At 32.0% G+C, this 139,916-nt stretch overlaps 6 protein-coding genes, 1 long non-coding RNA gene and 1 pseudogene across 25 annotated transcripts; 5 read left to right on the top strand and 3 right to left on the bottom strand.

The window, feature by feature from the left end:
- Nucleotides 1–8,906: 8,906 nt before the first annotated feature.
- Nucleotides 8,907–11,070, top strand: LOC149893279 (uncharacterized). Its single transcript, XR_016456380.1, has 2 exons — nt 8,907–9,265; nt 9,538–11,070. It is a non-coding gene; the product is annotated as an uncharacterized LOC149893279 (long non-coding RNA).
- A 4,335-nt stretch (nt 11,071–15,405) lies between these two features.
- Nucleotides 15,406–16,224, top strand: LOC149893278 (uncharacterized). Its single transcript, XM_090095038.1, has one exon. It carries the CDS (start codon nt 15,406–15,408, stop codon nt 16,222–16,224), a length of 819 nt encoding a protein of 272 aa, XP_089951164.1.
- Nucleotides 16,225–41,324: 25,100 nt separating this feature from the next.
- On the bottom strand, nt 41,325–53,594 carry LOC145187435 (DNA polymerase subunit gamma-1-like). Of its 13 annotated transcripts, none has more exons than XR_016450600.1 (21): nt 52,966–53,594; nt 50,945–51,113; nt 49,970–50,212; nt 47,129–47,391; nt 46,854–47,030; nt 45,972–46,160; nt 45,816–45,857; nt 45,565–45,685; nt 45,264–45,421; nt 45,007–45,045; nt 44,806–44,928; nt 44,595–44,648; nt 44,324–44,459; nt 43,525–43,631; nt 43,238–43,377; nt 42,913–43,074; nt 42,611–42,725; nt 42,254–42,388; nt 42,041–42,157; nt 41,723–41,840; nt 41,325–41,441 (listed from the first exon to the last, which is right to left on the bottom strand). XR_016450600.1 is itself a non-coding variant. In XM_080063829.2 (20 exons), exons 1-20 carry the CDS (start codon nt 53,577–53,579, stop codon nt 41,377–41,379), a joined length of 3,198 nt encoding a protein of 1,065 aa, XP_079919955.2. In that variant the 5' UTR covers nt 53,580–53,594; the 3' UTR covers nt 41,325–41,376. The 13 variants fall into 13 exon arrangements, 5 of the variants coding, with proteins under 5 accessions (XP_079919955.2, XP_089937438.1, XP_089937423.1 ...); XR_016450603.1 differs by having other exon boundaries at nt 44,595–44,654; nt 44,841–44,928; XR_016450604.1 differs by having other exon boundaries at nt 43,013–43,074; nt 44,595–44,654; nt 44,841–44,928.
- Nucleotides 53,595–55,432: 1,838 nt separating this feature from the next.
- Nucleotides 55,433–69,481, top strand: LOC145187866 (uncharacterized). 3 transcript variants are annotated; one of them, XM_090085950.1, is made up of 7 exons: nt 55,433–55,895; nt 59,281–59,365; nt 59,832–59,952; nt 60,168–60,671; nt 61,028–61,315; nt 64,301–65,644; nt 65,811–69,481. In XM_090085950.1, the coding sequence occupies exons 1-7, from the start codon at nt 55,741–55,743 to the stop codon at nt 68,960–68,962; spliced, it is 5,649 nt and encodes a 1,882-aa protein (XP_089942076.1). In that variant the 5' UTR covers nt 55,433–55,740; the 3' UTR covers nt 68,963–69,481. The 3 variants fall into 3 exon arrangements, with proteins under 3 accessions (XP_089942076.1, XP_089942091.1, XP_089942083.1); XM_090085957.1 differs by lacking the exon at nt 55,433–55,895 and adding an exon at nt 58,293–58,834; XM_090085965.1 differs by lacking the exons at nt 64,301–65,644; nt 65,811–69,481 and adding an exon at nt 56,600–58,834 and having other exon boundaries at nt 55,439–55,895; nt 61,028–64,172.
- A 9,985-nt stretch (nt 69,482–79,466) lies between these two features.
- On the top strand, nt 79,467–82,517 carry LOC149893277 (uncharacterized). The gene is made up of 3 exons (XM_090094927.1): nt 79,467–79,850; nt 80,739–81,814; nt 81,974–82,517. Exons 1-3 carry the CDS (start codon nt 79,467–79,469, stop codon nt 82,515–82,517), a joined length of 2,004 nt encoding a protein of 667 aa, XP_089951053.1.
- Nucleotides 82,518–84,925: 2,408 nt separating this feature from the next.
- Nucleotides 84,926–106,876, bottom strand: LOC149893275 (uncharacterized). Of its 4 annotated transcripts, none has more exons than XM_090093215.1 (12): nt 106,709–106,876; nt 101,614–101,727; nt 101,277–101,449; nt 100,994–101,200; nt 99,754–99,940; nt 99,562–99,618; nt 98,731–99,036; nt 98,351–98,550; nt 98,116–98,254; nt 97,505–97,668; nt 85,346–85,433; nt 84,926–85,272 (listed from the first exon to the last, which is right to left on the bottom strand). In XM_090093215.1, exons 2-12 carry the CDS (start codon nt 101,654–101,656, stop codon nt 85,055–85,057), a joined length of 1,782 nt encoding a protein of 593 aa, XP_089949341.1. In that variant the 5' UTR covers nt 101,657–101,727; nt 106,709–106,876; the 3' UTR covers nt 84,926–85,054. The 4 variants fall into 4 exon arrangements, with proteins under 4 accessions (XP_089949341.1, XP_089949345.1, XP_089949338.1 ...); XM_090093219.1 differs by lacking the exon at nt 106,709–106,876 and adding an exon at nt 102,420–102,443; XM_090093212.1 differs by lacking the exon at nt 106,709–106,876 and adding an exon at nt 102,373–102,417.
- LOC149893276 (uncharacterized) lies at nt 85,826–91,417 on the top strand (annotated as a pseudogene). The gene is made up of 4 exons (XR_016456427.1): nt 85,826–85,845; nt 86,004–86,284; nt 90,297–90,458; nt 90,634–91,417. The product of XR_016456427.1 is annotated as an uncharacterized LOC149893276 (transcript).
- Nucleotides 106,877–108,818: 1,942 nt separating the features above from the next.
- LOC145187867 (uncharacterized) lies at nt 108,819–132,905 on the bottom strand. The gene is made up of 28 exons (XM_090094833.1): nt 132,776–132,905; nt 129,896–129,997; nt 127,136–127,228; nt 125,981–126,057; nt 125,421–125,621; nt 124,485–124,671; nt 124,343–124,378; nt 123,964–124,008; nt 121,146–121,226; nt 120,741–121,043; nt 118,945–119,144; nt 118,059–118,197; nt 117,096–117,262; nt 116,739–116,829; nt 116,452–116,651; nt 115,303–115,357; nt 114,598–114,690; nt 114,300–114,460; nt 114,017–114,223; nt 113,719–113,905; nt 113,514–113,570; nt 112,858–112,935; nt 112,356–112,661; nt 111,968–112,167; nt 111,732–111,870; nt 111,470–111,636; nt 109,328–109,415; nt 108,819–109,252 (listed from the first exon to the last, which is right to left on the bottom strand). The coding sequence occupies exons 2-28, from the start codon at nt 129,978–129,980 to the stop codon at nt 109,035–109,037; spliced, it is 3,861 nt and encodes a 1,286-aa protein (XP_089950959.1). The 5' UTR covers nt 129,981–129,997; nt 132,776–132,905; the 3' UTR covers nt 108,819–109,034.
- Nucleotides 132,906–139,916: the final 7,011 nt, after the last annotated feature.

Genomic DNA, 139,916 nt, shown 5'->3' with positions numbered 1-139,916 from the left:
GTTTTGATAACAATTTTCATGTAAAACTACATTACAAAAGTTGATTACAACCACTTCCTCATTGGTTTAGAACTATCAAAAAATGTAAACTCACAACTCATCTATTTTAAAAAACTTGGTGTAGATTAATTGGACAAGATAAAGAGGGTAATCTCTACAAAGGAGTAATTGTCTTTATGATTGTTGGCCTCAAGAAGTCAATATCAATGTAATTAAAGCCATCTCAGAGACTAGTGTAACTGGAGATTTCATTTAAGATGAAATCGAGGAATATTTAAACACATTAAGATCTGCAGGTTTTAGCATTTGAGAATTGACTGCTGATAACCACCCGACAAATGTCTCAGCTTATTCGATATTGTTCAGCATTTATAGGTCAAACAAACCAGAAGAAAATCTCTTTATCACTTAAAAGGATCATAAAATTTATCTGATATATGATAGTGTTGCTTAAAAACTTAAGAAATAATTTGGTTATTACTAAAAAGTTTCATTTTCCCACCATTTCAGTTCACTGATTACGGTTTTAACATAAGTGTGTTTGCAGGGTACAGCTATTCACAAAAGTTTAAACGATTGCAGAATTTTCATCAAGTATGTTTGGTTTTTGTTTAATAAAGAAAAACTGTAAAATGATATCGACTTAATTTTTTTTATTTATTAAAGAAAAAGTAATTAGCCTTAAAATGAATATGAACATGTTATAAAAATTTTAATATTTAGTTAGTAAAAAGCTATTACAAAAAATCTTATAGGAAAAATACGAAGCACAAAAGTTTAAACGAATTGTAACATTCGAACAAAAAATGAAAAAAAAAGCCAAATTAATATTTAAAGTGTCCTCCTTTGTTTTTATAGCAAAGATAAACTCGTTTATGCATTGATTCAACTAATTTCGTCCACATCACGCGAGGTACCTTCAGCCAGTACTCATTCAAAAGTTGCTTTAAATGCTAACTTGATCGAATTTCATGGTATGTCAGTTGATTGTCGATCCAAGACCAAATATTTTCGATTGGGTTGAGATCTTATGATCTAGGGCACCAGGGCATCACATTGAACTTTTTTTTCAAAAAATACTCTTTGATTGAGTGTGCTGTATGAGCTGAAGCCCCGTCTTGTTGAAAGATGAATTGCTTGCTTCTGCCATACAAGTGTCTGATTGATGGAACTAAACACGTTTCCAATGTGTTCTTGTAGGTGTATTGATTAATTCGGCCTTCATACAGCTCACAGAAGCCTATACCTTTGTGAGAAAAACATCCCCAGATGCCAACCGAACCTCCACCGCCTTGTCGACGATGTTGCAAAAACCTGTCTGAATATTTCTCAGTTGCAAATCTTTTGACATAGATTCGTCCCTTGCGGTTTACAACTTGAAAGTTAGCTTCATCACTCCAAATAACTTTTGCCCACTGTTCTACAGACCAGTCCAGCCTTTCTTTGGACCACACTCGTCGTTTACGTTTATCCGTGATTGAAAGAATAGGTTTTTTAGCAGCTATGTACGTTCCAATACCTTTGTCCGACAATGTTCGTCTCACGATCTCTCTGCTAACTTTTGGATTATTTTTTGACTCATTGAAGATTTGTGCTAGCTTTTTGTAGCTGAGTCTGGGGTTTTCTCTGCTCATTCTGAATATACCATTTTTGTCACGGTTGCTGAGTTTGGATGGTCTCCCAGTACGCGGCATGTCGGAGACGTCCTTGGTAAGTTCCCAGGTTTTGATGGTTTTTCTAACGCAATATTCAGAAATGTTAAGTATTTTGCCTATTTGAACGTTTGTGTGATTTTTTGTCCGCGCCATACCAATAACTTGCCATTTGATGTCACTAGATTTTCGATTGATTTTCTGATTTTCGACCCATTTGCACGCAATTGAAATTATTTGAAATTCACAATATTTTAAGTTGAGTTTTAATGAATTAAAAGCAGCCTCATGATGTTGTGATGAATTTTTTGATTGAAAAATTACTAAATTATTTGCTAATTAATTGATAAATTCGCTGCGAGAAAAAATTTCGCAGCCGATTTATAACTTAATTAGCAAATAATTGATCCTAAATAAAATCGTTTAAACCTTTGTGAAACCTCTTAATTTGTATCACCTACCTTTTAATGAAATTTCTGAGTAAACGGTAATGAGTCAAAATCTACTTTTTATTCTATTAACAAATAACCTATTTACCAAATTGGAAAAATAATTATTTTGATATCTATTTCCGTTAGATTTTTATTCAAGAAAAACCGAAGATTAGATTTGAAAATTCTGCAATCGTTTAAAATTTCGTGAATAGCTGTATATCTCTTGGACTTTGTTTCATAAAGTAGATGAAAAAGACAAAACTTTTTCAGCAAACTTAAGAAAGGTGTATAAATTAGGGGAAAAGACTCTATATCCAGGTAACAATAAACAAGATGTCAACTTGGCATTAAATATATTCCATGAGACAACTTCAGCTGCAATTCAAAATTACTTTCCTAATGAATACTCAGCATCAAAATTTTTAAAACTCTTTAATTTATGGTGGGTAGTATCCAACTCAAAAATGAAATACTCTAATAATATTATAGGAAATGCAGCTGTTATGGAGGATGATAAGCCACAATTTTTACGTGCACTTGCTCACTGGGTTCAACAGAGGCAAAACTTACAGTACAGTTCCACTGAAAGATGTTGTCTCACTACTCATACTTCTAAAGCACTAGTAGTGACATTGCAAGTACTTCTAGTCTAATTGAAGATCCTTTAAGCGCTTTATAGCGCTTCTCCATTAAGAAAATGTCCTGATGGAACCTCCGCCTTGTTCGTCGCTCACTGCACCCTTATTTGCCAGAAAAATATCCAGATGAGAGTCCAGTATATGCATTTTTAAAGACATCTTAGACCTATACTTGAAGGATATAATTATGTTCTAACCTCAAGTTTCAAAAGTGATCCATTAGAGCAACGTTTTTTAAAGTATCGTCAAATGAGTGGTGGCAGGTTTCTACAGTACAATCTGTCGAATTCGAACTTCATGGGGAAAAATAAAAGTTCGAATTAGAGAGATTTTCGAATTATAGAAAGTTGATTTTTTTTCAAATATTCTGGTCAAACTACAAATAGAAATAAATAAAACAAACAAATAGCAATTCTTGGGCCTAAATGCAATAGAGATTATTTGTTTTAAACATTTTTATTTTAAAAAAAAAAGTCAGTAATTGTAGATCTTCTTTTTGGAATATAAGCTCATTTGTTTAAAACATTTAAGTACAGCTTTGTTAACATAATATACTTATCAACCTTCACCCGTTTAGCCAAATTTCCTTGACGAAAAGCTTCAAAGATTTTATCTTAATTCTTTTTCCAGGTTAAAAGAATGTTTAGTGGAATATCAAAGATTTTTGAAACTATTTGTTTTTCCTTTCTCCAATTCCAGTAGAACATCTTGTTTCCGCTTTAAAATGGTTTCTTTATGCGGCCTCTTAATGCCATGATGTTTTTTAAACAAAAGATAATAATTCACGTAAATCGTTTTTCAAAAACTCAAAACGTTCGAAATTTGAAAAAAGAACTCAACGGTTACCAAACTTTTTACACGTAAGAAAATAAAAAAAATCGATTTACAGAGAGATTCTCACTAAAGGGTCCAAAAAATCCAATCGAAGTTACAAAAATGGAATATATTTACCTTCTTTTTTGACATAGCAAAACCGCTATAAAATCCATACTATTAATCATAGACCAATAAAATTTGGTGGCAATGTAGCCTATGCCAATACCAAGACTTGGGTAAAATTTTGTCCCAATTCTTGCAGTATAACAGAAGTTATGGTAGTTTTAGTGTTGATTTTTTGTTGATTTTTTCACTTCCAGTGCAAAACTTTACTAATTACTGCCTATTACAAGCCCCCAAGCCATAATGTGGGTAACACATGTGCTCTAGTTGAATATACCAACAACATTGTAAAATAAGGATTTTGATGTTCTTACCAAAATTTTTGGTTGCGGGGGTCAAAACTGTTGTTCTTGAATGAGCCCTATTTACACCATATGGACCATTTTCTATATAAAACCTTATATGACAGTACTATTAGTGTCCCATAAGCTTTCTTTTAACTAAACTACTACCTTAGAAGTTAGTTGAGACATTTTAACAGATTTTTTGATGAAAATTATAAAAAATCTTGACATTTTTTACTCTAGTAAAATTGCGCTTATTCTACACGTGGGTTTAGCCCTAAAGATTTGCGAGCAAAAGCAAAGGAATGTGTTGAAAACCTTTTGCATGTGATTTTTAGCTGGTCATTATGTATTGTGTGTTGAAAAACCCATATCATACATAAAATCAGCTAAAAATGCCTAGAATTTCCCTTGTGTTTTGCTTTCAAAATCATTATCAAATGTACAAATTGTAAAGTTCAATAAATTTACACTAACAGTGTGAATTAATTTCTAAAATTTATTCAACTCTATTCTTTTCTTGTGATATCTTCACACTCTTTAACTTATTTGACATGACATTTAGAGCACTGGTCAGCTTACTATTCTCAAAATGAACATTTTTCTACTCTATCATAAGATATGCTTAAATTTAATTTCAAAGTTTTAAGTGTTTTAATTTTTGTCTCGTTCCATTTTTTTTTTAACAATGATTAGAAAAATAAAAGGGTTTTGCAAGAAGAATTAACAATATCAACCCATCATCACTTGAATAAGAGCGTACATGATTAACATGATTTTTTCTTTGATTTTGAATAGATGAATGCTTTTCAGGCTGAAAGAGTTTGTCGTGTTTACCAGACAAATCTTGATGGGTGTGACTCTTGTGTGCCTCAAGGTCTTTGTGAATCATGCAGAACTGCCTTAAGACGAAAAGAGGAAGGAAAGAGTGTTGCTTTGCCAAAGTTGTTTGATTTCAAAACTATCCGAGTCAGAGCTAAAACACGTAGTCATGTGTGTGACTGCTTGATTTGCAAAATTGGACAGTCTAGATTTCCAGAAAAAGCTGAACCTAATGAAAAAATGAAAGTGAATCAAATACCAGGTGTGAAATGCAGTACCTGCCTCAGCCCATTAGGTAAGGGATTACCACATCTTTGTTCTCAGTTAAAGTTCAGGGAAAATATACAAAAATTGGCTTCATTAGATCCCAAAACTGCAGAACAAATAGCATCCAATGTGATTGAAAATAAGGTAGCATCTCCAAAAGCCACAATTCGTTTAGCAAAAGCATCTGGAGGTCATCCACTCCTTCTTACTCCACGTACAATGTCAGCAAAAGTTAATTACAATATTATAATTTTGTAAGTGATTAATTATAAAATGATTGTTTTTGTAATTTTTGTTTGCTGGAGCTAATAAATACAAATTTTCTATAGGGTCAAGTGCAGCAAGATCACATTCTGCCACATTAACATTGAGGACCCGAGACCTCATCAATGTACAAATTAACACTTGCCTCTCTAACAATGGGATCAAAAAATTAGTGAAAACTGTTCATCAGTCATCAGACAAGAAGATGATTGAGCCCAACTTTTATATTAATTTTCAAATGGCTGGTCAACAACTGAAGGAGTTTTTTACTTTTACAGACTTAAAAACCGCAGATTCCAAAGATTGTAACACAACCCTTGCTGTTGTTTTTTGCAAACGTTTGTCTGTTCTGGTTAGTCAAATCATTCAATCTAGAAAAACTTCAGGTGGCTACTTTGTCAAATTAGGCATTGATGGAGGCAAAGATTTCCTCAAGTTTTGTGTCAGTGTTATTGAGAGTTCCACTAAACAAAATAACTCGAACTCACCACCTCAAAAGCGACTTTTGAGCTCCAGAGCGGCAAAAGCAACAAGTGTGAAAAGACAAATTCTTGTAGCAGTCTCTGAAGATTTGCCAGAACTAATTCTAATATTCAAAAGGTATGGTCACTCATCAATGTGGATGCTCTGAAGGTGATTATGGCATGTGACATGAAAGTTGCCAACACTATTTGTGGACTTCAAACACACTCAAGCATGCACCCTTGTTGTTGGTGTGATATTGACTCAAAGAACCTTGCTTGCCGAGGCAGTTTAAGAACACTTGGCTCAGTTAAAAGAAATCTCAATTCTTTTAAAAAATCGGGTGGATTGTTGGCCAAGGCGAAACTGTTTGGCAATATTGTTCACAAGTCTATTATCAATGGACGTATAGATTCACTGATTCTAGACATCATTCCACCAATGGAGCTACACCTTCTTTTGGGCACAGTCAATCAGCTCTTTAAAATTCTCAAAACTTTGTGGTCTGATGCTGAAAAGTGGCCAGCCATGCTTCACATTCACCAAAGCCCGTATCATGGCGGACATATATAGTAAATACCTCCAGAAAAAAATGAATGGTTTTCATCCATTCAGCTTCATTTTAATGGATTAAATTTACTTGTTAGAAAAGAATTTAAGCTCATAAGTAACACATTATAATGAATTATAGTGAATTTCAAAAAAAATATTTAAAACTTGTGCCAATATTATGTCAAAGTTTAGTTCCATTTAAGAATAGTAAGCTGACCAGTGCTCTAAATGTCATGTCAAATAAGTTAAAGAGTGTGAAGATATCACAAGAAAAGAATAGAGTTGAATAAATTTTAGAAATTAATTCACACTGTTAGTGTAAATTTATTGAACTTTACAATTTGTACATTTGATAATGATTTTGAAAGCAAAACACAAGGGAAATTCTAGGCATTTTTAGCTGATTTTATGTATGATATGGGTTTTTCAACACACAATACATAATGACCAGCTAAAAATCACATGCAAAAGGTTTTCAACACATTCCTTTGCTTTTGCTCGCAAATCTTTAGGGCTAAACCCACGTGTAGAATAAGCGCAATTTTACTAGAGTAAAAAATGTCAAGATTTTTTATAATTTTCATCAAAAAATCTGTTAAAATGTCTCAACTAACTTCTAAGGTAGTAGTTTAGTTAAAAGAAAGCTTATGGGACACTAATAGTACTGTCATATAAGGTTTTATATAGAAAATGGTCCATATGGTGTAAATAGGGCTCATTCAAGAACAACAGTTTTGACCCCCGCAACCAAAAATTTTGGTAAGAACATCAAAATCCTTATTTTACAATGTTGTTGGTATATTCAACTAGAGCACATGTGTTACCCACATTATGGCTTGGGGGCTTGTAATAGGCAGTAATTAGTAAAGTTTTGCACTGGAAGTGAAAAAATCAACAAAAAATCAACACTAAAACTACCATAACTTCTGTTATACTGCAAGAATTGGGACAAAATTTTACCCAAGTCTTGGTATTGGCATAGGCTACATTGCCACCAAATTTTATTGGTCTATGATTAATAGTATGGATTTTATAGCGGTTTTGCTATGTCAAAAAAGAAGGTAAATATATTCCATTTTTGTAACTTCAAAGTCACTTTTTTCCCGCAGACGTACCTAAAAGATTTCAAAATTTGCATCAGGTGACCCTGGGATGTGTACACTATCACCCCATATAAGTGGCATTCTTGGGTCAGCTAGGTTGGCAATATTGGATTTCATGATAACAGTGAACATGTTGACCTACTATCCGGAGGTGAAAATAACTGTAATTACATTTAAAAAGTTAGAGTACAAATTCATGCTGCAACTCATGATTACGCCGTAATACCTCAGTGGCGCTGCAGTGCGGTCTCAATAAAGCTCTTTATTTTTTTTGTATTAAAAATACTACTCGTTAAAGTCAAAGCGAGAATTAAAAATGTGCATGTATTACTTTGGTTTAAATCATCAATTAAATGATTAAATAAACCTTAATCAACTTGTTAACTTAAGTAACAATGTGAATTTTACTTTAATCAAAGAAAATCTTAACCGTTGGTATCTCTAATGCACTTGAATAAATAGCAAGCAAATCACTTAACACAATAAAAGTTTCATTCATAATTATCAATCTTTTAAAAGCCGTAGTATAGTCCAGTGATCCAGATGAGTACTGATCAATGATAGTACTCTTTCGGAAAAGATTATGGAATTGTTTTGGTGGCAATCTGCAGTTGGAACAAACTTTTCTAACTAATATGACTTTTTTTCCATCTTATTTTTGTATTTCGTATCCCCGAAACAAACGTCACTTAGAGAAAAATTGAGAAACTGTTACTTGTAAACGATTTGACAGCAAATGTTGATAAAAAATAAATTTTTGTTTCAGCAAAAGCAAAATTAAAAACAAAGAAATAAAAACGAAGAAGTATACGCATGCGTAAGTAAGAAACAAATACTGTTTTTAAAAAAAGAATTTACATGCGTCAAAAATGAAATGCGTCACGAATACCTTTGTTCGGTTTCATTTTGTACGGTTTCGCTTTGTATGGTTTTGTACGGTTTCGCTTTGTATGATTTTGTATGGTTTTGTACGGTTTCGTTTTGTATGATTTCGTTTTTGTTACTGGCGGAAAAACAGATTTTAGATGTTAAAAAGATTTTAGATGTTAAAAAGATATTATTTTTTAGTACGTAACTGAATTTTAAAACAATAGTAGATAACAACTAATCACACACAAATTTTTTGGACAATATTTCGTGCTTAGGAGGGGGTGGGGGTGGTGTGGTTTGGGATGGGGAGCAGAAGCCACGACACTCTTCTCTTTTAATTACGTTGCTCATGCAGTTCGCTTTTTCATCAAAATTCTCTAATAGAATGTTAAAACTGTTAACATTTAGTCATCAAATTTTATTTGCCGTTTCATTAACTTTTCAAATAAATCAAAACTACATTCTTTTAAGTGCAATAAGTGTAATATTGATTATACAAGAATATTCAATTAAATATATTTAATTTGAAATATATACATTCCTAATGTAACGTCCTAAAGTAAACGGAATTATTCGGTCATGGCAACTCAGCATACACGTTAAGATAAAAATAAAAACCTTTCAAGTATTTAAAATTAGTTTATCAGACGCCGAAGTAGGTGTGGGTCAATTTAAAGAAATAATCGAATTATTGAGAGATTATAAAAGTTGTTAACTTTTATTAAAGCTCTCAACACAAGCGCGAAGTAAGAGAGAAGCTAATTATCAATCGTATACCAAACGATAAAACGATAAAACGATACGATATCATTCACTTTCGCAATGCGTATGTTCTTCGTATGCATTTTAGTTGGGTTTATTTATTTAGTAGGTATTGATGGTTTAGTCACAGAAACCTGGCTTCCAGGCAAAAAACGTGACGAATATATTAGAGCTGCAAAAATACTTGGCAATAGATTAGCTTTAAAACAGAGACTGGTGAGCATATCTTTTTTTGAGTGTTTATTTATAATTAAAAGTCTTGATTAAAAAAAGATTTGATTAGAAGAAGCAAAAAAATTAAAGGGAGAAAACTGAAATCCCATCTGATTGGTTGGCTTAAAAAAAACATCTCCTCTCAGATATAGTTTTTTTGTTTGTTTTAGTGTGTGATTTATTATTCATAAAAAGCAGCCTATCTTGAAATGAGCAAATACTTGCATTCTAAATGGTTGGTATTCTAAGTTTCAATTATTTTAAATTTTTCTCAGGACGCTAAGAAATATTGGGAGCGAACCGTCAGTGAAGCCGATGAAATCAATCAAATACGTAGAAAATACAGTTTAAAAAATGGAAAAAACTATTTATCAAATGTTATTAAAGATATTTAAACAAAAAGGATGAAAATTATTTTTTAACCTTTTTTTAAAAGTATTTCCTAGCACCCCCAATCCTAGTGAACATTAAAAGAAAGTTATGATCTTTTTATGTGTTATGATCTGTGGAGAATTATTAGAGTACAAGACAGACGATTTTCTTACTGAAAAACGTAATTTTGTCAACCTTCAAAAAACAATTGTTATACGGTGAATGTTTACAATGAATTTTTAGCTTAGCAACACGGCGACGCTTTAAGTCCTAAGGCAGTGTTTTAATGTCTATCGCGTAAACCTTTTGAACTATGTTGAGTTTTAATGCTTTAAGTTGCTTTTTAGTGAAATTGAATTAAAGGTTTTTAATCACTATTACCGTTTCCTGTTTGTCAAAACTTTTTTGCGAAGTTTATAAGATTTTGTGAATAGAAGTTTATAAGATTTTGTGACAATTCTTTGTTAGCATTCGCAAAACACGGTACATTTACCACCGTAAACTAAATTACCTCTATTTAAAGTATATTTACCGCGTTTGGATAACTGTTGTTGAATATTATAAAAATATCCTTTAACAACTTATTTCTATATTTCAGCTATGTTTCAACATGTTCACAAATCTCCCACTATAACGGGGAAGGGAGGATGAAGATCTCATCACCCCTTCTTTTTATTCAAACTCTGCAACCATTCCTCGGATTGGTCCATCTCCTTATAAAGATGATATTACCCCCAAACTATGTGTATTAAATCTTTCAGAAAATCTCTAAATGAAATCACCGCCCCAGCAAAACTTAAAAAACTTGAAAAGTCGCTAATGTCTTCTTGGTAAATAATAAGTAATAATCTTCAGGGTGTCACAAATGACGCAAATTTAAAATTCGTTAGACAAAATATTATGAGCTGAAAGTATTCAATTTTTAGTTGCAAAACGTTTTCTGTCACTTTTCTTAAAAATCTATCAATATTTCAGACGTAAAGAAAGTATGAAGTTTTTCAATTTTCCAATAGTTTTAATTTTGGAATATTTAAATAAAATGGCTCAATAAAAGTATATTAGCTTTTATGGTTTTAACAAATAGCCATTCAGCTCTTTACTTTTGACAAGATTTAAATTAGATTTCCAGACAATCGTTTAGTGATGGAGATTATTGAATTAGGACATTTAGCAATTAGCGATTAAGGACTTTTTCAATATATTTTGATTGAATAAAGTTGCCAGTTGTCTTAAAGCAAACACCGCCATTGAAGGACTCCATCAATAGCTCTAAATGAAATGGTTTATTTAAAAGATGACAATGAGTTTAAACTTGATGATATTTACAAGATGAATTAAAAGAAAATGTGTCACTGCAAAATGACAGTTTGAAATCAGTTACATTAAAATCTAATAGGATCGTAAAATCTCCAGCTATAAGCGGATAAAAAACAAAATATAATAATGGCAATTATTTTTCGATACTTTAACAAAAATTAAAACGATGGTCAGTCTTTTAGCACTTCATTTAACTCATTATATAATTTGAGAAGAAGAAAATGGTTCCTGGTTGTTCAAACTTGAACAAAAAGCGTTTAGTATTTTCAAAATGTTGAAATCGATCAGACATCAAAACAGTCGGTCATGCAAAGTTATTCATGGGTTCAAAAAAAAAAAAAAAAATGCTGACAAACATTGAGAAACAACAAATCCTGGCTCATGTTCATATAACAGAATAAATAATTGAGATCTTGACATTTTTTGCTGTTTCGCTGTTGCAGCTGTTAGAAAACATATCCAGAGATTTCCTATTCTTTTTTTTTTTTCTTTTTCTTTCAGCTTTTCAATATTTTCAGCGCTATAATAAGCCAGTTCATCTACAATAAGTTCTCTTTTCATGGCCATCTCTTCCCATACACTATTAAAAATAAGTAATCAGGAAGAAATTTTCCCTTGAAAATCAAATTCATGGTAAACTGTCACCGGAGGCATTATCAGTTGCCATTATGGTTATCAAAGTACCTCGCTCAACATGGTTTACTTTTGAACAGATAACAAACCAGTTTGATTGCAATTGTAAAGAAGTACCGACTAAATATTTACACCAATTTTGAGAGCAACTTTTTCGCTGTTTTTTAAAAAATTTCTACAATTTTTTCCTTATTATAAGCATATGCTTTAGAGAATACTTCCGGATCACGAAGAGCCAACAGAGGGTGTCTATGCTTGAAGGCCAGAAACCAATCAATATATAAGGAAATGCCGGTTCTGAGCCATTGATACTTTCCCATACTTAAGGATGCTAACATTGATGCGTTAGTTAACATTTCTTATGTCGTGTTTTTAGCGCATTAGTCCTTTCCCATACTTAAGGATGCTAACGTTTTTCATGTTGTGTTTTGGTAGGTTTCCTGTACTTAATAGGATCACCTTTCATGAAGAAGTATAAAAAGTAATCATGTTATTTCTATACCAGTAACGCTTCAAGATGCCTAAATATTTTCATTAAACTCCTCTTGTTTTGTAGTGACCAATAGCCAAGGTTCTGTGAGTGCTATCATTTAATAGGATTCTCTTATCATCTTTTGAGCTGAGTGCTACTTTGTTAATTTCTTCGCTGTAAACGTCGTGAAGATGAGATCGGAAAACGTTCATGGTTGCAAGTTGTTCATTTCCGCCCAATAAGCAGTCTTTAAAATCTTGATGTCTTATTTTATTTTCAACAACTTTCTTTTTGACTCCTTTGCATTTTTTGCGTTCTTCTTTTTCTTTAGGGATGTAGTAAGAGTAGAGCTTGGGTCGAAGTCCAACAAACTCTTTAATTTGCTTGCCACCGGTCTCGTCTTTGAACTTGCCAATAACCTTTTTATTTTCACCTACTTTGAACTCAACGTTTTGAATAGCAGGATGGTCTTTAGGAAAGTCGCTCGTGTCAAATTTTTCAAGTACATCATCGGCAATGTCTTTGTAAAAGTCTTCCGTTTCGATTTCAAAAAAGAGCGAGTCAGTGTCGGTCATGAGCAGCTTGGCTTTATCGCCGTATTTAGGCTTGATGTAGTCGTAATAAAACTCATACATGAGAGTCTTACTGATGTTGAGGATGCACATTCCCAAAAAAACGGGTTTATCGTAAGTGACTTGTGTTTTCTTCATATGAATCGCAGCTAGGTTTTCATCAAAAATGACGTTTCGTTCATATCGAGGCTCTTTGGATAATTTTAAGACTTCTTGTTTTGTGGTGACAAGTTTAATATCAACGTGTTTTTCAATGTTTTTTTTTTTTTTTTATGAGTACCCCTCTGGAAAAGGTCCTTTTGTTTTAAGAACCCCCGTTTTGTTTTCTCTGGGTGTGTTTGAGAACTGCAGTTTTGGAACGAACGAGCTGGAGGGATATTCCATGTCCTTTCTCGGTTTCAACGAAAAAAATGGAATGAGCGAAAAAGAAAAAAAGTTTATCGAGACGACAGAAAAAATATCAAAATTTCTTCGCGAAAAAGTCAAGGAAATGATTCCCACTTTGAAAAAAGGAGGAAGAACGAAAAAAATAACGACAGAGGATTTGTCCATTTTTAAAAACAAATCTGAGATGCCACATGCAGCGCCCATTTTTTTCGGAAAATTGTTCACAAAGAAAAGTGAAAAAAACATTGAGGTTTCTTCTTTGTTTTTCAAAAAGGAGAACAAAAAGCTGGTGAAAACAGATCCATTGACATATGTTCGTCAAAGGTGTTTTGCTGTTGACTTCAGTCCAAAGCATCATGGGTGATGATTTGAATTTGGGAGAAATTGAATCTGACGAAGAAATGTGAAAAAATGAGTTAAAAAAAATTTTCTTTTCATATTAAAAATGCAAAGAATTCCAGAAGTGATCAATGCAAAAAATGCGCAAGAAAAAGACAATTGGACGTTGTTGCACTTTGCATCTCGCGAAGGTAATCTTGCCGACGTCAAATTGCTGTTGCAAAACGGGGCCGATGTCAACGCGCGAGATAAAAACGGATGCACGCCCCTGCACACGGCATGTCTTTTCGGTAATCTAAAAGTTGTCGAATTGCTGTTGCAAAACGGGACCGATGTGAACGCGCAAAATGATTATCGAGTAACACCGCTGGACATGGCATCTCATGGCGGCCATATTGAAGTTGTAGAATTGCTGTTGCAAAACGGAGCCGACGTTAATGCAACTAATCGGCTTGATGAGACGCCGTTACACACAGCCTCCAGAAATGGTCATGTCGAAGTTGTCGAATTGTTATTGCGAAAAGAAGCCAACGTCAATGCGATATTCGAAAACGAATGGACGCCTCTTCATTTGGCTTCTCACAAAGGTCATGTCGAAGTTGTCGAATTGTTATTGCGAAAAGGAGCCAACGTCAACGCGCAAGATGACGAAGAAATGTGAAAACACGAAGAAATGTGAAAACACGAAGAAAAAAATGAAAATAAAATGAGTTAAAACATTTTCTTTTCATATTAAAAAAATGCATGCTCCTCACAAGTTTTTTAAAAACGTCTCCTCGGCAGAGAAACACGCTGATTCGAGCTTGGAGATCTCGAAAATGTATTTGGGACACATGGATGAGAGGATCAAAGAGTTGGAGAGATTCAAAGAGTCGGATCGAGCCAAAAGTTTAGAAAATTTGGTGGAACGGATCAAAGAGCTGGAAAATTTGGTGGAGACAATCAAAAACTTGCAAAAAAAGACATCGCAAAATATTATTGTGACAAAAAAAGATTTGGTGAACCCAAACTGTTTTAACATAAACGGTCATCATGAGATTTTTGCCCAAAAAGACATTAAATTTGCTGCTCTTGCTCACACGTCAATGTCGTTGTCTTTTGGATTGAATTTTGAAAAAGGAATCGCAGTCGTCACTTTGATGAACAAAATAAGTGACAAATTAAACTTTAACAAAAACGATGCCATTTTTTCTGAGCCTGTGGAAGACATCGTTTTGGATATAACCAACAATAGCGGTAATGACGTCATTGTCAAAAAAGGAGAAAAGCTTTGCAAAATAAATCACATCGATTCGAATTAAAAAAATCTGTCTTTATTAAAAAGATGGAGATAATAAAAAACACTGAAAAAATTTATCCAGTTCTTCCAACAGCACCATCCGATGACGCTTTTCGTCTTCAAAAAATAGGTGAGATCCAAAAAGAAATGGAGGATGAAAAAGTGAAAAGAATGGCTTTGAGCAAAAAGTACCATCGAGTGGCAAAAATTATTCGTTTCGCAGACGACGGGTTGCAAACGTTGTGCATTGGTTTGGGGATTACAGGCATTGCATTTTTGTCAACCGTTGTGGCCACTCCAGTTTCGATTGCATGCGAGGGGGTTGCAATTGGATTGGGGGCTTTGTCCATTTTCGGAAACCATCAAAACAAGAAAATGTTGTTGAAGGCTGAAAAGCACGAAAAAATAAAGGTTCTTTCAGAGTCAAAATTGAACACGATTAGCAATCACATTTCAAAATCGCTCATGGACGGTTCTGTGAGCGATTCCGAATACGAACTCATCCTCGGCGAGCTTCAAAAATTTAAAACCATGACCGAAGAAATTAGAACAAAAGCAAAAAGCAGCATTGACGAATTGACAAAAGAGTCGTTGATCCAAAAAGGAAGAGAAGAAGCCATTCAAGCATTTAACAACTTTTAAAAAGGGAAAGTGAACACAAACACAAACGAGTTTTCGTTTTTGTTTAAGTTTTTTTTTCTCCGTGTTTTAAAAAATGGAATTCTTTAAAATAAAAGACCCGAAAAAGAGAGATGAGATTGTGAAAAATTAGATGGCCAACAGGGAGAAACTTTACAATGAGAGCCTCAACCGGAACGTTTCAGATGCAAATTATCAGACTGATCTGTCCAAGTTTTTTCAACCGTTGATCGAGAGCAACGAAAAAGTGAAAAACGAGATAAAGAGCATCGCAAACAAAGAGGTTGACAGAAGTCCACTGGCTTTGACTTATCCAGAAAGCGAGAGGTCTTTTGAAAGTTCAAAAAGTGCTGAAAAAACGTCTGGAACAATGAATGTTGGAAATACTGCTTTGGAATATTTGTCAAAATACGCTGCCAAAAAATTTTCTGCAGACAGAGTTTTTGGAATTCACGCAAAAGAACGCGGAAAAATGTTTATTGGGAACAAAGAAATTACCATCGATGAAAACGACGTCATTATTGATGGTGAAAAGTTTGAGGGGACTTTAGGTTTTTGGGAGCTGATCACAAGATCAAGACCTGATATGACAAAGGTGACAAACGAGGACTTGAAAAATTATGAAAAAATACTGGTTGAAACGCATGCAATGGAGAGAGAAGGGAGACCGACCGTAGCAAAAGCTTCGAGAAGCGAAAAGTGGGAAACAATTGTTTCAAAAATTTGGGAAAAAAATTACACAAAAACGAGGGGAAAAAAAGGTCACGGAGTGATCATTCTTCCGAGCGATCCAAATGCTCTTGTGCAGCGACTCAGTTTGAGCATCGCCGCTGGTCATGCTGGAAATATCTCATCGAGAAACAAAGCTGTTGCCATTTGTGACGAGCTTTTGAGGCAGGGGGAAATCAACAAAGAGGAATACCGATCGATTCAAAAATACATCGAGTCGTGAAACACGAATTAAAAAATCGAAGATTTTCCACGAATCCGAAGGATCTAAAAAAAAAATTTCTCATTTTTAAAATGCTCATTGTGAACAACAGAAGATATTTAAAAAAGAACGTCGGAGGAGGAGGAGGGATTGTTGACACGTTTAAAAATTTTTTGAGGAGAATGATCGCTTCAAACGCATCAAAGTCATCTCTTCATTTATTGAGGAAAGCAGCAGCAAGCGAAATTGGAAGAGAAGCGATCACCGCCGCCAGATCTGCAGGAAAAGAATTGGCCTCTTCTGCCATATCAACCGCCAGAGACGTTACCATCGACAAAGGAAAAAAAGCTATTGAAAAAGTTTACGCCAAGACAGGAACGCCAAACCCCAGCACGATTTTGAACGAAGCGGCAAAGCAATATGAATCTATTAATCCGATGGAAGAGCTGCATAAAAAAATGTTTGGTTCGTCCATTCAAGCAAAAAAGAAAATGACAAAAAAGAACGCTTCCAGAATCCAAGATCTGGTCAAAATGGGGAGCGGGCTTTTGATTGCGTGATTTTTTTTGACGAATCAAAAATGACATAAAATTTTTTTTTCTCATTTTAAAAAATGATAAACACCGACAGATTAATAATTGACGAAAAGCCTGTCTGCGACACCGGGATTGAAAAAGTTGATTTTTTCGAGTACCTTCCAACAAACCTCGATTTAAATTCTTCAGGATCAATCGTTTTTGAGATTGATTGCCAGTCTGTGCAGACACTTCCGTCTGAGGCTTACATCCTCGTCAAAGGGGTTCTGAAAAAAGCAGACGGAACCGCTTACGCAGCAGTAGACAACATTGCTCTGGTGAACAACGCCATCATGTATTTGTTCAGTGACGTCACTTACGACTTATCAAGACAGCAAGTGGAAAGAGTCATGTATCCAGGTCAGGGAACAACCATGCTTGGATTGTTGAAATATCCTTTCGGTTTTCAGCTTGCCGATGGTTTTAAGCAAATGTGGTATAAAGACACCTCAAACGCAACTGGAACCACGGGGTTCAACGTCAGGAGAGACCACTTGTTTGCAGACACCACATCCATTGGTGTATTTTCTTTTAGGATCCCTTTAAAACACATTTTTGGTTTTTGCAAAACTTACGGCAATGGGATTAAATATCCAAATTATAATTATGACTTGAATTTTGGAGAAAAGAAAGTGGTCATGGCTCATTCCGATGCGTTCACTTTTGACGAAAAATATTATGGCACAAACGAGCTTGTTTGTCAATCAGGTTTGACTCTGCTTGAATATAAAAATTTGTTTCCGTTGTTTTTTGTCGACATCAGCAAGCAAAAGGAAAGAGTTGTTTCCGAAACGGCCGAATTGGTTGTCAACCTAAAATTCAGAACGGCTGTGCCAGACAGCACCGTTATTTTCGCAGTGATCATTTCCGACAAATTTATCCAATTTGTTTCCGACGGAAACAACATGAACGCTGTTTATTAGGATTCTTGGCAAAAAAAAAGTTGTTTTAAAAAAATTTTTTCTTTTCAAAAATAAAACATGAGACTAACAAAAAATTATCTGAAAAATTTGCTGAGAGAAAATGGTGTCACAATAACCTCAAACAATTTGTTGTCTTTGCTGATGATTGCGGTTGAGAACAATCTCGTAAGTAAAGATTCGCTTTTGGAAGGTGCAAAAGAATGCAGACATGTGGGTCGACCAAAAAAAGAAATAAAAACGGAAAATGCGAAAAAACCGATGGACCCAAAATACGAGAGGCTTGGTTCGATTCGAAAAAAACCTGTGTCTGTGAAAACGACCAACATCGAAACAGGGGATGTGGTTGAATACGGATCCCTTTACGAAGCGATGAAAAAGACGGGGCATGGCTGGAGATATTTGGAGCGTCGAGATGGAAAAGTGGAAAATGGAATAAGGATTGACATTTTCAATTCTGAAAAACTCGAAAACAGAAAAAAAACTCCAAGTCCGAAAAAATGAAAAAAAATCTAAGTCCGAAAAAAAATTTTCAATTCTCGGAAAAAAAGAATTGAAAAAATTCTCGGAAAAAAAAAGAAAAAATTTTTTTTCTTGGCAATAAAAAATGGAAAGCAAAATGCGAAAAATCAGCAAGCCCGAAAAAATCGGAAAAACCAAAAAAATTGATTTTGAGTTAAATAATTTTCTTGGCAATAAAAAAATGGAAAGCAAAACCGTCAAAGAATTGCGAGAAATCGCCAAAGCTCAAAAATTGAAAAATTATTCAAAGATGCGAAAGGCTGATCTCGTTGAAGCAATAAAAAATGTGAGACCTGATCTTAGTTCGATTGCCCCGCGTCAAATTGTTCAAAAGCCTGTCATCGCTCATAAGCCTGTCATCGCTCAAAAGCCTGTCATTGCTCAAAAGCCTGTCATCGCTCAAAAGTCTGTCATCGCTCAAAAGCCTGTCATCGCTCCGAAACCATCAACAATTCCACCAAGAATGTTGAAACCAGCTCTTCCTCCAAAGTCGTCATCACAATATATGTTTGACGCTTCTGTTCCAGATTCGACTCCTGTGATGACTCCTGGAATTTTTTCAAGGTTTACGACGGCTGTGAAAAATGCGGTCGTCAACAGTTTCAACAGCGTGCTTGAGTTCGTTGACCCGTACGTTCCAGAGCAGGTAAAAAAAAGATTGAAAAATAACAAAAGAGAATTGAAAAAAAGAATCGTGTCGCTTCGATCGCTCGTGTTCGGAAAACCTCAAATTGATTTTCATTTGACCGATCACGCGCTGAGGCATGTTGCAAAACAATTTTCGCATCAAGTCGAAGGAAACCAAAATGACGCTTCTGCCTTTTTAAATTTGGCGAAAGACGGAGCGATAAAAATTCTTCAAGAGAATAAAAACAAAAAAGCGAGCCTTGTTTTGACAATCGATATGGAGAGCGTCAGCCATACAACGGGAGAGGAGGTGCATCGAATTGTGCCTTTTTTTGTCAAAAGCTGGGATTATTTTGGAGTCGACTGACTTGGGAGATTTTTATGAAAAAGCAAAAGATGAGATCCTGGAAAACATGGAAAAATACAACAAAATGGGTTCGAATTGCACAGTGTCCGCCATCTTGAAAATGGACATTAATTTAATTGACTACAGACCCATCGGTGGCCGGTCGTATATCCATCTCGACGACTTTTTGGCAAGCAAAAAAGCAATCATCAACATGGAGAACGAAGACAATGAATGCTTCAAGTGGTGCGTCACCAGAGCGTTGAACATGAAAGAAAAAAATGGAGAAAGGATTGACAAAGACTTGATTGAAAAATCAAAAAATTTTAATTGGGAAGGGATTGAATTTCCTGTCAAACTCGATCAAATCAAAAAATTTGAAAAAAATAATCCAGATATCAGCGTCAACGTTTTCGGTTACGAAAAAAAATCCATACACCCTTTGCAAATATCGAAATGCTTGAACAGAAAGCATGAAATAGATTTGCTGCTTGTTTCAGACGGAAAAACAAATCATTATTGTCTGATCAAAAATCTGAGTCGACTCATTTCATCACAAGCATCCAAAAGAAACGGAAAAAAATATTTTTGCAGAAATTGCTTGCAGGGGATGAAAAGCGAGGAGGATCTTTCAAAACATTCGACCGATTGCAGAGAGTACAGTGCAGCACGAATGGATCTTCCTCCAGAAAATTCGTTCATGAAATTTGGGCACATGGAAAGGTCGATGAGGGTTCCATTCATCGTTTACGCGGATTTTGAAAGCTTTGTCAAACCGATGGACTCGTGCGAACAAAACCCAGACCAGTCTTACACCAAAAAGTTTCAAAGGCACGTTCCGAGCTCCTTTTCCTTTTACATCAAATGTTTTGACGAAACCGTTTATGACAGCGATCCATCCATTTCCGAATCGTCAAACGAGAACCAAGACGTTGCCCAATTTTTTGTTGAAAGTTTGGAAAAAGAAATAAAAGAAATTTTTGGAAAAAACTTGAAAAAAAATATGGTCTTCACAAAGGAGGATGAAAATAATTTCAAATCAGCGACGGTTTGTCACATTTGCGAAGAAAAAATTCTCGATACAGAAAAGGTGCGCGATCACTGCCATTTTACTGGAAAATATCGAAGAGCGGCACATAACGAATGCAATTTAAAATACAAAGTCCTAAAATTCATTCCTGTAGTTTTTTACAACGAGGAAAAATACATCAGCTTCTCGAAAAAAATAAAAGTGGGAGAGTACACTGGGAAAGACGGAAAACCCAAAGAAAAAAAATTGAATTGAGGTTCATCGACAGTTTTAAATTCCTTTCCTTCGGTTTGGATGCTTTGTCAAAAAATTTACAGCCAGAAGAGTTCAAAAACCTCTCAAAATATTTTGAAGGAGAAAAATTCGATTTGCTTCGAAAAAAAGGTGTTTACCCTTACGGTTGGGTGGATGGATTCGATAAATTTCAAGAAACGCAATTGCCTCCAAAAGAAGCGTTTTTCTCAGAACTCAACCACAAGGAAATAAGCGACGAAGATTACGCGCATGCGCAAAAGGTTTGGAACGTGTTTCAATGCAAAACGTTCAGAGATTATCACGATTTGTACAACGTGTCAGACGTTTTGATTCTGGCGGACGTCTTTGAAAATTTCAGGGACGTTTGCATTAAAAATTACAAGCTCGACCCAGCCTGGTATTACACGTCTCCCGGGTTGGCTTGGGACGCTTGTTTGAAAATGACAAAAATAAAATTGGAATTGTTGAGCGACCCAGACATACTTATAATGATCCAAAAAGGAACCCGTGGAGGGATCAGCATGATCTCCAACCGGCATGGAAAATCGAACAACAAATACATGGGTGACTCGTACGATCCAAGCCAACCATCAAAATTCATTCAATACTTGGACGCCAACAACCTGTACGGATGGCGCAATGTGCAAACCTCTTCCCACTCACGGTTTCAAATGGATGTCAGAAGACGAACTGTCCAATTGGCGACATTATCCGTGCATTTTGGAGGTTGATTTGGATTATCCGGAAAGCCTTCACAATGAACACAACGATTATCCGTTGGCCCCTGAGAGAATGAAAATTGGAAAAGTGGATAAGCTCGTTCCAAATTTAAACGACAAAAAAAATTATGTCCTTCACTGTGAAAACCTGAAATTGTATGAACGATTGGGAATGAAAATCTCAAAGGTGCACAGAGGAATAAAATTTGAGCAACGGGATTGGATGAAACCATACATTGACCTCAACACAGAATTGAGAACAAAAGCCAACAGCGAGTTTGAAAAAGAATTTTTCAAGCTGATGAACAATTCGGTGTTTGGAAAAACAATGGAGAACATTGAAAAGCGAGAGGACGTGAGACTGGTGACAGAAAAGGAAAAGGCAATAAAATTGTCAGCCAAACCAAATTACGACCGGCACACGATTTTCGACGAAAACTTGATTGCTGTTCACATGAAAAGGACAAAAAATTTTTGCAACAAACCAATTTATTTGGGCATGTCCATTTTGGATTTGAGCAAAACCTTAATGTTCAAGTTCCATTATGATTACATCAAAAAAAAATATCCTGGTGACGCAAAGCTGCTGATGACAGACACGGACTCGCTGGTTTATGAAATAAAAACGGACGATTTTTACAAGGACATTGCCGACGATGTGGAAAAAAAATTCGACACGAGCGGTTTCAGCAAAAGCCATCCAGCCATTCAAAGCGTCGGGTTCAAAGTTGGTTTAAACAAAAAGGTCATTGGGATGTTCAAAGACGAAACCGGAGGAAAACAGATTGAAGAGTTTGTTGGTCTCAGGTCAAAATTGTACTCTGACAAAATACATCAAGAAAAAAAAAGCAAAAAATACAAGGGGGTGAAAACATATGTCGTCGATAAATACATCACACACGACGATTACAAAAAATGCCTCGAAACCAAAAAAGAAAAGATTAACAAAATGAATGTCATCCGATCCCATTTGCATGACGTTTACACGGAGGAGATCAACAAATCCTCTCTCAGCTCCGACGATGACAAAAGAATCATTTTGGATGATGGGATACACACAATGGCTTATGGTCACCACAAATTTAAAAAAATTGCACAGCCAGAGTCAGAGGCAGAGATCGCAGAGGCAGAGATTGCAGAGACAGAGCCAGAGATTGCAGAGACAGAGACAGAGACAGAGACAGAGATCGCAGAGACAGAGACAGAGACAGAGATCGCAGAGGCAGAGACAAAAAGGGCGATCGCAGAGATCAGAAAGATGATCGCAGAGAACAAAGAAATCTCAAATAGGTCAAAAATGTTGATCGCAGAGTGCAGAGGGATAATCGCTGAGACCAAAGGATTTTAAAAAAAAGAAAAAAAGGTAAGTGACAAAAAAAATTAACAAAATAAAAAAATGAGCAAAATGATCAATGTGGAAGGAATTATTTTACCGAACGTGGCCTTGACCAATTTTCAATTGATGGAAGCAGCAAAAAAACTAAAAATAAAAAATTTTCGTGGGGTTTTTGTCAGAGACATATTGCCAAAAAAACTGAGAAAAAAAGAATGCGGGATTATCAACACGGGGGATTCAAGCACTGGAGGGTTTCATTGGGTGTGCTGGTACAAAGACGGAGACGCAAAGTTCAGCTTTGACTCTTAGGCTCAACCCCCTCTCGTCGAGCTCGTCGATTATTTAAAAAGCCCTGTCTTTTACAACAGCGAAAGGGTTCAATTTGGAAACACGTCTTATTGCGGTCACTTGTGTCTTTACGTCTTGAAAAAATGTGAAGAGGGAAACAGCTTTCAAGACGTTGTCAACACCCTTTGGTGATCACTTGCGAATTAAAAAAAATTTTCACCCTTTTAAAAAATGATTGACAAGTTCAACAGAAACGAGTTCAGCGTTTATTTAGACAATCTTACATCAGACTCAGCAAGCAACGTTTATATCAAAACGGATGGATCCAGCACCATCACTGCAGATATTGATTTTAACTCTCAAAAAATCATCAACCTGGCAGAACCAACCAACTCGCACGACGCTGCCACAAAATATTACGTGGACACACATTCAACAGGCGGAGGTGGAGGAACAGTGATTGGAGCTGCGGACTTGGATTTGAATTTTCACAAAGCGATCAATTTGAACAAACTGACAAATCTTCACTACGCCGCCACAAAAAATTACGTCGATGTCAGCTCGAGCATGCTCATCAAAACGGACGGATCCAGCACGATCACAGGAAGTTTGGATTTAAATTCCCACAAGTTGATCAACGTCTCTGATCCAACCGCTTTAAAAGACGCAGCGACAAAAGGGTATGTGGACACAAAAGTGGCATACAACAATATCTTTTACACGGACATCAACATGACGTCACACAAATTGACTAATTTGGCAGAACCCATTTCAGCTTCAGATTCAGCCACCAAAAATTACGTGGACACGCACGCCGGTGGAACATCAGTGGGAACCGCGGACTTGGATTTGAATTCTCACAAACTGATCAATGTGCTCGATCCTTCAAACGCGCAAGATGGAGCGACAAAAAGTTACGTCGACTTGTTGTTGCAAAAATCGAGTTTGGCCAGCGTCGTTCAAGGATCCAGCTTCACCAGTTTGGGGTTTAAGTCTCAAACGATCGCAGCGTTAACCACTTCTCCTGTGTTTGCGTTTTCCGGAAAATCTGGAGTGTTGAGAAGGCTGTGGCTGGCTTTATACAGCACCTCTGGCACAAATATTCCTGGTCAAGTTTTTATTCGAATCTTCACAGACGGAGAAATCAATGTGGGGAATTATATAGAAGTGACTGACGGAATCGGAGTGGACGCTACCGGTCTTGCCACCGATTTGCTTTTTTCACCATTGGGAGGAGCTTTTTACGCCAACTCTTTGCAGGGATGCAACATGTTTAACACCACTTCCTTGGGAGGATACTTTACGTTGGACATGCCTTTCAGAAACGACGTCTCCATTCAACTGGTGAACAAAAATGTCACAGCCATCACGTATTGGATTCAACCGTTCATTTCCACTCTTGCTTCCATTCCTGCTACCATTCCTCTTTTCAAACTTTACTGCAAATCGTTCCGATATTTAAACACGACGTATGGCAGCGAATATGTTTTGATGAACACCAACGGAAAAGGAACCGGAGTCTTTCTCAAATACATCAGAGTGCACATCATCGGCTCTTCTGGAAACTGGTGGGAATCCAGAGTCAGAATGTATGATGGGAATTTACCTCCTGGAAACAGGACCGTTCTCACTCCTTGGACTCCTTACAACACCAACAATTACACCTACTTTCCTGGTTACGACAATGACAGCACATGCTTCTTTTCCTCGTCTGGATTGGAAGATTTTTACTTGTTCTCGTGGAACGGAGCAAACATATCCTCGTTCAACAACAAATCGACGGGGCTGTTGTACCAATCCACCGCCTCCATCGGATCCACCACCACCATTTCCTTTTACAGAAATTTTGGAGAGGCAGACTCCATGCCCAGCGTCTCATCCGGAAGAAGGCTTGTGGTCACTCTCAACTCCGGCGACTCGCAAGTCGGACAATCCGGAAGCTTTTACCTTCTTCTCGGACAAGCCTATTATTATGCATAACTTCGCGCAAGATTTAAACACCTTTACAGCCATTAAATTTTTTTCATTACGCGTTTTATCACGTCATGAAAAAATGTTTTCTCATCGTCGTCCTCCTCGGAATTTTTTATCACAAAAAAAAAAAAATCAGAACGGAGATCCTAAAAATTTTCAACCCGCGATTATCAAAAAAAATCAGAACGGAGATCCAAAATGAAAATGAGCCAGAACTCTCCTTTTCTAGTAGTCATCTTTTCGCTCTTTCGCGATAAACTTTTCTGAAGATTGGGGACTCATTTTATTTCCGCCGTGACTTTCTTTAAGTCAATTCAATTTTTTAAAAATCACGGCACACTGTCGCTTCTTTGAACCGTTTTTAGATTCCTCGAATCCATGGAAAATCTACGATTTTTTAATTCTTTTTAAAGAATCAAGAAAAAAGATAGTTGGCAAAAATTTCGCTTATTGAATCGTATACATGCGCTTGACCCATTTCATCAAATCTAATCGTATACTTTCTTCCCCAGTCATCACGTGCAGTAAATTCACATCCAGTCGCATGAATTTCTTTGTCTTCATCAAACAGATGTGCACAACCCATGGTATCAAATTCAATCACATACTTCCTTTCCATCTTTTTATATGCCGTGAAAATTTTAAAGTCAATTCAATTTTTCATAGATCTAAAGGATCTAAAAAGTCTATGTATTTTATTCATCTCTAATGAAATTTTTTTCAGTTTCATCTTAGAATCTTCATCCATTTCTAATAATGGAATGATGAGGTCGATTTGAATCTTCATCCATTTTAGAGAGTCATAGTCTCTCATCAGCAATTCCTCTTCACCAAATAGTTGAATCAATCGGTAATGATCTCCATCAAAGGCATGGACTATATTATCTACATCAACCACATCTTTAAACATTTCACTTTTTTCACCTAAGATATATTTTAGATAATAAATATTGTGTTCAAAAAGCCTTTTAATATTGTATATGTCTGTTTTACTCAAATCACTGCTTATGATTTCATCAAAAAGCTGACTTCTGAGAAGGTAGAGGTCTTTAATTTTTTCGTGAATTGGCATGTACTCATTTTTAAACGCATCTTCCATCAACTGTTTACTCAGTTTCCAATAAACATTATTTTCAAGACGGCTAATTTTTTTAAGCATTTTTCCAGACTGCCATAGTTTGTCAAGAAGCGAAACTTGATATTTGCTTTGCTTGTTACCCATCTTTTTTAATCGTCGTAAATTATCTTACTCGAGTTCAATTTTTTTTCAAGCAGCAGGAGCGCAAAATCTTCCCATCCAACCATATAAAGCAAATTTTTGAAGTTCTTCCCACTCTTCTGCAATAATATCGTTTTCCCTTTCTTCCGGTAAATTGCCAGATGGTCTTCTCGCTTCTTCATACTCTCTTATCAAATATTCTAACTCCCTTCTATCTTCTTCTTGCTGGCTTCTATCTTCTTCTTGCTGCCTTCTCATTTCTTCTTGTCGCCTTCTCGCTTCTTCATGTCGCCTTCTCGCTTCTTCTCGCATTCTTTCCCTTTCATCCATCTCTCTTTCTCTTTCATCAAACCATCTACTGTCTTCATCACTTGAATAATCAGGCAACGCCACAGTTGTCCTTCTACGAGCTGCTGAACCAATGACAGGTTTTGTTGTTCTTATAGCTTCAATGAGCTGTTCCCTCGTCATTTTGGTATAGCCTTTGATAGCCCTTTTTTGAGCATCTCTTCGTAATGAAGCCATTGAGACTTTTTTATCTTTCATACCCATCTTTTTTTAATCGTCGTAAATTATCTAACTCGAGTTCAATTTTTTAACACGGCAAAAGTTAAAAAATTAAGAGGAATACATATTTTTAATCTCTCTAATCTGTTCAGTGATTTTGCGACAATTATTACGACCACTAGCATTTAATCTCCAATTGGTACCGATAAAGAATTTATTACAAAGGTCAATATCTTCTTTTATAAGCATAACCACTTCTTTTAAAGGTGCAACTTCAACCATTTCCTTGAAAATTGTTTGATTTTCCAATGGAAGCTTTCTAACGTTTTTTAAAAATTTATCCAAACTTTTCGATTTAATCGTATCAGGAGTTGACACAAACATACCATCAAGAGCATTCAAAAGATCATCCTTTCCCATGACTGCCATCTTTATTTATACCAAGATTTTTAAAAAAAAGACAATTCAATTTTTTAACACGGTAAAAGTTAAAAAATCAATGATGAAGCTTTTCAATCTTGATTCCATTAACCACCTTTCCATCTCGACGATCAAAATATTTGCATCTATGACCAGTTCCTTTCATCGCTTTGTAAAGAGACTTGTATTTAGTCACCTCGCCTGTTTGAACTTTGGTCATTCTCACAGTGATTGGATTTTTTCTAACTGAACGAAGCCAGTCCCATTTTGGATCATCATTCTTTTCTCTAGGCTCATGTATTCTTGGTCGACCTACTGACTTGTACTCTTTCACACTTTCAAAAATCTCATCTTTACTGATCAAGTTATTTTCAACCGCGAGCATCATCAGACCTAATAAATTGTTTGAGGTTTTGGTGACTCCATTTTCCCTCAGCATTTTTTTCAAATACGATGTTGTATATCTCATTTTATTAAGAGAAGAAATTTTTTTCAAGATTTCCAGAATTTAAAAATTCAATCTTGATTCCATTGTCTACCTTTCCATCTCGACGCTCTAAATATCTCCATCCACGTCCAGTTCCTGCCATCGCTTTGTAAAGAGACTTGTGTTCAGTTACTTCACCTGTTTCAACGTTGATCGTTCTCACAGTGATTGAATTTTTATTAAAAAACAAAGCTTTTCATATTTTGGATCAGTAGGTTTCTTTTCTTTCGGTTCACGACGTATTCTCTTTTCTTTAGCTCTTTCTAAAATCTTGTCTTTACTGATCAAGTTATTTTCAACCGCAAGCATCATCAACGTTAATAAATCGTCAGCCGTTTTAGTGACACCGTTTTCATTCAGTAAATTTTTCAAATACGATGTTGTATATCTCATTTTATTTCTGCCGTGATTTTTTTAAGCCAATTCAATTTTTTAACACGGTAAAAGTTAAAAAATCATTTCCACGGATCAAAAGGATCTAACTCAATAAACAGCAGTCATGGCAGTTCCATCTGAAACAAAATTAAGCAGCTTGTCAGAGATCACCACGGCAAAAATAACGGTGTTTGCAACAGTTGAAGTTCGAAATTTAAGGTTGATCACCAATTCAGCTGTTTCTGAAGCCACTCTTTCTTTTTGCTTGCTGATATCAACAAAGAACAAGGGATACAATTTTATATATTGAAGCAAGGACAACCCAGATTGACAAACAAGTGCCGTAATACTTTTCATCAAAAGAAAATCTGCATAAGCCATGACCACTTTCTTTTCTCCAAAATTCAAGTCGTAATTATAATTTGGGTACTTTATTCCATTGACGGTCACGTAAAAATTGCTAATATCACAATGGTCGAATATAGACGGATTAACAGTTTGACTAGAGGGTCTGTTCGTCTGAAGTCCAAACAAAATATACAACGGAACGCTTTTGTCGGTGATTCTTCCAAGCGACCAGGCAAATTCTGTTTGACTAGCAGGAATAAGCTGTCTTTCGCATTTGTTTGATTTATAAGGTACTTCGATAGGTATCTTTTGAGCTATTAAACTCATGAATTCAGCATTTCTCGAAACACTCAATTCAGCGCGTGGCATATAAAGCCTGAATTTTTTAAGATCAATCATTCCTATACTGGCGCTCTCCGCTCTGTAAATGGCATCATCGCATTCTTTCTTTGTAAAGGTGATGGTGTGCCTGAACCCATAAACAACTTTGTCATAGGTTTCGCAAAAAGCAAAAATGTGTCTTAAAGGGATCCTGAACGAAAAAGCGCCAACGGATGTAGTGTCTGCAAACAAATGGTCTCGTCTAACTTTAAATCCTTCATTTTCAACAAGATTTGATGTGTCCATAAACCACATTTGCTTCAAACCATCTGTAATCTGAAATCCGTAAGGGTATTTCACCATTCCAAGAATGGTAGTGGCATGACCTGGATAAATAACTCTTTCCACTTGCTCTCCAGACAAGTCATAAGTCACGTCGTTAAACAAATACATCAAAGCATTATTCACCAAGGCGATCTTGTCTGTGGCTTCATAAAAGGTTCCATCACTCTTTTTCAACACTCCTTCAATAAGAATGTTAGCCTCTGATGGCAGTGTTTTAATGGATTGACAGTCAATCTCAAAAGTTATCGTGCCTGAAGAATTTAAATCAAGATTGGTTGGAAGGTACTCAAAAAAATCCAATTTTTCAATGCCAGAGTCATACTCTGGTTTATCAGTCAGTCTTAATCGATCGGTAGTTATCATTTTATAGAAAGAAAAATTTTTTTAGATCATTTCATGATCCGTGGAAAATCTACGATTTTTTAGATCATTTCACACTCATCCTTCAAGCGATCTTCATACCTCTTCCCATCTTCACCAGGTCTTGGATCCGAATCGCATTCTGTTTTGACATTTTCCTAGTTTGAATGGATGAACCAGTCTTTAATTTCTCAATAGTCTTTTTACCTTTATCAACAGCCGCATCTCTAGCAGCAGAAATGGCAGAAAGAGCCAACTCAGTACCAGCAGATTTTGCAGCTGTAATCGCTTCTTGCCCAATTTTGCTTGATGCAGCATTTTTTAGCATACTCATTGTTGCTTTTGACATACTTGAAGCAGCTGCTCTTTTGATGAAATTTTTAATCAAGTCTTGAATACCACCTCCTCCAACAACGTTCTTTTTCACATATCTTCTTTTGTTCACAATGAGCATTTTTTAAATAAACATTTTCTTTTTTAAATCCTTTGATGACTAAATTTTATCAATCGTCTTCATTAGCGATTTGTATTCCGCTTTATTAATCTCCCCTTGTCTCAACAGCTCATCGCAAATGCTCACAGCTACATTTCTTGATCCCGTATTTCCAGCATGCCAGGAAGCAATACTCAATTCAAGCTTTTCCACCAACGCATTCGGATCGCTTGGAAGAATGATCACTCCATGACCTTTTTTCCCTTTTTCAATACGCATCATTTTTTCCCAAATAGGAGCAATAAGTTTCTGATACTTTGGTCTTCTTGAAGCTTTCGGTTTATTCGGCTTCGTATCAGATCGTATAGCATCACTGTCCATTAAAATTTTTTCATAGTTTTGCAAATCTTCATCCGTATACTCGCTCGGTATTTCAAATTTAGTCATGAGATCCCAAAGACCTTTTGTTCTTTCATACCTTTCATCACCAACAATAATGTCATCTCCATCCATTTCAACCTCCATTTTACCAATGAACATTTTATCTCCAACTTTATTCACTTCAAAAGGCATTTTGGATACAAATTTTTTCTTTTCGTTGAGCATCATTTCGTTGCTTTCGATGAGCGGCCTAAACAGCTTACTCACATTAGCTTGAAAATTTGACTCTGAAATGTTGTTGTTGATGCTGTCTTGGTAAATCCTCTTTCTTCTCTCATTAACTTCTTTCACAATTTCATCTCTTTTATCCGGGTCTTGTATTTTAAAGAAAAACATCTTTTTAGAATACGCAGACAAAAAATCCTAAATCAGTTTTCACACTAATGTTATCCCTTCTTGAACAAATTGTTAAACGTTTGAATGGCATCGTCTCGACCTTTTTGGATCAAGTTTTCTTTAGTCACTTCATCTATTCCATTTTTGGTTTTGGTTCGTATTTCCCCCATCATGGTCTTAAACTTTTGAAGCTCACCAAGAATCAATTGAAACTCTGATTTGCTTATTCTTCCATCCACCGACGCTTTGTAAATGTGCTCACTGATCGTGTTCAATTTTGACTCTGCCAACACTTTTATCTTTTCGTGCTTTTCCGCTTTCAATGCCATCTTTTTATTCACTTGACTGCCAACAATCGATAAAAAACACATTCCAATAGCCACACCTTCACACGCAATCGCTACTGGACTAGCAATAATCGTTGACAAAAGCCCTATTCCAGTCGCACTTAATGCTATGCACAATCCCTGCATTACATTGTCTGCATTCGAAATGATCCTGAAAACGCGATGGTACATTTTGCTAAGATGAACTCGCTTTTTCCTCTCGTTGTCTATCTCTTTCTGAATCTCACCGATCGTATGAAGACGATTCCCTTCATCTGCAGGAACATGTCCTTCTTCTGCAGGAGCTGATGAAAGAACTGGATAACGTTTTTCATTCATTATCTCCATTTTTCATTAAGAAAGATTATTTTAAATCAATGTAAGTAATCGTACAGAGCTTTTCTCCCTTTTTAACAATCACATCCTCATTGCTGTTGCTGTTCACGTCCATAATAACGTTATCTACAGACTCTGAAATAATAACTTCGTTCTTTCTATAATTCAATTGCCTAGTGATTTTATTCATTAATGTCACCACTGCAACACCTTTCTCCAAATTCAGTCCAATGGATAATGCTATCATTGTATGGGTGAGAGCAACAAATTTAATATCTTTCTGAGCAAAAATCTCATACTGTCCGTTCGTGTTGTAATAGGGTGGATGATCCAGCAATTTTTCAGACACAATAATGTTACTCGGTCTTCTTTCCTCCAACTCTCTAATCCTCTCTTCCAAATACTTCAATTGCAATTCCAAACTGTGAACTTCTGCTGAGGCAACATTTCTCAAAAACTTGTGAGGAGCATGCATTTTTAAAACATCTTTTAAATTTTTTAGATCATCTCATGATCAGTGGAAATCATAAATGATTTTTAGATCATCTCACTTGCAAACTGATCAATTCATCATTGTCCACCCACGAATTAAACGAGTCTGGATACCCCAACCATTTCACCAATGATCTACTCTTGGTTTTGCGAACGATTTTTTCAATCCTAAATATGTCCTAATGCGTCTTTTGCATCTCCTGCTCGTAAAAAGTACCTTGAATTTCTTCACCGGTAGCATCAGCGATTTTATACGTGGGAGGATTCGTATGCTGAACATTTGACACGGTAAAAACCTCTTCAGTCCATCTCGGTGTATACCCCTTTTCAAAATGAGACTTCTTTTTTACGATCCTCACTTGATCACCCATGGAAAATTTTGGTTTTGCTGGTAATGTTTGATCCTTTCCATACAGATTCCACCATACCCTACCTTTTTTCTTTTCATCGCTAGCTTCCACTGGAGTCATTTTGATGGAAGAGTGCTTTGTGTTGTTGTAATTTTTCACCATCTCATCCAAAACGTCAATGTATTTATTGGTATTGTTGGCTGAAAAATATTTAAACATTCTCTCTTTCATCGTTCTGTTCCATCGCTCAACAACGCAACTTTTTTCCTCGTTTTCAGTGGAATACAATTGAACACCTAGCGCTCTCACATCCCTGTTGTAAAATTCTTTTCCTTTATCCACCCACAATTTGATGCATTTTCTTTCTTCGAAAATCTTTTTCAACGCTTCAGCTACTTCAAAGCCTGTTTTGCTTTTTAACGGAACGATCCACCCATTCTTTGAAAACACGTCAATCACCATGAGCAAATATTTTACGCCATTGTTAAACTTTGAAAACGATTGCATGTCCACCAAATCTGCGGCCCATATCTCATCAATGTCGTTCACAATCGCCCTTCTTCTTTTAAAATGATGAATGACCGGTTTATGAAGCTCCTCTGCAAGCTGATCCGTCCATTTCAAATCACTCACACCCAATCCGAATTTGGCTTTGGCTTTAATCACCGGCGTAATGAGCTTTCTCTCATTAATCTCTCTTTGAGTGGGATTGGGGATCGAATTCATCTCCTCAAGCATCATCTGATCTGCCACATTCCTGTTTTGCCGGTCATTGAAATATTTATAAGCCAAATCATGATGGTATGCCGCATTGTCCACTCTGTTTACCGGCTTGCTCCAATCTTGATACATGTCCGTAGAAGTCAACCTCTTATCCAAATTCGTGCCAGGCCCTGCAAAGTTCATTCCTGGAATATGCATTTCTCCTGGAAATTTTGCCCACGGAAGTTTCACTTTGCTCAACAGCCTGTTGATCGACTCCACCAAATCACCTCCTTTTGTCGCATGCGAAGAAGATGATCCCGAAGAAACAAATTGGCATTTGGTCGTTCCGCAAGAGTCACAAGTTCCTTTCAACATTGGTCTGTTGTTTTTTGCCATCTCCTTTTTCAAGTGAATGGTTTCAGTTTCTCTTTTGCATTTAACGCAGTACATTTTAACATATATAAAAAAGTTTTAATATAAAAATGGAAGTTACTGATTTGTCATGGAACATTGGAAAAACCAAAAGAAACAACAACAAGCTTTTGCCAAGAAGCATTCGAGGACTTATCGTCGGAAAGTCTGGTTGCGGAAAAACAACCTTGCTTCTCAATTTACTGCTCAAGCCTGGATGGCTGGATTATAACCACTTGCAAGTCTTTGGCAAATCCCTTTATCAACCTGAATACCAAATACTCGAAAAAGCCTTTGAGAAGAAACCACCAAAAGAACTCATTCTTGATTTGTTTAAAGTGCAAGGAGAAATGGAAAAATTGAATTTAAGCCCTGAAGCCGTCATTGATGATTTTTCAAAATATTTGGAAGTAGAAACAGACATGGAATGCCAATTTTTCGAAACAGATGATGATGTGCCTGGACCTGAATCCTTAGACTCGACCAAAAACAATTTGATGATCTTTGACGACTTGCTAGATGCTAAACAAAACAAATGTGAAACCTATTATATGCGAGGAAGACACTCTAACGTTGACTGCTTTTACCTCGCTCAAAATTATTTCATGCTCCCTAGAAAAACCATACGAACAAATTCCAACTTTATTTGCCTCTTTCCTCAAGACGAAAGTGACGTCAATCTCATTTATAGAGACCGCGTTTCCAGTGACATGACCATAGAAGAATTTAAAAAGCTTTGCAAAGATTTCTGGGATGAGCCTCACGGATTTGCTGTCATTGATTTATCGATAAAAAAGGACGGTGGAAAATCCCGAAGAGGGTTGGACGAATTTGCCTTTTTCTAACTTAAAAAAATTTCTTGACATAAAAAATGCCTGGTATTATAATCGATGTGGATGGCAAATCAAGTGTTATCACGACTGAATTTTTAGACAAAATCGTTTTCGATAAAGGAAAAAGTTATGAAATGGCTTTTCTCGGTATGGAAACGTACAACAGCATTCCTAATATAAACAGTAAAAACAATTCTTTCAAATACAGCATGAACAATGGAGCTCATTGGGAAAACATCATCGTTCCTGATGGAAGCTATGAAATTAAAGACATCAACGACTATCTGCAAAAGTCAATTTTAAACACGATAAAAACAGCTCAACGTGGAAGTTATATCATTGCAAATAAAATTAACTACTCTCCAAACAGCCTTCAAATTGGAATCAACATTAATACTTTAAAATCAACCATTAAACTTGGTATGAATTATCTGATTGACTTTGACGTGGAGAACAGCATCGCTTCAGTTTTAGGGTTTACTAAAAGAAAATTAAACTCCAATTCTGAATATGAGTCTGATCATATTGCTAAAATTTTAAGCTCCAATACCATCAGAATTGTTAACAACGTTATCGGATCATCCTATATTAATGGAACCCAACTCAATTGCATCTACTCCTTTTACCCGAATGTTAACCCTGGTTACAAAATCATCGAAAGACCTATGCATTTAATTTATCTTCCTGTTAAACTTCTCGAAATTTCAACAATGGTTACTCGCATCATTGATCAAAATGGAGATTTAATCGATTTTAGAGGAGAGGACATTACGATCCGTTATCACATTCGAGAAGTGAAATAAATAATTTTTCAACACTTAAAAATGTATCAAAACATTAAACTTAACATCTCGCAAGGACAAGCTGACAAAATTAAAAAAGCCATTCAAGACAAAACTGCTGTTAGCATTAGACTCACTCATCAAGACTTGAACGGTGAACATGTTCTTGCTGTCACTAACGCGCAACTTGACCAAATTAGAAAAGCCTACATCAACGGAAAAGGTGTCACGCTTAAACTCAGCAAAAAACAACTCATGCACAACGCAAAAGTAGAAGGAGGTTTCATCGGTGCCCTTTTACCTTTATTAGGAACGCTTGCCTCTCATGCAGCTCCAGTACTTGCAAAAGGTTTATTGGGTGGACTTGCTTCATCTGCCGGCTCTGCTATGGTTGATTCTATCGCTGGACGAGGTGTCAATCACACAAGCTCTGCAAGCTCAACTAAAACTAATAAACCCAAAACATTTTACTTGAGCAAAGATGGAAAAGGCATAAAAATAACCAAATTTGGCTCAGGCTTATTCTTAAAACCTTGGAATGAAAATATCCAAGGCGATGGACTCTTCATTAAAACTGGAAAAGGACTCTTTGTTAAAACTGGAAAAGGACATGAAATAACAGGAGGATTCATCGGTGCTCTACTCCCCTTGCTCGGTACGCTTGTAAGCACTCTTGTTTCCGGTTCTGGTTTACTCCTCGGACCCAATTCACCCTTCAATAGCATACCCATTTTAGGCTCCATTCTCTAAAAAATCACAGATTTTCCATTAATCATAAAATGATTTAATGCGACATTGTCACCATGAATCATAAAATGATTTAATGCGACCGCGGTTTCAAAGAAACTAAAAAGCTTAAACTTTTTAACAAATTTTTAAAAAATGATCGACTGGATTGACGTAGAAGGAATTGTTTTACCCAGCGAAGCTTTGACCAACTTTCAACTGATAAAGGCTGCTAAACAGTTAAAATTAGAAAACTTTAGAGGTGTTCTTGTAAGAGATGAGTTACCAATAAAACCGAGAAGTAAAGAATGTGGTATTGTAAACACAGGTGATTCAAGCACTGGAGGATTTCATTGGGTGTGCTGGTTCAAAGACGGTAATAAAAAATACAGCTTTGATTCATACGCTCAACCTCCTCTTGTCGAACTGGTCGACTATTTAAAAAGCCCCGTTTATTACAACAGTGAAAGAGTGCAGTTTGGCAATACCTCTTATTGTGGTCACTTGTGCCTTTACGTCTTGAAAAAATTGAATGAAGGTCTTGACTTTCAAAGCATTATTAACACCTTGTGGTAACATTCTTAAAAAGAATCTTATTAAATGATCACAGAACCTTAACTATTGGTCACTACAAAACAAGAGGAGTTTAATGAAAATATTTAGGCATCTTGAAGCGTTACTGGTATAGAAATAACATGATTACTTTTTATACTTCTTCATGAAAGGTGATCCTATTAAGTACGGGAAACCTACCAAAACACAACATGAAAAACGTTAGCATCCTTAAGTATGGGAAAGGGCTAATGCGCTAAAAACACGACATAAGAAATGTTAACTAACGCATCAATGTTAGCATCCTTAAGTATGGGAAAGTATCAATGGCTCAGAACCGGCATTTCCTTATATATCAGTCATGCGATGTCAAATATGTTTAATGCCAAATGGTAGATAACTCTTTTTGAAGTAATAAACGACAATGTATTTTTTTATTTGATACCTCAACCGTTTGGTATCAATGGAAATCCACGATCTGCCATGTAAATAACCTGTTTACCAGTGCTTATTCTTATTGCTTTAGAATCAGCGATTGCTGCATTTTATGTTTTTTGCAAGTTACTATGGTGCCCTAATATGGTCTGAAATGGTAGGCATTTAATGATAAGATATGTAAGCGCTGGCCAGACTTTTAGGCACGAGAGCCCCAGTCCAATGCTTACATGAGCCGAAGAGCCGTATTAAAGTTTTTTTTTTTTTGTAAGCTTGTTTATAATTTTCAATTATCTTGAGTGTTTCAAAAAGTACAATTCAATCTAACTAGATAAAGTTCTCATCCCGTTTTACTCACACTAGAAAATCAGTTATGGAATTGTTTAAAGAAGCATATGCAGATCATAAGCTTTTTAAAAAATTACCCAAATTACAACAGTTATAAATTGTCCAATCAGGCACTAAGATTCTGAACATTACTGGTAATTAAAAAAGGATTTGCTAGAAATAATAAAGACGATTTAAGTACATGCAAATCTTTAAACATACTTTGAAAGTCTTTTGGTAAGTTTCGTAATTTTTCCCTATATGATTCAATCTTATGATCAACATACTCAATTGAAAGATTAGAAATAATCATCTTCTTCATTTGAAAAAAATGATGAATGTTTTTTAAACAAAGATCTCTCTGATATTGGGTAATTTTTTTTTGAATACCTAAAAATAGTCTGAGCAAGATCAGATATACTTTTTTCCATTCCCGGAAGAGGCCATTCAGACTTTGTAAATGTTGCGTTACATTAGTCAAAAACAAAAAATCTTGCAAAAAATTCATATCATCAAGGATTTCAAACGTCATTTTCTTTTGAATCAAAAAGATTTGGTTCTAATTATTCTACAAAGAATTGGTTCTAATAATTCTACAAATCTTCAAAAAACATTGCTACTTGAAAGTCACCGTGTGGCACAGTAAAATGATAGGTTATCTGGTTCGTCAGCATGATCCAACTCATTAAATTTTTGCATTTGATCAAATATAATTTACAATTTCTAACACTGATATTAGAATGATTGTAATATTTAAATGTTTTGCTGCCAAATGTTCTTGATGTTCTTCATGTTCTTGATAAATCAAACAAAGAGCTGAAATGAACTCTCGATAATCAAACAATGAGCTGAAATGAACTCTCGATACTTAAGATCACTTTTTTAACAACCCAATAAAAGTGCAACATGTTTGCTAACTATTGCTGGTGCACCATCTGTACCAACTCCATTGGTAAAACTCTTTCAAGGGGTTCCTTTATATCAAATCCACGAGATACGTCTTTCAGCTCAACCAAATCTAGTAATTCTAATTATATGTTACATATCTAACAAATACTCCCATTTCAGGCTTATCTTGAATATCTGTTGATTCATCCAGAGCTAAACTAATTGCTTCACAGTTTTTTTTAACTCGTTTACCAATTGCTGCTCAATATCAGTACTAATCTCAGATATCCCTCTTTCAGTCGAGAAATAGGATTTAATGAAATTAATCCTCGGATTTTGCTATGTTTAAGACCTAAAACTGAGAGAATTTTTTTTCAATTTTTTTTTTCCTATGATTTTAAAACTCCACAATCTAGTACTTTCTGCAAATATAGTTTTTTGTTTAGAGGATTATTTTAGAAATTTGTTTTATAACTTAAATACAGAAGAATGTGTAAAATATGGGTATAAACTATTAACTCAAAACACCGAAAAAAAATGATTTTTTGCGAAGGTTTTTTAACTAATCTTTAGAATTCGGTCACTAAATGTTAAAAGTAATCACTTAAGTTAGAGTTAAAATTTTATCTATAGACGGTAAGTTTATGGCCAGAAAATAATTTCGAGGATCGAAAGTTTATTAAGTCGCTTATTTGCTAAAAAAATAGATTCTGGAGTGCTAAAAATGTTATATATGATTGATTTTTTAAAAACGTAAATGCAAATCAAGAGCACGCGGGAAAATTAGTTTTAGTTCCTTACATTTACAACCAACTTTTGTTCTACTTTAGCTTCAAGTCATAGATATATGCAACAGGGTGGAAACTTTTTTTAAATTTATATGGCCATGGTACTACAGTATGAAGAATGGTCTAAAAGCATTATTTATATCGTTTTTATTTATTGTTTAATCAAAAACCTTACCAACCAAATAAAACCTACTTTTAATATTTTACCAATTTTTCACCGTTGATAACAAATGTATTATTCAACAGTAATATTCTGGGACAAACGTCTTGTTGTTAGATATTTTATATTTAGAAATCACTTATAGTTAAGTTGTTATATTTCTTACCAATTGACTGCGAATCTAAAACTAATTAAAATATAAACTATATATATATATATATATATATATATGGCTTTAAAGAGATCAAGTACCGATATTAATAAAAATTCTCGTTTGTAGACCGATAATCTGGTAAGATTGAAAAAGCCATTCAACTATGGAAAAGCATGTCATGTATAGAAGAGTCGTTGGAGAGTTACTGCAAAATACCTCTGAAAAATGCTATCATTGGCAGATACCATTATCTTATAAAAAAATGAGAAGTGTCGCAAAAGCGGATTTAACATGATTGCGGAAGAATTAGATTCTTTATGGATCAGAAAATTAAATATCCCTGTCATAAAGCTGAAGTCTTTGGTAAGAAAATGGAAAGTTTAACATCTGAACACGACACCATTCTAAAGCGCCCTGGTCAGAAAGATGAAAAAGTAACATTTGCTGGCATATTTGACATCACCTGTACAAATAGAGAGTGGCTTAGTGGGGAAGATAAGCAGCTGTATGAAAAGCAAGTCCTAAGTGGCGGAAAGGTGAGGTCCAACAATTCAAAATGCGTACTAGTGTATCCCTGTAAAACAATAAAGAAGTCCAGTCAGTCCACTATGTCATTCCCTGATTGCTCGGAAAAACCTCTCTCGTCTAGCGACTCAGAAAAAAACTCAGACACTAACGACGACAAATCCTACAGCCCCCCCTAAAAAAAAATATTGTTTTGCCACAACATTCAACAACTGTAGCAATTCCCTTAGCCAGGAATGTTAACATTAGCACCAAGAAGGTGTCTGCATTATGCAAGCAGATATCTGACGGTATCAGCTTGCCCACGCCCTCCCATGTAGAAATTCTGAAAGCAATGAAGAAACAGGCTGAAAAGATGAAAATAAATATGAAAAGAACTTTGAAGGAAGAGAATTGGTCACTGCATTTTGATGGAAAGAAGGTTAATGGCAAGGAACTACAAGTGGTATTAATCAAAAACGCTTATAAAAAAGGTTGGGGCTACAAGCCCTTGAAAATTCGAGAGCACAAACGATTCCTATGGGTATAAAAGATCTGGATTATTTTGAATTATGGGCATCAATAAAAATGATGGTCACGGATACAACGGTTGTAAATACTGGCAGGAAAAATGGAGTTGTAGTCATTCTACAGCGTCAGCAAAAATTGCTGATTTTACCTGTGGTACAATATGTTGGCTGGCAACATCATGTTTTAAACCGCATTTTAAAACATGACATGAATGAAACCTTAGGAAGTGCTACTTATTGTCCAGACATTGCGTACAATTCCGTTGATGATATTGAAAGGGAATATGATTCTCTTAAAACAAAACTTGTGTAGAGACCGACAAGATTGAATTTTTCTACTATTACATGAAGAGATGTTTTTTTTGGAACTGGGATATGCCTTTTGCTATTTGCTCGACAATGGAGAGTTCCCGTACTTTAAATTTCGTGGACTGCCAAATTTGAGAAATGCACGGTGGAATTCACGTGGAATCATGCTATCATGGCTTTTATTTTATTGCCTCAAACGACAAATCGATTGCAGCAGATTTGTTTGTTTATTTGTGGAATTTGGCTTTCAGATCACTTTTTCTCAAGAAAATTCCTATACTAAGTTAGCAGAAAGTGTTCAACGTTATGAAAACGCTAAAAAGTGTTTTGATACTCACTGGAGTATAGAACCCTCAATAATTGACAGCCAGTGCAGCAATATTTGTGTAGAGAGGGCCATACATTTTATGCAATCTTTGAATTGCAAAACTCCTGAGTCTCAATTTACGCTTTATATTCAGTAACAAGGATTTATGACATAACATGTTGCTTCACTTCCAATAACATTGTTACACAAAGAACAAATCTTACATTTTTTGGTGGGTGATATTTTTTAAACCAAAAATAAATATATATTTCCTCATATCGACTATTTTTTTCATTGTGTAGGACCATGAACGTCATATTTTCTGAAAAAAAGACAGAAAGTTACCACCCTAATGTGCAATAACGTGAGTACTTTTAAAGAAAAAAACACTTGACACAATTTTTTACATGTTTTTTTTGCGTCATGGCAATATTTTAAAATTTGAATGTTTAAACCATAGACGAAAAGAAGATTCGCAGATCAGGATTAAATTATGCGTTTAAAACCTTGAGCACTTTTGACACTGGATTAAATGGAATTGTAAGTGATACAAAAATAAAAAGTATTTTTTTTAGGTTATTCTCCTTTGAGCTTTAACTTAATGAGCCCAGATATCAGATCTGATAAATAAATTTTAAACTACTGTATTTTTTAAGGCCGTTGCTACTTGAAGTGCAATGCGTTCTATGCAGCCATATGCTACTCGGAGCGCAATACTTTGTACGCATGCGCTAATTTTTTTTTTTTAAAAAAAAAAAAAATTTTGTTGATGTTAACCCTATCCCCATCCCTATCCCTATCCTTAACCCTAACCCTAACCCTAACCCTAACCCTTACCCTAACCTCCTATCTAACCAGCTTTATTGTGAAATATAAATCGCACTGTGAAAATAAAATAATTGCGCATGCGTGTACAATATTGCGCTCTAAGCAGCTTAGGGCTACGTAGAGCGCATTACGCTCTACGAAGACACTTTGATTTTTTAAACGAAAGCTTACTTTTATAAAAATAAGTTTTTAAATTAATTCTTTTACACGTATGGACATTTATTTCAAACATAACCTGAACAAAATTTAAACTCTATGAAGGATTCCGTTGTTAGTCTTGTTTAATAACTCATGAATATCCAATGACTCACCTAAAAGTGACAGATAAAATAAAAATCAAAACTTTCTTACAAAGAATAAAAATAAAAAAAGAGTGAAAAAAAAATAACCGGCAAAAATAAAACAGGACATTTTAAAAAGCCAATTGTTCAAAATGAAATATAGTTCATTTTTTTCTTATAAGGATTTAGAGAAACCAATGAAATATGAGCCCAATACTAAATGAACCCGCTGCTGCCTCACCTCCCCTCTAACAGGGTTTGTAGACAACGATTAAAATCTTATCAAACAAAATTTTTAAAAAAGTCCGTACCAGGTGTTATTCCGTAGCCTTTAAAGAGTCCATGAGGGTTAGAGGGTGTAACGCAATCCATGTCAACTTCTTTACGCAACACCTTATCAATTTCAACACTACTGAAGAATGCGACTGACTAATAAAAAAATACGTTAAAAAAAAACAACTATTAACAATACACATCGGATTGAACGATAAACATCAGAGATTGAACGATAAACATCAGAGATTGAACGATACACATCAGAGATTGAACGATACACATCAGAGATTGAGTGATACACACCAGATTAAAAATCAAAATAAAACAAATTGTAGTTAACATCTTTGACCAACCTGTGGCAAATCATTTAGTTGCAACTTATACGCAAACATTGCTCTCGTTAGCAAGTTAGATATTTGGAGAGCGAGTGCGGCACGGTACTTGTCTCGCTCATGCACAATATAACGAACCTAAATGTAAAAAAAAACAAACAACAAAACAACCCTGAAGACTTTTAAGAAAAATATAAATAATAATTTTTAAATTACAACTTATAACCTTCAAACCTCATCGTGAATCGATATGCAAAACCTTGCATCTATAACATATTCCTCGATCAACCATCTCATGCATGCCAACATTAAGTGAAGATAGTCAACAGCTGACGATTGAACAACCCAGTTAACCCGGCTGGTCATGTACTGCATAAAGGTAATAAGAAAAGAATATCATAATAAAAAATAGCGTGTCAAAGTAGAGGTCATTGCGTTATCTTTTTTGAAGCAATAAAAACTTAGCATAAATCAAAAATATCTATTCTATCAACCATTTTTCATTTAAAAAGAAAAAGTGATTTAAAAATGCACAAAATCATTAACTAAATATTCAACAAACTTCACTAAACATTAAACAAATTTTATTACGTGATTTTGGACATATTTAGGAAGGAGGGCTTTTGTAATCATGCAATTTAAAACTGGTGTTCTCGGTTCTTCAGACAAAGCAATACTTTCCAATTTATTAAACATGTCTGACTCGCTAAAAGAGTAAAGCATGTTCTTGTATATAAGTGAACTTAATCAAATTAAAATATTTAGTATTTTATCATCATTAACAGTTGATCAAACTTATTTACGCCATTGGTATAAACTATATTAGTTTCAGATATCTCATTTTTAAAATCGTCTTTAAAAGTATTATGTACGTAAAATATAATGAGAATAACCTTCCACCCAACCATGATTTGTGTACAAGTAACTCTTTATCTTCCCAATTTGTCTCAGAAATATTTAGAAGTTTTTTGAGATTCAAGTAACTAATAGTACCTTCAGATGTCGGTATGCCAAATAAATCTGATAAACGCAGTCCTTCTTCAGTGAGCAAATAACTTTTTTTTTAAAAAAAAATATAAACATAACTAAATCACAACCTCAGCTGAGTTTTGAGCACAGGTAAATACTGTTTAAATAAAACATGCATATGATTTAATTCTACACCGATGTCGGAAGTCAAACTTTTTTTAATAACTTTTACTTTTAAAAAACAAAAACCTTTTTATTCCTTTTGTGGTAGCATATAATTTTGCAGCTTTCTCTTCAGCTTGTGCAAGTGAAATGTTGTGGTTAAACTGCATAAGAAGACGAACTGCAAATTGTTCACCAGCACCATAGATACGCCCGTAATTAAAAATCTAGCAAACAAAACCTTGTTAAATATTACTTTTGTTCCACATTCTTCCAGCAATTAATTTCTAAACTACACTAAAAACATTAAAAAAATAAATAAATAAAAAATAAAAAAAAAAATAAAAAAATAAAAAAACAATATTAGAAGCTACCTTTGCTTGGTCTCTACTCATGCCAATTGTATCTGCAGTTTTGCTGTGTAAATCTGTACGGTCAGATTTTTTTCCCTGCAAAGTCATCCAACTCAGTGCAGTACTACCTAGTATAGTTTATATAATATTCAGTTGTAAACTTTTTAACAAAACTTTTGGTTCAATAGAGAAGATTTACAATAGCTGACATGTTACTAGAAAAGTATCAAAAAAGAAACACACTGGTTATTTGCTGAACAATTTATTTTTTTGATGGCTTTTTAAATGTATAAGTGTCAAAATTGAACTCTAAAAGAATTTGAAACAACTGCAAATATGTAAAGTTAACAACTACGTAAAAATTAAGTTTTTAGATTTATGAAGTAAAGATCAAGTTTTATTCTTAAATGTAAAAATATAGCTATACATAACTGTAATAAAACATATACTGTATATACTAATGTTATAAGTCAACACATTTTATAAGTCGACCTTCTATCTTTAATTGGAAAGAGTTATATAATGTTTTATAAATGATGGAAAAATTGAGACGTATTTTCCACAAAGTAATATTAATGTCAATATATTTCTAAGTTGTTAAGAAATCTCTGGATGGTAAATGTAAAATAACTATTTAACAACTTGAAGCAATTAGCAAATTATAAAAAATCAAAAAAATGTAATGTTTAAGTTGTTTGTAGAATAAGCTTTGAAACAAAATCAATTTTTTAATAAATTTTGAGTTGAACTTTGAAATAAATATTCACTATCATTTTAGAAATATTCATAGAAAAGATGTAAACTAATACAACTAACAAACCATGCATATTTGAAAATAATGCATCGCCTAGTATACTAGCAATCCAAAGCTCTTGGCTATCAACATCTGCCCCAACTAGAACATATCCTGGTGGGGCTCTGACTAATGATTTAAGTTCTGAACCGATTCGATTGACCTAAAACATTAGTTCATTAGATTTAGACCTATCTTTTTTTTTTTCTTTTGTAATTGTTAACAACTCCACTTTACTTTTTCTCAGCTAAAAAAAATATAATATGATTAAAAAATATTTTTATCAAAAAGCACTAACTGAAACAACTGTAATTAGAACCACTTGCAAACAGGTTCACATTTTGGATACAGCCTGACCCTTACAAAATAATTTTTAAATATACTCATGCACAAGTAAATAACTAAAAAGAGTATACAAGTAGGTGCATAATACACACTCGTAAACCACCATTTACAAAAACTATTTTCACTTTTTCTTTGATTTTTTTTTTCTGGATTTTATGTCTTACTTTTCATCTTGATAAATCTTTAAATGTATAAATACCATTGGATTACTGGCAGTTAACCATGTTGGTTCAACAGCTCTTCTTGTTACTGTGCCTGCAGTGATGACTTGAGGGAGGATAACACCTCTAAAAAACTATATTTAATATATTAAAGTATAAAATTTTAACTAGATAACAAAATTTTTTACACCAAAATAAGATTACCTTTGACTTCCATCCTCCAACCAAACTGTTTTTTGTGACCTGGATATTTATTTGAAATAAAAAAACAAAAAACACTGAGAATTTATTCATTACATTTACAGGGATGATCTCTTTAAAATAGTTCATTAATGAAGCACAATAGTTGTTTCAGAAATTTCTTCATAAGATTTATAATTTATTACCCTTTTATGAAAAAATTTCTACTAAAGATAATTTCAATCTAAAACATAAAAAACATATTGAATCTAATTACACACATAATCCTTTTTCTTCCATTTCTCCAAAATGACAGTAACATGTTGAGCTCAATAGGCTCTTTAGCATTGTAATTACCACTGGTAGCCAAAGTGCCATCCTCTATTTTATTGAGAAAATCCTTGGCTAATGGATTTCCAACATTATATTCTTTGCCATTCTAAATGCAAATTGATTGTCACTTAAAGTTAATTACAAAACTAGCAAATTAGGGGAATAAAAGAATATTTGAAACAAATTTTAACATTTTTAAAAGAAAATATACTCAAAGAACAACATTTTTATTGAAGAATGTGAACTCACTTTGTGGGGGAGTCTGTAAAAGAGAACACCTGGAATTCCAATGCTGATTCCTGCTTCTTCATCTAAAATATTATCTCCTGCTGAATGCAACTTACGCTGTTCAATAACTTCTAAAAAAGACCTAAAAATATAAAAAATATTAAACCTAATATAAAAAACAAAAGCTTGGCTAATTTCAAACAAATTTGCAACAACTATCAGAAAAATACAACAGTGTAAACATAATTTAAAAAAATTAAAAAAACAATTACTTCATTGGAAAGGTACTTTTAGTATTATCGCTAGGTGATGAGCTAAAAATCCAATCATGAAAACAAGTATTTACAATCACAGAATATTATCTATGCTTTTTAAGAGTATAACTAGTTTTTCTTTTAAAAAATATTTTTGTTAATTCATCTTAATACTTTTTCAAGTTTGAGATTTCTTTTGATGGTACTAGGAACCCCCAGCCATATTCCCTCTCATGATGCAATGGATAACCATCCCAAGTCATTCGAAGTAGCAGAGGTGTTACTCTAGTTTGTGATGAAACACTTTGTGGTCCTGATTGATAATTTTCTTCTCCAGGAGACATGCATAATTTCCGATACCAACTAGAAGATAAAAATTCTTTTTCAATGAATTAATGAAATTATAATTAGCTTGAACAACATTTTTCAAGGAATATAAAAAAGAAAAAGACTTAGTTTAGCTCCAAGATTTCTAAAAAAGAAATATATATTTGTCCTATATGTATTTATTTAGAAATCTTGGAGTTAATAACATTTCTGGTCTTGCAAATGGCGCCATTGATGGACTTCCAAGATTGTTGGTGCTGTACGTTTATATTTCTAGATATTATAAATTTGTAAATATTATCTGATGTTTATATCCTATAAATATGCTTTGTATTTAACAATATATAGATTATATAACAAAAAAATTAAGTTGTGATTGCTTGTATTGCATTTTAGACACACAAAAAAGATAAAAAGATAAAAATTGAGTTTGAGTCTAATAATATGAGTAGGTACTGTATATGCTGTCAAACAAAACTTTTTAAGTATATACATAATACAGAATTAAATTTTCGCTAAATTTATCTTTTTGCTGTAATATTGATGGCAATTTCTTTTTAAATGCTATAATTCTTGATTATTTCTGAAAAAATTCTTAAAAGATAAACAGAAAAAAACAGAAAAACATATAAATATATTTTATATGTTTTTCTATTTTTTTTCTGTTTATCTAAATAAATAATATTTATTCTGTTTTAATTTTAAAACAACAGAAAGACCTGTACGCACTTTGGATAACCTGGTAGATGAAGCTGATTTCTTCTTTTTTCTGTCAAGTGATGTAATCGATTGTTAATGTAGGCATGTACATTATCTTCATCTTCTACTATTGTGGTGTTATCTTTAGGAATTGCTACTTTATGAATAGACCAGTCCATACTCCATAACCAAGGATCATTTTTATATCTAAGTTTAACCAAGTAAAAAACCCAAATGCATTAAAGTCTTAGAAAAACTTGTTGAAAGAATAACTTAAGATAACTAGTAAACAAATTATGAGTTACTGGTCGTTTATAATCATTTTTAAAGCTTCATCAGCAACAGCCATCAATGAATGCCTCATTTTTTCAGTCATCTTATTATACATAAACTCAGCTTGCTCAAGATAATCATTCCAACTGTTATCAATGGGAAGAAAAGATGTTCCCATTTCTAACATCCCAACCAGTGTTACAGGATGAGGGGTATGGAAACAAAACATAGGCCACACAGTAGAAAAAACAGCATGAGTGGACTGAACATCAATAGCACAATACTGTGCACATTCCTATAAAATTTAAACAGGATTTGTATACTTTATTTAATAAGAATTACAAAAATAAAGTACTTTAAAATAGTTTTCTATTTTATGTGAGCTGTGACAGTCATATTAAGAATATATATAATGCATTTTTAACAACATAACTCTTGAAATTTTCTAGTTTCTTTGGCTGTGATGTAAAATAAGTTTTAGCACTAATATAAAATGTGCTAAAAAAATAAAGTTAGTACATTAAAAAAACTTTATCTTTAGAAAATAACATATTGTCTAATAAGGGTCTGCGTCTCGGATTCGTTTTCTCAAAATGAACCGGGAAAAGCATAACGAGACGAGAATTTCCTGGAAAAAAATAATGAGACAAAGGAAACAATTATCCCAGAATAAAGTTATAAATCGGGACATAAATTTTTTCTCGGAATTTAAAAACTGTGTCCCGGATAATTACGAAACATTACGAGACAGATCAATTATATTAGCTAAATATCTAAATCGCGCTTTCACAGTGAAGAGAATTTTTTGCTAACCAAGTTTGTTTTGCCAGCCAGAAATGACGCACAGTGACTCAAAACAACAACAAAAATGTCACTAAACCCCTCACAGTTTTTTGGTAAATATAGTGCCCTTTTTTAAATAATATTAAATTAGAATGATCATTTATTTAAAAAGTAAAAACAGTTTTTTAATAAAACTTATATTTTACATTTTATGGTTAAAAGAAGTTAAAAATTTTAAATATTATTTTTAAAGAAATCTAAAAAATGAGAGATTTTTATTTAGTAAAAATGGAGAACTTTTAATCTAAATTTAAGTCTATATTTACTTTGAAGATAATCTTATAACTTTATATATTTTTTGAAGAAATACAAATGTCAATGAACCCATAAAACCTTGTCTTTCGCCATTTTTTAACAGTGGTTTATTATATCAAAATAAATGAAAATGGCGGAAAACAAGGTTTTTATGGACTCATTGACATTTGTATTTCTTGAATTTGAGTTTTTTACTTGTATGACTTGTTTCAACATATCAAATGTAGTTTCAAGAAACATATTTTTATCATCATATGCTACTTAGAAATTTGTTAAAATGTTTTAATTTGAATAATGATTTACTATTCAAGAAGTGCTAGATATTTGAAATAGCATTACTTAACAACTTCAGTTTTTCCTGTAATATACAAGTAACATTATTTACTTAAACATTATAGGGATAATTGTCAAAGAAGTTATAACATAAAATGTTAAACATTATAAAGTAAAAAATGACATAAAGTACTCAAAAATGTTTCTGATAAATATTAATGATTTTAAAAACAACAACAGCAAAAAAATTAGATCTTATCCCGAATATACGTGAATTAGGAGTGGATTAATTACCAATTTGGAAGGATTTACTTAACGAAATCAAATAAAACTGAAGAAATTAGCAAATAGAACATAAATTAATGCTACTTTAGATAGATTTATTTCAAAAGTGAAGAAAAAAACTAAAACAATGTGGTAGAAATTATGATTCTTTTATAGAAAAAAAATACCAATGGCTTCAAGAAAATCTTATGACCAATAAAAGTAGCCATTTTGGTTCTGGAAAACCACATAAACAATGGATGGTCCTTGAAGTGCAAAGGCAAAGAGAAAAAATAAAAGAACTAAGTATTGAGCATTGTGCTCTATTGTTAGTCTCTGCAAGAATTACACTTTTTAAAAAAAGTCAAATGTTTTATAGATCAAATAAGTTAAAGACACTTTAGAAAACCTTTCCCTTAAATATGAGTGTAAAGCAAACTCTTGCATTAGAAGTGAATACTGATCTCAGCGGTAAACAATATTAAATGATCAGAAACTTGGAAACATATTTATCCCCTTCTTCCAATATATTTTAGTGGAAAGATTTAAATACTATCTCAAAAATGTTTTTTCCCCTGATTTCATTTGCTACCATTAACTTTTATAAAGCTGTGTTTATGTAGATGGTATAACAATATCAATAATAGCAGCTGAAATAAATAATGGTAATTGTACCAGAAATTCATTATTTAAATTTCACATTAAGGATTAACTAGTATGTCTCGTTATGCCTCGTTATGTCCCGTTAAAAAGATGTAAATTCCGGGAATTGTAAAGCTCCTATTTTGTCCAGGACATCTTGTCTTGATATCATCCCGGATTTTGACTAATAATTGAAAATTGTCTCAATTTTTATCGCTAATTGGGATAAAGCTTTTAGGATCGTCTCGTCTAGATTTAAAAAAATAACGAGACGCAGACCCTTATTGTCTAATAACAAAAAAGTTAACAGTTTTTAGTCTTTTAAAAATAAATCTGTTACAATACTTTTATTAATTAAGAACATATCATATATCCACATATATATATATATATATATATATATATATATATATATATATATATATATATATATATATATATATATATATATACAATTATTACATTAAATGTAGGTTACACATATATAGATGTAAGTTTAACTTACATTTATATTTATATATATGTATACATAAATGTAGATTAAAATTAGAAATTAAATCTGCAAATTGATACATAATACACATAAAAACACCTACTTGAAAATTTTCTCGAATATCTTGTAAACTCCCAGTCACAAAGTAATCTCTAATGGATTTATCAACAACTTTGCCACAATAAAACTCATAAACTTTAGCAAGACTATTCATAGCACCCATATCCATCCAGTCATAATGAACTTTAGTGTCTGATTTTGATTGCAAGTAGTTACGCTGTTCATTTGTTACTCCTGATACGCACATATGCAAACTGAGTGTATCAAGAAACCTTAAATTAGATCCCTTTAAAAAAATTTAAAAAAAAAATAAATAAATTTAGAACTATAAAATTAAAGAACTTAAATAACTGTTAAAATCAAACCCAATAAACTTATCAGTAAAATTATTTTGAAGAACATTTAAGTAACCTTGAAGGAATTTTCTGGAAACAGCATAACATTATAAGATTAAATAACAGGTAGTGTTGTGTGTTAAGAAAAATTTAAGTAATTATACTTCAATTAATTATAGCTAAAAATCAAGTTAAAACCAAGTAGCAAGTAGTTGACCTGTAAATATTGTTATAAAAATTATTAACAATAATTATTTTATCCACCCAAATAAAGCAATATATGATTAAAAAATTACTTTAACTTTAAACCAAAACAGTATTTGAGCATGACCACAAAAAACTTAGCTAAGGTTAAATATAAATTACAGTATGATGTAGAGAGTTGATACCAAATAAATATTTATTACTACAAAATAATAAATATTTATTAGCATTCAGCTGAATATTTTTTTTATCAAAACCAGCTATATAAAAAGATGCAAAAACTAAAAAATTTATCTATATTTTTTTAAATTTTATAAAAACATTGGATTTATACAATACAGATACATTTTAGACATTTTATCGTTTAAGGTTTTACTGTTAAGTACTTTTTCTGATAAAGAATTTAATTATTTCAGTAAAAACATTTTTGATATTTTGCAAAATTGGATTAAAAGCAGATAACTAATTATAAACCATACTTTTAGAGAATATTGTTCTTGGACAAAAGAACGGTCAAAACACACATTGTGACCAATAACCAGCCTCTTTTTGTTAGAAGTACCCAGTGGTATCATTAGAGAGGGAGTAAGCTTTTTAATTGGATTGTTACATTCTTTGTTTATCAAAATATCACTCACCCAACAGTACCTAAAATTCAAAAATGTTGGAAATACAACAAAAGAGATTTATAAAATATCTAACAGACCGTAAACAATCCTTTAAAAAAAAAATTCCTTAATTGATTTAATTTAGTGCAACAGCATAGTTGAATTAGATTACAAAACTATATATATATATATATATATATATATATATATATATATATATATATATATATATATATATATATATATATATATATATATATATATAGTTTTTGTATGTATGTAAATCTATATTGTTTACTTCGCCAGAAAAATAATTTTTTGTGCTATTTTTGGCATTTTGCTAAAGCCTAAGTTTTTCTGATTACTCTACAAAACCAACCAAATTACTTTTCCACCTATCCAAAATTATAGTTGAATGTGATTGGTAGCACAAATAAGTAATTGGAAATAAGAAAAAAAGAAGCAGTTTTATTGATAGTAATAATTAACTACTATAATATCCTAATGCTTTAACACCTATTATAGCAATAACTTATGACAGCATAATATAATATCATTCCTTGGTAGGAAATTCTATTCAGCCTGTTTTAAACTATAAACCCAACAGTCTACTTTTTTTTTTTGGCTGGTACAGCAAAAAGATAATTTTAGATAACAGTGGAAAAATTTTGTTTCTCCTTCCCATAATAATTTACTTAAATGTCTCAGTTTACTTTTTTTCTTTTAAGTAATAACTTATAATCTCAATTGCCAATCCATCATAAATGTCATTTATTTGATGAAGACTTTTCAGAGACATAAAACATTTCATCTGAAATTCTATTAGCTTCATGATGTTGGTGCATTGAGTTGAACTTTATCAGATTAAATAGTTTATTTCTTAAGCTAATTCGAGTCTACAAACTGCATTTCTGCTTAGGTGAACAGTACTCTTTAAAATCAAGGATCTATAAATGCTGCAGTAACAAATTAGGTATCAGTTTTCAAAGTCACAGAATACATAGAAAAACTAAACTGATGCTAAAAGTTTTTATGGCGTTTAGAAAAGTAGTAGCATTATATATAAATTTTAAAATAGAAAAAACTGATATTAACAATTGGAATTGAGATTCTGTTTATGATTGTTTTACACGGCCTTTCTTTAGATAAGGTGCATTTTGCATCATAGGTGAAAAATCCAGCTATTTATTTTATTCAGTATATCTTTTTTTATATTAGGTCTTTATCAATTGCAAGTTGTTTTAAAAGATTCCAGAGATCAAGTTCCAGTTTTCTAAACAAAACATTTTTTTGTATTCCATTGCTTGCATTTAAATCTCCTTCTTAACTGATTGTTTAGAATAGATCTGTAATTTTTGGAATGAGAATAATGATAAATGAACACCTTTCTTATATATCCTATGCTTTATTTTAAAATATTTTCTGTAAACAAATTTTAATAAAAATTAAGTTTAAATAGATCAACTTTTGATAACTTAATTTATCAACTTAAAATCAAATTAATTTTCAAAGCATATTCACTTATTAACTAATGAAAAATGTAATAAATAAATAAATTTATAACATGGGGTTTTGTTAACAATACACAGCCCATTTCACTATTCATCAATATTATTTTAATATTGGTATTAGAAATTACAAATTTATTGTTATTATAGGTTTTAGTGATTTCTGACAATACAATGATCAAGTAAATTATATATGTTAAATTTAATATATGTAATACTATATACAGTTAAATAAAATAAAAACAAGTATAAAATAAAGTATATTGCTGTCATTTTAACCTTATCCATTTCAACCCATCATTTTTGTCATAAAAATAAACTTACATAAATTGCATATTTTAGCGATTTGTGTAAAAAATGCTGTGCAAAATTTATAAATCTCACCAAGCACTTTTAGAAACAGCTGTAGCAAGAACAGGAACATCTCCGATAGACATGCATACTTCAACATCAAAAATAAGTACATCTTCATCTGGTGCAGTGACTTTAGAATAAGATCCATCTTTGTTATATTTAGTCCACCCATCAGTCATTTGCCATTTTTCAGGTAGATTAGGTAATTTACTCAATGTGTTTGCCATATGATCAGCTAACCTAAGATACTCTTTTACAATATCACTAGCAACTTTGTTAAAGTGTTCATCCAAGTTTTCTCCTTTAAGTTGTGGTAAGTTAAAGTCAATATTCTCCGAAACAGATGAATTTTTACCCCATAAATTGTGTTTTTCTAGATGCTGCTTTACTTTTTCACATAACTTGTCATCCAAATGAGACGGTTGTGTAAATTTGAACAGCTGTTTATAAAGCCCAGGGGATAGCATTTGTATATTAGCATAGTTTATTCGCTCCACATCATTTTGATGAAATTTGGTTGAAAACCCTCTCACTTTGGTGTACTTTTTTTGTGTATATTTGTAAATATTCCAATTTTTTAAACAATTTAAGCATAAAAAAGTTTTCTTCAAATTTGGAATTTTGTATTCAGCCATACTATACATTTTACACTATAATAAATACATGTTTATATATATATATATATATATATATATATATATATATATATATATATATATATATATATATATATATATATATATATATTATATATATATATATATATATATATATATATAATAATGGCATAAAGTTTTTTGTAGTACAATTTAAAAAAGAAATCATGCTAACTACTTTTTTTAACTTTAATACGACTTTTCAAATAGAATATCAATTTATGGTGTCAGTATCATCCTAAATGTTCACTCGGCTATGCATCTTATTAACAAAATTAGGGCCAATCTAGAAAATTCGATGAAATATTTGGAATCTTAGAAAAACTCATAATAAAATTACTTTATTATTGGCAAGATATTAAATGTTGACTAATGAAATATAATGTTAATAATAATAACAACAACTTTAATTAGTTTGATAATTTATAGTAGCTGTTAATGTTCAGTACCATTACATATACTAATTTTTGATGGAACCTTTTAGTGTAGCATTAGAAAGTGTAAACATTATACCACGTGAACTTTTTGCTTCTTATGAAGATAATATATTTTATTCATGTATTTGTGAAAGAGTTCATATAAAGTTACACGAATATTTTCACGGGTTTTTTGCCAAAAAATCATTAAAAAAATTAGGACCTGGGGCCAATCCAATAAAGCAGAAAATGCGTTATTTACGCAAAAAAACAGGATTTGTGCTCAAAAAAAATTGACTTTGCGTAAGAAAAATCCTGTTTTTTTGCGTATATTACGCATTTTTCAGCTTTATAGGAATGGCCCCAGGTCATTTTGTTTTAAACTTTCACGTCAACGAACTAGACACTTGTTCTACTAATAATGTAATAATAAGTTATTATCATACTGAGTCTCCTCTGCTACTGCAGTTTAAGAAAAATAATATAGGTTGCCTTTTAGTGTTGCATTAGTGATTTTTCCGATACAATTATTAACATTAAAAAGAGCTTTTATAAACGGGACTTAAGTATTTATTTTGAGCAGAGATTAGGTGATGGGTATTTCACAGTTTTTGTCCATTTGTATAAACTGCGACGCATAAACAGTTTGTTGTTATTGCCCCCAGAATGAGCTTTAACTTCATTAATTTTTTGTATGACGGACTTGTGACTGAACGCAAGTTAGTTTTAACGTGAAATGCTTGCGTTATAATCTGAAGCTAGTTTTAGCGTGATATGCTTGCGTTATAATCTGAAGCTAGTTTTAGCGTGATATGCTTGCGTTATAATCTGACGTTATAAACCTCATGCCTAAACCTTAGATTATAGAAAAGAGGATAGTTGTATATTTTTTCTATAAATATTTTGTTGAGATTATATATATATATATGCGATTGGATCGTTTTCTATTTTCAATTCATATTGTTTTTTTTACATTTGACATAATTCACATTACATTCATTAGTAGATTTGCAAAACAAAATAAAACAAATCAATCCAACGACCAAACAGTCTCATCAGAATTTTTTTCTGTATTTTATTATATTTATTATACTTTTCTATATTCTGAGTTAATTACTTTATCTCTAAAACTAAACACGAGCATTAAAAAAAGAATTGCTCAAAAAAAAAAATTTTAATATTATTGTTATTGGTGCAATTGTAATTATAATTCGGAAATGTTTCAGCATAATAAAATGCTAAAATTTCTGCCTCTCACTCGGCTTTGATTTCATATCTGACCCAAACAATGCCAAATAGCAGGGTATACCCAATAATTAAAACGACTCAAACATATATAGTTCTTGCACGCCTGAATAACGACCAGGCCTTGTTGTGCACCCTTGGAAATGGTTCACTAGATTTTATGAGCAACAACAATATTTCATATTTGTAATACTAGAAATGCTTACAGTTGAGACAAAAATTACACTAAAAAACTTAAAGCGCAAAATTATAGTACCTTTGATATCAACTTTAAGTGACAAAACTTTTAAACTAAAGAAAGACACGAAGTTAATAACGAATAGTTTGGCGTAAGATGGTTTTAAGATAGAGAAATATATAAATATTGTTGTGCAACGTAAACTTTAGCTAAGTCAGAAGTTTTACTGGGAGTAGCATGTTTTTAAAACTCTGATGATTCGTTATAATCAGCAACAATTTTTAAAGAGATAGCTCGCAGTGCAGCAAATATGTCGAGCGAGAAGCGCAAACTGTTTTTTCAGTTTTTTATGTTTACCTGCTTATTGGGCAGAATAGTTTCACAAGTTTTTGAACTGACTGAAGTGTCCTTTGATTTGTATACTCGAGACAAAGACGTCATGCTCGTCGAGTTTATAATGCCTTGGTAAGTTTTATTTGGAAAGCGTAAAATATGAATGCTCAGATTCAAAATACATATCCAAAAATCTTTTTTTTTTTGCAGTTAAAACTTTGTTTTTAATTTTAACATTTTTGTTTGCTCTTGGAAAGGTATCATTATAATATTTGGATTAAGTTAATATTTAGGCAACAATTAAGATAATAATTGAAGTAGATTAAGATAATAAGTGGATTAAATTTAAACTGGAACGTAAAAACAAAAAGCAGTCGGAATATTGCATAACTTGAAGAAAAAAAAGATTTTTCGTTTAAGTTAGACAATATTCTTACTTAAAAAAAAACCTGACGAAAAGGTGAAAAAATGTTCCAAAGTTTTTTCTAAAACTTCTGAATAATAAACGAATGAAAAGTTATTCTCTTTACTTAATCAATAGAAACCTTCTTTTAAAACATATTTGACATTTTATTAGAAAATTTATCACATCTATGAGAACACTTTTGCTTAATGTTCTTACGGAGGCTGTAATAAATAAAGAAACGATTTTATAATTTAAGAATTTCTTTTTCAGAACCTTTTTTTCTTATAACTTCTTTCATTAGTCTTTTTGCAGATTCGATTTCAAAATTAACGCTAAAAGAATATATTATTTCAAAGATTAAGAAAAGACAACAAGTTTTGTAAAATAATTAAAAACTAAATTTTTATTTTTTTTAGTTTTTCTTTTTTAGAAAGAAATATTTTTCCATACGTCAACATTAACGGAAACAATAACAACAACGATGCTCAAAACCAAAGCTACAACAACGACCCTCACAACAACAGTTACATGATTAACAATAGCACCATAAACAACAACAAAAATAACAAAAACAACAATACAACAACAGCTACTAACAAAATAAAAGGCAACAAAACTTACCACCAACACAATAGCAACTACTCAGCGTCATTAAGAAAAATTTAAATAACAGCAACAGCAAAAACAACAACAACAAATCTAGCAACAACAAACATACCTGATAACAACAAATACAACTAACAAAACAGCTAAAACAGCGACAACAGTTATTTAAAACATAACACAGGTGTAACAAGAAAAATGTTTTTTTTGCACTCGTGAGTTTTTACCATTTTTCAAATGCAGATAAAAAAATTTTTTGTGAAACTTATGAAAAAGTGTAGCAAATATATTGTGTCGTTTTCAAAATGTCATTAATTAAAAATCACTAGACACCAGTATATGTAAATCACTAGACACCAGTATATATAAAGTATGACAAACGTCTAAGAAAAATAGTATTCAACAAAAATTATACAAATTATTGAACGTAAAATATTAATTTAAAACACAGTTTTTGAACATTTGTAGAAGGTGGTATTCCTTTTTAAAGACCATATGCATTAAGCAAGCATATCTTTGTGAAGGCATTGACCAAAACGTTTTTTGATTACTTGCATTTCTTTGTGTAATATTTCACCATGTTTGTCTGAAAAATTTTTTTAGATATGGCTCACATTTGTCCTTATGCTTAAATAGTAGATGCATTTTATTGCTTACAGTTGGACAATCCTTAGCTTGAAAGCTTGAATTAATGAGTCTTCTTTTTGTTTGCAGTCTTCCGTTACACTCTTTTCAAGGACGCGTCTAGCAACAGCACAAACGTTAAATCAAACTGCACGCTTTAAGTCAAAGCCATCGTGTTTCATAAGAAGTCTCGTTTTAGGATTAGTGAAGACTCCATAATATTTGGCATATAATTTTAAAAAAATCGCTTCCTCTGTCAAATTCTTTAACATATTTCTGAAAAAGACCTAACTTTGTATGTAGGTCAAAAAAAGCAACCTTCTCAACAGGTTCCAAAGGATCTTTATCGAAATCAACTCGAGCAAGCCATATATGAGTGAAATTAAAGTCCAGCTTACTCTATCTGGAATCGAACATACAATAAAAGCAAATATATTTGGCATATCCAGACATTAATTCCATAATTAAATTTAATATTTTCAAGTTACACACATAAGCTAGCCATAAGAAATACAGTCAATAAGTTTCAATGCTTTTTGAATAGAAGATCGATCCTCTTTAACGTTTGCATAAGCATCTAGTATTGTAGGAAAAGCATTGTTTTTGTACATTAGGACAGCATTAAAACTTGTTGCCGAAGAATGAATATATATATGCACCAATCACTACTTGTGATTGGTGCCTATATATTTATTCTTCGGCAACGAGTCTTAATGCAGAAATAATGAAGTAATGAAGAAATGAAGTGCAGAATTTCTACACACGAATCTTTAAATCAAAATAACAGTTGTAGCTCACTAAAACACAAAAAATAAAAATGTATTATTCCAAAAGTCATAGAAAGTCAGTGAAATTTTCAACTGTAGATAGCAAACAACTATAGATAGCAAACTCAAGAAATCAGCAAAATGCATTCTACCTCACTCTTTCAAACGACATAAGACTCCATGGTATTGTTCAATATATAAAACCAATAAAATTTAAAAACGGCGATTTCTCAAAAACCACACGATAAATTTCTGAAATATTTAATATTTGGTTTTAAGTTGTTATTGTGTCTTAAGAAACGTTGTCGTGTCTTAAGAAACGTTGTCGTGTCTTAAGAAACGTTAAAATTTCACTAGTGCAAAAAGCTTGTTACACCTGCGTAATAAATTATTAAAAAAGTATTTTTCCTGTTTCTACTAAAATCTTCACCATTATCTCCCTGAAAAAACGCGCTGAACATTCCGCTGAGATGAGACTTGCTTCTTACGAATTTAACGAGTGTTTTCATTTCTTCCTGATTGATGTTTACAAAACAAAAGCTGCTCTGCCCGTTTGAACTCTCCCCTACCCGTATCACCTTCCGAAAGTCTTCATAAAATAAACTTGTTTTGTCACAATTCTTTTATGCCATATGTCGCAATATCTTTATATTGCATGTGGTTTTTTTATGGTAAACTTTATTGATTTTTGTAACTTATATGATTTTTTGTAAAACTATTTACTGTTAGAACACTTTATAAAACCAGGTCAGTCTGATATATATTATTTTTCAAATAAAACTAATAAAAAATAAACTTATCATCAAAGCCAATAATTGTCGTTTTTCATAAAGCAAATAAGTATCTTTTTTTTTCACCAATAGTTCTATATTAACATTGTTTTTGTTTATTTATTCTATTTGGAGTTTGAATTTTAAAAAAAATTAAAAGTGAATTTTCCTTTTCTTAAAACAAAAGTTAAATATTCAAAAGTATAATGTAGAATTTTCTTTTTCTTATTTAATTACATATATTTGTAAAAAAAAAAAAAAAAAGAAACCCAAAAGTTAGACAAATTTCCTTTCTTTTCCCAATACTCTTATTTCTATTTTCATTTCTCATTTCTTTTTTGTTCCAGGTGTCGCCATTGCCAAGCCTTACAACCAGAATGGGAAAAAGCCACACAAATACTTGCAGAGAATAGAGAGTATGTTATGGGAAAGGTAAATGTTAATATTTGCCTTCGTTTTGCCTATTGTTTGTACGACATTTGCTTCAATTGATGAACTTAAAATTTGCAGAACCGAAAGTATTATCCAACCAACAAAATAAAACTTTTTTTTACTTGCAAAGTTATCATTTTCATTTGTCGTTAAATATATTTTCTTTAATTAAGTTTGTACGAAGAAACAGAATAAATAATTTAGCTATAATTATTAACCAAAACATTTGTAAAGTTTGATACTAAACAAAAGAAGCAGGTAGAATAAACAAATTTGTAATATTGTAAAGGCTTTTAAATATTCTCATTATCCAGATTTTTGTTGTCGTAAAATTTACTCTCTAATGTTTTATCTAATAAAGAGAAAAATGTGCTGCTCCGCTGGACTGCCTATATGGTTCGGAAAGGAAAAAAAGTGAGTATAAAATGTAAACGCTCAATCATTTAATATTGTGAGATTTTCTTAGGTTAATTGTTGGGAGAGCGGAAAATCTCTTTGCGATAAACTGAAAATTGCTATGTACCCTGAAATTCGGTTATATAGACATGGAGTTTATACAGAAACATACGAAGGGGATAGAAATGCAGGTTCAATTTTTTTTTTTAACAAGTTCTATTTTGATTATTTACTGCGAGGAAAGTCGAAAAAACCTGCGAACAAAAAGACAAAGTTGTTACACTTTAGATTTTGCAATTGGTTATTGATTGGTTTATTTCAGTGGCTTTAGAAATTAACCTTTGTTAGAAGAAATAAATTAGTTAAAATGCATTAAAAATCCCCTTAATCTACTTTTTTTACTTAGCTGCCATCTTGGACTTTGTCCAAAGAGCTCAAGCAACTACAGGGCAGGTTGGTCCGCCTGCTCCCTTTGCTGCTCAGTCGATTGTGGTGCAACCAACGCTTCCGAAACCAACAGTGCCACAGCAACAATATCCTCAAAGTTTTCCCACTCGTCAGCCTTTCCCACCTGTATATTCAGAAACACCAGGAATTAACTACTCACCACAACCAAACCAGTCCCCTGTGCAACAGCAGCTGCCTCCTCCGAAACCTCAACCGCAACAGCGTTTACAACCGTCTTTAGCTCAGTACTTTCCTCCGCCATTTCCACCAAAACTTCAGCAACCAATACAACAGCCACCACAACCTTTCAAGCCCCTGCCACCACCTTACTTACCTCCTCCAGTACCAAAACTAGAGGTAACTTCCGAGCAGTTCTACACAACACCTTTAAGTGGTGCATATCAAGCACCCCCAGGGGCACTTAATTTACCTATTCAAACTATCGCTGCAAAACCTGATCAAGGTAACCTGATCGTTATTTCGTTACAGGGTTTTAAGCCTATAAATTTACATAAAAGTGTACTAATAATCAATAACAAAAGTTTATATGTAGCTAAAAGTTACTTTTTTGTCATTTTTTGTTATTGTCTTTATGTTCAATTTACCACTGTGTCTGTAAATAGTTTAGCTATATATTTGTTATTTATTTATCTTATTTGAGTACTAGAAGAGCTTCCTCCTATTGTAATTGTTATTTGCTCAGTATAATTTTCAGCGCTATTTTTGCAAAGTGTTAAATGTTTTCACAGAAACATTCATTAAAGTATTTAAATTTTAAGATTGCTTTTCAAAAAACAGAAATTCGAAATATGTTTTTAGAAATAAACTTCTACGAAACAATCATTCCGCCACCTCCAAATTCAGGAACAAACTTTCAAGTGCAAGAACTACAAAATTTCCAAACACCGAATCTAGGATCAGCTGTAGGACAACATCTGGCTCAAGTGCCTACAGCGAACGGGCAGTTCATCCCAGGGGGAGAAATTCAAGCTTTTGGACCAGCAGCAGCACCGCCGCCGCCAGTATCTCCGTTGTCAAACATGGAGTCAATATATGCACCGCAGAGAGAAATACAGAGCATACCTGCTGAAGTCTACAGTCAAAACGGTAATGCTATATGGGGTATAAATAACCTTTTGCCGAATTTAAGAAACGAGAACAACCAACACCAATATAGTTTTGTTAACTATAACCAACCAACCCTTTATCAAAACTACCCTTCCCCACCATCCCGAGTTCAAACTTTAAATCAGTTTCGACAACCTCCCCGACCCATCACTGTTAAATTACAAAACCCAAATAGTGCACATTCAGCCCCTAGTTTATGGAACTTTTTTCAAAATATGGCGTTTAATCAACCAGGATTGCCAACAAACCCGCAACAAATGATACGAAATCAGCCTTCTAAAAATTATAAACCAATTTATGATAGACAGCAAAACTATCCCACGGTTTTTGCAAAAAACAAAGTGTTTAGTGTTGAAAAAGCGAAACTTGAAGATAGCGCGAAAATAACAGAAGAAGCTAGGCAAAAGTTTGAAAAATTAAAAAACCTCTTTTCCAACATGCAGTTGGATGAGAATTTAAAAATAACTTCAGCTTCGCAGTTTCTTCAAAACTTAAAAAGTCCACCAAGAAGGGTTAAAGTAGTCGATATACCCCCTTACGGAAATATGATTAATAACAAACAGTATGATGATTCAATGTTGCTGCAGTCTATGCCAACGTCTCTAAATCAGCTAGGCTATTTTAAACCGAGGCCAATATTTGAACACCCTGTGTTAATTTCACCATCCAATGATAAGTATTTACCAGGTGTGACAAGATCGAATAACCCTCAAGAAGAAATAGAAGGCCCTGGTCTTTCAATGAATTACCCTAGACCTTCAATGTACGGTTTATTACATAAAAGAAAGCCGTTGGAAAGGTTTATAAAAAGACCGCTAGTCAACGGAATCTTTACAGTTCAAAAAGAACTTCCCTCTCAACTCATCAGTCAAAAAAGTTTTTGGTCACCGAGCATTAAGAACAATCCAAGTGGTATAAATCAGCACAGACATGCTTTACTTCACATTGATAAAGGTTCTAAAAAGCAAATAAACACAAAACCCGTTAAAAAAACAGAGAAACTTGTCGTTGTTCCAATATCCAAAGAAAGGGCTTTTCAAATTGAGCAATTACGAGGAAGAGCCAGGGCTACAGGGATAAACATGAAAAAAAATCCTATTCCCCTTATTGTAGAAGAACCAAGAACAGATCAAGCTTTGATAAGAGCAAAAGTAGAAAACCATTTACAGTCATCAATGTTAAAGGCAAGATTACCTTTTAAAAAGCTGCAAGATAAGCCTTTGCTTCCAATATATAATGGTCCCCTAGATAAACTTCAAGCTTTATTGATGAGGAATCCACAACTATACAAATTGTCCCCGTTATTGCCAAAGATGATGAAAAAGGAGAACTTTTCTCAGTTGCGTTCTTCTTTTATCACCACAGGACCTCAAGAACAAATTTCTATGATCAACCCTTTAAAAGTGAAAATGTTAACAGCTCCTAAAAAACGTATGCCGGTACAACAAGTTCTAAGAGCAAAGTTTCAGCCATCACAACCATTCACTCAAACAAAATCAAATTTACCTCGTAAGCTTCCCTCTTCTATTCTTCGATTAAATCCTCTGTTTAATAACGCTTTACTGAGAGACAGAGCATTGGCTGCATCTAGAAATAAAGTAGATCAACCATTTTCAAATTCTTTCCAAATGATGTCAAAGGACTTAGTTACAAAACATTTGAATCCCGCACAAAACTCTGCCTATAACGGTTTATCAGGAGGAAAAGGGCACGAGTCTGCTTCTTTAATGCTATCGAATTTGAATTCAGACGTTTTAAAACACAGTAAAATGTCTGACTTTTTTTTGCCATTGAAGAAAAACTTAATGGCTTCATCAAATAAAGGTATTGATTCAAATCGTGTTGTTGAAGAGGAGTCTTACAAAAAGAGCCCTGTTAAAGTAGAAAAGGGCACGACAAGGTATGTAATTAAACCTCAGCCTCCTTCCGTCGAAAAAGATTTCGTGGGCATATGGGACAAACTGTACGAGTTCTATTCGAAAAAAAAAAGCTACTTAAAAAAAGCGGATCAAATAACAGCTCAACAAAAAGCCAACACAAGGTCAGTTAACAACAACAGCATTAAAAGAAACGAAAAGTTTTCAAATAAAGTAAGTTCAAATGTCATGGGTCAATTTCATCAACCGTTTTTAAACAAAAATGCCGAAATAAGCCATAAAAGTAGTATGAGCGCTATCAAGCTGACCAATAAACAGATTTTTCCTGTAAATGAAAATGAAATAAGATCAAACAGTGATAGCAAGAGACCTCAAAAAAGTGAGAATAAGAGTGCAATAGATGATAAAGATACTTTCCTAAAAGCTATAACTCGTGATCCCCGACCGTGGGATAAACGAGCTAAAGTAACATTTCAAATTTCTCGTAAGAGTTCTATACCCGGCAAACCTAAAGTTGTAGGTGTCTGGGGAAGCCTTAAAAAAAGGAAGAAGAGGTTGACAAAACGCAAAAGAAAGAAAAAGAGAGAAATTAGAAGCATCGCCATTGGAACGCAGTTTAAAACTTTTAAAAGATCTAAATCGGAAATTGGTTGATTGCTAGTTTTCATTCTCAAACATATCTAAACGAACTCTGCCCCTTTTGTATAGATTGTTGCATGACTCTTCAAGGTATTCTTCGAACCAAAATAAAAAAACATTAAAATTTCCCCTTCTATACTAAAGCTAAATGTTCACATAACTTTCATTTCTTCAACATCTTTGTTTTTTTTTTACTCATACGAACAAAATTTTATTAATTTTTCATCACATGTAGAAAATTATCTTGTTCTTTTAAACTATGCTCAATCATTTTTTGCTGGGAATTTGAAACTTACTTTGAAATATATTTTTTTATATGACCATTCCTTTTTTCCAATACCTTTGAATAAAATAAGTTTTTTTTTAAATAAAGAATTAAAAACACACGATAACATTTTATACATTTATCGACTTTTCGACAATAACTAATTTTTAATTTCGCTCTTAGGGTACGAAACACAACAGCATAACATCGCTAACACACCACATTCAGCTAACCAAATGTCATTCACAACGCCTTTAAAACCAAATTACATTTCGCCACAAACATACAGATACACACATAACTGGAAAGCATCCCAGTTACAACAGCCGAAACCCATGTACTATTCATACGAAGATATACCTAAAAACGAACAGCACGGAAAAGACATAAATGGACCATCATTAGCTAACTACTTGGCTAGTATACAGCCGGCTAGTGTACCATCAGCTCCACAACAATACCAACAAAAATATCAAACACAAATACAGCAGTATCATAAACAACAACAACAACAACAACAACAACTTTATAAACATCCACAGACTGTGTCTAATGGTGCCGGCATTCCAACCAATGCCGCAGTTTATAATCCTAAAGGACAAACTTATCCGTCTGCTTTATTTGCAAATGAAGGTAAGCAGAGCTACTTTTCAAATCAAATGCCTGAAGAAGATTCTACTTTAGTAAGTTTAATGGATAAAGTACCAGGTCAAGCATTCATGCTGCCTGACATTACGACTAACAATAACAATGACTACGAACCTCTGATGAACGCTGTAGATTCTGAGAAAGCAATTAACACGCGTTTACAAGCAGTAACACCAACATTAATACCACCAGCTTCTTCTTCACTAAGTAACCAGCAACAACAGTATAAACTAGACGAACAGCTTCAACCTTTATCGCACTTAGAAAATAAACTGTTGATGCCAGAACTGGATCAACATGAACACGACGAAAAACTAACACTACAGCAACAACAAGAACAACCTTTATTTACAAATCAAACTCCACTTACGCTACAGGAACAGCAACAGCAACAGTTGCTTTTGGAACAAATACAAAAGTATCAAGAAGCTCGACTTCAAAGTGATTTTGAACAAAATCAGTATCAAAGTCAATCTGAACAAATCCAACCGTCACAACAGCAGCAGACAAACTCAGAGGTACGTTCTGATTTTAGTGAACAAACACAACTACAACAACAACAACAGCAACAACAACAACAACAACAGTTTTCAACTCCTGTTCAATTCGAAAATGTAATTACTAACTTAGTTTCTGCTCCAGAAAAAATATTTCAAGACGCACCAGTTAACATTGGCTATTCTAAAAAAGAAGATATGCCTCAGGTAAACAGTAAAGCGTTGTACGTTAAAAAATTACATCAGTATTTAATTAGCAAGAAGAAAAAAGAAACAAGTTATCCAAAACCTGCACCGTTGGTTTATCGCCTCGAAAACAAAACAGCCTCGTGGCCTCGCGAGCAAGTAAAGCTGAAACTGAGTTTTGAACCAACTACCAGTGGTAAGTTTAGTGTTTTCTTAAGACAAACAGAAACGTGAATGATATTTTTTTGTACTTGGCAAAAAATTTAGTTTTTGAGCATGCATGTGTACTAGAGGTTTTTGGCAGGTGGAGCACAACTGTAACTTAAAGATTGCATTTTTATCTATGTTTTGTAAAACTAAAGGTAAATACGAAATGAAGGTACATGGTCCATTTGATGTATATGGCAAAAAGATACCAACGGTAACAAGAAACGAGGTAAAATCGTCAATGAAAAATGTTGACTATAATCATCTGTCTGACGAAGATAAATTGAAAGTATCACAACAAATTAATAGAGAGCAAGTCATGGAAGATGCCCGCGGAAGCTATGATTCAAAGTATATACCACCAACAAATAGAGCTTATAAGAATCCCCCTTCGTATTTGAAGTCTGACGAAGTAAATGGGCTACGACGACCATTAGTTCGAGTAAACATCCCACGCTACGCAAACAACTCGGTTGTGTTGACCAACATTCTTCCGGGATCAAAAAAAACCTTATCCATTAAGTTGCCGGTAAATGTTTCCCTGGAAACTGTCTTAAAAAATATATATGATCATATGTACGAGTATTACTTCCACAAAAAACCTTCTACGAGTGATACAAAAGAGGAGTTAGCTGCTCGAAAGGTCATTCAAGGTCTCATCAGTAAAGACATGAAGAATATAAGTAACTATGTCTATACTAAAAACGAAGTATCAAAGGGAAGTGACGAAAACTCTGTAAAGGTCTCAGAAAACTCTGATTTAAAAAACGAACTTCCAGCGTACGCGCAACCAAATACAATTGTTGAGCCAATTGAAGATAATGATATAGAACCGTTTCAAAAAAATTTCTCAAATAAAAACTCATCAATGGTCGCAGCAGATTCTGACAGCACTGATACAGAGAAAGGTATAGAGCAAATCAGTTCCAAAGTAGAGGACCCGGATAGCATATCTGCAACTTCTGCACAGTCTGATCACGGCATCTTATCTCCTGACGACCAAAATAGCTCTGACATGAAAGATGCTGAGCAAGGAATAACACGAAGCAATCTTCCTAGGCATCCAGAAACTCAGCCATATCCAATAAAACTTCGTGGCTCTATTGAGTCAAACATAAAAACTTTGGAGTACATCCAGGAAAATAATTTACTTAGCGATGAAAACAAAGAGCTAGCAAACACTTTGTTAAGTTTACCTTTGTCAGCGATTGCTGAAGAACACTCTAAAAAGTCTTCTCTTGGTAGGTCGAGCATGTCAGTTTCTTTTCCTACTCAAAGTAATTACATTCAGTCAGGTGGACATTTTATCAACAATAGCGCTTTAGATGATCATAGCAATCTAAACGGCGTTCGAAATGGCATTCGCACCTCTCCCAAAATTATTTTGACACCTTTTAGAGCTCAACCACTCCCTAAGCCATCACCACCATCAAAAAATGTCATAAGAGAGCTCATGCCGCCAATATCTAACGATGCAAGTTATTTCTTGATCGACACCACAGGAGTTTCAAGAAACAAACCCATGGTTATCGAAACCGTTGCGGAATATTTAGAGAAACAAAACTCTCGACTGAAGAAAAGCCAGCATGATGCAAAATTCAAAGGTGCGTTAAGTATGTTAAGTCAAGACCCATTGGTAGCAAAATACATTAGCAGTGGAACAAAAACTACGGCTAAAACAGAATCTGGCAACAAAAAGGAGCTCTTCCGTGTACTCGGACAAAACAAACAGTTGCTATCAGCGCAAAAACCTAAACTTTTTTCAAGTCAACAACAAGTGTATCCTGAATTTTATTCCCACGAAATCAAAACCGATTCTCCATCCACTCAACTTACTTTTAATCCAAAACTAGATCCACAAAGTGTCAACTATTTCAATGGTAAAACTGTCCCAGATATAGACACCCACTTGAACAGAATGAATGGGTTTGGTTTAGGAGACACGGCGGACAATTTAGAAGATAACAAGCTCAATGATAAGTTACTTGAGCACGAGCAAGAACCGGAAGGTACCGATCTTTCATACGCAGCATACAAAGAAATTAAAGATGACAACTCTTTGCCAATTAGCTCACTACAGTCATCCGAAGCAACTTTTGAAAACAATAATCGCTCGGATGTTGAGTCAGCTAAAACCAGTATGTATTACAACGAAAACCTTAAAAATAAGGATGAAGGTGTACTTATTGGAAGTCCTCGCAAAATTGAAAACTTCGCTATTGAGGAAAAACAAAGACCGTTTACAAACGCAGATGAATTCTTTAGTAGTTATCCTAACGCTGAAAAAAATTCCGGTCAGGATAATCAACGGTCTTCCACTCATAAAATTTCCGTTAATAGTCCTTTATTCAAGGATAGCGTGAGGTATAAAGGCAGCGCTTATACCTTAGAAGAAGAGCTGAACGAAGCAGAAAGAAAATTTGGAAAACCGAAAGAAAATTCCGAAAATGTGGATGCTCAGTGGGATAAGAAAGTATTTGTACCAAGTGTAAGTGATGAAAATACGATCTCGAAAAAAAGCTATATACCCCACAACAAGATTATTACAAACGAACAGATTCTAGATCAACGTAATCAGATAATGCGACAAAAGTTAGTTTTAATGAAGCGGACAAATGAAGAGGACGAACATAATGTTAGCAATAAAGTTAAAAGAAATATAAATGAAAGTTCCGTAATAAAAAAGAAATTAACTTCTAAAGAGATGCTTCCCAAAAACAAAACGCTTTTTGAGTTTAGACACCGTCAAAATATCTCAGAAAAACACGGGCACCCGCGCATTCTGCTGAAAAACGGTGAACAAAAGTTTATTAAAAGAAAAAAACTTTACAAGCAAGGGAAAACACTTGGTAACCAAACTAAGAAATACATCGAGCCTAAAATTAACGTCTCTCTCAAAATTTTAGAGAAGCAGGTTATAAAAGACCTTTTGCAAGTCAGTAACAGAATATCGAGAGACATTTCAAACCCGCAAAGAATAAAGAATCGTGGAAATATTCACGAAAAAAGCGAGACAATACATGAACCAAAAAACTCCATCAAAAAAGATAAGATTGGGCATGTTGATGCGTTAAACAAAAAAAAACTAAAAAAAACTGATAAAAAACCATTTCTCGGTAAAGAAGATTCGGACTTCCAAAACTTCACTTTTAATCCAAAAAAAAAAATGATCGCAAAACTCTTCGACGATGGCGATATGGGCCAAATGTTACCGATGGAGAATGAAGATTACGGCTTAACAGCTTCTTTAGAACCAGAAAAAAAAGTGATTGCTAAAACGAGTGACATATCAGAGAGGGTTAAGTAAAAAGAAAAGAAGCAAGACTTTTTCTAATTACTAGGATTCAAGCGAAACAAAAAGGTCGGCCTTCCTAAAAAGATAAAATCGTAACGATAGTAATAAAAAAATATAAATCGACAGTAAATTAAACGAGCGTAGAAAACTTTGTCAGCTCACAAAGTCGTGAACATAAACAAAGGTTTATTGTTAGTTATTCGTGAAACCGAGTGTTCAAAATAGAAAATGCGTTTCAGAGGGTTGGTATTTAGCAACCAACTAAAGATTTCTGAGACTGATTGTGCAAAGCGTAGGGTTTGAAGTTGTAAATTATGCGTACAGGCTGTTTAGTTAGTTAAAATGTAAAATAATTTTATTACATTTCTATCTTTCTTTTTAAATGTATGGTATATTTTAATGAGATATGTCATATCGTTCAACGTTAAAATGTAGGCAAAAGATTTATGTTTTATAAGATATAGATTATTATTTTATAAGTATTTGTATGTATTTATACGCATTGTTCAAAATTACGACAAAATAAAACTATACAAATTTGATATTAATTAATAAACTTGATATTAATTGCAAACTTGATACTAATTACTAACTGAGATTGGTAGGAAACTTTTGTACAAGTTTTTATATAGGTAACCAGCAAGGGTTCTTACAAATGATAGAGCTATCACTTTTCTTCCTTCACAATCAAATGAGATGTTAAGTTGGCATTTCATATTTTCATTAATAACAAATAATGGATAATTTAAAAACGTCAATACTGCTCATTTGATAAAAATCAAATTAAAAATATATTTACCTATTTTTTCATACAAAGTTATAACCTTTATTTCAACCCTATAAAACAAGTTATCTTTTTAAATGCGTTGAAGTTTTTTTCAAAAGTTATAAATTTATGCATGAATAAAAATTTATCACAAAATTTTTGCTATTTTAAAGGCATATAAAGTTTACATACTTCAGGAAATTCGATTTTCTTTGAAAATTCGATTTGTTTTACGACAGAAATTTGTACTTATTCTTTAACTATCGCTTTTTTAGGAAAAACCAAACGCTGATGTTTAAATGAGATTATACTGATCATATATAAGGAAAAGCGGGTTCTGGCGCATTGATACATTTCCTATACTTAAGGATGCATAAAAAATGGTGAACACATCATATCATGACAAAACCAATACTTAAGAGTCGTCTTTAAAAATCAAGAAGAAGTATAAAAATAATCATGTTATTTATATACCAGTTCTTTAAGATGCCTGTTCTTGTTTATTGCCTTGTTTTGTAATGTCCGATAGCCAAGGTGTGAATGCCGTCTTGTAAGATGTGTCTTTTGTCATCGTTAGCGCTGAGTGCGACTTTGTTAATTTCTTCAGTGTAAACGTCGTGAAGATGAGATCTGAAAACGTTCATGGTGGCGAGCTTTTCTTGTTTAGTCATTAAGCAGTCACCACAAGGTATTGATAACTTCTTGAAAGTCATCCCCTTCCTGTAATTTTTTCAAGACGTAAAGACACAAGTGGCCACAATAAGACGTATCACCAAACTGAACTCTCTCGCTGTTATAATAAACCGGACTTTTCAAATAATCGACAAGTTCGACAAGAGGAGGCTGAGCGTAAGAATCAAAACTATACTTTTTGTCACCGTCTTTAAACCAACACACCCAATGAAACCCACCAGTGCTTGAATCGCCCGTATTCACAATACCACATTCTTTTTTTCTTGGCTTTTTTGGTAACTCATCCCTGACAAACACGCCTTGAAAGTTTTTTAATTTTAACTGTTTAGCAGCCTTTATCAATTGAAAGTTAGTTAAAGCTACATTAGGTAAAACAATTCCTTCTACGTCAATCCATTGAAAGTCGATCATTTTTTTTATTTTCTTAAAAAGTTTATCCGAATTTTTTAACAAGCGATTTTCATAGAATAGCACCTAAAAAGGGTATACTATTAAAGGGTGAGTTAGGTCCGAGTAATAAACCAGCTCCAACAGATTGATAACCTTTTCCAGTTTTAATGAAGAGTCCATCACCGTGAACATTTTTAGTCCATGGGGTGATAAACAATCCTTCTCCACCTAAAGTTTTTATCTTCATTCCATTTCCATTCTTTTTCAAGTAAACGATACCTCTTCCTGCAATTTTATCAACCATAGCAGAGCCGGCAGAAGAACCTACACCTGCTAACAATCCGGTGGCTAGAGCAGGAACTACTTTTGTAGCAAGAGTGCTGCCTATCATACCTAATAACGGTAAAAGAGCTCCGATAAATCCACCTTCAATTGTTGAGTTGTGCGATAATTGTCTTTTACTCAATTTAAGAGTGACTCCTTTACCAGTTTCATACGCTTTTTTAATTTTGTTCAATTGCACATTAGTGATAGCTAGAACATGTTTACCGTTCAAGTCTTGATGAGAAAGCTTAATGCTAGTATCGGTTTTGTCTTGAATGGCTTTTTTAATTTTATCAGATTGGCTCTGCGAGATATTAATTTTGATATTTTGATAATTGCTCATTTTTTATGTATTAAAAATTATTTATTTCACTTCTCGAATATGATATCGTATTGTAATATCCTCTCCACGAAAATCAACCAAATCTCCATTCTGATCAATGATGCGAGTAACCATTGTTGAAATTTCAAACAGTTTAACAGGAAGATAAATCAAATGCATTGGTCTCTCGATGATTTTATAGCCTGGACTAACATTTGGATAAAAGGAGTAAATGCAATTTAATTGGGTTCCATTACTATAGGATGATCCGATCACGTTGTTAACGATTCTGATGGTGTTAATGCTTGAAATTCTAACGATATTATCCGACTCGTATTCGGAATTGGAATTTAATTTTCTTTTAGTAAACCCTAAAACTGAAGAGATGCTGTTCTCCACGTTAAAGTCAATCAAATAATTCAAACCAAGTTTAATGGTTGATTTTAAAGTATTAAGATTGATTCCAATTTGAAGGTTGTTTGGAGAGTAATTAATTTTATTTGCAATAATATAACTTCCACGTTGAGCTGTTTTTATTGTGTTAAAAATAGACTTTTGCAAATACTCATTGATGTCTTTAATGTCATAGCTTCCTGATGGAATGATAATGTTCTCCCAATTAGCTCCATTGTTCATGCTGTATTTGAAAGAATTGTTTTTACTGTTTACATTTGGAATGCTGTTGTAAGTCTCAAGACCGAGAAAAGCCATTTCATAACTTTTTCCTTCGTTAAAAACGATTTTATCTAAAAATTCAGTGGTGATAACACTTGATTTTCCATCTACATCGATGATTATACCTGACATTTTTTAAATAAAAATTATTTTTTAAATTGTTTTAGAAAAATAAAAAATCATCAAACCCACTTCGGTACTTTCCCTCGTTCTTTTTAGAAGAGAGATCAATGACGGCAAATCCGTGAGGTTCATTCCAGCAATGATTGCAAAAGGCTTTAAACTCTTCTATTTTCATATCGCAGGAAACGTGATCTTGATAAATGTGATTAACGCTTTTTTGATCTTGTTTAAAGAGACAAATAAAGTTAGCATTTTCTCTGATGGTATGTCTTGGAATCTCGAAATAGTTTTGAGCGAGGTAAAAGCAGTCGACGTTAGAGTGTCTTCCTCGGATGTAATATTTTTCGCACTTGTTTTGATTAGTTAATTGCAAATCGTCAAAGATCATCAAATTGTTTTTGGTTGAGTCTAAGGATTCAGGTTCAGGCACATCGTCCGCTGTTTCAAAAAATTGACACTCCATATCATCATTGTTGGAATATTTTTTTGAAAGGTTGTTAATAACATCTTCAGGGTTTAAATTCAATTTTTCCATTTCGTCTTGTACATCATCTGTTAACAAATCAACAATATCCTTTTTAGGAAGTTTATTTTCGAAGGATCTTTTGAGTATTTTGTATTCAGGTTGAAAAAGGGATTTTCCAAAGACATACAATCGGTTGTAATCTAGCCATCCCGGTCTGAGAAGTAGATTGAGCAGCAACGTTGTTTTTCCATATCCAGACTTTCCAACGATGATTCCTCGAATGCTTCTCGGTAAAAGCTTGCTGTTGTTTCTTTTGGTTTTCCCAATTTTACACGACAATTTCATCACTTCCATTTTTTATATTTAAAAAGTTTTTATATATGTTAAAATGTACTGCGTTAAGTGTAGAAGAGAGACTGAAACCATTCACTTGAAAAACGAGATCACAAAAAACAACAGACCTATGTTGAAAGGGACTTGCAACTCTTGTGGGATAACAAAATGCAAGTTTGTTTCTTCGCATACGCCCAAAGGATCATCTTCGCATGCGATCAATGTAGGAGACTTGGTGGAATCGATCAACAATTTTTCAAAAAAAATAAAGCTTCCGTGGGCAAAGTTTCCAGGAGAAATGCACATTCCAGGGATGAATTTTGCAGGGCCTGGAACCAATTTGGACAAAAGACTCACTTCCACAGACATGTATCAAGATTGGAGCAAACCGGTAGACAGAGTGGACAATGCAGCGTATCACCATGATTTGGCATATAAATATTTAAACGACGTTCAAAGCAGAAATTTAGCAGATCGAATGATGCTTGAAGAAATGAATTCGATTCCCAATCCCACTCAAAAAGAAAAAAGCGAGCGAAAAATCATCGCTCCCATCATCAAAGCCAAAGCTAAATTCGGATTGGGTGTAAGTGATTTGAAATGGACAGACCAGCTTGCAGAGGAGCTTCATAAACCGGTGATTCATCATTTTAAAAGAAGAAGGGTGATTGTAAACGACATTGATGAAATATGGGCCGCAGATTTGGTGGACATGCAATCGTTTTCAAAATTCAACAAGGGTGTAAAATATTTGCTCATGGTGATTGACGTGTTTTCAAAGTATGGATGGATCGTTCCGTTAAAAAGCAAAACGGGTCTTGAAGTGGCAGAATCGTTGAAAAAGATTTTTGGTGAAAGAAAATGCGTCAAATTGTGGGTAGATAAAGGAAAAGAGTTTTACAACAAGCATGTGAGAGCGTTGGGTGTGCAATTATACTCCACTGAAAACGAGGAAAAAAGTTCTGTTGTCGAGCGATGGAACAGAACGATGAAAGAGAGAATGTTTAAATATTTTTCAGCCAACAATACCAATAAATATATTGACGTATTAGATGAGATGGTGAAAAATTACAACAACACAAAGCACTCTTCTATCAAAATGACACCAGTTGAAGCTAGCGATGAAAAGAATAAAGGTAGGGTATGGTGGAATCTGTATGGAAAGGATCAAACATTACCAGCAAAACCAAAATTCTTAATGGGTGATCAAGTGCGGATTGTAAAAAAGAAGTCTCATTTTGAAAAGGGGTATACACCGAGATGGACAGAGGAGGTTTTTACAGTGTCAAAAGTTCAGTATACGAATCCACCCACGTATAAAATCTCTGACGCTAACGGTGAAGAAATTCAAGGCACCTTTTACGAGCAGGAGATGCAAAAGACACATCAAGACATATTCAGAATTGAAAAAATCATTCGCAAAACCAAGAGCAAGTCGTTAGTCAAATGGTTAGGATATCCAGACTCCTTTAATTCATGGGTAGATAATAATGAATTGTTAAGTTTGCAAAAATGATCTAAAAATTTAATTTTAATATGTAAAATGCATGCTCCTCACAAGTTTTTTAGAAATGTTGCCTCAGCAGAAGTTCACAGTTTGGATTTGCAATTAAAAATTTTGGAAGAGAGGGTTAGAGAGTTGGAGGAAAGAAGACCGAACAACATTATTGTGTCTACGAAAACGTTAGATCATCCACCTTATTTCAACGTTAATGAACAATATGAGATTTTTGCTCAGAAAGACATTAAATTTGCTGCTCTCTCACATACAATGATAGCTTTATCCATTGGGGTGAATTTGGAGAAAGGTGTTGCAGTGATAACATTAATGAATAAAATTACTGATCAATTGAATTATAGAAAAAACGAAGTTATTATTTCAGAGTCTGTAGATGATGTTATTATGGATGTGAATAGTAACAGCAAACAGGACGTGATTGTTAAAAAAGGAGAAAAACTTTGTAAGATTAATTACATTGATTTAAAATAATTTTTTTATTGATAAAAAAATGGAAATATTGAATGAAAAACTTTATCCAGTTCTTCCAACAGCTCCTGCAGATGAAGGACATAGTTACCGGCTTCAGAAAATAAGCGAGATACAAAAAGAGATAGAGAGTGAAAAAGCAAAAAGAGTTCATCTAAGCAAAAAGTATCATCGCGTGTTTAGGATCATTTCTAATGTAGATAATACAATGCAAACCTTATGCATTGCTTTGGGTGTGACTGGAATTGATCTTTTATCAACCATCGCTGCTGCCCCTGTTGCAATTGCGTGTGAAGGTGTAGCTATTGGAATGGGTTTTTTATCAATTGTAGGAGGACAAGTCAACAAAAAACTAGCATTAAAAGCGGAAAAGCATGAAAAGATCAAAGTGTTGGCAGAGTCGAAATTGAATACGATTAGCGAGCACATTTCCAAAGCGTTGATGGATGGAAAAATAAACGATTCAGAGTTTCAATTGATTCTTGATGAGCTTCAAAAATTTAAATCCTTGATGGAGGAAATACGAACCAAAACCAAAAAGGGAATAGATGAAGTTACTAAAGAAAACTTGATCCAAAAAGGACGAGAAGACGCGATTCAAACGTTTAACAATTTGTTTAAGAAAGGATCAACGTAGTCGTAAAAACCAATTTATGTATTTTTCCACGTATTTTAAGAAAGGATCAACGTAGTCGTAAAAACCAATTTATGTATTTTTTCAACGTATTTTAAAAAGATGTTTTTCTTTAAAATACAAGACCTGAATAAAAGGGATGAAATTGTGAAAGAAATTAATGACAGACGAAAGAGGATTTATCAGAACAGCGTGAATGACAACATTTCAGATACGAATTTTCAAGCTGATGTGAGCAAGCTATTTAAACCCATCATCGAGAGCAATGAAAAGATGATCAAAAGCCTGTCAGTCGATCAAAAAAAGAAAAGACCTTTCGAAGTGAACAAAGTTGGAGATAAAATGTACATTGGAAAAATGGAGGTTGAAATAGATGGAAATGATATCATTTTCGGTGAAGAAAAGTATAATGGAACAAAAGGTCTTTGGGAACTGATGACTGAATTAACAATACCAAAGAGCTATACCGATGAAGATTTGCAAAATTATGAAAAAATTTTAATGGATAGTGATGCTATAAGATCTGATTCGCAACCGCATAAACAGAAATCATCAAGAAGACCAAAGTATCAACAACTTATTGCTCCTATTTGGGAAAAAATGATGCGTATTGAAAAGGGTATAAAAGGTCGTGGTGTTATTATTCTTCCGAGCGATCCTAATGCGTTGGTGGAAAAGCTTGAATTGAGTATTGCTGCATGGCATGCTGGGAATAAAGAGTCAAGAAATATGGCTGTTGCTATTTGCGATGAGCTGTTGAGACAAGGGGAGATTAATAAAGAGGAATATAAATCGTTAATGAGGACTATTGATAAAATTATTTAAAAAGATTGTTTTATTTAAAAAAAATGCTCATTGTGAACAAAAGAAGATATGTGAAAAAGAACGTTGTTGGTGGAGGTGGTATTGTAGACATGATTAAAAATTTCATAAAAAGAGCAGCTGCGTCAAGTGTTACAAAAGCAACAGTGAATTTGCTTAAAAATGCTGCAACAAGCAAAATTGGACAAGAAGCGATTACAGCTGCAAAATCTGCTGGGACAGAGTTAGCCCTTTCAGCCATTTCCACTGCTAGAGATGTGGCTATTGACAAAGGTAAAAAGACCATTGAGAAATTAAAGACTGGTTCATCTATTCAAAGTAAGAAAATGTCTAAAAAGAACGCGATTCGAATTCAAGACCTGGTGAAAATAGGGCAGGGCATGAAAATAGTATGAAGATAGCATTCTGTTGCGATGACTTGTTATAAACTTGCAATGTCTTGCGATAAGAGACATTTAAATGAATTAAATAATTTTTTATTATATAAAAAAATGATAAGTACTGAGCGATTAAGAGTTACTGAGAACCCAGAGTATGATATTGGTATTAAAAAAGTTGATTTTTTTGAGTATCTTCCAATCAATCTCGATTTAAATTCTTCAGGCACGATTACTTTTGAGATTGACTGTCAATCGATTCAAACAGTACCATCAGAGGCTTACATTCTTATTGAAGGAGTGTTGAAAAAGAGCGATGGAACCTTTTACGATGCTAAAGACAACATTGCACTGGTGAACAACGCTTTGTTGTATTTGTTTAATGATGTGACTTATGACTTGTCGGGAGAGCAAGTGGAACGAGTGATGTATCCAGGTCCAGCCACCACCATACTTGGATTGATGAAATATCCTTATGGATTTCAGTTTGCTGATGGATTAAAACAGATGTGGTATATGGATACGTCAAATCTTGTTGGAAATTCAGGATTCAATGTTAGACGAGACCACTTGTTTGCAGACACTACATCCGTTGGAGCTTTTTCGTTTAAAATTCCGTTGAAGCACATTTTTGGATTTTGCGAAACCTATGACAAAGTTGTTTATGGGTTTAGGCATACCATCACCTTTACAAAGAAAGAATGTGATGATGCGATTTATAGAGCGGAGAGCGTTAGTGCAGGAATGATCAATCTTAAAAAATTCAGACTTTATATGCCTCGCGTTGAATTAGATATTTCGAAAAAGACTGATTTCATGAATTTAATAGCTCAAAAAATTCCCATTCAAGTGGCTTATAAATCAAACAAATGTGAAAGACAGCTTATTCCAGCCGGTCAAACAGAATTTACCTGGTCGCTTGGAAGAGTCACTGACAAAAGCATTCCAAGATTTATCTTGTTCGGACTTCAGACAAACAGAAATTCCAGTCAAACAGTTAATCCGTCACTATTCGACCATTGTGATGTTAGCAATTTTTACGTGACTGTTAATGGAATAAAGTATCCAAATTACAATTACGACTTGAATTTTGGAGAAAAGAGAGTGGTTATGGCTTATTCAGATGCGTTCTCTTTTGATGAAAAATATTACGGCACAAATGAACTTGTTTGTCAATCTGGGTTAAGCTTGCTTGAATATATAAAATTATATCCGTTGTTCTTTGTGGATATCATCAAGCAAAAAGAAAGAATGACGTCGGAAACAGCTGAATTAGTGGTAAACCTTAAATTTCGAACTTCAACTATTGCAAATACCGTTATTTTTGCAGTGGTGATCTCTGACAAACTGCTTAAATTTGTTTCAGACGGAACCAACATGACTGCTGTTTATTAAGATGTCTTTTCAGGAAAAATTGAATTGACTTAAAAAAAATCTTGGTATAATAAAATGAGATATACAACATCGTATTTGAAAAATTTGTTGAATGAAAACGGCGTTAGTAAAACAGCAGATGATTTAATAACGTTGATGATGCTTGCGGTTGAAAACAACTTGATTAGTAAAGATGAGATTTTAGAAAGAGCAAAAGAAAAAAAAGAAAAGCCTCCTCCAAAAGAAAAAAAACCTGTTGATCCGAAATGGGAATGGCTTAGTTTTGTTAAGAAAAAACCCATCACTGTGAGAATAACCAACATTGAAACGGGTGAGGTGACTGAATACAAGTCTCTTTACAAAGCGATGGCAGGAACTGGACGTGGATGGAGATATTTAGAGCGTCGAGATGGAAAGGTTGATAATGGAATCAAGATTGAATTTTTAAATTCTGAAAAGCTTGAAAAACGTAAAAAGCAGCAAAATTGATTTTTTAACTTTTAACATGTTAAAAAATTGACTTAAATAAAATTCTTGGCATAAATAAAAAGATGGAAAGCATGCAAAAGGATGATCTTTTAAATGCCCTTGATGATAGCTTTTTGTCAACTTCTGATACGGCTAAATCAGAAAGTTTGTTTAAATTTCTAAAAAACGTAAGAAAACTTCCAAAGGAACATCGAATCATTTTCAAAGAAATGGTTGAAGTAGCACCTTTTGAAGAAGTGATCAGAAATATAAAAGAAGACATTGATCTGCGTAATAAATTCCTGATAGGAACAAATTGGAAACTAAATGCTAGCGGACGTAATAATTGTCGTAAAATCACTGAACATATTAGAGAGATTAAAAATATGTATTCACGTCTTTCCAAATAATTTTTTAATTCTTTTCACGGGAGAATTAAAAAAAACGGTAAAAACTTTTCGAAGAAGAAAATATGCTGAAAGTGTGCGAAGATTTAAAAAAAAATTGAATTGACTTAAAGAAAATCTTAGTATAATAAAAATGAGTATCTATTCTTCAAAACCAGAATTAATTGCTAAAGAGCGAAAACTTGAATGCATCGAAAAAAATTTTCTTTCCCTTAATAAAATGGGTGATAAAACTGATGTTAAAAAGCAAAAAGCAAAAACTTTCGCCAAAGAGCGAAAAATTGAAAGTGACATAAAGAAAAATCTTTCCGTAATAAAAATGGAAAGTAAAACTGTTAAAGATCGAAAAGTATCAATGGCATCATTAAGAAGAGATGCTAAAGAAAGAGCTATAAAAGACTATACCAGAATGACTAGGGAAGAGCTTGTTGAAGCAATAAGAACAACAAAACCTGTCATTGGCCAAAAGTCTGTTAATGATCGAAAAGATCGAAATAAAATGACTGTAAAAGAATTAAGAGAGATGGCTAAAGGTCGTGATGATATCAAAGGTATCTATAAAATGAAAAAAGCTGATCTCATTGCAGCTTTAAATATTACCATCATTGGAAGTGGTCCTGCTCCTCAACCTGTAGCTCGTAGACGCACGACTGAGGCGAGACCTTTGCCTGTTAATGAAAGACCTACCGTGGTTAGGTTTGTTCGACCAGCTGTAAAAGTTTCTGTAAAACCGACAAAAGTAAGGTTTGTTCATCCACCTGTAAAAGTTTCTGTAAAGCCGACAAAAGTTTCAATAAAGCCGACAAAAGTAAGGTTTGCTGTTGGTTCTGAAAGACCTGTACCTGCTCCAAGACCTGTACCTGCTCCAAGACCAAGGTCTGACGACTTGATTTCATTCGAAACTTCTGCTCTCTTGCAAAATAGGATGATAAGAGATGAACCTTCTATTCTTAACACACCGGTTATAGATTCAACAAACGTTATTACACCTAGACCGGTTCCAGCACCAAGACCTTTATTTTCAAGTCTGACGGCAGCTACAAAAAGTGTGGCGTCCTATGTTACAACTAAGTTTAATGATATTAAAGAATGGATAGATCCCTACGTTCCTGAAGTAGTCAAGAAGAATGTAAGCGAATCAGTGAAACAAATCGATGAAAAGATACAGTCTATCAAATCACTTGTATTAAAAACAGTGTACAAACAGCCCGTGTCAAAACCAATTATAGTAAAGTTTAATATGACTAAGCATTCAGCAGAGCGCTCCACCAGAGTATTTTCTTACGAGCCGTCTTCTTGTTATCAAGACATTGTTCCTTTTTTAAACTTGGTAAGGGAGTCTGCCATTCAAACCATGGAAGGAGAAAGAAACACAAAGGTAAGAATTGTTTTAGTCTGTGAAATGACTCGCGTAAGCATCTTGACTGGTGAGGAAACTACTCAGACAGCTAACTTTTCATCTAATGCGCGAAGATTATTGGAGGGTGATGATGTGAGAGAGCTTATGACTGAAATGGAAGAAAAAATCTTGGAACGTAGCGCTAATTACAACAAGATGGGATCCAATTGCGTCTTGTCAAAGATTTTAAGAATGGATATAAGCTTTGTTGATTATGAACCTTTCAAGGGCTCTTCCTACATGGAGCTGCCTCTCAAGTTGAAAAACAAAAAGGCTATCATCAACATGGTAAACAACGACAATGAATGCTTCAAGTGGTGCGTCACCAGAGCGTTGAATCTTAAAAATAGAGACAATGAAAGAATTGACAATGATCTTATTTTAAAATCAGAAGAGTTGAATTGGGAAGGAATGGAATTTCCTGTAAAGACAACTCAAATCAAAAAGTTTGAAGTGAATAATCCTGACATCAGCGTGAACGTCTTTCACTATGAAATGAATAAGCCTCAACCTATGCTTATATCCAAATTTCATGATCGAAAGCACTGTGTTGATTTGCTGTATATTTCAAACAAAGACAACAGCCATTATTGCCTTATTAACAATTTCAGTCGGTTTGCCGGCTCCTCAACAACAAAAGGAAAAAGAAAACTTCATTTTTGCAGAAATTGCATGCATGGTTATGACCAAGAAGAAAAGCTTCAAATTCACAAAGGATACTGTTATGAGAACGCTCCAATGAGAATTGATCTTCCAAAAGAAGGGTCGACCCTTGAGTTTAAAAACTACAACAATAGTATGAGAGTTCCGTACTGTGTCTATGCCGACTTTGAAAGTTTCATCAAACCCATCGATGACAACACTTGCACCCCTGACTTAAAACAGTCATACACCAAAAAATACCAAAAGCATGTTCCAAGCTCCTTCTGCTATTACATCATAGGACCTGATGGTTTAAAAATTAAATCTTTTGAGTATACAGCCGAAAGCGATAAGGATGACGTAGGTAAAAAGTTTGTTACCAGTCTTGAAGCTGACTTTATAAAGATTTGCTATGATAGTTATTCACTTAAACAACAATGGAAGAATAAGCCAATAAAGACGGATGAGGACAAGAAGAAGTATGAAGCTGCAACCGAATGTCACATTTGCAAAAAGGATCTTAATGGTGAAAAAGTGTGGGATCACTGTCATTTGACTGGAAAATACCGCGGTGCTGCTCATGATGCTTGCAATAAAAAATATCGAATTCCAAAATTCATACCAGTCATTTTCCACAACTTGTCTGCCTATGACAGTCATTTGTTCATCAAGAGATTAGGCGGAAAAAACGGAAAACTCAATTGCATACCCAACAGCGAAGAAAAATACATCAGCTTCTCAAAAAGCATCAAAGTGAGAGATTCGATTGATAAGAAAGGTAACCCAACAAAAGTGTATAGAGATTTAAGGTTCGTTGACAGCTATAGGTTCATGCAAAGCTCGTTAGCAGATTTGACTAGCAACCTTGTTAAAGATTTGTGTGAGGAGTGCTCTAAATTAGACCCTAAGACATGCAAAAAGGACTGCCTTGATAAGAAAGGTAAAAAATGCAAGTGCAAAGACAATTGTAAAGACTGCGCTCATAGAAGATTTAAAAAAGGAGACATCATGTGCAAACATCTCAATTCATTATACAGCGGAGAACAAAGAAATTTGCTACTAAGAAAAGGAGTTTACCCCTATGAATGGGTGGACTCGATTGAAAAGTTTTCCGAAACGCAATTGCCTCCGAAAGAAGCCTTTTATTCTAGACTAGATGATAAACGCATCAGCGATGAAGACTACGCGCATGCACAAAACGTTTGGAACGTATTTGGATGCAAAACCTTTAAAGACTATCACGTGCTATACAACAAGTCCGACGTTCTTAATCTTGCCGATGTCTTTGAAAATTTTAGAGACACTTGCATGGAATATTACAGTCTCGACCCTCTTTGGTATTACACCTCTCCTGGTTTGGCTTAGGACGCTATGTTAAAGGAAACTAAAATTGAGCTGGACTTGATAACCGATATTGACATGCTCAACATGATCCAAAAAGGAATACGCGGTGGAATCTGCATGATCTCGAATCGACTTGGAAATGCTAATAACAAATACATGTCAGACTATGATCCTTCACAACCATCCACATTTATTCAGTACTTAGACGCCAACAATCTTTATGGATGGGCTATGAGTAAAGCTCTTCCCGTTGGAGGATTCAGATGGATGACTGATCTTGAAAATTGGCGCAGCATGCCGTGCATTCTTGAAGTTGACTTGAGCTATCCTGTTGAGCTTCACGATTTACACAACGACTACCCTCTTGCACCTGAAAGATTAACCATTGGAAAAGTACCCAAGCTGGTTCCCAATTTAAACAACAAAGAAAAATACGTCATTCACCATGAAAGCCTAAAACTCTATGAACGATTGGGTTTAGTCATCACCAAAATTCATCGAGGCTTTAACTTCAGAGAAGAACCTTTCATGAAATCATACATTGATGGCAACACCGATAAAAGAACAAGAGCTAAAAACGAATTTGAGAAGGATTTTTTCAAACTCATGAACAACTCCGTCTTTGGTAAAACCATGGAAAACATTCTAAAGCATGTTGATATTAAACTTGTCACCACAAGAAAAGAAGTCTTAAAATTATCCAAAAATCCTCGTTATGATCGGTACAACATTTTTGATGAAAACCTTTCTGCCATTCACATGAAGAAAACACAAGTTACTTACGATAAACCTGTTTACTTAGGAATGAGCATCCTCGACCTGAGCAAAACTCTCATGTTTGAACACCACTATGACTACATGAAACCTAAATACGGTGATCGAGCAAAACTTCTCATGACTGACACCGACTCGCTCATTTATGAAATCGAAACAGACGATTTTTACAAAGACATTGCTGATGATGTACTTGAAAAATTTGACTCGAGCGAATTTCCAAAAGACCATCCTGCCATTGAAAACGTTGGCTTCAAAGTAGGAAAAAATAAAAAGGTTATTGGCAAGTTCAAAGATGAGACCGGTGGAAAGCAAATCACGCAGTTTGTCGGGCTTCGACCTAAGCTCTACTCCTACTGCATCCCTGAAGAAATTGAAAAAGAAGATAAAGAGCACAAAAAATGCAAAGGAGTCAAAAAGAACGTGGTCAAAAATAAGATTACTCATCAAGACTACTATGACTGCTTGCAGGGTAAACAAGAAAAGCTCGCCACCATGAACGTTTTCAGATCTCATCTTCACGACGTTTACACTGAAGAAATTAACAAAGTCGCACTCAGCGCTAACGATGACAAAAGACACATCTTACAAGACGGCATTCACACCTTGGCTATCGGACATTACAAAACAAGGCAATAAACAAGAACAGGCATCTTAAAGAACTGGTATATAAATAACATGATTATTTTTATACTTCTTCTTGATTTTTAAAGACGACTCTTAAGTATTGGTTTTGTCATGATATGATGTGTTCACCATTTTTTATGCATCCTTAAGTATAGGAAATGTATCAATGCGCCAGAACCCGCTTTTCGTTATATATCTGATCATATGATGAGATTAAATGAAATTGTACTGATCATGTGCCATTGCTGAGCGCTTTATTAATTTTTTTCTCCTTTTTTTCAATAATTTATTTCACTGCTGCTTTTATATTTTCATCAAATTCTTTCCCTATTTCTTAAAGCATTTTGTGTAACTAAGCAAGAGAATATACAATTATCTGAACAGCGAACACTAAAAAAATATTGCTCGAATGACTTATTTTAGTTTGAGGATTGATGAGGAATATACTATAGTGTGTACTCTCCATCAATCCTCAAACTAATATAAGTTATTCGACTCTAAACTCAATAGAGAGTACACGAAAGTGTGATTCGTATAGCAACGTGTTTTATTTATAACAAGATTTTCAATACCGTTGATTAATAAAAGGACATTCTAAGATTGGCTCAAATGAACGGTAAGAATCACTGAACAGTAGCAGTGGTTGAAGCTCTTATTTTAAAAACTTCTCTAACAATTTAATATCACATTCATTTTAAAAGGTTTGAACTAAATGGCGTACACTATATTATATGGCGTACACTATATTATATGATTACGAAAAAATCTACAATTTTTTTTACACTCAATTGTGATGACTAGAAATCGCGTTATTAATACTTTATCATGTTTGACAACGGAGGACTCTAATTTAAAATAACAACAGCGTAATGTAAAAAATAACTGGTGTGTTTGAGTGTAATGCATACGGTTTACGTAACCATTGAAATAAAGAGTAAATAGTTTATCGCTTTTTCGGCTGAGAAAGCTGTCTATTTTATTTATAATTGTCGCTAATGATTCGGCAACAAATTTATTTTAAGCAACGCTTTTAAATTGCAACAATCATTTTCGAAGTATGTAAAATATTTTATTGAAATTTTTTAAGCTGTCAAGACGGTTTAAAAGAAACTGAGTTTCTGACAGTCTGATTACCCGCTTAATAATTATTTGAAGTGTTACGGAGGATGGCAAGATATTTCTTTCTTCTCCCACGAAACTGAATTGTAACGTATCCAACTCTCATGAACCTCATTGTAGTAATACGCGTGATGACATTCTCTATCAACAGCAAACACCTCCGGACCATAGACAGAATGGCCGCTTAAAGGGATGTTATTCATTTCTCTAAGCAAGCCGTAAGCGCAACGATCAATGTTAATAAAATACCTTACTCCTACATAAAGAAAAATCCCAGCCATAATTAACAGCCAAAAAAAAAAACTAAAAATACAATGCAAAACCAATACCTGTCATGTTTAGTCGTTTATACCCGGTGTGCTTCGTCTTCTGCATCAAAGTCGAGAACTCAAATTCAATGCCGTTAACAGGAGCGTTCTACGATATAAATAAAATCATTTCTCTGGAGAATAAAAAAGATCATGAACATCAAGTGGATCGAAAATTGATCATTTACATTACTTTTGGTTTCAAAATTAAAGATGTCAACCACGTAACATAAAAATCAGCAAAACAGATATAATTAAGGGTGATGTATTTTGGGGAATAAAAACACGTGTCGTTCAACAAAATTTTCTGCAACTTTGTAGAATTTATACTTAAATATATATATATATATGAAGACCTCCGTGGAAAAACCAGCGATGTCACATTTTTGAAATTTTTGAGAAACTATTATTTTTCAAGCAAGCATATCTTATTTCATCTTTTATTTTAATTACCAAGTGAAAAAACTAGTCCACTCATTAAAAAAGAGGATAAAATTAAACATGATCAAATGGAACAATCGGTGATGTCAAGGGTTACATTTGGAATAACCTGCGTTGTCCGAAGTTTTTATAGCTTACGAAACCACGTGATTCCTTAATACCTCAAGTATTGGTTGAAAAAAAAGCCGCGGAAAAAAGTAAACAAAAAACAAAATGGCTTGCAATGATTTTCTGTAAGCACCGTACTAACGGTGCTTACAGAAAAATCAAGAAAAAGAAAGATTAATATTAATTCCAAAAATAGAAAAAAAATACACAATTTGTTGAGCCACATTATTGGGGCAGACTGTTATTGTATTCGACTGGCATGTTTTAAAAATATTAGTAGTGAGGAAAGGAACGAACTAATTAAGAACTTTAATGAATATTCATCTAAAAATAGTCAGGACGCGTACTTATCCACACTAATAAAAATTCAAAACATTAACAGAAGAAGACCACTGTTAATACGACAACTTTGTTTACTTTTATTTTCTACTGTTTTTATTCAATTCTCTTACAACTTTTATACAGAAACAAAAAATTCTCGAGAGCGTAATTATGTACAAAAATAGCGTATGACTTGACTAACAACTTACATCAATTAACTTTAATGACAAGAATTTTATAAACGTAATAATAAAGTTTTGTAACGATCAGCTATTATCACATCACCCCAAGAACTAAAGTTCTTAAGTAACATAGTCGTTTAAATATGTCGGCTTTCTCCTTTCTCTGGTTGATCGTCTAATCGCTAGTAATAAATTATCGACGATTTCTCTGCCACCAGCTCCCTCCTCAGCGTCAACAACTGTTTCTTCGGTTTCTTCCTCTCGTGCAGCAAAAATGTCTAAATCTTCAAAATCACTTTCGTTGCTGTCGATCTCTTCACTGATAATAGTTTCTCTTGAAGCGTTTGAAACATTTGAGGCAGGAGCTATTCTCACATCTCGCACATGTCTTGGTACACCATCAATTTCAATATTTGTGTTTGTGAGTATGTCAGTTACAGTACCAATTTTCCAAACTGAAGTGCACTTTGCATCAGCAGGGCGAACGTAAACTTTTTCTCCAATTCTATAAGTTTCCATAACTCGTTGTGATCTTTCCTGAGTTTTAGTGTTTTTCTCCTCTTGAATTGGAAGACGCCAAACGTACATATTTTTCTGAGAAGCAGGTGCAGATTTCTCATTTGTTCCCACCGTTGGTGTTGCATTGTACCAAAATACCGCTAGTAACGGACATATTTGTGCCCTCGCAGCTGTTCGTTTTACTGTGCGGTGGTTACGCTCCACTATCCCATTCCCTGAAGGTCTATATGCACATCTATACTTCTTTTTTACACACCATTTTTCACATGTTTGAAAATTCCTTGGATTTAAACACCGCTCCATTATCCATCAACAGTTCTTGCGGTGGGCCATGCTCCCTAAATACGGATTTCAATTGACTTACTACACTTTTGGTATCTTCGCACGGCAACTTTCTCCAAACTGCAAACCGACTTGGTCCACAGTCAATCATTGTTAAATATGGCGACCCTTTATAGTGAGTCACGTCACAAGCAATTCTATACCATGTGTCTGGTACATCTAGCACTCCATTTTCCCATTTTACTGGTGCTGGATCAATTGAATTACATTGGCAACAATTGCGAACACATTCTTCAACGTCTTTTCTTAATACGTGCGGAAGTCTTCGTTGCACTGTAAACATTGTCCGATTAACGCCAAAATGATGCTTTGAGTGACAATTTCTTCAGCAATACTTACCCCAGCTAGTTCTTTAGTATTTCTTTGTGAAAGTTCATTTATCCAAGTTTTTGGAACTCTTGTCAACACGTCAGCTTTGTTTTTGGAGGACGGAACCCATTTCAATGTGATGTTTGTATTATATTCTTTTATTAAGTCTTGCAATAGAGAAAGTCTCCTTTTAATAAGCATTTCTGATAATCCATTTGATCGAACCCTATGACTTTCAGTCAGCATACTTTTTAACCATCCATGAACTGTTACTGAATCAGTGAATACTGACAAATTCTTTATATGCCACTTAGCAGCTAGGTTTATCCCACGCACCACAGCATCTAATTCAGCAATATTAATATGCATGACATCATTTATACTTCGAAGCCAGGCTGCATCCTCAATTATTACGCCATTGTATTCTATAGCAACCCTCATTGCCATGCTGCTTGCATCACACCACAATGTCGCTCCATTTTGAATTCCTTCAGCATTCCATTTTCCTCTCACAGAATCACTAACTTCCAATCGGCGCAATATTTCAATCAACCATGACTGAGCTTGATCTCCAATTAGATCATCCCAAGCATCTCCTTGACTATGTCGTTTTATAAAACTGCAGGCAATTCTGAGCCAACCTCCAACAGGATAGTGACCTAATAAGTGTCCACATATCGAAAAAAGTTTCCGTCGTGTTACTTTTTCAGTTTTAATATCTTGTGACTTTGGAATGGTGTTTCCTCTTTTCCAACAAAGCTCCTTTTTTTCATTTCTAAATAGTTGCAAACCCAACACTCGTGCAGTATCGCATTGCTCTGGCTCTTTGGTTACCAATCCATAACGCGCCAAATGATTTACGACCTTTTCAACTGATATTTTTTTCCAAATTAACAATTATATCGTCAATGTAGTGGTCAGTTGCTTCACGAATACCTGCATCTAGATTCAACACGCTGCCTAAGATTGAAGACATTATTTTTGGAGCAGAATTTAACCCAAAACCAAGACGTGTAAGATAGTATTTTTCTTCTTTGTAGATTACCCTCTAATGCTCCCATAAACTCGGATCGATGTGTACTTGCATATAGGCGCATCTAAGATCAAGTGTTGCAAATTTGTCACCAAGAGTTCTCCATTTTCTAACTTTTTCATCACATGCATCACTTGTGGCATTATGCGAATTAACGTACTGATTAAATTCGCGAAAATCCAGAACAGGTCGTACCTTTCCTTTATTTTCCTGCTCAACAGCCATTAACGGGACAATCCCTTCTGTACTTTTTTCTTCTTTGTTGCATGGTTTCAACCAGCCATTTTTCACCCATAAATCCATCTCATTATTAAATTGAGGTATCAACTGGGGTTTTACCTTGTACTGCGCGACAGAATTTCTCAGTTGTGGTTGACCTTGTTTCCATTTATATTTAGCAGTCCACTTTGTACCATCAAAGTAAGCATCAAAATCCTTGTCATTTATACCAACACTTTGTTTCTCTGTATAAATTGAAACAAAACCAAATTCAATTTTTCCATTGTACAAGTGCACTCCTCCACAGCGATTAATGACATCCATACCAATAATAGCATCAATACCGTTGACAACACTTTTTAGAATCATTACTGATGTTTTGAGCTTTTTTCCTTCAATGATTAATGTTGCCGTAGCTTCTCCCTCCGAGCTATGTCGTTTGAAATAATAGTTCGGGTACATCCGCTATCAACCAGTGCTTTTCCTGCAAAGGTGCTCACCTGCACAGTGCATATTGGAAGCGCCGTTAGTTGTTTAGGGAAACAGCTGACGCTGGCGATTCCCCATTTGAGTTTCCCTGATGCAACAAACAAAATCTTGCAATGTGTCCAGATTTTCCACACCTGAAACATTTTATCCCATCACTGAAAATTTGTTTCTTCGAAAAACAGATTCGAGCAACATGTCCAGGCTTGCCACAGTTGTAGCAGATAACATCAGTAGCGGATGGTTTCTTAACATTTTTATGGAACTCAGAGATGGTTGTTGAAACATACTCTTCTTTTGTTTTTTCTGTCATGAGTACTCTTGCATGGTTTAATGCATCCTGTAAACTGATCCCAAATATTTTCACTTGTGCTCGTAGCTGCTTTGAAATTTCACCCGGCAATCCAGTTATGAACGCTCTTAGCAATAATTCTTCGCTTTCAATATTGGCCAAATTCATAAGTTGACGCAAACTGGCCAAATACACATCGACAGATTCACCGTGAATCCATCTCCGATCTCTGAACTGCTCGTAAGCTTGGAAACCATCAACTGCGAATGCATCTAGTAGGGCTTTTTCAATGTCTTTAGCGGAAGTTTTTTGGCTCTCCCCAAGTTGCTCATATAATGCGAACGCACTGCCTTCAAGAAACAACGGAATGATCAAAGAAAGATCGCCCAACTTTTGCAGCTCTCCCACCAGTTTGATCTTTTTCAACCACACTACAACATCTCCAGATCCATCAAATTTTCCAATCATTTTTGCCATGGATGCCATACTGCCGAAATAGCTTGTTAATACGACAACTTTGTTTACTTTTATTTTCTACTGTTTTTATTCAATTCTCTTACAACTTTTATACAGAAACAAAAAATTCTCGAGAGCGTAATTATGTACAAAAATAGCGTATGACTTGACTAACAACTTACATCAATTAACTTTAATGACAAGAATTTTATAAACGTAATAATAAGGTTTTATAACGATCAGCTATTATCACAACCACAACAGAATGCAGATAAAACTTACACAATTTTTCATATTCTTATTGTGTAAGGGTGCGAAGAGCACAATCAGCTATCGAAGTCCCAATCTGCATTAAAGCTATGATGTCTTTTTTCGGAATTACAAAAGCTAGGATCGAATCAATAAGGAAATCAGTTGCTACAACTGGTTAGTAAATAGTTAAAGAAGTTATTTATAATATTTTAAGTTATGAACTAAACTATATATATATATATATATATATATATATATATATATATATATATATATATATATATATATATATATATATATATATATATATATTTGTGTATATGAATATTATGTCATTTTTTTCTTTTAGGTCGCCCTCCAATTGATGGTAGAGGCAAGCATAAAAATCGGCCACACAAAATAACCGAAAGTGACAGTGAAGCTATCCAAAAACATATATCTTCTTTGGAAAAACTAAAAAAATTTACTTATCTGAAGATCTAAATGTCTCTAAAATGTTTGAACTATTCAAACATGCTTACCCAACTGTTAAACTAGGATACGAAACATACAGAGTAGTTTTTAACAATAAATTTAATATTGGGTTTGGCTTTCCGCGAAAAGACACTTGTTTAGCTTGTGATGAGTTCATTGTAAATATAAAACACACTGACCAAGAGCTTTTAAATGCAGTTGGTCAATATATTATCAAACTTAATATAAAAAAAAAAGATCTTGAAACAGAGCATGATTTTCAAAGAAAAAAAGCTGCTGTATTTTATAACAAAGTCAGATGCAAAAAGACAAGCAAAAACTCAGAAATGATTGAAGCTATTGCTTTTGATTTTCAGAAGAATTTACCCTTGCCTAATAAATCAACTAACAATGTGTATTACCGAAGACAGCTTAAATTTTTTTCATTTAGTATACACATCCTATCCAGTGATGAAGTATTTCTTTATACATACGATGAAACAACAGGAAAAAAGGGAGCTGATGATGTTTGCTCTATGCTTTATCATTTTATCATTAATCATCTTTCTGACACAGTCCTTGAATTACATTTTTTTTTGCGATGGACGTGTTGGACAAAACAAAAATTACACTGTGTTTCGTTTTTTGCATTGGATGGTTCACTTTCAAAAACGTTTTAAATGTATTAAAGTGTCATTTCCTATACGAGGTCATTCCTATATGGAATGCGATCGTGACATGGCAAATGTTAATATAAAGGTTAATGTTGAAATTCCTGAGGATTGGCGTCAGATTCTTAAGAACTGCAGAAAAAAACCTTCACCTTTTAATGTTGTAAATTTTTTCAATGTAAATTTTTTCAGATTTTCTGATTACTTGAAACAATATTATAAGTGCGCATGTCCGATAAAAACTCGACCAGTCAGAGAACTTGTCATTCAAGATATACACCCTGCACTGCTTCTCTTTCGTAACAACTGGAATGGAAATATTGAAAATACTGCTTTGGTAAAACGTAGACAAAATAATCAAACAGAAACTGCACTCAATCAGTTTAATATGTATTCCTCAGTTCTACCAATAAGTACTACCAAGTATAACGACTTACAAGTTCTGAAGCGTCTATGTAAACCTGATAATCACAGTTTTTTTGATAATCTTGTTACTTCAAAGACAGAAACACAAGATTCGGCATCAGAAGATTCAGATACTGATTAGAAAAATATATTTTAATTATGGTTACGTTTCTCATTAATTTCATCTTGGTCTCATTAATTTCATGTATAGTAATGTTTCTGATTAATTTGTGTTAAAACTTATGTTTTAATTTGTTTGACTTTGTTAGATAAAAAAAATCTATCGCTCCACAATAGATGTCAACAAAATGTAATAACTTCCTATAGACGTTTCAGTGGGATAACAAAAAAAATTAGCTAAAGAAACAGCAGGGTCAACTGTCTTTTGAGGCCCCTTACATCATTAAGAGCCCATTTCTAAGATATTGTTTTGTTTTTAAACAAAAAAGAAGGGCTAAAAATAGTAATTACGCCACTTAAAAATTCCAAGGAAAAAGTCAGTGATGTCCATTTATTGATAATGAACTTTATAGTTTCCGAAGAAAACATTAAAAAAGTATTTATTTTTTATTTTTTAAGAAATAATCTGATATAAATATAGTTAATCTATATATATATATATATATATATATATATATATATATATATATATATATATATATATATATATATATATATATATATATACATAAAACTAAAAAGCAGTGTATAAATTAAATTTTAAAGAACGTTTTGAACTTTAAAAATTGATTATCTCAAAATAAGAAAAATGTGACAACGCTGGTTTTTCCACTGAAGTCTTCATATATATATATATATATATATATATATATATATATATATATATATATATATATATATATATATATATATATATATATATAAGGTTGTTTTTTTTTAATTTTAAATCGTACAACCTCTTATTCGATGAAGTTTGATATAAAAAGTATATAGTTAAAATTTTTTTGCAAACTGAAGATGGGAAGTGGTCCCCCAAACCCTATTTCGGAACCCTAAAGTGACGAAAATTTGTCTAATTTAGATTTACCCCTTCAGCATTATTTACCAAAAATCGCTCCTAAATGCATATTTTGATTTCATTATTGAAAAATGTAGGGAAAACAGGGGGGTATATCATATAATTATATATTGTAAATTTCTATTACATTCTTTCTATTATAGTAAAAAAGTATAAAAATATTACTTAAGAAGATGGCTGCTTTAGAGAAAGCAACACGCTCAACTACAAATGTTTGGCTAATTGGACATATTCTGTGAACAATAGTTGGGCCGAGTCAGTTGCCAACTAAAGAGTAAAACTAAAGAGTATTCACAAGCAACATGTCCTAGTGTCTAAGCACAGAAGTAGAAAATCAGCTACTCAATATAGCTACCAAGAAAAATTCACTGCCAAGATGAATACACTTTTTGATATTGCCTATGGTGAATGGGATTATCTCATCAAAATAAATGAAGATAAACAATTTCTGATAGACCAGAGAGGTCCCCGAAAGATGTTAATGACATCAGAAGACTTAATGTTTAAGAAAGCTGTTGTAAAATACAGAAAACGCAAGCTTGAAAAAAAAAAGGCGCTTTGAACAACATAAAGAAAGTAAGATTATATCTACAGATACATTAATGGATTGCAATTCAGATTACTCTTTGGATGAAAATTCTGACTGCGATATGTCAATTCAAACACAAAAAGCTTTTAATCGTCCAAGTTATTCAAAACATTCTACTATGGCCACTAGTCATCTCTTGATTACAATATCCAAACATTGTATTCTTGACAATCAACTCTTTCATGGTGCATTAAATCGAACAAAAATAACACCACTACAAGCAATGATGGTTGTCACACCAGCCCTAGCTGCAATCGGTATTGATGTAAATAAACTAACATTTTCACGCTCCACTCTAATGGAAGCTCGAACTACATCCCGTGAATCTCTTGTAATACCAGTAAGAAAAAATTTTCAACCCTTGGTTCCACTAGTTGCTTATTTTGATGGTAGAATGTTGTCGAATGTTGTTAGAACCAGACATGAATGTCTGCCAATTGTTGTATCTGGCCTAGATATTGAGAAATTATTAGGGATTCCTGAGATACCTGCTGGTACTGGCGCTCTAATGGGACAAAAGGTAGTTGAGTTCATTCATGAATGGCCTTGAGGAGCATCTTGCAGGTCTTTGCTTTGACAAAACTGCAAGCAATACAGGAAGTCATAATGGGAAATAATTGTCATACAGAAGTCAATGAATCGAAGAGTTTTGTTTTTAGCCTGTCGACATCATATTCTTGAAATCTGTGCAAATGCAGAGTTTGATGCGTTTTTTGTTTCAAAAGGACCAAACATTGAACTTTTTGGTAGAGTGAAGTCCCAGTGGGAGCTAATAGAAAAATCAAAGTTTGAACCACTTGAAAGTGATAAAAGCGGAGCTGGATGCCTTAAAAATTTTGAAAAAGAGTGGCTTACATCTCGAAAATCCAATGTGGTGAAAAATTTGAAAAAATACTTAAAGGAAAGCCAGCACGTGATAATTATAAAGAAGTCGGAAGACTAGCTTTTCTCTTTTTAGAAGAAAATAATGATGCAACAACTATTGCATTCCTGGGGCTTACCATAGTGCAAGATGGATGGCTAAAGGTATATACTGTTTAAAAATTTTTGGTTTTGGTCATTAGTTAAGTATCACAGAGAAAGAAATTGGGATTTTAAGAAGAATATGTCTCTTCATAACCACAATATATGCATGTTTCTGGTTTTCAGCACCTCTCACAACAGAAGCACCAATAAATGATCTCCTTCTTTTAAAAGTAATTGAGAACTATTGTCAAGTTGACAGCAAAGTAGAAAATGTTGCACAAAATAAAATTAAACTTCAGTTATGGTATTTAAGTAAAGATCTAGCTGCTCTCCCATTATTTAATGATAAAATTTCTGTTGAAGAGAAAATAGATATTGTAAATGCCTTACAAAAAGAACCATTACCAGGTGACAATAGAAGACTTGCTCCAAACAAGATTTATACATTCTCTAAACTTTCTACAGCTAACTTTGTTACACGACACTCAATGAACTTGTTTGACTCTCTCAATCTACCAAAAGAATTCTTGACATCGTCTCCTAAAACTTGGGCTAATCGTGATGACTACAAGTCTGCTTGTAAGATAGTTCGTGCCATGAAAGTGGTTAATGGCTCTGCAGAACGGGATGTTAAATTAGCCACTGACTTTAAAAAAGTTTTGACAAAAAATGACAATCATTTGCGCTTCTCTACAAAGTAGTTGAGTGTCATAGAAAACATTTTTCAACTGAAGCTACAAAGAAACAGTTGAGCCATAATCATTTCAAATAACAACAATTTAATCTATTCAAATATGCATATATATATATATATATATATATATATATATATATATATATATATATATATATATATATATATATATATATATATATATATATATATATATGTAGTATGAACTAAATATATAGTTAAATACATTATAATAATAATATTAATATATGGCTATTGTTTTTCTGATATATTTTAATTTAGTTATATGTCAAGGTTTGATTAAATTACGCATGTTATTTCATCCAAATAATTTTAAAATTTGTTATTTTTAATATGTTTTCTTGAACGCATAAGAAAAATTTTAATTCTTTTAAAAGTTTCATTCACAATATTTTTTGTTATTTTTGAATTTATAAATTTCAATTATGGCTGAGGTAGAAATGGCTGGTAGAGGGACATCATTTGGGGCATATGGGCCACTGGTACTCACAATTAATTAAGTACTTATAACAGCTTTTTGTATCTTTACCCCTTTTCTCTTGCCCCAAGTTACCCCCATCATATACATTCATACACTTGTCATCACCCTAATAATAAAACTGGTGCACGTAACACTGGCAATAGTTTGTTTTAATGCATTTCAGAAATTTATCATTTTCGAAAAAAACGGGTCTCAAAAGGGCTTAAGAAACAGGTCCGGATCCTGGCGCCCTGAGGGTGTGTTGTGGGAATAGGTCACTGCTATATACATTTGTTTTATTGTTATCACCCTAATAAGTAAAACTGATGCATGTAACAGTGGCACGAGCTGATTTTAATAGATTTCTGAAATATATTATTTCAAACAAAAACGGGTCTCAAAAGGAATTAAAAAACAGGTCTGGGACCTATCATTTCTAGGGTGGAGTCTGGGAATAGGTCATTGCTATATACATTCTTATAATTTTTATAATCCTAATAAGTAAAACTGATGCACGTAACACTAATACTAGGGTGGTTTTAATACATTTTTGAAATATGTCATTTTAGACAAAAACGGGGTTCTGAAGGGGTTACAAAGCAGGTGTGGGGGACCACTCCCCATCATTAGTTTTCAAAAAAAAATTATCTGTGAACTTTTCTTATTAAAGCTCACCAAATAAGGTGTGCGGTATCAAAATCAACCACCTTAGTATATATATATATATATATATATATATATATATATATATATATATATATATATATATATATATATATATATATATATATATATATATATATATATATATATATATATATATATATATATATATATATATTATATATGTATAGGTAATACTGCAGTTAAGCGGCGAAAAGTAATTTTTAATTTTCGCTTGATTAAACTCTGCGATGGTGAAAATGAAAAATATTAATACATTAAAAAAATATTAAATGATTAAATATTAAGTGACGTTGCGAAACGTGAAAGAAAACCACATTCGAAATATTGGAAAATTAGAAATGTATAAAAAGAAGAGAAAAGAAAAGAAAAGCCTCATACAAAAGATAAGTAAAAGTAATAGTCACTGTTAAATTTTTTTATTTTTTCATTTTTATTATATATTATACGTATTATTTATATACAAAAATTAGTTTTATTAATTAATTCTGCACTGAATAAATCGTTTATGTTAAGTAAATAGTTATTCTTAGTTAATATGGTAAATCTTTATTTAGATGGCTATGCAACTTGTTGGTCGTGGGAGACCAAGTGCTCCAGCAACTATTGTTACTGAAGATGAAATCGTGGCTGAACCACGTGTGTTGCTGGGGTCAAACATTTAAAGAGCTTCCAATATTTTCGGCGTTTCTATCTTGTGTGTCTCGTCATAATCCTCTGTAGTTGATAAATAAAACAGCTATTTTTATAGCCACATACTTTTTAAAAATATATTCAGCAAGAGCAATAACTGTAGTATCCTATATTCTATAATTGTAATAAGAAATTTATCTAAAACAAACTAAAATTATACAACCATAAAATATAAAAATTTAAATTTCTTTACATAGTTAATAATGTAATAAGTAAATATTAACAATATAGTTGATAAAATAATTAAATATCAACAATAATAACAAAAAACAAAAACGTATTTAAAAAATAACTACTTTGAAATTTATCTACTTTGATTTTATAATTATTTTAAGAACTTTTAGCCTCTGCGAGCGAGAGCGCTATATGCATAAATATTAAATTATTTTACGCCGCTTAACTGCAGTATTACCTATATAGTTATAGAAGGGAAGGTATATATATATATATATATATATATATATATATATATATATATATATATATATATATATATATATATATACACCTTCCCTTCTATAACTCAAAAAGAGAGAAACACTTACTATGGTTGGATCTTTCCATGGGACGAACTGAAAGAAAGCAGATCCTTTTAAGCTTCCTCTTTTACAAATAAAATATCTCAAACTTGATCCGGGAACAAATATTTCAGAAATCAGGGCGCCAGTTAAAATAGCCAGTATAACGCAAAGAGCAACACAAATGTGATCTGGAAAAACAAAACTCAATAATATATATTTGAAAAACAAATTTTTCTTATTTTAGTTCTGAAACAACTTTTTCCTGAGTTAGCGACTAAATCGATTATTCAGTGAAATGTATCCATCTTTGATGCATAAATTAAAATCGATAATCAAAAGGTTATTAATACAGTTAATGACTGCGAATTGTCGTGTAAATGGGAAGATATGAAACATTGCATGACTTTAAAAACGAGCGGAATTTTTTACGAAATAATTTTTTTATACTAATCTGCATAAAAAAAAGAGCAAGTTTTTATGCAGCCCTGAACTCATTAACAATGTTTTTCGTATCAGAGCTTTGATATTTTTTGAGCCTTTAGCTATAATAAGTTGATGCAAAAAATCCCAAAAGATAACGTTATTTTATGATGCTCAACGACATTATTTTATTATAAACAAGTAAAAAGACCTACATCTTTTAAACCGCTTTTGATTCATATGTATGTTTTTAAGCTTAAAATCCATTCTTTCCTCCAACGCCCGGAACCGCTCATCTCGTAAACACCCACTTGCTGTCTCCAAGACAGACACGCCGGCTTGAACCATACCCTCCTAAATAATTACAAACACTGAAAAATAGTCCGGTTAGTATTAAACTATTAGCAGGATGGTAAGAAATAACTTCGATATTGACAATTCTTTGCTTACTATTTCTTTACTTGCTGCATTATGCGAAGAGAATGCGTAACCAATAAGAGCACTACTTTGAAGCAAACTCACATTAAGATAGTAACTGCTTACTGCAAACCCAGGGTGACAAGGAGAGGCATACAATGCATCGTTAATGCAAACCAAACCTTTTACTTGAACTGGTACTATACCCATCATGCATATTGTTTCGCTGAGTCCTTAAAAATTGTTAGAAATTAGTTTTAAACAGTAAGGCTAATTTATAGGTTTATTAAGCGTTATTGCTAACACTTGCTAAATGCAAGAACTGTAACACAAAAAAAATAAAACAGGATACAAACAATGTGAATGCTTTTTCAAGGTGTGGAAAAAAATAATAATAATAATGAAAAACTAACTTCCATCAGCTGGGATTTGAGCTTGCAAGTAAAAAGATCGACTGATCACGCCTTTTAGAAGTGCTTCACTGCAGTTCTGTAAAGTTAATTTTTTTAGATGATACTTTCCATTTCTATCAGCAATAAATCCAACAACTTCTCCTTCTTCAAAACTCTCATCCTCATTTTCTAATGGCCAATGATATGCAATATTGCCGTTTGTTGTCTGGATAGTTTGGTCCAGAAGTAACTTTTGCCCAAGTTGTATTGATTTAGTTTGTACATGATTTGCAACCTTACTTCTCTCTTCAAGTACCTTTTCAGTTCCTAAATAAACAGAAGAGGTTCAACCTTAAAACATTTTTTGAACTTTAAAAATCATCGTTATGTTAATGATTGCAACTTATAATAGATAAACTCCATATAACTCTAAATTATATCCTCTGATCTGGTTATTACTTTCTTTATAAGTAAAACTAAACCTACACTTGTTTATAGATGAATCTGGGTTATGTACACTTTGAGATCTTTTTTTGATAAAAGTTTGGATGTCATTTAAAATTAATCTGTTAGTATGATTTAATAACAAATTAATCTTTTAATTTAGTTTGAAATTTAGTTTTGTGTTTGAAATTAGAGAAATAAATTAAGTTGTAGCTTTTTTAGAAATTCATATTTCACTGAATATTTGTTAAAAAAAGAAAGTAATTTGCCCCATAAAATTACTCCGGCATGTGAACCATCGCATTTGAACCCATAAATATTTAAAAACTTTTTAAAGAAACTTTTTAAACTGCAAGTATAAGCCATAAAGAGAAAACTAAATTAATAAGCAATATATTATTTTATTACTAGAAAGAGATGAGTCATATGAACTTTTGCGAGAACGTTTTTTAACTGTTTTTGATTCTAAAAAAAAACATAAAAAGTATTAGTAGAATACAAACAAGAACCATAAAAACACAATACTTAAAAGTGTAAAGCACCAGTTAAGATAAAAATTCTCAGAGTGATTTAATTTAAATGTAAATTCTAATTGCGTACCATGAGGTCTTTTTCTTCCGACCAAAATAAAACTATGAGTGTTTTCTTTCCGCTCAGTGTTGTCAGTAAAGATCACATGAACTTCAAGGTGAAACTTTTTCTGATCATCACGTAAGCTCTTGCGTTGTATACAAACCTCATAGTTATTTAACTCATCAACAGAATCCAAATTTAGCTTTACAAGAATCTAAATATATAGAAAGAGAAATTAATCTTACTAACTAAACATAAAATATTGAAATAATAGTAGGGGAGAACCTTAATGAGTGGGACGATTATTGAATGGGACAAACTCAGATTCTTATAGAAGCATTGATATAAGGATATTCAAATTCCTGTAACAAAGGGTGATAGAAACAAGAATTCAACTGACCGACTCATCCATCCTATTGCTCTATGGCCGTAATGACAATGGATGTTATTGTGTTTCCGAATGTAAAAAGTAATTTTTAAAAATTTTTTCTTTTTCTGATTTTGCAGCAATTTTTGAAGTTATGGAAAATAAAATTCCATGCTTAAATAGATAGCAGTCTCTAGTACTACAGTGAGTAAAACATTCAAGCTTAATTAATGGTGTTTTTGGTGTGACTAATCATTTTTGGATAAAGTGATGCGCATATTGAATGGGACAAAATACTACCTATTGAATGAATTTAACAAAGTATTATTTACAGCTCAGCAGAGGGATGCTGCAGTCTCTTACTTTTATCCCCATGGGTAATGGGTATTATTTACACACTTTTATACTGCAATATTTTACTTAAATAAAAATAACTAAATATAATATTCTAAAATGAGAAAGTTCTGCTTTAATTGCAATTTAATTAGAGTTTAAATGTTTAAAGTTAAAAATATTTTTTGTGTGGTCTTTATGTATGCATCTATATATTTAACTACATTTATAATTAATAATCTAATTTGAAAAATGATTGAATTAAATACGTTTATTTTTAAATTTTTTATGTTTGTCCCATTCAATGAGATATACTTAATGAATAGGACAAATGTCATGCTCCAATAAAACTCTTTTTTTACCAATAGCCAAATGCAAATCCAATTTTTTTGTTTTACTATATCATTGAGCAAGAGCCGGTGGTTATCAAACTTATTTAAATATATATATTTAACAATTTTATCTACGTTTAAAAAGCATTTTGCAAAAACTGTCCCATTCATTGGAGTTTTCCCCTATAGTATTATTTGCTAGCTTTATTATTGTAAAACCTTAAGACATAGTAACCTTAGATTTTTGTACAGGACTAAAGCGACTCTTAATAAAAACACCATTTAGTTGCTGGTTTGAGTAATCAGGGTTTTCGTTCAAAGTGCGCATCACTTTGATTGCTATACTCTTGACAACTTTTTTTTGCTCTGGAGATCCAAAATCAAGAAGAAAACAAATATTGCCATCAACAATTCTTTGCATTGATTGGTTATCTACTTGTACCTAAATACATTAATGCTTTAGCACATTTATATTAAAAAATAGTCAAAATAAGTTAAATCTTGTAATATTCATAAACCTGTTTCTTGTAAAAAACTTGGGGAAAATCCACGTAAACAATACTGAATCTATCAATATAGCTGGTGGCTGAAACGGAGAGATCCAATTTGAGATTCGAACATTGAGATCTAACTTCTGATGAAAGATGTTCATCTATGTCATTCTCATTTGTTGGACTTAAGTCTTCACCGTCTAAAAAAAGTAGGCACTAGAGAATGAAGCTAAAAACAAAACATTTGAAAAAATAAACTGACCATGCTTTAATTTCATTTTCATTTCTTTTTAAAAAAGTATTCAAGACCAGCAATGCATAAATTTTAAAAAAACATGTGGATTTGAAGCAAAAGACTGTTTACAATTGTATTCATTTTCAAGGAGTGGAGCCAACTGATTATCCATGTGAACTAAATGTCAAACAACTGATTTCAAGGTCAAAATGGAACTCCAAAAAATCCAAAACCTTTCGGGGCCTATAAAAAGTCAGAAATTAAGATCCCATTAAATAAATTTTTACTTATCCTAGCCTAAAATAGTAACAGATACTACGGACAATTAAGTATTACTACTGCTAGAGACAATAAGGTAGTAACTTATACAGTAACAGTATCTTTTAACTAAAAGAAACTAATTGTTTGTGACAACTCTTTCAACTATTGTTTGTGACAACTCTTTCAACTAAAATAAACTCTAATACAGTGTAATCATTCTAAATTTATGAATCACCAAACGTAAAAAATTGATAAAAAAAACTTCTTGATGCCCCTATTTTAAAAAATTTGTTAGAATGCGTTAAGCTTGATAATCTATGATTGAATGTAGGAAAAACATCTTGAAACTGATTGTTGCCACCAACAAGTAAACTAATGCAACTATCTAAACAAGATTTAACAGCATTCTCTATCAAAATCTACAACTAAATAGCAAAAACATGAAGAGAGCCATTAAACACATTTAGATCACTTTCTTTTATCATTGCTAAAAAATGCTTACATAGACGAAAGCTTATAGACAATAGAACTTTGATGCTAACATTCATTGTTTTCTCCTGATTTTAATCTTTATTGTTTCATGCACATTTTATTTCCGGGAAAAACTTGATACGAAACTAAACTCACCTTGGCTCTAATATTTAAGTTAAAAATGATCATGATAAAAATCTTACGCTGAATGACAGTAATCATGTGATGTACTATTGTCAATTGGCAGTTTAAGAACGTCATTTAACAATTGGGAATTAACCTCTAATAAATAGAATTACAATTCGATTAAGGGTAGAATGCAAGAACCGAACTTAAGTCAAGTTCGACTTGGATTTTTAAGTTCGACTTGGATTTTCAAGTTCGACTTGGATTTTCAAGTTCGACTTGGATTTTCAAGTTCGACTTGGATTTTCAAGTTCGACTTGGATTTTCAAGTTCGACTTGGATTTTCAAGTTCGACTTGGATTTTCAAGTTCGACTTGGATTTTCAAGTTCGACTTGGATTTTCAAGTTCGACTTGGATTTTCAAGTTCGACTTGGATTTTCAAGTTCGACTTGGATTTTCAAGTTCGACTTGGATTTTCAAGTTCGACTTTGTCAAGTCAGACTTTAAAAATTGGCTAGAGCGAATCCGTAAACGAAAATTGAAAATTTCAAGTTCGCGCTTGAGTAAGGCGAACTTGAAAAATAATCAAGGCGTTGATTTCAGGTAGTTTATCGGAAAATGCACTTAACAACCAATAGCGGCAATGCATTTTTTTTACGGGAAAAACCTTTTATTAAAACAAATTCACATAATGAAATTTGTATAGTATACGACGATATATAAATTATGACAATATAAATTACAGTATCACTTTAGGTAATAATTTAGTTAATTACTTTTACAATTATAAAGCTGTAAAAAGGAAAAGATAACAAATAAATATGTTACTACAGGTTGTTTTTTGTTTACTGCTTATTCTGTTTCCTTATAACAAAAGGTAAGTTTCGTCGTAAATATTTATGATCGTATGATCGTATGATCGTATGATCGTATGATCGTATGATCTTATGATCGTATGATCGTATGATCGTATGATCGTATGATCGTATGATCGTATGATCGTATGATCGTATGATCGTATGATCGTATGATCGTATGATCGATATTTACGATGTAAATGATTATGATTTGTAAGTAACAAAAAAAGAAAAAAAGCAAAGATTATTTTTATGAGTAAACACCCAGTAAACATAAGACATGTTTTAGACATCTAAAAGACGTCTGTACAGAAAAACATTTCTAAAATATGAATTGTAGGGCAAAGATATTCTGGCTTAAACTGTATGATTATCAGTAATGTTGGACTTCTCTCTCAGACGTTTACTATATATTTTCTTGTCGAAATTATTTTTAAGTTAATAATATGAACAATGCAATGGGTTTTTTTAACAAGTTCTTTGAATTTTAGTGAAAGAAAAGAGCTAAACAAAACCGGTGGAGGTCCTAGTTAAACTCTTGTTCGTCACAAGAAATTGAAAGCGTTCTACAGATATTACCACCAAAGTCATTGAATCCTATTTTGATACTTTTTGAGGATGATGCTGTACTACAATGTAATTTTATTATATTTTTTTTTTAATGAAAATTAAGGTTTTTTTACAAATACTAATAAAACTAATTATTTTAAACTGCTAATACTATATATATACAATGTAAATACCATATATATATACATATATATATGGTATTTACATTGTATATATATAGTATTAGCAGTATATATATATATATATATATATATATATATATATATATATATATATATATATCAAAGAAAATAATTACTAACCCATTGATAGCATCTGGTTCTTTAACACATGAAAAAGAACAAAGTTCAACGTTAAAAAAGATATCTCTCTCTAAAACGAAAAAACAATGAAATTCCTGATCTTCATAAAGAACTAGTTTTAATTTATTACTTTGTTTTTTAGTAAACTTTTTTTTTTTATATATATAATACTAATTTAAAATGTGAAATGTAATTTATTTGAAATGTAATATGCAGTATAAATATTTGCAGTTATTGTTTTTGTTATAAGACGTTTATCACAATCCGACACACAAAAGAAATTTTTTTTAACAAAATTGGTCCACAATTCGACTTTTTTTTGTATCTCCAAAAATATCTCTAGTCAATTTTTCAGCGTCATCCTCTTCATTCCCCAGCAAGAACACAACGTTGAAACAACGTTGAAATAACCTTGATCGACGTTGATCAACGTTATTTTAACGTTGTTTCAAAGTTGTGAGCTTGCTGGGGCTATTTTGTATTTGACTGCCTTCCCAATGATCATTTTGTAGAAGAGCAATGTTGTGAAGCACAAAATAGGATACTATTATGGCAATAGAATTTTGTAGAATTGTTCGTAAGGGAATGTTAAGAAAATGAAATCGTTTTTTTAATATACCAAAACAAAATTCAACTGACATGCGCATACTTTTCTAGTTGTAATTGTATCGGATTCACATTTATTTTCTGGGTTAGAAAAAGGTGTCGTTAAATATTGTTTACAAGGATAGCCAAAATCACCTATAATATGAACATGTTAGCAAACTTCTTTATAAATAAAACTTGTTTAATAGTTGAGTTAGCAAAATCATGAACACTTCCAGGCCACTGAACAAAACCAGATAAAATTTTTTTTTGAAGGACCTGCAATGACCTGGCAATTCAAAGTAGAAAATCCCTTTTTGTTTCAATACATTTCTGTGTTTTCTCCACCAGGAATTATTGTAGGAATATGTGTTCCATCAATTCCTCCGATGCATCCTGGGAATCGTTGAATTAGGTAAAATCAAAACATGGGTTGATAAACATAAATATTTTCTTTATCAAAGATTATTTTAAAGTTCGTAGGAAATAGCAAAATGCAAATATCCATGAACACTTATAATCAACGTTGCTGAATTATCAAAGAATCAGCTTCTGTTGGAAACTTAATGTACTGATATCTTTTAGTGGCAACTTGAATTGAAATGTTTTTAACTACTCGATAAACAGCTGGCTGATTAACATTTAGCTCCTCCAAATCTCCTATTACCCTCGATTGTTTACATTGTTGTTAATAATGTCATTACCTAATGTTAAAAAAATTTCTTTGGAAAATCTGTATCGCCTTTTAAGTTCTATATTGTTGTAAACTTATAAAGGATTGGCTCTGTCAATAAAAAACCTTGGTATGTGATTTGGCATTCATCATCTTCTTCTTTTAATATGTAGCTCATGCCGATTCATTTTTGAACGTTTTAAAACAAGTTTTATTTCAAATTGTTGTAACTACTTCTTCTCATGAACTCTCTTTAGCTACTTTTACACGTATCATTTCTTTGTATAACTGGAACTATTTGTTACTAAATAGAATTTATTTTTATACTATATCATACAAACGCACCTTAATTAACAGCTTTGTGGAAATGGTAAATTAGAACACAGTTAGGCAACTGTAAGATCTTCATTACTTGTTTGGATTTTATAAAGTTAGGATGTTTAACATTTTAAAATGCTAATAGGCATTTCTAATAGCATCATAATATGACATGTTGGATCATTACATATAACTTACGGGATGGTTTAAAGGACACACGTTTTCACAATGATGTTTATCAGTTTTCTGTAATGAATTCATTGACAAATATACTTTCACAATGTAACCCTGTAATGATTTCATTGACAAATATACTTTCGAAATGTAAATAGTAAGGTTTTGTACGCATTAACAAAATGATCATGTTGGTTTGTTTTTTCTTTCAAGTATGGTTTCAAGATTGGTCTGAACCAGACTTGAAAAAATGATTTGAAAATTCAAAAACTCTCGTTTTTCAAGTCTGAATTCAGTTCAATTTCGCTTCTTGCAATCCGTTAAAGTCAGACTTCAGATTTGAAGTCTGACTTGAAAGTTCAATCCGGTTCTTGCATTTGGAAAGAAGATTTGCTTTCTCAGGTCTGGTTTGTAGTCAGACTTGAAAAGCGGTTCCTTTTTGGCGGTTTTCAAGTCTGACTTAGTTGAAGTTCGCTTTATGCATTAGCTCAAGTCGCAATTCAAAGTTGAAGTTCGACTTAAAACTTGAAGTTCGGTTCTTGCATTCCACCCTTAGCTATGTTCTTCTATAAGGCATATATTGATAGCTTTGGAAGTTTAGAAAATAGAGTGTTGCTCCAAAACAACCGTGCAAAACATCAGCCGAAGAAAAAGTTTTATAAAAAATAAACTTTTAAGTTAGACAAAAAATAATTTTAGGACAAACTAATTTGTCAGAAACAGATGTACATAAAAAATGTCAACTAAAGAAGCTAAATTTTATTTATCAACTCAACTATTGTTTTTCAATTCAATTTATGCTACAAACAAACATAAAAAATATCAAAGTCATTTAGAAAGTCGATAGCAAAATGTTAAGGAAATAATTTATTAGTACTTAAAATACCTAATAAGCTGCCACTCTTCGTCAATTTCATCAAAATAATAAACGTTTTCACATATCTCATCAAAGCAAACACATCAGCACCATAAACAGGCTTGTTATTTGACATAATGTTTGTGTTTCTGAGAGAACCGTAAGCACATCTGTCAATGTTCAGATAATAATTGAACCCTTTAAACAAAAAGCAAAAAAAAAATAACAGAAAAACCAGATGCAAAGTATTCTTAAATCATTATGCAAGTTAACACTGGCAGCAATGCAACAACTCCTAAGTAAATATATGTACCTAAAAGTATCCATAACACCATGGCATAAAAACATATCTAATTCAGTGAGGTTTTATCTAATAACTAGAATATTATGAATAAAAAAAAGATATTTAAAAAAGATTGTTCATTGAGCATAAAGTTAAACATCCATAAATAAGGACTATGTTCATGGAATAAGAACAAAAAAAGAAGAAGTTAAAAAGATAATATTTTTTTTAATTAAAGTAATTTTTATTAGGTTAATATTTATAAATAGTAAAAGAAAAGAAATATTAATATGAAATATGTTTTAATTGAAAAAACATTTCTCAACAAAAATGTTCTTTCTTTATTTTTGAGGGAACACAGCCTATTAGAATCCTTTGAATATCTAATTGCCATCTGTAGAGAGGCTATTTAGTATTGGCTATTATGTTTTTAAATCTTGATTCAATAATCACGTAATTATTAAACAAGAACCAATAAGCGCGTGAATATTAAACAAACAAATAATTCAGCTTTTTTGGTTTCTGAACTGGATTTTAATGGTGTTTGTGAATATGATGAAAGTTTCACTATGAAAATAAAAGCTCACACTTTTTAGATCATTTGTGAACCGATCGAATTGATTAAAACATGTGTTCCATTGTATCTTTTAATTTCTGAAGTCTCAAATCTTGCAAACATTGACTCACTGTTTCTAAGACAGAAAATCCTGCTTGTACCATAGGGTTTGAAGTTGTAAATTATGCGTACAGGCTGTTTAGTTAGTTAAAATGTAAACTAATTTTATTACATTTCTATATTTCTTTTTAAATGTATGGCATAATTTAATGAGATATGTCATATCGTTCAACGTTAAAATGCAGGCAAAAGATTTATGCTTTATAAGATATAAATTTTTATTTTATAAGTATTTGTATGTATTTATACACATTGTTCAAAATAACGACAAAATAAAACTCTGTACAACTTGCTAACTTGATATTAATTACTAACTGGGATTGCTATGAGACTATAGGAAACTCTTGTACAAGTTTTTATATAGTTTACCAGCAAGGGTTTTTACAAACAATAGAGCTATCACTTTGCTTCCTTCACAACCAAATGAGATATAGAGGAGGCATTTCATATTTCCGTTAACAACAAATAATGAATGATTTAAAAACGTCAATACTGCTCATTTGAGATAAATCAAATAGAAAATATATATACATATTTAAACATACAGTCATAACATTTGCTTCAACCCTGTAAAACAAGCTATTCGTTTAAATGCGTTGAGGTTGTTTTTAAAAAGCTATAAATTTATGCATGAGTTATACATTTTATGTTACTCAGCAAGAGAATATACAGTAATCTGAACAGCGAACACTAAAAAAATACACTATAGTGTATACTCTCCATCAATCCTCAAACTAAATTAAGTTATTCGACTCTTAACTCAATGGAGAGTACACGAAAGTGTGATTCGTATAGTAACGTGATTTATTTATAACAAGAATTTCAATACCGTTGATTAATAAGAGAACATTCTAAGATTAGCTCAAATGAACGGTAACAATCACTGAACAGTAGAAGTGTTTGAAGCTCTTATCTTAAAAAATCCTTTAACTCTTCAATATCACATTCATTTTAAAAGGTTTGAACTAAATGAGGTACACTATTTTTATATGATTATGAAAAAATCTACAATTTTTTTTTACACTCAATTGTGGTGACAAGAAATCGCGTTATTAATACTTTATCATGTTTGACAACGGAGGACTCTAATTTAAAATAACAACAGCGTAATGTAAAAAAATAACTGGTGTGTTTGAGTGTAATGCATACGGTTTACGTAACCATTGAAATAAAGAGTAATATTTTATCACTTTTTCAGCTGAGAAAGCCAGTTTATTTTAATTATAATTATCGCAAATGATTCGGCAGCAGCTTTATTTTATGCAACGCTTTTAAATTGCAACAATCTTTTTTCAATCATATAAAACATTTTATAGAAATTTTTAACTAGTTAAAACGGTTTAAAAGAAACTGTGTTTCTGACAGTCTGATTCACCGCGCAGTAATTATTTGAAGTGTTACGGAGGATGGCAAGATATTTCTTTCTTCTCCCACGAAACTGAATTATAACGTATCCAAATTTCAAAAGGCTCATCGTAGTAATACGCGTGATGACATTGTCTATCAACAGCAAACACCTCCGGACCATAGACAGCATGACCGTTAAAAGCGATATCATTCGTTTCTCTAAGCGAGCCGTAAGCGCAACGATCAATGTTAATAAAATACCTTACTCCTACATAAAGAAAAACCCCAGCCATGATTAACAGCCAAAAAAAAAACAACTAAAAATACAATGCAAAACCACTACCTGTCATGTTTAGCCGTTTATACCCAGTGTGCCTCGTCTTCTGCATCAGAGTCGAGAACTCAAATTCAATGCCGTTAACAGGAGCGTTCTATGATAAAAATAAAATCATTTCTCTGGAGAATGTTAAAAAAGACCATGAGCATCAATTGGATCGAAAATTGATCATTTACATTACTTTTGGTTTAAAAAATGCAGGTGACAACCAGGTAACATAAAAATCAGTAAAACAGGTATAATTAAAGGTAAAGAAATTAGGGGAAAAAAAACATGTGCCGTTCAACTTTTCTGCAACTTTGTAGAACTTATACTTAAAAATATTATATATATATATATATATATATATATATATATATATATATATATATATATATATATATATATATATATATATATATATATATATACACTAGCGTTCAAAAGTTTGGGGTCACATTGAAATGTCCTTATTTTTGAAGGAAAAGCACTGTACTTTTCAAGAAAGATAACTTTAAACTAGTCCTAACTTTAAACAAATACACTCTACACATTGCTAATGTGGTAAATGACTATTCTAGCTGCAAACGTCTGGTTTTTGGTGCAATATCTACATAGGTGTATAGAGGCCCATTTCCAGCAACTTTCACTCCAGTATTCTAATGGTACAATGTATTTGCTCATTTGCTCAGAAGGCTAATTGATGATTAGAAAACCCTTGTGCAATCATGTTCACACATCTGAACAGTCTAGCTCATTAAAAAAGCTACAAAACTGACCTTCCTTTGAGCAGATTGAATTTCTGGAGCATCACATTTGTGGGGTCAATTAAACGCTCAAAATGGCCAGAAAAAGAGAACTTTCATCTGAAACTCGACAGTTTATTCTTGTTCTTAGAAATGAAGGCTATTCTATGCGAGAAATAGCTAAAAAATTGAAGATTTCCTACAACGGCGTGCACTAATCCCTTCAGAGGACAGCACAAACAGGCTCTAACCAGAGTAGAAAACGAACTGGGAGGCCACGTTGCACAACTAAGCAAGAAGATAAGCACATTAGAGCCTCTAGTTTGAGAAACAGACGCCTCACAGGTCCCCAACTGGTATCTATTAAATACTACCCGTAAAACACCAGTGTCAATATCTATAGTGAAGAGGCGGCTGCGGGATTTTGGGCTTCAGGGCAGAGTGGCAAAGAAAAAGCCATATCTGAGACTGGCCAGTAAAAGAAAAAGATTAAGATGGGCAAAAGAACACAGACATTGGACAGAAGAAGACTGGAAAAAAGTGTTGTGAACGAATGAATCCAAGTTTGAGGTGTTTGGATCACAAAGAAGAACGTTTGTGAGACGCAGAACAAATAAAAAGATGTTGGAAGAATGCCTGGCGCCATCTGTTAAGCATGGTGGAGGTAATGTGATGGTCTGGGGTTGTTTTGGTACTGGTAAGGTGGGAGATTTTTACAGGGTAAAAGGGATTCTGAATAAGGAAGGCTATCACTCCATTTCACTATCACTCCGCTATGCCATACCCAGTGGACAGCGTTTGATTGGAGCAAACCTCATCCTACAACAGGACAATGACCCTAAACACACCTCCAAATTGTGCAAGAACTATTTACAACTATTTATATATATATGTATATATATATATATATATACATATATATATATATAAATATATATATATACATATACATATATATATAAATATATATATGTATATATATATACATATACATATATATATTTATATATATATATTTATATGTATATATATATATATAAATATATACATATATATATATAGGTATATATATATATATACATATACATATATATATGTATATATATACACATATATATATACATATATATATATATATATATATATATATATATATATATATATATATATATATATATATATATATATATATATATACATATATATATATATATATATATATATATATGTATGTATATGTATGTATATATTTATATATATATGTATATGTATATGTATATGTATATGTATATATATATATATATATATATATATATATATATATATATATATATATATATATATATATATATATATATATATATATATATATATATATTTATACACCTTCCTTTCTATAACTCAAAAAGAGAGAAACACTTACTATGGAGGGATTATTCAATGGGATATACTGAAAGAATGCAGATCCTCTCAAGCTTCCTCTTTTACAAATAAAATATCTCAAACTTGATCCGGGAGCAAATATTTCATAGATCAGGACGCCAGTTAAAAAAGCCAGTATAATGCAAAGAGCAACACAAATGTTGTTATCTGGAAAAACGAAACTCAATAAAATATTTGAAAAACATATTTTTCTTTTATCAATTCCAACACAAATTTTAAATGTTTAGTGTAAACAAACTTACATCTTTTAGACCACTTTTGATTCATATGTATGTTATTAAGCTTAAAATTTATTCTTTTCTCCAACGCCCGGAACCGCTCATCTTGTAAACACCGACTCGCTGTCTCCAAGACAGACACGCCGGCTTGAACCATACCCTCCTAAATAATTACAAACACTGAAAAATAGTCCGATTAGTATCAAAAATATTAGCAGGATGGTAAGAAATAATTTCGATATTGACAATTCTTTGCTTACTATTTCTTTACTTGCTGCATTATGCGAAGAGAATGCGTAACCAATAAGAGCACTACTTTGAAGCAAACTCACATTAAGATAGTGACTGCTTACTGCAAACCCAGGGTGACAAGGAGAGGCATACAATGCATCGTTAATGCAAACCGAACCTTTTACTTGAACTGGTACTATACCCATCATGCATATTGTTTCGCTGCGTCCTTAAAAATTGTTAAAAGTTAGTTTTAAAAAAGTAGTAAGGCTAAAGGTTTATCAAGCATTATTGCTAAAATTTGCTAAATACAAGGACTGTAACAAAAAAATAAAAATGGATGCAAACAATGCAAATGCTTTTTCAAGATGTGAAGAAAAAAAAAAAAAAAAAAAAAAAAAGCAATGAAAAACTAACTTCCATCAGCTGGGATTTGAGCTTGCAAGTAAAAAGATCGACTGATCACACCTTTTAGAAGTGCTTCACTGCAGTTTTGCATAGTTAATTTTGTTAGAACATACTTTCCATTTTTATCAGCGATAAATCCAACAACTTCTCCTTCTTCAAAACTCTCATCCTCATTTTCTAATGGCCAATGATATGCAATATCGCCGTTTGTTGTCTGGATAGTTTGATCCAGAAGCAACTTTTCTCCAAGTTGTATTGACTTAGTTTGTACATGGTTTGCAACCAGCTTACTGCATTCATATACAATGTCATTTCCTAAATATACAGAGCAGATTCAACCTTAATACGTTTTTTGAACTTTAAAAATCATCATTAAATGCTAAATATGCATTTATTAATGATTGTTACACACCAATCATAAGACAAGTAACCTCAAGATAAATTCAATATAACTCTAGATTATCTCCTCTGATCTGGTTATTAGTCACTTAATAAGTAAAACTAAACCTACGCTTGTTTATAGATGAATCTGGGCTATCAAGAGAAGAAGGTGAGAGTTCAGACAACAATGCCTCTATAGATGATGAATCTAGGGATTCACAAAAAAAGATCATCAGTTAAACGCTAAACTTTGTAAGAAAACTTTTTTTAAATTTCTGTTGTTTTATTCTTTTTTATGCAAACTAATTGGAATGGTAACTGTTTATCTAAATATCTAAAATAAAACCGATAAATTAAGTGATTAAAACAAACAAATATGCATAATTGGTTAATCACCAATACTAAACAGATTTTTAAAAAAGTAGCACTAATTATCTCATTGCTTGAGATAATTAAGAACTAAAACAATTAAAAGAAAACAAGTTTATGTACACTTTGAGATCATTTTTTAATAAAAATTTGGATGTCATATAATAACAAATTAATCTTTTAGTATGTTTGAAATTAGAGAAAAAGATTAGATTCTAACTTTTTAGTAATTAACATTTCACTGAATATTTGTTAAAAAAGGAAGTACTTAGCCCTATAAAAAAAAAAAAATCCTACATGTGAAGTATTGCATTTGAAAACATAAGTATTTGTAAACTTTTTAAAGAAACTTTTTAAACTGCAAGTATAAGCCATAAAGAGAAAACTAAATTAATAAGCAATATATTATTTTATTACTAGAAAGAGATGAGTCATATGAACTTAAGCGAGCTCGTTTTTTAACTGTTTTTGATTCTAAAAAAAAATATAAAAAGTATCAGTAGAATACAAATAAGAACCATTAAAACACAATACTTAAAAGTGTAAAGCACCAGTTAGATGTAAAGCCTCAAAAAGGATTAATTACAGTGATTTAATTACAATGTAAATTGTAATTGTGTACCATGAGGTCTTTTTCTTCCAACCAAAACAAAACTATGAGTGTTTTCTTTCCACTCAGTGTAGTCAGCAAAGATCACCTGAACTTCAAGGTGAAACTTTTTCTGATCATCACGTAAGCTCTTGTCCAATTTGTAAACTTTATAATTATTTACCTCATAAACAGAATCCAAATTTAACTTTACTAAAATCTAAATACATAGAAAGAGAAACTTATCTAATCAAAGAAACATAAAAAATTGTAATAATTGTATAGTATTATTTGCTAGCTTTATCATTGTAAAACATTAAGACATAGTAACCTTAGATTTTTGTATACCAGTACACTGACTCTCGATAAAAACACCATTTCGTTGCTGGTTTGAGTAATCAGCATTTTCATTCAAAGTGCGCATCACTTTGATTGCTATGCGCTTGACACCTTTTCTTTGCTCTGGAGATCCAAAATCAAGAAGAAAACTAACATTGCCATCAACAATTCTTTGCATTGATCGATTATTTACTCGTACCTAAATACACCAATGCTTTAATACATTCATATAAAAAAATAGTCAAAATAAGTTTAAACTTGTAATATTCATAAACCTGTTTCTTGTAAAAAACTTGGGGAAAATCCACGTAAACAATACTAAATCTATCAATATAGCTGTTAGCTAAAATGGGGAGATCTGAATATTCAGATCTAACTTCTGATGAGAGAATATCATCAATGAATTTATCGATTGCTGGACTTACTTGTTCACCATCTAAAAAAAGTAGGCACTAGAGAATGAAGCTAAAAATAGAACATTTGAAAAAATAAACTGAGCATGCTTATATTTCATTTACATTTCTTTTTAAAAAAGTATTCAAGACCAGCAATGCATAAATTAAAAACTAATACTTCTCATGACAAAAACATGTGGATTTGAAGCAAAATACTGTTCACAATTGTATTCATTTTCAAGGAGTGGAGCCAACTGATTATCCATGTGAACTAAATGTCAAACAACTGATTTCAAGGTCAAAATGGAACTCTAAAAAATCCAAAACTTTTCCGGGCCTATAAAAAGTTAGAAATAAAGATCTCATTTAACAAATTTTTACTTATCATAGCCTAAAATAGTAACAGATACTACAGACAATTAAGTATTACTACTGCTAGAGACAATAAGGTAGTAACTTATATAGTAACAGTACCTTTTAACTAAAAGAATAGTTATTGTTTGTGACAATTCTTTCAACTAAAAAAAACTCTAATACAGTGTAATCATTTCAAATCTTTTATATTGTGATAATTTATGAATCACCAAATGTAAATAATTGATAAAAAAAAACTTCTTGATGCTCCTATTTTAAAAAATATGTTAGAATGTGTTAAGCTTGATAATCTATGATTGAATGTGGGATACAAACATTACTGTGATTGAATGTGGATTACAAACATCTTGAAACTGATTTTTGCCACCAACAAGTAAACTAATGCAACTTTCTAAACAGGATTTAACAGCATTCTCTATCAAAATCTACAACTAAATAGCAAAAACATGAAGAGAGCCATTAAACACATTTAGATCACTTTCTTTTATCATTGCTAAAAAATGCTCACATAGACGAAAGCTTATAGACAATAGAACTTTGATGCTAACATTCATTGTTTTCTCCTGATTTTAATCTTTATTGTTTCATGCACATTTTATTTTCGGCAAAAAACTTGATACAAAATTAATCTCACTTTGTCTCTAATACTTAAGTTAATAATGATCATGATAAAAATCTTACGCTGAATGACAATAATCATGTTAAGTGCTATTGTTAATCGGCAGTTTAAGAATGTCATTTAACAATTAGGAATTAAGCTCTAATGAATAATATTACAATTCAAATGAATAGATTCACAATGCAATTAAATGTTTTTAACAATCACATCAATGTGTATAAAAAAAGAAATTTTTAAATTATTATGATACACAAACTCTACTGAAGCACCACGAAAATTTAATCATTAAATACTATTTGGCATGAATCAAATGCAAAGTGGACATTGACCTGTAAGTTTTTCCCAATAAAAATAAAAAAAAAAGAAGCTTTCAAATCAAGAAGCTAAAAAAAATAATTATGATATTACTATAATTAATAATATTGCTATTCTTAACATTAGGATTTTCATCAATATTCAGTTATATCAGAAACTTAGCTATGTTCTTCTGACATATATTGATAGATTTGGAGGTTTAGAAAATAGAGTGTTGCTCCTAAAAACCAATTTAAAACTTCTTTAATTTTTAAAAAAAAACAATCATAAAAATGTAATTTAATATAACCAAATAAAAAAATAAAAATTACAGTTAATTTACATTTTCATCAAAAGCTTATTTTGAATAAATCTATAAACAATCATGCAAAACATCAGCCGAAGAAAAAGTTTTATAAAAAATAAACTTTTATGTTATACAAAAAATAGTTTTAGGACAAACTAATTTGTCAGAAACAAATGCACATAAAAAATGTCAACTAAAGAAGCTAAATTTTATTTATCAACTCAATTATTGTTTTTCAACTCAATTTATGTTACAAATAAACATAAAAAATATCAAAGTCATTTAGAAAGTCAAAAGCAAAATGTTAAGGAAATAATTTATTAGTACTTAAAGTACATAATATAATCTAATTTCTGTAATGAAAAACAAAAATTCAAATCTGAATAACTCTTTTTACATTTAAGAAGAATATTTTTTTTTCATGTTTCTCATGTTTAGGTTTTTTTGCACAGAACGTCATAAGCTGATATGTAAGCCTGCCATTCTTCGTCAATTTCATCAAAATAATAAACGTTTTCACATATCTCATCAATAGCAAACACATCAGCACCATAAACAGGCTTGTTATTTGACATAATGTTTGTGTTTCTGAGAGAACCGTAAGCACATCTGTCAATGTTCAGATAATAATTGAACCCTTTAAAAAAGACAACAGAAAAACAGTTAAAGTAAAAAAAAAAAAAAAAAGAGCAATAAGAACAGAATAGATTACAATAATTCGAACCTGTCTTATTTACACTTTTATACCAAAAATGATTTGTCTTCTTTGTAATAAGAGTCGAGAACTTAAATTCAATACCGTTTACTTCAGCATTCTACATGAAAAAGAAACTAGAATTAAATATTAGAATAAGTTAATATACTATGTGAAAAAAATCTTAATTTAGTTTAAAATAAGTTAGCTGTAAATGCTTTAATTAGCAATTCATACCTTTTCTATAATTATAGCTATCTACACCTTGCCTAAATTACTATTTAAATTGTATAACTATCTATTAATATATACTAATAGGTTCTCATATTCCTGTCATTTATGGTAAATAATTCAACTAGAAGCCAAAACTAATGATATTTATCTTACTTCATATGGATTGCTTCTCGGTTTGAAGGAAAATTTTGCAGTCCCTTTGAGTGATCCCACTCTACAAATAGCATATCTCAATAATGAGCCAGGTGCAAAGTATTCATAAATCATTATGCAAGTTAACACTAGCAGCAATGCAACAACTCCTAAGCAAATAAATGTACCTAAAAGTAACCATAACGCTATTGCTTAAAATCATCTAATTCAGTGAGGGTTTTTCTAATAACTAGATTAATATGAATAAAAAAAAGATATTTAATAAGTAAAAAGATTGGTCATTGAGCATAAAGTTGAACATCCATAAATGTACACTATGATCATGGAATAAGAACAAAAAAACAATAATTAGCAAAAATATTTTTTTCAATTATTCTTTCTAAATGAGTCAATAATCTTTCATCCTTATCCAAATTTGTCATACAGGTCTCTAAGAAGTCAGGTAGATACCATCTGGAGGCGATACTGTTTTTAACTCTATGTAAGGCAAGATGTTCATATAAAACAAATTTAATGAGTATGTAAATGGCATTGTTAGAAATCAAGTTTGAATTTTTGTGAGGGGGGCACAAGGATATGCAGATATAAATAAAAAGTTCAACTTTTAAAAAATTAAATGTTAATATATTAGGTCAATATTAATAAATAGTAAAAGGATTGAAATATAACATAAATATGAAATAAGTTTTAATTAAAAAAACATTTTCAACAAAAAATGTTCTTTCTTTATTTATTTTTGAGAAAACACAGCCTATTAATTTTCTTTGAATATCTAATTGCCATCTGTAGAGAGGCTATTTAGTATTGGCTACTATGTTTTTGAATCTTGAATCAATAAGCACGTGATTATTAAACAAGAATCAATAAGAAAAAACAAATAATTTAGCTTTTTTGGTTTCTGAACTGGATTTTAATGGTGTTTGTGAATATGATGAAAGTTTCACTATGAAAAAAAAAGCTCACACTTTTTAGATCTTTTGTGAACTGATCTAATTGATTCAAACTTGTGTTCTATTATATCTTCTAATTTCTGAAGTCTCATATCTTGCAAGCATTGACTCACTGTTTCTAAGACAGAAACTCCTGCTTGTACCATACCTTCCTAAAAAGAAGGATTAAAAAAAGTTTTTTTAAAAATTTACAATTTATTTATTCTACAACAAGCTGGTAGTGAACAAAACAAACAAAGAAGAAAAGTTATGAGAACCAAATGGCAGCAGACAAAATGTCACAGGTGTAAATTAGTGGTAGATAATTTTACATTTAAAATAGAAGCTTCAAATACTTTTAAAACTTATTGTTAATTTATATTAAGTAATACAATTTAGTTAAGGGGTTGAATATGAAGTCAATATGAGCTTAAATATTTTTTAGTATGATCATCATAGCGAGTCAAAGTTGTTACCATATGTTGAAGAGGACATTCAGGACAAATTGAGCTAGAACAAGCTTTATTAAAATTTATGCCAATGAGTTAATAAACAAAATGGTAAACTAAAAAGAGAGATGATCTTGTGAAGTAGTGTTCATTTGGAAAAATATCTAAAAATTGCTATTGCCATCTTCTAAGATAATAACTTTAAACAATTAAATTAGTTTAATTATAATATTTTCTAAAACAATTCAATAAAAACTTGGTACAATCTTTATTTAATATATCGCTAAATTATTTTCACAACAATGTAAAATATTATTGAAATAATGAATTGTGCTGATGAGTAAGTGACTTTTTTAGTATAATAACATTACATAGACCAAAATTTACCAAAATTCAAAGTTTTTTCTACATTGTAAAAGTTCATAAAAAAATCAATTTTACTAAAATATGATCAAGCACAACTTCACTTACTGCTAATTCATCATCTGTTTTATGTGATGAGAAAGCATATCCAATAAGAGCACAACCTCGCAGCTGCTTTCCAGTGAGATGGTAACTGCTTATTGCAAAGCCAGGGAAGTCAGGAGATGCATATAGTGCATCATTGACGCAAACTGAGCCTTTTACTTGAACTGGTACGATGCCCATCAAGCAAATTGTTTCACTGCGCCCTGAAATATTTTTAAAAAGGGTAAAATGCAACATATAAACTAAGTCAAGCATGTTATAGTATAGATTCATCTGCATACTTAAATGTTAAAAGTATGCTGTGTGAGAATCCCAATAGATTTTTCACTGTTGCTAAGCTTATGATTTAGGATGCCTATGGTTGAATTATTATTGATTTGATGTAATAACTGTGTTCAACTAAATAAAAATAGACCTTCTCTTCATGAGAAAAGACTAAAAATATTGATTAGGTGATCCAACCTAACTTTGCTGCACAGATCATTACATCAGATAATGGTATCTTTTTGAGTTTACTGTAAGTTATTCTGTAAATATTTTATCAAGGTCAAGATGTATGCATATGTTCCATATACATACATCTTGAGCTTGATAAATTATTATGTAAGTTTTTCAAGATATTACAGTTCCTACTTTTAACTCCAATTCAACAGTAATATACATTCTAATGTACTAATGGCCATTAAACCAGTGAAGCTGCCAGAGTTGCTGTACTAATTGTAGCATCAGCACCTCCTACTTTCTTTACTCAAAAGATGGAATAATTTTTTAATGTTTACTTTTTCATAATAAAGAAAAAACCATTAGATAGATATGATATCTTCATATTTTACTCTAACCCCATTTATTCAATAAGTGAAAAAGTTAATTTTCCCAAAATTAATTTGAAAAAATTGTAACTAAATAGAGTTTGGTTGTGCTATAATTAGGAAAAGTTTGTTGAAACACAGAGAAACAAAACTACACCAGCAACAATTTTGAAAATATTAGAAATATTTGCAAAATTTATCATTGTCTACTGAGATTTAAATAGGGTTCCCACTTATGTAAACTCAGGAATCTAGAACCCTGAACTTAAAGCATATGCTGCTACAGCTGCACTGTAATCTTGCAGAGAATTGTTTTAAGTTTTATTAAAAAAATGTTTAGTGAAATGAAGTTAATTAAACTTTCCGTTTGTGAATATGGATCAGATAAAATAGATATCTCTAACTCAACAGTCAGGTTGATGAAGACATGAAACCACTCAGATAAAATCATCAGTAAAGCATTTGATACAATAGCATCAAATTAGATAATAATCTAGAAATTATGAATTGCATTTCTAGACAGATAAAAACCAGGACACATTAACTTGGAACTCTAATTAATGTCAGATGTGTGGTTTCACCACACATATGAAGTTAATTGTCATTATTTTATCTGAAATTGTAATAATATCAATTTGAGAAACACATTTTCATTGAGCAATAAAATATTATCAAATAAAACAGTGCACTTTAGGAGACATTCTTCATTCTCTAGGAACACATTACTTAAGTGTATTACAAACTATAATTGTTTTTTATATATCAATTATGGCCCTTTTATGTAAACTTTATGAGCATATTTAAAAATTCAATTAGAACTGTAACCCACACAATTTAATATTCATTGAGACCTTGTCACAAAAACATCCTAATAACCAAGCTTTTGCAAAAAATTACCAGTCAACTTAACTTTTTAGCTTATTTACAGTTTTTTATTATCAAATTTCAAACCTACAACCAAAGAAGGAAACTTAAATTAAAACTACTTACTGCCATCTTTTGGAACTTGGGCTTGCAAGTAATATGAGCGACTGATCACACCTTTTAAAAGTGCTTCACTGCAGTTCTTGAGAGTCAATTTTTTTAAAGCGTATTTTCCATTTTGGTCAGAAATAAATCCTACGACCTCTCCTTCTTCAAAATTCTCATCCTGATTCTCTAGTGGCCAGTGATAAGCAATATCGCCATTGCTTGTTTGAATAGGAGTAGCTAAACTTAACTGTTCTGCATGTAAAGTTTTAGTTTTTATATGTTGTGCTACCAGCTCTCTACATTGGATCACTTCTATTTTATCTATAATGAATATTTGGTGTGCTCAAAAACAATTTAACTATGAAACGATTGCTAAAATATATTTCTCAGAAATTTATGTACAGAAGTTTTAAAGGGACTTACCTTCATACGTAGAGCACAAAGAATTAGGAAATGAAGATGATGTACTAGAGAAACTTGTTCTCATTTCATCCAGTGAAACATCTGAAAACCAAAAAATTTACTTAAAATATCACATATTTCAATTTAATACCTGGACAGATAATAAAATCAAAACTCATAGTACATGACACATTATGGTTCTTGTTTCTTATTTCATCTTCTTTCTCTCCTCATATATTTGTCAAGAAAAATTTTTATATCTTTCCTCCCAATAACAAATAACAGAACAAATTCATAAGAAAAATTCTACTTGTAATAAAACTTTTTTTAAAAATTTCATTATGATTACTTTGTTAAATTCAATCTGTAACTTTTATTTATAATTTATCATTAATATTTTCTTTAACCGCTATTTATTTTTATTTACTTATATTGCTACTATTGTTATTGAAATAGGAAACAGCAATAAGAAAGCTTAGTGTTTCATGCAAAATAAAGCTCAGATTAAAAAAAATTGGGTCTTAAAAATGAAAGCTGAAGAGAAAGGTGAAGAGAATGCAGACTTTAATTAGAAAAAAAAAGGCTTAGCCTAATATAAATTTATAACACTTATGTCTTTGAAGTAAATATGTGAATATATATTTTTTGTAGTTTCAAATGTCTTTGAGTTGCCTGTTAGAAACAAACAACTTTTTAAGACTTTCAGGAACATGACAGTTTACACACATTTAAAGCTTTAGTGCTAGTTATTTCTGCTATCAACAAAAAGGTAGAAAGCTGGGCTGGTTGTCTTTTTGGAGCAGATAGTAAAAAAGCTACATATACTTGGGTGCTCATTCAAGAAAAAGGAACTAAATACTTCATTGGCTTTTAAAAAAGTTAATGGTACTTAAAAGGTCCCAACTGTATTATTGGTCTTCTTGAACTGCTAATCCATGAAAGCTTCAATTTTTCCATCATGTCAATTTTATCAGTTTCAGTAACCATTAATATCTTGTAGGATAAGAAACTATTTATTCATAACTTCCACTTCATTCAAAAAGTATAAAAAGTGCAGTGAAACTTGTTTCAGAAGCATCCAGTGTTGTGCATTCAAGATGAAACCAAGATTAAACAGTCGCAAATTGTGATCATCTTTTGCATCATGTTACTTTCAAGACTGAAGAAATGGTGTGCTGTAGCATTTTCTTTTTATACCTTGAAAAATTGGTGTGCTGTAATGTTTTCTTCTTTGAGCTTTAAAATGATAAGTAGTATTTACTTAATGTTTTTTAAAGCTTTTACAAAAAGAATTTACTTTTATATACCACATAATTTATAATAAAATATATTTTGATCTTGACAAAAAGTTAGTATTGGTCAAAATTCAACTGACTGACACTTAAATACTAATCATTATCTACTTAACATGCAATATTTATAATTTATGTGAATAATTTATGTTATATAGATTTATATTAATATGTGATATTCATAAACTTATTTTTTTGATAAAGTTTGCAAACATCTAAAATTGTCTTCTCAGATTAAAACAGAGAAAAACATGAAAACATTAAACATGAAACTGAATCATGTTCAAAATAAAAAGAAAATTTTCTTTATGTTCCTTTCAATCCATTCTTTTAATTTCTTATAACTTCTTTTCTATGTGTTAGTAAAGTAATTTTTTCTAAAGGACAGCCTAATGAAAGTCAATTTATTGGCTTCACTAGGGGAGCCAATTAACTCCTTCTTAGATTATGGCTTGTAATGAATGAAATATGTGTCATATATTTAGATTGCCTAAACATGAAGCAAAAATTGATTAAAGTGCTTATTTCGGAAAATATAGAAACAATAAATCATGCAGATTGCTAATTTGGTTTATAATTGTGATCTTCATGAGATTGTTGTTGAAAAAGTGACAAAGACGCTTCAGGCACAGATATCAAAGCAATTGATGCTGATAAGCAAAAAAAAAATTATTGCAAGAACTTTATTACTCTTTTAATAAATTCTTCCCTAAGTTATTGCATTAAGTTATTGCATTGCCATTGAGCCATCTTCTAATTACAACCATGATCAACTTCAGTTTTTATTATTTATTAGTAAGCAAAGTCTGCAGTCTATTATTTTTGCCACAAAAGTCAAACATGAATTAAAGAAGACATATAAAAACTTATGACATTTGCTAAAGCTAAAGATGGAGAAATAGTTTTTAATTTTTGTGGAAATTTAAACAGAATGGGGAAAAATGATCCAGAAGAAGTTAAAAATCAAAAATTTCCCAATTATTGTTAGAACAAGTTAAAGGTATGAAATATGATCACAGACCCAAAAGAATGTCTTCAATTATGTTTTGCTTTGTGAGTTTCAAACTTACAGAACTGAAGTAGATATATATTTACACTAAGGATGAACCTTTACTCACTAAGGATGAAACTTTACAAGTGAAGCTAAACACTGATATGGTAGTTGACAGTTCCTTGATTGCTCCACAGAACTGTTTAATTTTTTCGTGAACAAAACAAAACACAAAACATGTGTATGTATAGATATTATTGTGAAATAGTTTTATGAAATTTTTGTCTTAAAATATGTTTTAATGCAACTACTTTTTAATACAAGTCAATGAAAGTGTTTAGTGAAAAACTAATGGCCTCTATAAAAAAAGTCAGAGAATCTACATCGGACATCCTTATTTTCTACTGCTGCTAAAACATTACTCTTTTACAAACTCTGCCTCCCTAAACAACATCTAAATAATCTATTTTGTATACTTCATTTCATAATATCTTTTTGAGTTATACAGATTTTAAATTTTTCATGCTGTATTTACATGAACTGTTATGAAACTAACCTGATGAAAAAGAATTTGAGTAGGTTCTTTTATTACCAATACAAGCTAAAAGTAAAGAAGAGAAGTTCTATAAAATTTTAAAACAAAGACTTATGTTACCATAACAAAAAACTCAATATTGCAAAAAAAAACTTAATATTGTAGAAAAAATAGCAAAGCTTTTATGCCCACAATAATTGATCACACATCACAGATTTATATAAACCTATCAACAGTATTATTTGCACTGTGTGGTATGCTGTGTGAGTAGTGCATTATGCAATGTTTTGTTTGAATGATGCTATGGTTAAGTGATGCTAAAGGATGTTGTGTTAGTGTAATGTTGTGTTTCTGTGATGTAGTAAAGAGACCATTAATAAAAGGATTTTTCATTATGCACCTTTTAAAGTTGATAACCGAGGCCTTTTTTCACTGCCTAAAAAAGAAAGGAAGTATGTTATATTACAAAAGATTTTTTAAAAACAAAAACTTTCATTTTTAAAAGTAATTAGTAAAAACTTAATAAGAAATGCTTTTTTTGCCTTTGCTTCTTTTACTTCCTGCTAACACAAAGCTATGAGTATTTCCCACCACAACATAGTTTCCGACAAAAGCCACTTCAATTTTTAGATGAAATTTCTTCTGATCACTGTGTAAACTCTTTCCTAGTTCATAAACTTTATAGCCATCCACCTCATATACTGAATCTAGATCTAACTTCATAGAAATCTAAAACACAAACAGTGCATTAAAATCAAACATACCATCATTTAAACAGTTCACTTTTATTAATCACATTTTTAAGTGACTTTTATAGGTCTGTATAAATGGACTAAACAAAAGATAACACAAAATAAAAATCTGATGTTTTGATTATTAATTACATTTAGTTAAGTCCCTTCACATGAAGCAACTTTTTAAAATAACTTTGACATTTTATAACCATCTCGTTATTACTTTTAGGGGGTATGAATGTATTTATTAAAGTCCAAACTGACAACTGACCCTGCCCATGTGATTTTGTATTTTTTCAGCAGAATTTCGCTTAAAAATTTGAAACACTAAACAAGGAAGCACTGAATCAATACTTGGTTTTTTCCCAGTAGTTTGACTTTCTAAATGATAGCACTTAATACAGCTCAAAAATGATTCATCAATTTGATGTTTAACAGAGAAAAGTAACTAATAAGAAAATACAAAAAAAAAAAACTTTTAAAGGATTTTTAGGTAGTGAAATTAAACAAAAAGATTAAAAGCATACTCTTGCTAGATATAAAGTGTTTGGGTATTGACAATATTAACTAATAGACGTCAGATGAGCAGAATGGCAGCATTGATTTATCTATCTGAGAATGTTATCAACTCCTTTGATTTTCTTTGATTCTATTACATATAATTTTTGCATGGGCCAAAATATAGAAAAAAGACTTTTGCAACACAAAATTAACAAAATACCGACTTTTTAAAACTCATTTTACCTTTGTCTTTTGAACCACTTCTTGGTGACTTTTAATATCAAACTCCCTTGATTGTTCATTTGAATATGGGTCTTCAAGGGTACGCTTAACTTTAACTGAAATAGCCCTGACAGCATTTAACATTTGTACAGTTCCAAACTCAAGTAAAAAATGAATATTTCCATCTTGAATTCTTTGCATAGATTGATTGTTCAATCGAACCTTAAAGTTATTGCTAGTATTATTTCAGCAATACATCAAGAACATTTTTCATTGACTAAGAAAAACATTTAATTGTAAATGTTAGGCAAGCTTGAAAAGCAAAAAGTTTTAAAACTGATGACACTTTGCATTTTCTTATTTAACAAAGGAATAAACAACCTCAACTTAATCATGTGTTCAAGATAAAAGTAAGTTTTTCATAACAGATTATTTTGCATAACGTAATCTGTTGAAAAACTTACTTTTTTGAACATTTGTCTGTCATAATGACTGTCAAAAAAAAATTTTCAGCCCTGAGCAGTTAGGGATACAATTGAATGAAGAAGATTTTGAAAGAAAAAAAGCTGAAGGAAAAATACCTGCTTTTTGTAGAACATACCAGGGAAATCCACATCAATTATTTTAAAAGAATAGTTAGGTGCAGTAAGATAACCATCTAAAAACAAAATTGAAAAGAGAGCTAGCTTGCATATCATTTTATACATTTTCATTTTGGGTCTGGGGTTACTTTTAACAATTCCATATAAAATATTAGGTGCTTATGTAAACAAATATGAAGAAAAAATGTTACTTAATTAAGCATGTCAATAAAGGAAATGGAAGTATAGACAAAGTTTAATTTTAACAATCTATTATAATTAACAATACTTAAACTAATAAACTTTGCTAAATCTTTTTATTAGAGAAAACCTAACCCATGATTTCTAGCAGCATGTAGGGAGGAACATTCCAAAGGAAAAAAGAGAACATTCCATATAATTGAAGGTTGCAACAAATAATACATGAGTTTAACAACATAAAACAAACAGAAAACTGTAAAGATAAAAATTATAATAAATCAATGCTATTAGCACAATAAATTACATTTTAGTTATTGTATAGTTCTGGAAACTTTGTATGTAAAAGATGCACAAACTATATTACTGATCAGTCACAGAAACAGCACAAACCTAGTATGTATAACATTCTCAGCACTAATAAGTGAATATTTGTAAATATATGATGTTTAACCACAAAAAAAAAATTAAAAGCTAGCACTAAATCACCCCAAATAAGAAATGCAATAATAATTAAAAATAACAAGGCCATATATTTCTGATGGTAATGCATCCCTAAAATGTGTAAAACTCACAACTTTTGTCACTTTAACATCTTTTTAATAATATCTTACAACTTTGCATTGATTAAAAAAGTGGAATATTAAAAACTCAAAGTTATGATAATCATTTGAAAAATACCCTAGCGTTAATACAACACATTGAAAGAGCTATCATACTACTTGAAAAAAATTACAGAGTAGCTATTCTTTTATAATAATCACAAGCTTCCATAACAATTTTATTTTCAGGCAACATTTTTTAAAATAAATTAATTGCTGAAACTGAGTTCAATCTGCCACTGAACTTATCTAATGATATTGATTTTTTATTAAAAAAATGTAAGCGGATCTAAAAAACTACTAATTAAAAAATAAACATAGAAGAAGAACATTTAAGTGTAAACATAATTCTTACTCAAATTTTCATCATACACATATGCTTGTGCATTGGTAAAATCAGATTCCAAATGAGGACACAGTTGATCACCCGTTGTAAAGTTTAGTAAACCTAAAAATAGATTTTAAATACTGTATAATAGTTATGAGCATGCGTTGTATTTGTGTTATTGTAGTATATTAGATAAATAGCATCACTTTAAAGTCAAGAGTTGATACTCTTAAACATAATAGAGTTGATTAGGAACTTTTTAAATTAGTCTATAAATGCCACACAGACAATACTGCTTGATAACTTAATGATTTAATTGATGCATGTAAGCAAGTGCTATACTTCAAGGTATTGTATCAAAGAAAAAGGAGGCATGAGAAGGAGAAAACCAGTAGGAAAATAGCCTTGTGCCCAATTCTGATATTCTTCTTCTCATTTAACTTTGACATATCCTATGAAAAAACTCATCATGATATCAGTAAGACATGAATACAACTTTAACAAGTCCACCCCCATACATGCATACATGCATGCATGCATGCATACATACATACATACATACATACATACATACATACATACATACATACATACATACATACATACATACATACATACATACATACATACATACATACATACATACATACATACATACATACATACATACATACATACATAATTCTGTTAGTACTTGACAGTTTCCAAAGATTTTTAACCCGACTCCCCTTTTACCTTTAGACTTCAATAAACCCTTATTCCAGAAATTTGCTTTGATGTTTTGATAGCATGCAGTATTTCTGAATTTCAAAAAAATATTGGATCAATTGCATGGGTCATATCCTGTTTAACCTGTTATTTGTTAGACTGATTTTAGCTCCTTTTTTAGCTTCTCATTAGCTTTAACAATTCCAGAAAAGTCTTCATTTTCTTGGTCAACAATTACATAATCATCTTTTAAAGAGTTTATTTCAATTACTTTGCAGTTTCTTGTCTAGATTAAAAATCTTCAAATTGTTATTCACATATTCTCTGCTGTTTTAATGTTGAATATATCTTAGACTTTTCACTACTTGATTCTCTACCTAAACTGTTGTTGGAACTGGATATCTTTGGCATTTTTGCAGAAATACCTTTTTCCCCTTAGACTGGTTAATGTTAACAGCAACAATTTCTTCATGTCTGTTCTTTTATAAAGCCTATAAACCACTTTTTTTTTTAAATTAAACAAGAATTGCAGCCTTCATACTTTATAACATATTAATCAAGATTGTTGAAGAACTATTTTATATAAGAAAGGTTTGAAAATAAAAAAGTGCTTTCTAATCTTTCCTTGCAAGTAGCAAAGACTTTTCTCCATTGAGTATTTGTGGGTTGAAAATATGCAACTTCAAAAGTTTGAAATGTACAGGAGTTAGATGTAGTGCAATTTACTTTTTGTTACTTTCTTTTATTGATTGACATTGGATGAAAACTTATCATCCATTAAAGCATGTTTACATTCAGTTATCAAATCAGAAAACAATCCATATGCAAACCAACCTGTAAAACAGCAGGTGTCAAACCATTCACTCTTTTAGTGTATATTCAAAGTTTCTTTCCATCCATTTTATGCTCAGCTGGGTTCTGCTTCGAAAATCACTGCTTTTTTCTCTTCAAGAAAGAATTCAACACATGTTTTCTAGAAGTTTCTTGTGAACTGTTATACTATCAATTCTTAAGGTCTGATTAGGACTTGACAACTAATCATAAATAAAACCAATCAACAGAAAGTCCACAAACTGACTTATTTAAAATATATCATGAAATATTTTAAAATGTTTGCTTCTTCCACTTGACTGAATACTTTGTAACCACCAACTTTTTTACTCCATAAGGCTTTCAGTTTATTCTTTTAAGTCAAAAATGAAATATTTACATCAATGTAACAACTATCAATCTAAACTGCCCCATTTGTATGATATCAGACATTTAATGATTCCTGGGTGAATAAAACATAAACACAACTACTATAATCCTTACATAGCCTTGGCATGAAAGTAGGTAATAAAATACTATTACAGAAACTATATGTCAGATTGTCAACATTATACTTTTAGATATTACTTAGTAATGTAGCTCATGTTAAAAATGTTAATGGTAACTTAAGAGATCTAAATTTTTTAGCCAACCTTTAAATTTTCTGTTTGAGCTTCTTTAAATTCCTTCTTTAATCTTTTTCTTAACTTTCTTTAAATTTCTTTATTAAAGTTCTTCTTTAAATTCCTTCTTTAAGTTTCATTTATGAAACTCTCACTTAATTTCTTATTTGAATTACAACATCTTAATCGAACTTAACTTAATCAACATCTTGATTGATGTACAACAAACTTTAGGTTGTAGTCAACCCAAACTGAGGTCAAGGTCATTCCATTGTTTTTATGTACTAAATTTTCTAATTATTTGTGTAAAATTTCAATATAAACTCAATATAAACTCATTCCTATTATACACTGGCATTAATCCATATAATTAAACATTGAAGTGACTTTTTTTTTTGCTTAAAATTAAAAAATCACATTTAACAAAGCAGATTTGTGATAATAAACAAACTTTTGGCTTTTTTCTTCACTTTTTTTTTTTTTTTTTGATTGAAGGAATTTTTATTTCATTTCAAAAAAACACTTCATTTTGGAGCAGTTTGATTTTTGACAAAAATTCAATATTCACTAAATGCTATTCTTTCATTAACTAGTAAGTAAATTTAAAAACATTAACTTTACATTTAAATATTAACATAATTCTTACTATTAATATTCAAATTTTGACTATTCACATATGTCTGTCCATCACTATGATCAGAGTTCAAAAGAGGACAAATTTGGTCATCCATTATGACTTTTAGTAAGGCTAAAAAAAGATTTAAATTAAATTATATAGTAGTTGTATGCTATATATGTATATATGATACATTTATAATATATACATATATATATATATATATATATATATATATATATATATATATATATATATATATATATATATATATATATATATATATATATATATATATATATATATATATATATATATATAGCTGATATTAACATAGATGGGGGAACTTTGAAATGGATAATTAGAGATCCAGTAACACCACACAGATAAATTTTTTAAAAGATTGATTAACATTTTAAATGATGCATGTTGTTTAACATACTTATTTGGAGCATTTTAAAAGTAGATCTAAAAATTCATTATGTTACCAGGTTTTAAATTAAATATTTTACAGACAGAAATGATAGTTTTTTTTATTAAAAATTAGGTAAAAACTTTTCATTAAAAAAATATAATCTACTTCTGATCTGGTTACAACAAAATATTTTAGCAATAATTGAGAGCTTGATTAGGTAGACACCTGCAGCAGTTAATAATCTTTTCACACCATAACCCTGAAACAACTGGATCATTTTTTAAGCAGTGTTAAGTATTTTATACCTATGGCAAAATCTTGACTCATTAGCTTAAAGCCTTTACATTAAACTGGACTCTGTATTTAAATGTGATTTTAGACTTTTTGATTTTTGATGTGTTATATTTTTTATCACCACAAGTTTGATGTCTTATGGAGATTGAAACAAACAAAAAAAACAGTCCATTATTTGTTTGTTTTTTTAATGAAAACTTCAATATTTTGAGTAACAATCTTTGTAAGATTTGTAATATTCTAATTGATATTCTTCTAGGTTTTTCTCTAATTTATGATCTAGCATTTTAATAAATTTACTTAAAGTGATTATTTGTTAGATTGGGCTTTATCTCTGTTAACTTTTTAAGATTTTGAATTCGACTTTTTTTTTACCTTGAGCAAATTTAAGTTGTAAAGTGTTTTTAAAAAAAAATTGTTATATTTTCATTCAAAAAGGTTTTATTCTTACCTCAGCATAGATCCTTTTTCAATTTTTAACATTCTTACTCAAAAGTAACGATATATTGCTTTAATTTGTTTATCACCTTTTTGGTTGCAGTCTAAACATTAACTTGAACAAAAAAAGATTTAAAAAATAATTTTTCTAATGTAATTGTGGAGTTTAAAAAACAGGACTTGTAAAAAAAATAACTTTAAATAGCCATTCTCCAGACAGAATGTACCGAACTAATTTGAAAAAAAATTTCGTATACATTAAGTTTTTCGTATTTGCTCAGTGTCACTAAAAATTTTAACTGTTTAGTAAGGCTATGGAAGCCAATTTTTTAATAGAGGTGAAACAATTAAAACATGGTTTTTGATAGTAGATGTTTAAAGATAACGAGTATTTAGACTCCTTCCGAGCGATACATATTTTAAATTTTGTAAAATAATTCGTTTTGTCCCCGCTCTTGCGTTATTATTATTATTTTGATTTTATTCACAAAGCTCTACGTAAGAGACGAAGGATTAATTGAACACATTTAGCGTTAAGTTTTACATTAAAAATAATCAAGTTATTGCATATTACTGACAAAATGAAAAAAATTAGTTTGTAGAAAGAGTTGCAAACTGTCGCTATAGCTGCCTTAAAAAGGCAATAATTTATAAAATGGTTCAGCTTCGCGTTAGTTAAAATACCCCTGGATTGTCCATATATTTTCTATCCTTTCCATAAAGAAAAATTAAGAAATTTAGCTTGCAACGAATATCGATAAAAATGATTGAAGTAGTCACTTTTGTATTTAGTAATGAGAAGTTAAAAGCTTAAGATCATTGAGCATTCGCAATATTTGACAATCAGCTGTAATTGTAAATTGCAATCCACGTGCTTTTATTTAAGAATAACAAGCAGCTCTAGCGCCACAGTAATACTATAAATCTCTGATGAATATACTTTTATTCAGCATTTCCTACTTTAAAGGAGCTTAATTGGTTTTAAACTGCAAAAAAATAAATGAAGCTTAATAATTTTGCATTTATTTTTTTCATGTGAGTCAGTTAAAATTAGACATGCAATAAACTTTGTGATAGGAGAGTTAAAAAGTTAAATACGAATAGTTTTTAACATTAAAAGCTTATAACATAACCAATTAGCAATTTTTGTATTCTTAATCAAGTTAAAAATTTTCATTTTTAAGCAATGCTAATTTATCTATAGTATTTGTGCTAATACACAACTGTACTAAACCACATTAAAAAAAAACTTCAGCAAAATCACCACCATTCAGCCATCATCACCAAGACCACTGTGAAATGCTTGAACATTGGTTTAGATAAAAACATAGGTTGAACATTGTGTTACTATTAAAGAATTATGATCCATATCATGCTCACTTAACCTTAAAAGTTTTCCTTTAAACTCATATTTTAAGACAGACCTGGTTTTTTAAATCCGGATCTGGAATAAACTCCTTTGAAAGAATATTTCTTTAAACAATGTTGCCTGAGTTTAACTTACGTTATTTATTCTGCGGATTAAATTTTTAAGATGCAATATACTTGATTTAAAGACTGACTTAACGTTCAAAAATATATTTAGGGCTTTTACAAAAAATCACACTCATGATAAACAGCTTAAAGTTATCAATAACTTTTGATTTAAGTTCTTATGTGACATTCGTAACGTATTTCACAAACGTACCGTAATAAAAGTATTTGATAAATTTAAGAGCTAACACAACGGGAAAGAAAGCACTTTGCTCCTTTCCTTTACCCACCTACTCGTTGAACCCTTTCATCCTCTTTCCCCCGCTGTTTATGATATATTCACTATCAAAACTTTAATAAAATAAACTCAATAATGAAACATCGAAAGTAATTTTACTTTCGATGCGCATGCTAACAATTAAGATAAATCAACGTTAATGTCATCAAAAGACAATAATATACAAATATGAATAAATCCATGATAAACAACATGCTGAGTTTTTGTAAGCGAGTACTGCAAGGGAAGTTGGTGAACATGTTTTAAGTAGACTCATTTAGCGTCACAAATATAAATCTCTGCTATGATTTTATTCCTTACCAAATATAAAAAGCACTCAAGCATTAGTTTTAAAAGTTTCCGTTTTCCTTATTTACCTACAAGAAAAGAAAAGCGGTATAATTCTATCATCATATTGATAACCATTATTGACGAGGGGCATTAGTGCTTGTTTAATAAACAACACTTAAGTAACTTGCAGCGACGAAGAAGTTTGTAGAAATTTGATTATTTGTTTGATATTTGTTCTATTAGGCTACTTGTTTGATATATACTCTTTAAAAATATTTGTATGGTATTTGTATAATATATACTCACATTTGAGTAATGAAACGAAGTTTCATTACTCAAATGTGAGTAAAAATCATTAAAAATGTGATCAAAAATTTCATTACTCAAATGTGAGTAAAAAGTAACTGAAACTTAAGTTCAATAACTGGATTTTCGCTTCAAATATTTTCCTCGTAATTTGTGCGATTTATGGTTTATTTCAATTTTTATAAAAAAAAATGGATTTCTTGCTCGGATATTCTGCTTGGAAACTTTCATCTGAATGATTTTTATGAACATAGGCTTGATAACTTTTATTAGGACTTATGATGTGAAAATTGCTTTCCTTTTTCATCCCCATCTCACAAGAATTTAAACTTAAGGTCTGAAGTTCCCGAAAAACGGTTTTTCGGTTCTTCGGTTTTTCGGTATTTTTCGGGGAATCGAAAGGAATCGAAGGTTTCGGCTCTTTATCAGAATCGGAATCGAAATTTACCGAAATTTCGAATCTTGCCTAAAATAAGGAATCGAAAAGAACCGAAGTTATCGGTTCCTTATCAAATTAGGAACCGAAATTTACCGAAGGTACCGTTTTTCGGTAATTCCAGTCTCTGAAATGAATCACAGTCTTAAAGTCTACTACAAAGAGCTAAAAAAAGGAAACTTGTACTTGAATCACCAATGAAAAAATCACCAATGAAAAAAAACCCTATATATGATGCATCTAAAGATTTATTTAATACTGAACCTAGTGATAGTTCTACTAGCGTAGCTTATAGCAGTGCTAGTAGTAGTCGCAAGGGCAGCAAGGACAGTGTCACTGATCTCACTGATAGTGATTTAGAATAACTGTATTTTTCAATTGTATTTCAACTGTATTTTTGAAAATAAAAATTAAAAAAATTCAAGTTTTTCAATTCTTAGTAACAATTTCGATTCTTTGTAGCATTTTTGATTTTTTGCGATATTTCCCGCTAAGAACCGAAATTGGAACCAAAATTCCAATTTCGGTTCTTAGCGGTTCTTAGCAATTCCAAAATTCCCGCTAGGAATCGAAAAGAACCGAAGTTATCGGTTCTTTAGCAGAATCGGAATCGAAATTTACCGTAATTTCGATTCTTTCTTAAAATAAGGAATCGAAATTTACCGAAATTTCGAATCTTGCCTAAAATAAGGAATCGAAAAGAATCGAAGTTATCGGTTCCTTATCAAATTAGGAACCGAAATTTACCGAAGGAACCGTTTTTCGGTAATTCCAGTCTCTGTTTAAACTCAATTTTGTAAAAGACTTGTTATTGAAGCTTTTTTCACAAAATAATACTTTTGCAGGTTAAACCTGACATTTCAAAATTTGTTGGATAATTTTTCTAGGTATACATACATATATACATACATACATATATACATACATACATACATACATACATACATATATACATACATACATACATACATACATACATACATACATACATACATACATACATACATACATACATACATACATACATACATACATACATACATACATACATACATACATACATACATACATACATACATACATACATACATACATACATACATACATACATACATACATACATACATACATACATACATACATACATACATACATACATACATACATACATACATACATACATACATACATACATACATACATACATACATACATACATACATACATACATACATACATACATACATACATACATACATACATACATACATACATACATACATACATACATACATACATACATACATACATACATACATACATACATACATACATACATACATACATACATACATACATACATACATACATACATACATACATACATACATACATACATACATACATACATACATACATACATACATACATACATACATACATACATACATACATACATACATACATACATACATACATACATACATACATACATACATACATACATACATACATACATACATACATACATACATACATACATACATACATACATACATACATACATACATACATACATACATACACACACATAAATTGTCACGACTAAAACATCCCCAAACTATAACACTTCTCCATCATATTTAGCAATAGGTAATTTATACTTTGAATTGTGCCCTACTGGACGTCTAGTCTAACGACCAAAATTCCATCAACACTGAATAGCATAAACTTTGATTTGTCAGAGAAAAGGAAATTTGACCTATTGACCTGTTGAAAGATTTATTCTGGGTTTCAAACTTCTTACAGATATCAACGATTTCTTAACTGGACTGCGGCCATACAGATTATTTTGACGTAATCAATGTTTAGTTGATTTGACGCTATAGTTTGTGCTATGAAACTGATGGGAATAAAGTCACATTATCAATAGCAAAGCTATTGAAAACAAACCAAGGTTTGTTTTCAATAGCTTTGCTATTGATAATGTGACTTATTCCTGGTTTTGAAGCGGCATAAAGCTCTGAAATCTATCTGTGAGACATTTTTTCCACAGCTTTTATAATTAATTTCTTTATTTCATTTGAAACTTCCTTAGCCTTTTCCGTGCTTTTTAAATATCACGAAGTACTTGAATTATAAAATTTTACAATTATTTCAACAATTAACTATAACTCACTGTTTTTAAAGTATCTCTTAATAATACTTTGAGATATTTAATTGAAATTGGTTAACACTCAACATGATTTTAGGAAGTTTTCTGATGAAAAAACTACCCCAACGGGGAAATCATCTATTTTCTAGTAAAAGTTTTACAAAATTTGGATGTGTTGGTGATGAGAATACAGATAGAGAATAGGTAGATCGAACAAAAATGTAGCCCCGGTATGGCGCTACTCGACTTTCTCCCCCCCCCCCCCCCCTTCCCTAATTTTATGATTGATTCTGATAGAGAACATTATGCTGATTAAGAATCGCTTAAAAACATGGGTCTCAAAGTTAATGGAAAGTGCTCTAAACTGAAGTTAAAAGTGCAAAATTATACGACAAATACCTAATATTCGCCATCTTGATTAATGATTTTTTTTGTCTAAAAGTTATCTTTTTAAAGTACACTCAACCTGGTTTTTATCTTATTATAATGAAGACTTCGAATAATAGAACATGAGAATTCATTCACGTTTAAATTATCACGCCAACTTGCTTTAACTAGGATTCTTACTTTGGTGTCTAGAATAACTTTTAAAGTTTTTATAGAATAAATTGAAAAATTCTTTTATTGATTATATACTAAAATGAATTTTAAAAAAAGTCATCCTCGAACGAGGATGATTTGCAAAAAATTAGGGTAATTGGAGCTAAACCAACCCCGCCCCGACCCCTAACACCCCCCTTCCTAGAACTACGTCTTCCTTAATCATAAAAATTTTTTTTTGTTCTATCATAAACTAGGTTCTTTCAACAGATTTCAAATTTCATCAAAAAATCTCTTTTCGTTTAAGATTTATAACCATACAAAGCTTAAAATTATCCCCTGAAAAAACTTTTTTTGATGTTATTTAAAATCTGTCGATTGATTTTGATCTAGTTTAATATACAACAAGCAAATAGTTGAAAAGGGTTTTAAGGAAACATACCCTAGGGGAGGGCTATTAGGGGTCGAGAAGGGTTTGGTACAACTATTTATTACAGTAATAAAAAAAATTCCTGCTCTTTACGGCTAGATTATGATTGATATTTTACATTTCAAAATCATACTAAACGTTTGTTCATAGGAAGTTTAATATTTTACTTTTTACAAACTACATTCCTGCAAATAGAAAGCTACTTTAAAAGTAATTGTAGTTGTAAGCAACAACCGCGTTTTTTAGCGCTTCTATATAGTTTGGACTATGCTTTCCAACTTTTCTCATTCGCCAAAACTGATTGAAATCCTGAAGAATGGATTCGAGAGCTTTTTCGGTCCAGTAACCTTAGCCTATAGAATGTAAGAAGTACAAAAGAAATGCAAGTTTATTTAATAAATACTCGTCACAATTTATGCAAAATTACGATTTAACTGTTAAAATAGAGTATTTAATTACGGAAATTATAAATTTTTTTTATCAAACTTAAAAGTTATTTTTCATACCGAAGACTGTTGATGAATTCGATAATATGTTGCTCAATTATGTGTACCTTCAAAGGAATTGTAGCCCTTAGATTTCTATAGCTTGTAGAGAACTCCTCTAAATCTTTAACATATGCGGAGCTTAATGATTTTCCAAAACAACCATGGACTATTTTTTCAAAATCTTTAACTACCTTAATGTATTTGGAAGCGGAAACTCCAAGGCTAGACTCCTGAAAAAACAGTTCAAAGCTGTCTATGTTTTTAAGCAACTTATTGCAAGCATTGCCTTCCAAACGATGCTAGCCTTGGTAGGACACTCTGCAGATGTTTATCTTAGACAGATATTGGTTAATAAGCTGTAACCCACACTCTTTGTTGTCAAACTAATTTTTTTCAATCTCTTTTAAAATTTTCTAATCATTTTGTTGCTCTCAATCAGTTTAATATTGAAATCAGATTCCACACTTTTCCGTCCTGCCTCACTTCTCAGAAATTGTGCAACTTCAATCATGTTGCAATTACTTAAAAAACCTAAGAAATTATTACAAAAATTGGCTTTAAACTCATAACAAATTTACTTTTAAAACCATTTTTAAGCAACAAAAACTTACCTGGAATGTAGTTTTAATTGAAGTTTGTTCAATTTATCTAAAGAAAAGAAAGGTATCTTAATCTCAGTCCTTCCGAAAGAGACAGTGAATTGCTTCGGACCAAAAATTTTCAAAGGAAAGGTGTTCCCTGAGTCATTTGTGCTGAGATCTTTCATAGAACTGGACAGAGCTTTTCCTTGCGTTGTTGGGGATGTTAATTTTACAATGGCTGTCAACTTCTTTTGTCTTTCTAATTTCGTACAGGGATGTGGAACTCCTTGCCCCACTTGGGCATAGCAATCTTGACAAGTCTTTCTGCAGGTTTATTTAAAAGATCTTCAGCGCCTTTGTAAACAAGTTTTCCCGACACGCATTTAACCATAGGGGCAAATATTTTTTTCATTTTTGATTTGCGCCCATTTTCACAAATAAAACATTCACATTTTCTCCCTCTATTAATTCAGGTCTAAATTTTATAGCATATGTATAGCAACTAAAATAACTAAAATAACGAAACTAAATTTAACTAAAGTAAATTAAACATCAATATTGTTATAATTACCTTCATAAAACGGCAGCAAAGTGAAGTAATGAACATTTCGAGCAAAGCGTGGTAGGAAGATCAGAGTTATCCGCTGAATAATCTTTCCAGAATATAGTTTTGATAAGGTTTGAGTAGTCATTTTTATTTTTATTTAGATTTAAATAAGTTGTTTTAGCATTATTTATTGGTCTTAAATACTTGTCTTTCCTAAAACAGTAAATGCAAAATTTTTTAACAAAATCACTATTTTCTTTTGCATGTTTAGGCATTTTAAATGAATGCTCCAAATAAAAACTTCTGATATGGATTGATAATATTGGCATGATATATCGGTCATATCAATCAAATATCAATATAATGGCCACAAACATGCTTTCAGTTCGTATGTCAACGTGCGTAATAAGTTTTTATGCAACGGTTAACAATTAGCAACTGCTAGCTTTTACTAATTGTTAATAATTAAAGGTTGTTTTGCTCTGTTTTTATTTTAATAAAAATGTAAATAAAAAGTAATGAAAATTACATATCCTACTGTAAGCTTCAATGTTAAACAAACATTTTAAAGATTTTATAAAAAAATTGATAAATCTATCACAAACATTTCTGAAAAACTAAATACAGGGGCATGGGCATGATTTTGTGGTGTTCGAAACGATCCCCCGAATCCCCCCTAAGGTATGATTCTTAAAAAACCCTTTTCAACTTTGCTTGTTTTATATTAAATTAGATCAATATTCATAGACAAATTTCAAATTATATCAAAAAAAATTTTTTGTTTAAAAGTTAAGACCATTGAAATTTTTTCCAGGGGGTAATTTAAGCTTTGCATGGTTATAAATCTTAAACAAAAAGAGATTTTTTGATGAAATTTGAAATCTGTTGAATGAACCTAGTTTATGATAAAACAAAAAAAAAAATTTTTTTGCAAGTCATCCTCATTCGACACCAGTATCAACATACTAGAAACTTGAGTATGCACCATGCCTTTTAGTTACCTATCTTGAACAACAAAATTCCTGGGTACTCCCCTAAAATATGTGATTTCTCCCCAGGCCCCCACTAAAAAAAGTTGTCGTTTACATTTTTTGAATGAAGAAATGTTTTTCAAAAATATAATTTCTGGGGATGTGTTGCAAGGTCTAAGTGCATGTTCCTATGCACCTTGTAAAATTATTTATGAGCAAAGTATATATTTTTAAAACTATGGGCTTTTTTTTAAAACTTCAAGATAACCCCCCCCTCCCCTCATAAAAATTTATTTTCATTATGTCTGTCATACAAAAGGAATGTTTCAAAATAATTTTTCTGTTTTTTCATTTATCAACATGTCATAGCTCTTCAAAAACCAACCAACAAACACAATAGCCCTAATGC

This window comes from Hydra viridissima, unplaced genomic scaffold, assembly GCF_058129835.1.
Source record: "Hydra viridissima isolate aposymbiotic clone 2 unplaced genomic scaffold, HvirCarnegie_v1 scaffold_1, whole genome shotgun sequence".
Classification (NCBI taxonomy): Eukaryota; Metazoa; Cnidaria; class Hydrozoa; order Anthoathecata; family Hydridae; genus Hydra; species Hydra viridissima.
This window is presented reverse-complemented; position numbering and strand designations above follow the sequence as displayed.

Bases quoted from the DNA above. Each gene is read 5' to 3' on its own strand.
- LOC149893278 (XM_090095038.1), top strand. From the start codon at position 15,406: ATGGCCAACAGGGAGAAACTTTACAATGAGAGCCTCAACCGGAACGTT.
- LOC149893275 (XM_090093215.1), bottom strand. From the start codon at position 101,656: ATGGATAATCAGTTGGCTCCACTCCTTGAAAATGAATACAATT. The intron at 99,619-99,753 runs GTACGCAATTAG...GTTTTTTTTTAG, and splicing joins CGGAAGAAAAAGACCTCATG to AATCAAAAACAGTTAAAAAA. The intron at 97,669-98,115 runs GTAGGTCTTTTT...TTGTTTTTCCAG, and splicing joins TCAAAAGCGGTTTAAAAGAT to ATCACATTTGTGTTGCTCTT.
- LOC149893277 (XM_090094927.1), top strand. From the start codon at position 79,467: ATGGCATCATTAAGAAGAGATGCTAAAGAAAGAGCTATAAAAGACTAT. The intron at 79,851-80,738 runs GTAAGGTTTGTT...GAACCTTTCAAG, and splicing joins TTTCTGTAAAACCGACAAAA to GGCTCTTCCTACATGGAGCT. The intron at 81,815-81,973 runs GTTCATCAAGAG...GTTCGTTGACAG, and splicing joins TCTGCCTATGACAGTCATTT to CTATAGGTTCATGCAAAGCT.
- LOC145187867 (XM_090094833.1), bottom strand. From the start codon at position 129,980: ATGGATGACCAAATTTGTCCTCTTTTGAACTCTGATCATAGTGATGGA. The intron at 121,044-121,145 runs GTAAGTCCCTTT...TATTCATTATAG, and splicing joins TTTGTGCTCTACGTATGAAG to ATAAAATAGAAGTGATCCAA. The intron at 115,358-116,451 runs TAAACATGAGAA...GATTAAAATCAG, and splicing joins ACGTTCTGTGCAAAAAAACC to GAGAAAACAATGAATGTTAG.
- LOC145187435 (XM_080063829.2), bottom strand. From the start codon at position 53,579: ATGTATAGTATGGCTGAATACAAAATTCCAAATTTGAAGAAAACTTTT. The intron at 45,858-45,971 runs GTATTAAGATGA...TTGGATTTTTAG, and splicing joins GAAATCTCAAACTTGAAAAA to CTCATCACCTAGCGATAATA. The intron at 44,929-45,006 runs GTAATCTTATTT...ATAGTTTTTTAG, and splicing joins TTGGAGGATGGAAGTCAAAG to AGGTGTTATCCTCCCTCAAG.
- LOC145187866 (XM_090085950.1), top strand. From the start codon at position 55,741: ATGTCGAGCGAGAAGCGCAAACTGTTTTTTCAGTTTTTTATGTTTACC. The intron at 55,896-59,280 runs GTAAGTTTTATT...TTTTTGTTCCAG, and splicing joins GTCGAGTTTATAATGCCTTG to GTGTCGCCATTGCCAAGCCT. The intron at 65,645-65,810 runs GTAAGTTTAGTG...GTAAAACTAAAG, and splicing joins TTTTGAACCAACTACCAGTG to GTAAATACGAAATGAAGGTA.